The sequence below is a fragment of the Dromaius novaehollandiae genome, chromosome 2 (assembly GCF_036370855.1).
Source record: "Dromaius novaehollandiae isolate bDroNov1 chromosome 2, bDroNov1.hap1, whole genome shotgun sequence".
Classification (NCBI taxonomy): Eukaryota; Metazoa; Chordata; class Aves; order Casuariiformes; family Dromaiidae; genus Dromaius; species Dromaius novaehollandiae.
Genome location: NC_088099.1, coordinates 80,926,934 through 81,048,829, shown reverse-complemented (window position 1 = coordinate 81,048,829; position 121,896 = coordinate 80,926,934). Strand labels below are relative to the sequence as shown.

Below are 121,896 nucleotides of genomic sequence, written 5' to 3'. Positions count from 1 at the left end.
GAGCAGACAAAGGATCAAAGATTGCGGTAAAGCAACTGTGAAGGCACTAGGGCTCAAGTGGAAAAATCCATGCAAATTCAAAAATACACATAGTAAAATTTCACCATGTAAAAGGACATTGGATTTATTTCTGACTGTTTAACAGTGAATTTCCAGCTCTACCCAGTGAGACTGTTTTCCATCAGTATTCCTGCAGTGGTATTTCTTGTCACTGTGCTTAAGCCTGTTTTATAGACTCCATACAACTCTGACATGGGGCAAGACCAAAAGATCAATTTATCTTAAAAGATATTGATCTGATAAATTTATATCATCATACCTCTGCAAGAGAGCACATGGCGACGTAGAAAGAGGGTGCTCAAGAATCAGTAAGGCATTAATAGAGATGCTAGAGATGCCACCTGTGAATCAATTTAGAAGTGTCCAGTGCAGTGCAGTTTGTAGATATACCTTGGGCCATAACTGTAAACTGGACTAAGCTAGAAAACAATAAGCATTAAGATGCAGGAGCCCAGGGCCTGCAGCCAGTGGTACTGGGCTGAATGAACAAACCAGCTATATTCTCTAAGCAGAGGAACAGGGGAGGTCTTAGAGTGATCTTTGACTTCTGTGGTTACCATTGGCACCTGTACTGCTCCACAGCTAAGGCTTTAGGATGACCTAGAAGGGCAACAAAACTAGAATTCAGAAAGCAAATGATGAAAGTTACGCTCTGGTAAAGGCTCTGGCCAACGGAATTTTGAAAAATCTGCCCATGCCATGAAGAATATTTCTGTAATTTGATTGATGTGTGCTAGAGAAATTCATCTCATATCCCTGCAGATAACATAGCTGCTTCAGCTGAATCTGTGCTACAGATTTTGAGTGTGGAGTCTTAGCTGAAGTTTAAGATAGCAGGGAATAATAGCAGCAAAGACAAAACTGAAATTTAAGTGCCTGTATGCTTTATCTTTACAAAATCTCTATCTAGTTCAATAGCTTTCGCTGAGTGAAGCCTGTGCTATCAGCCTAGTTATCGCGTGTCCTCCCCTGGAGAAAATGAGTTTGACATGTGGATTCTAGGGGCAAGGGAGAAGAGCCAGTATCACTATACAGGCAAACTAGCAGAACTGCGCTGAGAAGAGTACACTCAATCTTATGACTAAGGTGCCATGACCTCCGGCCTCCCTAGTCAATTCTTCCCATTTTGGTAGTGTAGCATGTGAGTGCATTGGGTGTTAACCAACTCAGAGTGATTTAAGCCCATCTAGGGGCAAGGTGCTTTTTGCCCTGCGCGTGCCCCAGTGGAGCAATCCCCTACTTCAGGACAGAGATAGTTGTCTGCCAGGCAAACATTTCCTACTCCATGCCCTCTGCCAAGCTGGACTCTGAGAACTTAGTTGCAACTTTGCAGAATATTTTGGGGTGGGGTCCTGCAGAAATCTACCATACTTGCAGGTCAAAAGCTGTCTTTTTGAGTTGCCAAGTCTGCATGGTTTTTCAGGGGCCTTGAACCAGGTTGTTTCCATTTTGGCCTTTGGGCAGTCCCAAGAAGTTTATTTTTGTCTTTTGGCTGGTTTTCCCCTGCTGCCTTGCCCTTTCTCTGTCCAGAAATGGGCACGTCCAAAATGGTTAGGCATGAAAGAACTATTATAAAGCTATAACGTGAATATATCTTCCCTTTAGAGAAAAATTCAATTTATTCATGAAGTAAATATGCTTCTAAATGAAAATTTAAGTGGTTGCAGAAAGCCTGCAAGGTTTTATGATCAGCAAAAGAAAAAAATGCAAGCTGTGGGTGTGGGATGCTCCTCCCTGCCTACAGTGTGCACATGATCTATGCTGGGCAGGGTTCTGCTGCACAGAATGAGTCTCCCACTCTCAAGTAAGAATCCTGGTGCATAATCAGCAATATCTGGCTTGTAAAAGCAGTGTGATTTCAGCATGGATTCAGCCCGGCACTCCAGGTGGGCACTGCGCACCTTTGTTGGGTCAGGATCACTGACCTGCCTTAGGGTGCAGTTCCAAACTTCGTGGCATCACATGTGCAAACAGCTAGATTATCTAGCAGTGTAATTTTGATCTGGAAGAGGCCTAAACACAAGATTGTACATTTACTGAATTCCCCAGAAGCACTGTAGTTAAAGGTTGTTCAGCACTCCTTTTGGAAATACCCTGCAGTTTTGGATTGTCCTGTAGCATTGCTGGGAGATTTGTAGCGGATTCCCACCAAGACTTCCCCTCCTTTTCCAGAGATCAATATTGCCCATAAAAAGCTTCTAGGAAAGCACCACATTACCAGCATACTCAACACTGCAAAGAGGCTGGGCATATTCACTTCCCCACTTCCGGAAAGCTGCAAGCTAGCAGCAGGTCTACAAGGGGAAATACAGCTGCACAGTTTCTCTTTCCCTTCTCAGAAGGGACCTCAGAGAGTGAGATGTGTTAAAGTTGGCAGTACATTGTTAACCATGCTGTTTGATAATCAAGTCACAAAGTTGTAGGCTTGCAGCCAGCATGATGTTATGGCACAGAAGAAGTCTTGCTGGTGATCAGAGGGTATGCTGCAAAATTGGGAGAGTCAACCAGGAAAGATAATGCTATTGAAAATCTGTACTAAGCTCACCCTTTATTTGATGGGAAACCAACCTAAGCCTGCCTCTGCCTGTAAGGAAATGAATTTTTGCAAGCTAACAGCCTTTGTCTCCCACCAGTCAGTTTACTCCTGGAAAGTCTGCAGCTGTAACAGATGGTGGTAAAGTGGCTCACGGGAGGGTCTTACCGACTTGTGCCCAAAAGTTACAAAAGCAGCAACAGCCATAGCAAGCTTTCACAGCTGCCTTGAGGTCATCATTGAGATGCAGCATGGTTGTGGCTGCTTCTCAAGGCATCTATAAATCTAAGATCTTGTCATCTAGTCCTTGGGAGTCCTAGCCTGTCCTGCTGTGGTCTCTTCTCCCAGTGTGTTGTCATCATTTCAGTTGTGAAAGACGGGAAGTGCTCCTGAGGGGCAGCTTCTGGTGCTGCTGCTGCAGAAGATGCCTGTCACAGCTGCATTGTGACTTGGGATATGATGGAGCTGCTTCATAGTATCTTACTGAAAGGCCTTGGTTTATCTGTTGCTATCCTTGATTTTCTTGCAAACTGATTTCAGAAGCTTTATCTTGGCCCTGTGCTGTTCCAGGCCCTGCTGAGGTCTGTGCTAATTAATGGATTTTTGTGTCATTTCTCAAGGTCCTGAAGAGGGCCTCTACTCCCCGCTGGGGCCTGAGCACCTTCAGCACTTCTCTCAGACAAAGAACTAGAAACTGCGGAGCGTTAGATCTCCACATGACAGCCTTATTTTGATCAGTCAAGGCACAACTCTGCTGCTAAAGCTGAAACCTTGACTGGATGCTGGGATGACCAGCTGCCTTAGCGCTAGCTGCCTTAAGGCTGCATTTACTGTATGAAAGGACTGCGACTTGACTCTACTTTTCCTCCCTTACAAAAGCAAAGCAAAGAGGCAACATTCTTGTATTGTTACACAAACGAAGGAACGTGTGTTTTGGGGGAAAATAAATCAGCCCAGCCAGCGCACCACAGCACAGGGAACGCCGCAAGGGCACCTGGGAATTCTCCGACTCCATCCGCACTATCACATGTGACGTCACTCGGGCGGGAGGAGGGGGGAGAAATCCAGCCGTTACGGCCTCCCGCCGATAGACCATGCCCGCTCCCCACGCACGGCTCTATGGCTCTGCGCCGCTGCCGGCGCTCTTGCCATGTTTCCGCTCTATGGCTCACGGGGCCTCTTTGCGCCCCTAGCGGCTGCCTGTCTCAAAGTGACCGCTAGCGCGCAGGTGCTGTGCTCGGGGTGCCGTCATGCAGCCTCGGCAGTTCCTTACGCTTCTCTGGTCCCCCAGGGGGGCTCCTCGCCGCTAACAGAGGGAGCAGCGCTGTGCTCTGGAGCTCTTAGGCAGCGCGCCCTTCCTTACAGAAAATGGCCGCCGCACTGCGCCGCGTAGGGCGGTACGGAGGCCGGACCGCCCCTGGGGCAAGATGGCCGCCGTGGGCCGCTACTGAGGCAGCCAGAGCGCCCTGAGTAGGCATGGTGCTGGCGCCTTCTTCCGCTTCCGGGGGCCTCCGCGGCCGCCTCGCTCTCAGCGGCCATGGCGGCTCCCTGCGCGGTGTGGTTCGGCGACCAGGTAACGCCCGGCCGGGGCGGTTGGGAGGGCGGCGGGGGGTGCCGGCAGCACTGACATGTGCCCTGCGGCAGGCGGAGCGGGTGACCTGCCCCTACGACGCCCATCACCGCATGCCGCCGTCGTCGCTGCAGAGGCACGCGGCGTCGTGCCGGCTCCGCCGGATGGGCTACTCCAAGGAGGAGGAGGTGGGTGCCGAGGCGGCGGGGCGGCAGCCGCCCGCCTGGGGGAGCTGCTCGAAGGGAGGGGGGAAGGGGGTGTGAAGGGGGGAGGGTCCTAACTGATATTTTCTCCTGGGGAGTTTTCTTGTTTTCTGCTGAAATGAGTCAGTTGCGGGGTAACGGCCCACGCCGAGCTCTTCCGAGGAGGGTCCGGTCGCGTAAGTGGCTGCCGGTGCTTGTGGGGGAGCCCTGCGAGGAGGAGAGGCCGCTCCCCGGTAACCCGCCCCGCCTGGGAGCCGAGGGCTTCAGAGGCAGGGCCGGGGGTTGCTGTCGCTTGCGTGGTGGTGTCCTGCCTGAATGGCTTTGTCTTGCAGGAGGATATGTACGACTCTAGCTTTTTCTATGAAAAGCTGAAGATACCCACTGTTAAAATGGGTAAGTGTGCAGGTGGCTGAGGGAGTCCTGGACCTTTGCGCAAAGATCCTGTCTTTGCAGCTGCAGGATAGGAGCGTGTGACCGTCAGGGACACCCCACGTTTGGCAGCATCCAGCTCCTCACAATAATGCACCGTAATGCCATTCGTAGCTTCCTAAGATCTATTAGAAAAAACTGAATGTTTACATAACTTAAATTTCTTTTGTCTTGTTGTGATACTTTGCCTTAATTTACAGTCATCACACTTCTCTCTCTCTGTGATTCTGCTCTGTAGGTCACTTGGCCATTTTCATCTTCAAATCCAAGGAAGACTTTTTTTTTTCTTATGTTATTGTATAGGTTGTTCTTATGTCCTCCTTACATCAAGTGCAGAAAGTGTTTGTATTAAAATACATGCATAGAAAGCTGAAAAATTGGCTCTCAAGTTTGGATATATAGTAATGGAACAGAGTAGTGGATAAAGTTGCTATATATATATATATATATATACACACACACACACACACATGTATATGCTTTTTTTCCCCATATCTCTGTAACCCAGAAATCCTTCTTTTTTGTCACCTCATTTAAAATGTGGAATAGATTGAAATAACATTTTAGTTCATACTCTAGTTATACACAAATAAAACTACTGATGTTAAGTAAAATACCATAAGTCTCATAATAGACGTTGGGGAATAAAGTCTCATCCCTGCCAGGTGCTTGATATAAACATTCTGTGGTATTTTATTTTCTCTTTCTGCAGATAAAGATCTACAGTTTCACATTGTTCAGCAAGCTAAAGCTGAAAGTGCAAAAGAAGGTGTAGGCTACAACCAAGGTAACTAGAATATAAATACTGAGACAACTTCTTTGACTCATCTGTGGAGAGCTGCTCTTAACTCTCCCCACCCAGCTTCCTTGATTCCACTTGTGAATTGCTGCCAGGACACTTTTTTTGTATTCCTTCTCTTGTATATTTTGGAGCATAACTACCTTCTCTACTCAGGGCAACCAAATGAGGGAATTTTGAGTCTGTACTCAAACCTATAAACCTCATCAGGACTGGAAAATCATCACTGAAAATTCAGGAAAATTTCTAAAGCACTCATCCCTCGCTTCCCATCGCACTACCTATGACTGTCTTTTTGCCTGTGTTTCCTGATATTATCCTCTGCCCTTTGGGGCCCAGATGCTTCTCAGGCTGCCTCCAAACTTGTTCTTTATGGAATGGCTGGGGAGAAAAGGAACAGGAAGGACTGTATTTGGTTTTATTTAAGGATTCACTGTTAGACATGAGCTATATGTGCTCGTCCACCTCTCCTCCGATCAGAAACAAAACAACGTGTGCTATTATTATGTGGAATTATTTCAAGACCCTGCTAAGAAGTGGTATAATAAATATGCTGCTACCTCTGCAAATTTGATGCTGTCCTTTGCAACTCTTGTCAGCTAATTCGTTCCTCTATGTCTCATTTTTCAGTGGGTTTTGTGACCAGTCTGGGGTATAGGTGAAGACTAATTTAGGCTTTTCTTTGAGAGTTGGGACCAAGACAGAGTGGAAGAGTATGGTTACTTATAAAAACCACTGTAGAGCTGCAACATACGCTTTGGAAATGAGTGCAACACCTGAAAGATACAGTATCTCCCTCCTGCACAAACTGAAAGTCAGCAGACAGTAAAGTGCATTTATTTGGCTTTTCTGACTTGACAGTCATATACAGTAGCAGTGGCTCAGGCATAGATTTTCATGTTGTCTTTGTTTTTCTGGCTTAGCCAAAGGAGCTTTAACAGTCAGTTGCTTGGGAAGAACTTTTGTGTGATTGGCACCATGTTTGGGGCATGTCAGGTGCATTCTCTCTAGAGAGTGGTGGTATTTTAGCAATTTGACGCAAGTACAATAAGGTAGAGAGGAAACAGATAAACCTTATACCAAGTGGTGCATTGCAAAGATACATCTCTGAGCCACTAGATGCCAGTGTTTGCTATCCAGTTTTCACTGCAATCTTGCATTTATTTGAAGAGAGCACTGATGCAGTATTGAATGGTTTCTTGGCCTGCTTTAAGATTTTCTGACTTGGAATTATTTGCTTAATTTAAGGTCTTCAGCAATAAAAAGAGACAAATGGAAAGCATTATTCCTTGAAAATTTCCTTTTGACTAACTGTATCAAAGGAAGGTTTTTTTCCTTCTTTTAAAAATTTCTAATCATATTTAGAATAACTATATAATGGGAAAGGCAGGCTGGTCTTGATCATAAGTTTTTGGATACCTGTAAAATCACAAGCATATAGCTCTTAGGGCACTTTTATGGACTTCTATGACCCTGAAAAAAGAGTGGATTCTAAAAATAAAATACCAGTATTCATATTTAGTTATTAAATACATAAGTGAAAAGTTCTGGTTTGAATTCCAAATGCAGTAATGAGGAGAAATGGTATTTTAGGTTTGATTTTTGTAAATTAGATTTACCGTGGCTCATACTGCTCCCCCCCCCCCCCCCCCCCCCCCTTTGCTGACTTTAGTTTGTTTCAAGCAGGATATGAAAGACTGGCCAACTTCCGTTAAGTCCTGCTTTGCATAATCTAAAGAAGCAGCCGCTTTGCTGTTGTGAAGATAAATGTTGGCTCTTCTTTCTGCTTGAAAATGTATGGGTCTGTGGTATTGCCTTAAGATTTGCTGTGCCTTAAAGGGACAAAGTTTGATTGTGGGGAGCAGGATTATGGGGGTCAGGTCAATGGCTACTAGGAATTTGAATGTTCTCAAGTAAAACACCTTTCTGCAGGCAATATCCTAGAATACTGTACCCTGTATTTTCAGGGAAGTCACTTTGCTGCTGATGCAATGGATTGAGAGTGGATTTATTGCCTGTTTTTGAGGACATATGTTTTAACCAGGGAATAGGAAGTCAAAGTACCAGGCTAATCATTCAGGGAAAGAAGAGTTAGCAGGCAGTGAGGTTGTTTTGATAACTTTAAGTTTAGATAACTGAACTAATCTGGAGCATCTTGGAAATACCTTTGTAGCCTTTTTAGCTATAGCTGTCTGTGATAGTCTATTTTAAAAACTCCGAAGAGAAAATGACAGTGTGAGTGTGACTGATTTGCACGGACAACATTCAGTTCTGTAGTCTCTTAGACACTTTGGTTCTTGTTGACAAAACAACAAATAATTTGCGGCGGGTATTTCACAGAAAATTTTAGGAGTAAGATTCACTAACGAGTTAGAGCTGCTTAGACAGCAGCTTCATCTTTCTTGTTCTAACTTGTGAGTCAAAAGCTGAGATTGATGGGACAATACACAGAGCTTAACTGGGCATGTTGTTTGTTTTAGGGGTACTTACATTTTGATCTGATCTAATATGTTCTCTTCAAAACATATGAAAACCCATAACTACAGTGTAAACAATGGAGAGAAGTTACAGAATCTGTGTGAGGTTTGGGAGGACTGAGGTTTCTGTTTTCTTTAAACAATTTTTATCCTTTCAGATTAAGAAAGATGGAACTCCATACAGTTTTATAGGGAAAGGATGAAAACAACATGGGTGTTTCCTGCATTGTTTGCTTGCTGAGTTTCTCAGTGCTTTCATCTACTGTCTTACTATGCTACTAAAAACAGCTCTCTGATCAACTTTCAGGATCTTATTCATCACTGCCTCCGGAAGTTCCTCAAAATCACAAGCGTTTCACCTGTGACCTGACTCAAGCTGATCGCCTTGCTCTTTATGATTATGTTGTTGATGAAACAAAGAAACAGAGGTCTAGGTCCCAAATCACAGAAAATGACAGTGATCTCTTTGTGGATTTAGCAGCAAAGATCACCCAAGGTTTGAAAAACAGACTGTTGTTGAGTTTGTTGCTCAGAACTTTCACTGTATGAGCTTGGTTGAAGGCCAAATTGAATTTCTTATGCTATTTTTATTGTGAAAAACATACTGTTCTTAAAAGGCACAGTGAAGACCTGGCATAAAAAAAAATCAGTTTGGTATTGCTTTCCTTCTCAGAAAGCCTCAGTGCTCTTTTTTTGGCACATGTATTGTATGTATCTCAGCGGAAGGGAGGCACTTTTATCTTTGCTGTAACTGACTTCAGGTTACTTAACTTATTGTGAAGCTTGGAAGAGTATTTGCTATAAGAGATGGTGCGATTAAAGATCATTTAAGAGTAGAAGCCTAACGAGAGGTTGGCAGTCATCTGATAGAGCTCTTGAGCAACTGGGTATATCAGGCCAAGCTTCTGATCACTATTGAGTGATGCCAGTTTGTATTTATACCAACTGAAACATGTATGTGTGTTATCCTGTGGGCTGTGCTATGCCTAGGAGGTAGGCACCTACGCATGGAAATGTTTTACAAAACTGGTTTTTTGCAGTCTTTGTGTCCTGTAATAATACTGTCTTTGAAAAGGTGGTCGGTATTTTGGAAAAAATTGACGAAATTGCAAGCCAATATATTGATTTGGATCACTGTTAGGAGACTGAGATCACATAAATATTTGTGTTGTAGATTTTTAGTCTTGTGTAAACATCTAGCAAGACAGCTGGAGAGGAAGCTTGTGCTAAACCTTGTTGCATGATAGTATCTGGAGAAACTTCTGTTCGAAAGTGGCACAAAACTTTGTATTTCAGGCTATTATTTCTAAAGCAGCAGAATTATATACCCGCAGGTGCTAATGTTCTGCTAATAACCATTTGCTGTACTTCCAATTTTTTGTTAGATGATAGTCAGAAAGGTCCCAAGTCCCATCTCGAGATTCTGGCTGAAATGCGAGACTACAAAAGGCGACGACAGTCATACAGGGCTAAGAATGTTCATATAACAAAGAAGTCTTACACTGAGGTGAGTATCTAAAGAGGAAGTTATGAGGCTTTTTGCACGTGAGTACTTATTTTATCTTGGCATAAACAATGGTATGCTTATTCAGACAGGGAAAACGTCTCTCTTTCTCGTGCTTGCATCCTTCCTTCCTCATTAGAGTTGCAGACTACAGAGAAATCTTTTTTAGTCAAATCCAAAAAGTTTGTTGCAGCAAGTTACGAATAGCAGCACTTCTGTCAATATTGAATTCTGTGAAATGAATGTGAAATGCCAACAAGATGCATTTAACTGCCTGTTATAAAATGCTGCTATTAAAGTTATGCTGGATTTCTCTGTCTGCAAATATGACTTTCCATTTAAACATCTGATGTACAGCTTTTTCAAGCAATATAACCTTTTCCTATGTAGTTGCTAGTTCAGGCTGCTACCATGACATGCGTTTTTTTTTTTTCCCCCCCTCATAATCTTCAGGTGATTCGGGATGTGATTGGTGTGCATATGGAAGAACTCAGCAATCACTGGCAGGAGGAGAATAGGCTGGATAATGCAGAAGTATGTGAAGGTGGGAAGTCAAAATCTTCAGGAAGGTATGCCACAGTTGGCAAATTCCTAATGAATGCTAAAAATGCTTTCTGTGGGGCCATCAGCACCCTGACAGCATGTAATGCCATCCTATTACATCTTTATAATAGCACATACAAACCTCATCTGACACACACACACAGTTTATTTTATATTAGTTCTATTAAGCTCCTGCTTGAGAGGCTCTGTCTGCTTGAAGGATGGGGAAAAATGAATTGTCAACTTTTTTTTGTGGGTAAGGAGCAGAATTGCAGGTGATCCACATGAATAGATAGTTTTGGTAGAACTGGGGAATTAATATTGTGCCCCTGTGTCCAAATGCCCATCTGTATGATAGCTGGGGATGGAATAACACTTGAGAATACAAGTACAAAATTTCCTCCCCTCCCTGCCAAACTGCAGTAAATGCTTTGCTAATGGGAAGTGTTTTACATATGCATATTTTGTCTGTTAAGCAACACTATACACACTATGATGTGCTTGTCATGGTTCCATTTTTTTATTACCTGGTAAAAGTCTATTTTCTTGTATCTCTTCAAGAATGCTTTGAGATGAAAATGTTGTTAAACAAAAGGTAGTTTCTGTAGGTGTTTGTTTTCAGCATCAAAATAAAGGTAAATGAAAATAGAAGATGAGGCTTGCCAGGTTCTCCAGCTGTAGGTAGTAGCTTAAGGCAGGCAGTTATGGATTTAGAGCTAGACTTAATGAACCTCTTCTGCAATCTCCTGTTTTGTGAGAAGAGGAGATTAGACTGTCTCCCACAGCTGTTCTAATACCTCTATGGTGGTAGGGAGTGACAATGGGATGAAAAAACATGCATGTAGGAGCATAGACTTGGCCTCTTTTTTGGGAGGCATTTATTATATTTTGAGGGGAGAGATGCAGGCTTTATGAGAGATACTCCCTCTCTCTTATACCATTATTAGGTCACTATATTATGAAAATGTTACTGAAAACAATAGTGACTGTAAAACTTTTATTTAATAAAACCAGTAACATTTTTTTCAGAAGGGAAGACAGGCGGTCAGGTTCAGTGGACTCACAGCAGTCTGGTGGAAGCTGTAAGGATACTGATCGCCCAAGACATAGGAGGGAGACCAGCAGGAGTCCAAGCAAACAAAAAAGGAGTCGTGAAAGAGGCAAAGAGAGAGATTCTCGGAGAAAAAGAGAAAGGTGAGCCTAAATAGTGTCAAATGACTTCTGCTTCTGCTCAGTTCAGACACAGACACCATGCACATAAGAATTTAGTGCAAAGAATTAAAGTACTCAGTCCAAGTAAAAAGCTAGGATGATCTCATATACAGTATACCAAGCCAGGGGCATGAGACTAGTAACACTATTAAAACAGAATTTGCTGTGATGTCATAAACAGTAATCCAAATTTCAGCATTTACTTTCACATCTGAAGGACGATACTTCTAACAGCATGCTGCAGGATTAGTTCTGTGCTGTCTCAGGGTATTTTTTTTTTTCTTGATCAGCACTACCAGGGGGGACAGATGGTCCAATTAAGTGATGTGTGCTTGTCATGTCTAATGCAGACTTCTGTCAGGATTTGCACTGGGACTTCACAGATTGGATTATTTGTTTCACTAATATGTACATGCACTGTCTTGATTAGCTTTTTCCAAATTGTTTGGAAGCATCCAGTGCTGTTGCTCTTCAGTTGCTTCTATCTAAAAGTATGTCCAGAACTAACATGTATAGGCCAGATCTTTGTAATGCTGTCAACAAGGGCACTTTTGCAGCTACAAGGCTATAGGTCTGCAGGACATGTGCTTGAGCCAAGACTTAAGACCATGGTGCTAGAAGGAACTGCATTGTCCCTAACATCTGTGGAAGAAATGTTACAAATAACTGCACGGATAGGAATGACTGTCTCTAAACTAGTTTCATTACATAGTTTAAAATGTACTGCATCACTAACTGCCACTGTGAAATTATATGACACAACTTTGATTAAAACAGCATAGGAAATAAGCAGTCTTAAAGCAGTTTACTTTTTTCCCAGCTTAGAAGAGGATATGATTACATTTTACAAGAGCTTTCAGTTTTCTGAAACTGAATGTTTTCCCATTGTTCAGATTCTGCCAGTGTGAGCCTAACAGGACACTTAATGGTTGTTTGTTGTTTCAGGGAAGATGACAAGTATCACAGCCATAAAAGAAGAAAGTAGAAGCAAGAACATGATGGTGGTGTTTGTCAGCTGTTTAAAAAAATTACTCCCAGAGGAAGTGCTGTTACTACTGCTAGTGTGCCAAGGACACACAATACTGGCATTGCCTCACAGCTGTGCTTGGATACAAAATGAAAGTCTCAAGGCTTGTCAGGATGAAAGGTGTATATATCAAAGTGCAACACTAATGCATCTAATTAATAAGTTATAGTGATCTTTCTCATCCCTTTGAGTGTAGGCTGACAGCAGAAACTACAGCATGAGGAATGAAATCTGAGAGAGGCTGTATCAGTTTGCTTCCCTAGCTCACAGCTAACATATCCAAAGGCTGGATTTGGGACAGGGCAGTACCTGTGTTCAGTATGCCAGCCTCTAGAGAGACTAGGCTCAAGTACAATTAAAAAGCATGAAAACAGCTCCCTTCCCACCTGACCTTCTGTTACGTCTGGGAACAGTGTTCCAGAAAGACTGAAAACAAAGTTGCTCATGGCATGTGCCAGAGGGCAGAATGCAGATTGAGTTCTCTAGCAGCTTAAATATTTTCAACTGCAGTTTTGTCTCTTTATCACTTTTCAACTATTAAAAACAAATTATGGAAAAGTTATTGCTTCCAAGCTCATGTTTAGAGAAACTTAAGACCAGTGTAATGTGGCAAAGATGTTGAGAATAAGCTAACTGATCATCATAAAGCTCTCCAAAGAAACTAGCAGGAAGGTATCAGGGACATTCATAATACTGCTGTTTGGCTTTTCAAACACTGGGCACGAAACAGTTTCCTTCCATAAATAACTAGGAATAGCTTCCTGCAGACTAACATCTAAGTACTAGAAATGTAGAGCTTTAGAACAGTAAGATCTAGAGGACAAATACAATACCTTTCCTTGTCAGAAAACAAGACATAGTATTTTAAAACTAGTCATTAGTCCATCTAAGAACAGAAAAAGATATTTAAGTTCTCAAAAGGTCCTAATGATAAGTAAAAATAGATGGAAAAAAAAACTATAGGAAGGACTGCATCTGTACCATCACCTCAGCCACAGGGTTCATGTTGAATAGTGCTTGATAGAACTGCTTGTTTAATAGAGCTTATTCACGTAGACAAGGTGATCCAAAAGACATGCTATGTTTGTGTAAGAGTCAAAAGACAGCTACACAGAAGCATAATGAGATGCACTAAATTTAACAGTCCACACTCTTCTAAATATAATTTTGTATTTTATTTATTTTCTTACAATTAATTACAAAGTATAGTTAGAAAGATCCCTAATAAAATACATCTTACTCAGGATAAGCAAATGAGTAAAAACTCCCAAAGTGTGGACAGGTGAAAGAATTGTATAACCATGTATTCAACTAATGTCAAGTAAAGACAATTTCAGGAGTAGGATAAAGGAAGAAAAAGTGCTAGAGAAGAGGATCTTTTCCTGTTTTAAGTTGTAAGTATTGTTGCTCTGAATACCTTTTAAGTCCTTTGAACGCACCTTTGAATATTTATTCCATTCTTTTTCCTCATTGCTTGGTGCTGAGTGGTAGTCTTGATAAAGATAATGTTGAAGGGTGGGTCAGAAAGTTTCTGAGCTGCACCATGCCAGCTTGCTGGTCACTGGAAAGGAATAAATCAAATGTTTTAGAACACCACTTTAGTATCGTAAACTCTTGTGTGCTAGTAAGGCACAAACCTTTTTAACAACTGGGCAGCATCAAGTCCTTCCCAAATGAGCATAGGTAGTCCTTGCAGAAGAGACAGATGATAGAGCAAGTTTTCCATTCTCTACTACCCTTAAAACTATCCCCAAGTACCACTTCCACCTGAAGGCCAGAACTCATTAAAAAAGCATTTTTTGCAAGCTCAGGTGACCTTCTGGAACACAATGTAGTCCAAAGCAGAAATATAAATAAAAATAGACTAAAGGCATAGATTCAGTATTGCCCCTACTCTAACATAAAATTTATCCTGAATACTTTGAAGCAAGTCCTCCACTTGCTTCAAACCACTCCTCCTTTCACTTAGGAATATGTGTCTGAGTAAAGTAGGCACAGGCCTAAATGCAGACCAAATGCAACTGCATTACAGGAAAGATCTTACTGGATGCTACATGGGTGGGGAAGAAAAAAAAGGTTTTTCTTAAGACAGTAAAGTGATAACTTTTATGGAATCTTTGAAATGATTTCCTGAGCAGCTTCAGTCCCATCTTGCTGAACAGTCTACCTCAGTAATAGAATATCCTGCAGTGACAGTTTTGCCAAAATTAGTTACACAGTGCATTAAGTTCTATTAAATTTGAAAGCAAGAGCTTATGTCTTTAACTACCACTAAGAAACTCTGGTTATACAAACAGTCTTTTTTGTTCTGCCTGCTCAGTTCAGCTGCCATTTGGTTATGTGTAAAGACCTAAATGGTACAGGATCTGAGATCCAAGAGACAGGAAAGAGAAGCCTTTTGGAAAAGGAAGAGTTATTTTAAAGGTGTCTGTTTTAACTGAAATAACTGAATTTAACTGAAAACTGAGTTTCTTCTCCAGGCTAGTAGCATTTAATACCTGGTAAAGCTCTTACCGTTTTTTGCCTTAAACCTTTGTTGCTGGAGTGAAGAGTTTAACCACACTTCTGTTATGCTCCCTAAACTACAGGTGAAGAACTGGGATTTTGTTTTACAATGCAGTTGGGCTGGATATATTTTAAAAGGCTGTATACATCTCCCCTTAATAAATTTTCTTTTTGAAGATGTTTCTGTAAACTTATTTTTATCTTTATACCATAGTTAGATATTAATTTGCTATAAGGAGGCAGAACAGTCAATACCACTAAGTCCTGTAACATTTTAAAGCCATTTTTCTACTAGCTAGATTTTTTCTTTTAAACTATAAAATTTAGATCTTGTCCTTTAAACTTAAGGGCACCATATTTCCCAAAAAAGATTCATCCAACAGGATGTTTTTTTAAAGTTTAGCATGTGACATACATAGTCTTGAAAGCCTAAGAAAGATGAGATACAGTGTCCTAAGGACAGTAAAGGCAGAGTCATGTCTGAAACTCTCACAAGGTTTCAGGAACTGAAATTTACTTTGTAATATGCAAGTGTGGAGATTTCAGAATTGGTAATAGACTGGAGGACTTGAGACCACGGTGAGGTCTCCCTTCACCTGCTACAGACAACAAAATAACCCAGAGGTCACAGAAACATAGAGCTCCTGTTCCAAATTTATCTGTCACTGGCAAGAGTAGAATTGATCATCCTTGATGGATATCTAACTTGCTTTAAAAATGTTGCAGCAGGAGGTCTGTAACTTCTTCATGCTTTCAATGAGAAGTGGAAGTATTTCCTGAAAAAATAACTCATCTTTTATAACTATAATATTAGAGAGGAAGGGAGAGACAAATGAGATTAACAAAAAGATGAAATACTTTTTTTCTGAAATTAGGGTTATATTAATAGCAAATGAGAGCTATTATTAAAAAAGAATGACAATCTGGTATCTGTAATGACAAAAAGATGATTCTGCATTTCTGAATTTCCATGTGCATGGAGCTGGTAGCAATCTAAGACAAAGAGACTAATTCCAGATAGGTGGTAGGAAACAGCAATAGGAAGCTTTGGAGAAAATGAGCGGGAGTTTCACTGAAAGCTGGGTTGGAGACATGATCAGTATCATTCTTACACAGCTGGGTCTAGCAGGAACATATGCAATTTCATGAATGGATCCTTGCTTCCATCTGCTCAAAAGTTAGAGACTTTGCCACTGACTCCTGTGGCCACAAGAATTCAAATAACTAATCCAAGTGCATTGGAGACGAGCTTTTCACCTACAGCATTTAGCATGAATTACGCCTAGCTAGCATACCTGTTAACATAAACCAAAGCATTTTAACTTACTTTTTGCTATAAAGTAGTAGACAAAATATGATTAACCACCTCTTTGAAATAGACTAGTTTTGGTGTGCTCAGGAAAAAAAGTAGTTAAACTATGCAAATAACCTGTTGATCATCATGAAGTGCAAATACGTCCAGAAGAGTTCAGAACCAGCAAATTGTGAGTACCAATAACAGTGAAAGAAAATCACAAAATGGCATTGCAATTTGAATAGACTGATCATGAACAAGGTATTTTCTACCCAAACCTGTAACAAGGACACTTAGAATACTGGGGGTAGCCAGAGCACCAAAAATACTGAGACCAGGGGAACCTCATCACTGTGCACTAGGATTCAGGGCCATTTTAGTGTCCAGTCCCACCTGCCCCATAAACTATTGTATGCTATTTAGCAATTAGACCTTTGATTCCACACTAATAAATAATTACCTTGTCTTGATATGAGACATCTGTGGTGTTCAGAGTTTCATCATCTAAGAGGCAAGAACAAGGTTGCCTCTATTACAAAGCAAGCTAAAGGTTACACAACAGCACCTGAGATCTGAACAACAGAGCTGGCCTTGATAGCAAAACCTTGATAGCAGAACTGCAGAGCAGTGAGTTTTTGCTTAACCTTCAATTTACATGTCTGCTGTGAAGAACTGCCTCAGTTCATGGCTTATTGAGAAGACTGATACCACTCTAGAAAGCCAACTCTAGAGAAGCAGAAAGAGAAACTGAACAAACGAAATATACTCAGCCTCCCCAAATCAGTATGAAATACACCAAGAAAGGAAGAACTGTTCAGGTCAGATGATGTGCAGCCTTTGTCCTTTATACCCACTAAAGGCAAACAAACACCAAGACCATTCCAGGAAGGACAATATACCATAGGTAATATTACAAATCTTGAAGAGCCTTAGAATTTAATGATCTATATACTAAAATTTCATGTCTAAATTTTTACTTACGCTTGTTTTTTAATGCTGATGAGGAAAGCTTCAATTTTCTCCTCTGGTATCTCTCCATCTATACTGGCCAAATACGAGTAAAGGAATGAGAAGGTTTGAAATGCAATATGAGCTGGTCCACCATCTGGGTCAGTTGTTAAAATTTCACAGGCATATTTCATTGAACTCAGTAAGGACTGTAAGGATTCCGGTCAAGAAATGAGAGGAACAGTATCAGAACCATGAACATGCTTTATATACCATGACAAAATACAGACTGTAAGCTACTCAAAATGAGTGTAAATGAAATTAAGGTTTTATCATTATGTAGCTTTCTACCTCAAGTTTACCCCCAAGCGTGGGTCCAGGGATGGAAACAATAATGAAGTTCTAGTAGAGATGGGAGTAAAAATCAGCAGACTCCTATGATATTTAAAGACTGAAGACAGGGCTTAAACTATGCCTTGCAATACAATCAAACTGCACTGCCATATTGCTATACCATAACAGCTCAAGCCTCAGTATATCTATTGTTGGTATAATTGGTATGATAGTTTGATTTTTAGAAATGCTGATATTTACCATCTTCCCTACTTGCAATTAAGTTCCATTTTAACAGTTAGTAGAAAAAGCACTATGGCAGTAGTTTGGGGGGGGGGGGGGGGAGTGGTTGGAATCAAGAAACGGATAGTTTAATGGAAAAAACCACAATGATTGCATTGCCAGGTTGGCCTCTATTTAGGGCTTCCAGATACAAAAAACATTCTCAAAACAATATTTTAACATATGTTTTTGTCGCACTACCCCCTTTTTCCCCCCTACTGTAGAAGTCATGAAAAATGTTATCTCATAAGAACATCAGCTTAGTGTAAGACTATTTTAGAATCTCTCATTCTGTTGTAAAAATGCTCTCTTGCAACTTTATTACTGTCATTAAAAGAAAATGTAGATTTAGTAATATTAACTGCTTCTATGAAAATTTAATCAGCTACACAATAAATTAATAATTGATGTTTTCATTTCTCCCTCTAGCTCTTCTCCGTAGACATTTACATTGATGCCATAAGCATCACTCCTCTATCATCCTCATCATGAAAGCACAGCTAACAGATGCAGCCAACAGATGCAGACTTCTGACCTGACCTGTCATCTAGAGAGGCTTGCTGCTTGCCAGGGGCTTCGATCTGGGATGTTGTGGACAGGCTGCTGAGGCTTGTCTGTCCCTCTGACCATGTGGGCAACAGTGAATACTGTCAAGGGCAACTTGGGAAGTATCAAACATGACTACAGAGCTCTGGGGGCGGTGGTCACGGGTATGGGGGCCCCAAGTAGTTTTCTCATTGATCCTGCCAGTGAGGGGGAAGGATGTGAGGAGGAGAGGATGGATACTGTGAGTCAGCAATTGGCTGTGCAGCTGGTGTGGGCAACAGGGTTTTGGCTTCTATGATCATGCAACCCTGTATGAAGACTGACTTGGGAGACACAGGATCCACCTCACTAAGCGGAACAAAAGCATCTTTGCCAACAGGCTGGCCAAACGAGCTTTAAACTGGGAATGATGGGGGAGGGAGAGAGAGCGAACACACAATCAACAAAACAGGGCTTACGTAGCGGCATCTCAAGAATTTGCATGTAGGCAAGCAAGTGCCTACAAGACAACACCATGTGGAAACCTCTCACACCCTTTCTGGGAAACTGGCATGCTTGGATGCCTCTCTGAAGTGCCTGTACACAAATGCAAGCAGCATGGGGAATAAACAGGAGGAATTAGAGATCTGTGTGCAGCTGCAGGGCTATGAACTCATGGTGATAACAGAGACATGGTGGGATAGCTCGCATGGCTGGATTGCTGCCATGGATGGCTACAGGCTCTTCAGAAAGGTCAGGCGAGGAGGGGGAATAAAACCTTGCCTCAGTTTTTCTGGTAAGACCAGCCTTCAGAAATCCCAGGCTACAGAGACCAAGGAGAAAGTCTGGAGAAAGACAGACTTTCCCTTTTTGGAGGAGGATCAGGTTAGCAAACTAGACATCCGCAAGTCCATGGGCCCTGATGGGATGCACCCACAAGTGCTGAGGAAGCTGGCAGATGTCATTTCAAGGCCACTCTCAATCATCTTTGAAAGTGATCACGATGATCAGGAGAGATGCCCGAGGACTGGAAGAAAGTGTCACTACAGTCTTCAAAAAGGGCAAGGAGGAGGACCCAGGGAACTACAGGCCAGTCAGACTTACCTCAATCCCTGGAAAGACGATGAAGCAATGGTATCTAATCCTAGATACCATTTCCAGGCACACAAAGGACAAGGCGGCGATCAGGAGCAGTCAGCATGGATTCACAGATGGGAAACCATGCTTAACCAACCTGAGAGCCTTCTCTGACGAAACGACTGGCTGGGGAGATGAGGGGAGAGCAGTGGATGTTGTCTACCTTGACTTCAGGAAGGCTTTTGACACTGTCTCCCATAACATCTTCACAGGCAGGCTGATGAAGTACCAGCTGGAAAGCAGCTCTGTGGAGAAGGACCTAGGAGTCCTGGTGGACAACAAATTGACCATGAGCCAGCAATGTGCCCCTGTGGCCAAGAAGGGCGACAGCATCCTGGGCTGCATTAGGCAGAGCATTGCCAGCAGGTGGAGGGAGGTGATCCTCCCACTCTACTCAGCCCCGGTGAGGCCACATCTGGAGTGCTGTGTCCAGTTCTGGGCTTCCCAATATAAGAGACATGGAGCTCCCGGAACGAGTCCAGCAAAGGGCTACAAAGATGATTAAGGAATTGGGACACCTCTCATATGAGGAAGGCTGAGAGAGCTGGGACTGTTGAGCCTAGAGAAGAGAAGGCTCAGTGGAAGTGGGATCTTATCAATGCATATAAATATCTGAAGGGAGGGTCTCAAGAGGATGGGGCCAGACTCTTTTCAGTGGTGCCCAATGACAGGATGAAAGACAAACTGAAACACAGGAAGTGCCTTATATGAATAAAAAATAAATAAAAAATAAATAAAATAAAAGCAAAAAAAAAAAAAAAAAAAAAAGCAAACACACACACAAAAAAACCCAACAACTTTTCCTGTGAGGGTGACTGAGCACTGGGAGACCCAGAGAGCACTCTCACCCAGAGAGGTTTTTGAGTCTCCATCCTTGGAAATACTCCAAAGCCATCTGGACAGAGTCCTGGGCAGCCTGCTCTAGATGACCCTGCTTAAGCAGGGGTTGGTGGGGGTGGATTAAATGATGTCTAAAGGTCCCTTTCAACCTCAATCATTCTGTTATTCTGTGATCCTACTTCCCACAATCCTAGCTCCTTGTGGACATGCTTGCCATTCTAGTGCCATAGCAGTAAACCCTTTCCGGTTGTGCTTCCCTGACTAAAAGCCGACTACAAGCACAAGTAAATATGCAGGCTACTTTGCCAGCTGTTGCCTGTAGACACAAAATATAGACATAAAATGCAGACACAAAAGCACCACTATACTATCTAATCCCAAAGTCCATTTGCATTAATTATTCTGTGGTCTACTAAATATATGATCATTTATTTTTGTTTATGAAGGCTGCTGTTGTGAACATACCCCACCGAGCACACTACATCCAAGCGCCAGAATTTTCATCCATTCCACCTCTTCACTGAAGCTGTCCAATTGTAGAATAGCTTTCAGTTGTTCTTCTGGCAAGCACAAGTATTTCCATTTTTCCTTGAGTTCTGCAACATTCACCAAGGTTTTTGGAGCAAGCTTTAAACAAAATCAGAGTACCACATTCAGAACTCTGAGAACCCGAGGGAAGCTAACAACACAGTCCCTCTCCAAAATACATCAAGTATTCGACAGACAACCTCTAGGACCAAACTATGTTTTTTGTCTAAGAAAAAACCATTAGCATTCCTTAATGGCATTATGCATTTGATAAAGGCTGTTTTGTACCTGTTTGTGCAAGATTTTAAGGAGTCCTAGGGTCAAACCGGTGTCCGTTTTCTGTGTTGCTATAGGCATTTCAATCCTCTCCTTTACAGGAAGGGGCTCGCCTTTTGACAATGCTGAGAAATAACTAAGTAAAATGGAAACAGCAACACATTTCAGTGCCCATGATGATTACAAGCTGCATGGAAGTATAAGCTCTTACAACTCTATGATGAATCTACATGCTCCCAAACAGAAGCAGCAGCATTCGCTAAGATTTCTGTATGCTAGAATTCCTACCCCATCTCGTGCCCAGATTGCATGCTTCTTTTTAGTGGAAACCACAATCTTTAGATTTTACCTACTCCTTTTTATGATACTCCAGCAATTCTTAAGGTATTTAATTTATATTGTGCATGACACAGCCAGTCTTTCTTGGCAAAGGCAGAGGGTGATTTATTAATATCAGAGCATGCTTGGAAAGGTAAAGTGTAAGCTTTTCCCAGGAGAGTGACTAGCACCACCTTAAGACTGACTGTTTTAACATTCCACCCACACACTGCCTGAAAAGCGCAACTGGCTATTCACACTTCAACAGTCCCGTAAGTATTTTTGATATTTCTGTCTACTGTAAAATAAAACTTCATAAACATGGCAGAACTGGAATTGGATGCACATCCTTTTAATTATAAGGCTGCCACAGCCTTAAGAGATCCATCTCTGTACCTCTACCATCTCTGTCATAGCTAGCCAATAATCTAAAATGTGCAAGAAAAACTTAGTTTTCATTCAGTCAGTGGTAGGCCTGACTTAAGCATTTCTCCTCTTTTCCTCCCTCATCTGCCTTGGTCACTCAATCCCGCTCCCAGGCTATCCCATACTGTGCAAATACTTGCACAGATGCACAGCAAACAGTACTGCAGAACTGAACCAGCTTAAGTGTATGAAAATAAATACATTATATGTATGCACCTGTAACACCTGGGCTATTTTTCAGCCTGACCAGTTTCCTGGTCTGATTACTCACATGGCCAAACACCACAGCATGAGACAAAACCAAGCTCCTTAAGCAACACTAGCATGGCACATGAAACCACAGCTGTCTTCTGCTTTATTTGGTTCCCAGATCCAGGCTTTATTCTTCCTCAGATGCTCTTACACAAGAACATATTTCAGAAAGAGAAGTGTACAACGAGCAATAGTCACCAACCGATCTGCTGAGACAGCACGAGAAAGCTGCATTTCAGAAAGCCTAAGTAACCTGGAAGCAGCTGATCCTGACTACTTGGTTTAGTGAGTTCCTTACACTATGCTCAAGCCAAGAAGCTCATCCATCACATACTACATGTATCGTATTCCTAAAAACACCACACGGTTTTAAAAAGTTCCCATTGTTCCCCTCCAACTCCACAGCTGTAGCAATTCAGCTGTGTTTGTTTTTTTCTTAGCTGGACTAGCCGGACTCAAAGCTAGATTAGTTATCATCCTGCCAATCTCCCCTCTCCCCACCTACACACATTCATTCCCTCACCTCCCAAATGAGGGCATCTCAACTACTGCTCAGAGCTTGGCCACACAAACTGCAGAACTAGAAAAACTGAGTGCAAGCAGTTGAGGTAAAAATAAATACATAAATAAAATGAGAGAAGCAGAGTGTCTTAAACAAAGCAACTGCATCATTTGCTGAGAGATCTTTTATGTGGACTGTCATCTAAAAGTCACAACTTTTCAGGCTCTTTTCCTATTTCATTCATGTTTAAAGAGATTGTTCCAGGAAACAAACAAAAACCCTAAGCAAGCTTAAGGCTTTGCAAACTGTCTTATCTCCACATTTCCTTTCAATTCTGAGAAGCCTCACATGGGAAAAAATTTTGTTCTTCAAGACAGAGCAGTTAACCAAAAAAAAATATTTTTTTTCTGCATGGCATTTAAACTGTTCCACAGATACGCCAGATCTAAACCCCACTGATAAATAAAGTATACTATTTTTAATTTGCTAATAGGCTACATTCATGCACAGAAGCATGTGTGTGATATACAAATTGGTTAAACATCTATGTCAACTCAGTTGGACAATAGTCAGAGGCAGCAAGGTTTTTTTGTGTCCATATACATAGTGCTACATCATTACGAGAATGCTATACTTACCCAGCTGCCCACTGCAAAACATCACGAGGCTGAGTCCTAATAGCAGCTTTGGTAAACTGCTTCAAAATATCTGGTAGCTCTGGGGGAACTTTGATCTGCTGAGCACAAAACATGGTCTCTGGAAGAGGCATGATCCTTTCAAGTTTGGTGACAAGAACCTGAAAGAACTAATAATAAAACAGCAGTTGATAGATGGAGAATGCAAATGAAACTCGGGGTGTTTGGGGGTGGGAATAGTGTTTGTACCAAAATTCTCTAGGATCCTTCTATATTCAACTACTGGAGCTAGTAGATACTTTACTAACCTCAGAAGGACAGACAGACAAGCACTGGAAGTCTCTAAAAACCTTAAACTTGATGGGAACACCAGGCAAAATACTTACCTGGAGCTTAGACTCCAACTCTAGCTCCTTACAGGACAAACTACCCTGATCAGAGATTTTCTGCGTAGGAAGAAGACAGGTTAAAGACAATCCCTTTTAAATGTACCCTAACATACCCTAATATACCCATAGTAATGTGACACTTCAACAACTATCTTTAGATAATTTTAATGGATTTTTTCCTCAAACCTGTTGCAATATACCTGTTTGTAGAAAAAGCACCTCAGACAAATCACACCAGCAAACATGGAAGCTAGCTATGCTGACAACTAACTACTGCAAGCCAAGGAAAGTCTTGTCATTTTTGTATTGAAACTCAAGTATGCAGCTTACCAAATTTCTGCTGTGTCTACATGTTTAGAAATACTGTAGCAGAAAGTCACTAATTTGTGCTCTGGGCATACTTTTCATCAGAAAACGACAGTGATGACCAAAAGATATTCACACGTGCTGTAATTATGCATTGTACTTTGCTCACGAAGCTCTACAGGCAAGTTTGCCTCATTCAGAGCATAACGTATTTGTTGCAAGCAATCCTATTCCCCAAGGTCCAAAAGAAAGGACATTATATAGGTTATTGTTTGGCCCTTACCCCATTACCACACGTGAGTGCGCTTAGCGGGAAATCTAAGCAACTCCTCATTGTTTTGAGTACAAACTACAACTTACGTTTCTTGAGTGACAACAGTGGAAAACACGTCAGCCATTTGCAGAAGGGAAGGGCAGTGAAAGCAAGAGTATCAAGAAAAGAATTAATATTAGCAGCATCCTTTATCCCTTTAGGTGAGAAAAGAGTTTTTTTGTTGTATTTTACAGAAAGAAAAAATAGTATCTGGCAGGTGGCTTTTTCCCCGCCCTATCATGTGATTTTTCCTTTACTGGACAAAAGTTTGAAAGTCAGTGATGGAGGAATGGCACTGCCGTCATTAAAGTCTGCTTCTAGGACCAAACCCCACTTAAAACCTCATTGCTCAAGTAATGTAGCCAGGGTAGTGTTTTCTCCATCCCTCTCAGAGCAAATCAGTATCACAGACAGACAGCAGTGTGTGCATTTAATTACTACATTTGTCACACACTCTCAGTAATGACTCAAGAATGCAGCTTTAGCCAGAGGACTGAAGATGAAGGCGAGAAGTTAAGGATTTTAGCATAAGAGAGAGCAAGAAAAGCTTAAGGAAGGAATATGTATGCATGTGTGTGCATGCACATGCAAAAGCATTCAAAGAAAAGAATCAAAAAAAGAGAAAAAGCAAAAAAAGGTGAGAACTGCTTATGTATAGTAAGCATTAATAAACAAAGAAAAATGGAAATCAGACAGGACAGCCTTTGAAATTTTCACTATCAGTAAATGGAGATACCACTAGTACTCTAAAACAGGCTAGTCTGTTACTAAGCGCAAAGGTAACCTCATCCCTCTCGCCTCCTGTTTGCCTCCATTTTATTTCTCCCTCCAGGCACCTGCAGCGAGCCTCGGCTGCCCTGGCAGCAGGACTAAGCCCAGGAGGTGCATACGGGTACATTTTCCTCGTCTAGCTGATGACAACAACAATCCACCAGATCCCAAATCAAGGAGTAATGCTATTGGATGCGAACGAGCCGGCACCCTGCTCCTTCAGGCTGACTTGAACCCAGTCCCGCTGCGCTGCGCACGGCCTTCTGCAGCCTGTAGCAAGGATGGACACTCCACCACTACCCAGGAGCGCTGCTGATCACCCAGACGCCAGGCAGCACCGTTGCTGAGCACGCCTCTCCCCCAGGGCCCGCAGAGGGGGACCACCACCGCACCTCAGCCCGGCAACTAGCGGGGACGTCCCGAAACGCAGATGAATCGCGGCAAGGCACGGAAACCTGAGGACACGAGCAATGCACCCATCGGGGTGCCACCACCACCATGACGCCTGGCCGCTGTGCGCTGGCAGGGGCAGCTCTGGTCCCCAGCCCGGGTGCCAGGAGGCAGCCGCCCCGCCACCCCTAGGCCCCCTCGGGCTTCCCAGGGGCCCCTGGTCGCCCCTCACCTCAGCCTGCACTGCCACCGGGCAGCCTCCGGCGCCGTCTCCAGGCAACCCTGTGACGACAGGCTGGATGTGGGCAGTGGCAACCTCACAGGCGGGGGAAGGGATTTCTCGCCAATGCTACCTTGAAAGACTTGAGACATCCTACTGACTTCCCGGGCAGAGCAAGCAGAGAGCAGGTCGTTCACCAAGATCCTACAGAACCTGTTGACCCCGCGGGCATCCCACTGACGGCACCAGCTTGGGCTCTTTGGGGTAGCAGCGCTGCGCCAGGGCACCCACCATGGCCTTGGTTCTGTCATACCTCCTTTCCAGGCTTGGGTGAGACTTTAACAAACATTGTCTGCACTGCAAAACATGCTTGGGACAAGACATTCCCTACAATTGTTACTTTCCATAGCTGCTGCTTCAAATGACTGCCCAGCTCCTCAGTACGCATCGAGGGATCGCCTCAGCAGGAGTCCGGCTCCACAATTCTGAAAGTTTGGGACAGAAATGCCACTTACCCATCGTAACTACCATGTCACAGTACGCCTATAGCGCTAGCTAGCTGCTGCAGAGCACCTGCTGTTTGCGATCTGGCAAAACGCGTGCTGATGCTATGTGCCTACAGACTACAAAGGAGCCAAAGGCCCCCATTTCAGAGAGCCGTCGCCAGAGGGCTTGGAGACCTTTGTTCTTTCCCCTGTGGCTAAAAACAGCAACAGAGATGATCTGAGTGGAGTCCGCTGTGAAGCGGCCAGTGGATCTGCTATATTGATTATAAAGCAAGGTCCCTCCTGGCCCCTGTAACACAGGCTGTAAGCAGCCTGGGCACTCATATGAACTTGGTAATAGGATTATTCACTCCAGATTGCCTCCATGAGCCCTTGCTCCAAAGAAATACAGGCTCAGTGTGCCTGAAGCAGGCCACACGGTTTCTGAAAAAGAATACAATCCTATTTGGAAAAAAACAAAACCAAAAACCCCAAAAGCCTTCTTGATCCATACCATGCCTCCACTGATGAGGACTTTATTGCTGATCTTTGCACCGTTTGGCCTTAAAGTGGTTGTCTCAAAACAAACCCACACATTTTAATAAGCTGCATCATCTTTTCCACAAAACACAGCTCAAACATAATGCTCTGCATAGACTACAGCCAAGTTTTGGGCCTCAAAATACTTTGGAGATTCCTACAACTACATGAAAACAAACTTCTGGTCATGACAGATCTGTTCTATAAACGGGTAGCTGCTTCCAAAACTGTATCAACTGATACTGGTACCAAACATTATCCTGCAGGCATTTACCAGTAAGAATAGAATTTAATTATTTCACAATGGAGTTTTGCAAAGGTGTCTACGTATAATGGGTAAACAGCAGAAGTTTCATATCCTCTATCATCCCCAGTCCCAAAAGATCTCCAAGATTACCAGAGAAGTTAGTTGAAGCTAATTTCCACAAAAGGAACATTCCAGCAACACAAATGTAGTGTCCTCAGTTCTTCCAACTACTGGGTCCAGTGCAAAGTCATGCATAAAGCTGCCAGATCATGTTATGGGGGAGAGATTTTCTATGAATATTTCATTGCCAGCTGTGTATTCGTAAACAGATTCTTTCAGATATATTGGAAATTGGGAGAGGGGGGAGCAAAAAGCTAAAACTGTCCTACAAGAATGAAAAATAATTAGAAAACAAGACCAAATCATCACATGCTGCTCCAGAACACTGCTGTATGTGTAAAGGGGTCACTAAAGTAATCTTTGTATAATTACATGTATTAAAAAATAAAACAAAAAAACCCGCAACTCTTTGTGGATAGAAGGGGAGTGCAGCCACTGCTCACTCTACTACATGACCCAGGCTGGTCACGGATCATATTCAACTCAGGGGAGGAGGGGGACAGAAAAGAAACGGATGTACTACATGAGTTACAATCATCCTTATTATGCTATTTCCTGGTTTATAATCAGAACCAGGTGTACTCGACATTTTCTACTGGTTTCTCCTGTTTGTTGCCTATACTTGTGTATAATTACATTGTTTTAGGTTTGGCACATTGGGATATTGCTGAGTCCTTTTTAAAAACAGCCATTTCTTTTTACACTTCAGGGAACTAGTATTTTTAGCTAAAGAATAAGATGCTTTTTCATGTAATTATATTAGAACATCTACCTAAAGAGGACTGTAATTCATAGACATATAAAAGGAAAGGGAGGACAAAGACAGCATAACAAAAAGTGAAAAGTGGAATGACTTTAGAGTCAGCCAGTGAGTAAAATTAATACCAGCAGGTAAGTGGCAGAGGGAGACTGCTCAGTTTCAAGGGCTGGTGGTATGACAACAGTTCCTAATTATACACAGGTTACTGGTAGGTTATTTAAAGAAATTCAGGATTATTCTTCGCTATCTAGGTTCCAACACATAGATTGTATTCACTATAAAGAAATACAGAGCTTTGCAGTGTTGTTTCTGGAATCAACAAGGAAGTCTGTTCCCTTTAGGTAAAACTACAGTCATTTTCCAGGAACAGAATCACTTCTTGAAAGCCAAGTAAACTAGCACAAATCACGTTAACAAGGCTTAGTCCCCTCCACCTCCCATCTGATGTCAAACAACTCCAAGTAGGTGAAATTTCTCTTGCAGAAAAAAAATCAGCTTGTGCAGCTTTAACATCGGCCATTACTCAACCAGTAAGTGATAACAGCAAGTAAGCATTTAAGCAGAGAAACTGATACATACAGTTGTGCAATAGTCTTGTCACTGTTCCACCCCTTGGTATTATTTTGAATTTAAAACATTCAATTTAATCTGGACTAATATTTGACAGCTGGAAATAACAATTGAAACTTCTAGAAGACGGTAAGTAAACTTAGATTACAGAATTTTTTTCTCAATTTATGGCAACTTCTAAACATAGAATTTAAAACAGAAACATTGCTTATATTCAACTTTTTAGTTCCAGTGAATACAATCAAGAATTGTAATATCAGAATAAAAGAGAACTCTAACTTACCTCATCTGTTTCAGAAGAGAGCTTCTTTTCTTGCTTCCTAAACTACATTACACTATCAAGATTCAGTTGCCTGTTTAATGTTTTTATTACTTGTATCATCATTTCTCCTATGAACCCGTGTCATTGCTTAGACCATACAGTGCCTATTCACAGAGCAAGCAGAACAAAAACATTGGCTCTGCCACAAAGAACTTACAGTCTCGACAAACTGATGCATACATGGTGAGGTACAAGGAAGCAGGACAATACTGATCAGCACACTAGGCAGCAGAATCAACAAGCCACTGTCATTTTTTTGTAGGCAAAGAAATTTCAAATTGCCTGAAGGATATTGCGGTTACTGTGCAGATTTTTATGAGGACCTTTGCTCAAGCCTGGGGGGGGGAAGCAAGGAAAGAAATAATGTGCTCAACTGAAAAATGATGCCAATGCTGCAATCGGTGTTGGAGCTGGCATCTTACTATGGAAGGAAGTGACAGAAATTAGTTATAGGTTCTTAGAGGGCCCTCAGAAATGAGAACAAATAACTTTGGATTTTACCCAATGGAGAAGGGGGAGTCAAAAAGAAGATATAGAGTTTTAACTCTTTTTAATCAATATAAAATATTTGTGTAAGAACAAATCAAAGCCATGCTGCAAGTAACTTTTTTTTAAGTATGCAAAAGCTAGCTACAAAGCCATCTGGGGGTTCTTGAATAACGGCTTGTAGAACTAGTAACAGCATTAGATACTCAGCACCACAAAGGGGATCTCCATCCAAGATCTAAGGTTAACACACACTGTGGTAAAAGCCACACAGTGCATTTTTCCCACTTGAAGAGTAGTATCAGATCACTGCATGCTGTATTACTCTAGCACAGATGGATGCCACTGGTACAGAGCTTGTCAGCTGTCTTAATAGCAAAGAGTTAACATGCTTACTGTCAAGTTTCTGTCCCAGAGGAGAACACATAGCACAATAATGTAGACTATTAAAGTTTAAAATAATAATAAAAAAAAAAGTAGCATTATTTCATTCTTGTTCTATACAACCTTCATCTGCTTTCCCAAGACAAGCTTAAAAATAAGGAGATCAGGAGATGAGATTTTTTGAAAGTTTACAGTGGACAGTTTCAGCAAACTTCACTTCATCCAGGATCTGTAAAGCAGCACAAAAGCATGTACAGCACAAAAGCACGTACAACAGTTTGATTTGACATCAGTTCTCATTAATAAAGAACAAGCATAAATAATGTGAACTGTAGTTCTTTTAATGTAGCTTACGTGACTGACCCAAATCAGTTTTGTTCTATGTTATGATTTGTAAAATAACAGTAATAAGAAACAGCACAAAGGCTTTTCTTAATAAATTTTAATATTAAGACCAGTTTGTCTGGATAAAAACACAAAGTTACAAGAAACTGCACTACTGCAAATTCTACATGATGCACAGTAGTGCTGGCAATATCTGAGGGGTAAGACTGTTCTGGAGGGTTTTTTTTTTTTTTTTTTTAACCAAAGATACGTAGAGGACAGAATCTTGGCATAAATAAGAATGCTTTATCAGTGAACTTAATCTTGTGAAAAAATATTTGTCCCACAATATACCACTATAAATATTCAAATGCAAAATATATGCACATTAAAAATATCAGGTGTGAATTCTCAATTTAGCCTTTACTCAGCAACAGTGAGTTAGAGAGAAACATGTTGGCTATTTTTCTATAACTTCATTTTACTGGAAATTTCCTAGTAATTACTCCAAAGTGTAATATTTATAGTTCAAAACTATCAGGAAAATAGTAATTCTGTAAAACAGTAGTTTCTGGCCTTCTGGTAGTGATAGCGCAATCCTCCTGCCACTGATTGCTATGCACTTAGCATGTGCTCATTGCCTAAAAACTTAAAGGGTCTAGACAGCAAAATGCACTACCACCATCACAGCCATCACATACCAGATTCTTGCATTAAACTACACACACATACAGTAAGTGTAGAATACTGAAGGAGAACGTATTGAGTAGCAAGTTAATTCTTCTATCAGCTTTCTGATTACTGTAATGGATACTCGTATTTCCCCCATATAATTGTAGAAAAGGTACTGCATTCTAAGCGTGTGGTTTGACTCTACTTCAAGCTCTGTGTTACTGCTATGTATTTTTAATACATCTACATAAAAAAAATACTGAAAAAGAACTCTATCTAACTCTATCTATATATAGAAATACCACAATTTGTTTAGCTTGATTTGGTGGCTCTTCTTTGACTGCATCATTGAAAAGAGATCAGCTAATTTTTCCTTTCCTGTTTAATGGCATATATAGATTTTCTTTCCCCTCCCCACAGGCAATACATGGTATGTGATGAACAACTTTTTCAGTGTTACTTCCATAGAAAACTTCAGTGATCCATTCTGAAAGATATTAGATTTTTTGTTGTTGTTTAACATAATTGTGTAATATAAAATTCACACTATAATTCGCAGCTTTGGTAGCTTACAGAAGAAAAAACTTCCAGCTCTTTAATTAAGGACCAGGTCACACAACATTACTTACAATCTGCTCTCTTTGTTCCAGTGCAGACACATCAGACAAGCTTCATCCTGTCCCTTGAGGTCCTGAAAAATTCTACTTTTGATAGGAAATGGGCTGTAATTTAAGTTGTGAATCTAACTTTCCTTGTCTTTAAACACTTCTATCACCTAGCTTTAGTCAGTTTTTACTTACTGTTTTAGTGCAGGAACTCTGATTCCCAGAGCCACAAAACCCCCAAAACAAGCAGAAAAACTCAACTGAGCCTCAACAAGTACAGCCTGAATTCTCAGAAGAAGAAATATTTCTTGATTTAACAGTAACTGTACAGTATTACAAACTCAGACACATGAAAAACAATCAGGCAATAGAAAATGTACAACAGCTTTGGTGTTATACAAAATAATAAAAAAGACTTGACAGCAAGATAAATAGTTCATTATGTTCTCACCACAGCCACTTCTTCACTTAAGACAGTTATTTCCTTCTTGTATTCTGTGTGGCTTTTCTACTCAAGAAAAATCATACTATATTACTGTAATAAGAACTTTTATGAACACCATAAACTAATCTGCAAATTTTATAAAAACATCTTGCCTCTTTGCACTATTGCTTTGTGGCACATTGTCAACAGAACAGCAGTCCAAAATAAAGTGACAACTAGATTTAATAAATTAATATACTTTTTTAAAGATGTACAATGCACATTCTTTTTAATCCAAGGTTTTAGGGTGTCAGGATACTTCTATTTACACATGTACAGACCTCAGACAGCACTGATAACATCAGAAAACGCAGATAAAGGAACAGAGCCTTAACTGCTATCTGGATGCTACAAACAGAAGCCAAAAACACTGCTGAGAGTATTATTGGGAGAGATATCCAAAGTTTGAAGACAAGTCTATGAAAAAGGACACGTAAAGGCAAAGGGAAGGTCAAGATGTTTAACACGACCATTCTATTCTTGTGAAGACTGAGGTGGAGTTGTTGACGTGCCTTGTTTAGCAGACTTTCGTTCATAATTCACAAGTCGTTGCCCAACAAGATACCTGTGATAATAATAAAAACAGTGAGCAATTAACAAAGTTACTACAATACTGTAACATAAATTCACTATTTCCTTTATTGCAGGAGTAGCTTTTTCATTTCAACAAAACTTGTTAATCTACATATGAACCACTAAAATGATTGTCTTCAACTATCTTCATTTTATACTTTTTTTTCCTCAGCTTTCAGGCAGCTCAGAATCAAATATAGACATGAGTTTGTGTCTACAGCCTTACTCCAGGGTCATGCATTCAGGTATGTGTAACCTGAATAAAAAAATAAAATATGAAAAGTGTTTGTTTGCATATTTGTATTTCCAGCCCTTTAGCTGGTGAAGTGTCTTACCATGTCTTCAAGACTACAACATTAGCAATGACAGTATACATATGTATACAAAAGCACCACCTTAAGCTAAACGGATTTTTAATGATGACGACAGCATATGTATGCATAGACTAAAGCAACAAAAGACCCATTTAATTACTTTTCCAAGTAAACCAAAGAACTTCTGTAGAAAAGCCATATACTGCTATGAATTCTTCATCTGAAACCTACCATTTCCTTTAGATATTTTTTCACCACCACTCCTTTTCTCACTTTATACTGTGACCAAAACAACTGTTATATAATTTAGTACATTTTGACTATCACAAAACTCTCAAAATTTTGAGATTTGTGACATGAAAGATTTAATTAAGCATACTTTTTAGACTATAAATCTCCACTGAGTAGCATGACTATGTTTACTTGCTCACTGCAATCTGACCATTAAGTTAAGTTGTAACGTACAAACTTCTTTTCTACAAGGATAACCATTCTTGTAGAGTTACAATACTTCAACAACAATTTCATTTAATATCAAAGTCATTTCCACTTACAGATATTTTTACAGCTTTGTGTTTACAGTTTACCTGCCATATTTTACACAAGAAAACAATTTGAAAAATTAATGAAAGTTGCAATTCAAGCTACATTCTGCCTGAAAGATACTGACATTTAGCTCAGAACCCACTTGCAAAGATAAACACCAGCTACATTAACTACAGCAGGCCAAATACAGAACATGTTATAAAGGCAGGTGGGGAACAGCATTTAAATGAACTGATAGAGTAAAAGGTGCTAGAATATCAAATGGAGTTGCTTAGCTTTTAATTTTAGTTACAACACAACTCTAGTACTTCTAGATTCTGTAAGTTTCCACATTTACACCAAACAATTTACCAATACTTTCTAACATTGAAGGCAGGAACAGGGAAGATTCAGAGAAGCCAATTTTAGGCTTGAGGTTAGACTCCTTTTAGGTAGTGGAAAGGAAAACTTTTCTAAGGTAATTCAGGGTATGAATTAACACAGAAAAACTTGTTCCTTTCCAGTATAAAAGAAGATTAGGAATACTAGCAGCTGGGGTCTAAAACTAACTCTTCCAAATAATCCTCACAGTAGTGGACCTGCACACCACACTACATAGGAAAAGGCATAAAAGGCAGTAATAAAAAGACCTCATGAATATATTAAAGTATGAGAAACATGACAAACCACAGTTCCTGTACTTAACAGATTAAGTGAGCAAACAACATGTTTGCTGAAAAATCTGAAACATCTAATACCTTGTTGTTTTCAGCTTCTGAAAAACATTAAGATAATCAGATGCATTAAAAAAAAAAAAAAGAGTATATACAGACAGACAGAAGGGAGTAGGTTAAGAATATAAAAAAGGGATTTTCCCAGAATAAGGCAGTAAAAAGTATATTGAGTATTTTAATCAGTCAGTCTTTTAGATTTGAATGCAGCTAAGTCATACGTACTCCAGCATGCTTTGAGACAGTTCCTTGCTAATATCTGAAGCAGGATCAACTTCAAGAAGAAAAGGCTTTGTTTTACAGGATTGGGGAATAGCGAGCATTCTGAACACAGGTAGTGAGAACACCACACACACACACGCACACACGAATTAACCACCATAACCAGAAAAATGCTAGGAAAATTAACACTTATCAGGCAGTTGATTTGAAAAATATAGACTAATAATTACGGAAAACAAGGAAAATAGTCAAAAACTTGATAAGGACAACCTGTATCAATTCAACTGACACCCTCCCCCCCCCCCTTTTTTTTTTTTTAAAGAGGTCTAAAAAAGTAGAAAGTATCAATTATGCAGAAAAGGCTGAAGATATGATAAGCAGCAGATCAATATGAGATTTTTACCTTCAAATATGTAATATATTATATTCACTTGTCCTTCAAGACTACAGAGGGGGAGACAAAGGTGTAACCAGCTTCATTTGTGGCAGAGAAGATTTAAGTCAGACATAAAGAAAATTCTTCCATTTATAAAGATAGTCTGTCCCTGTGCTTATCTACCTGAACAGGCAAAACAAACATTCAAACAGGCAAAACAAACAAACAAGCCAAAACCAGTTTAGATCTGCCTCTGATGGTCATTTGTCTATGAAGCTTCTTATGTTCCCTTTTAGTGCTAAGTTTCTATAATATCTGAATTCACTCAACCTGAGGCTGTTACCACAATTCACAATGGAAAAATAATAAAACAACCATACTACATACTCACTTGTCATTTTTAATATGTTCATAAAGGCGCTTGAACTGGCGGACTTGGAAGGAAAGGATTCCCATCAAAACCACCACCATGAGCAGAAAAGGGTAAATCCGACGCTGAACTAGGTTTTGCATCTCAGCAGTAACTCCTGCAGAACAGGATAGGACCCTCATATAAGCTAACAGTACTGAAGATAACACATGCAGTTCTGCTTCTGCCCCTTCTTCTGCTTTCTATTATACTGTAACTTCAGTAGCAAGGCAGTAAGATAATATATTTATATCTCTCAAATCCAACATGACAACTGTTTTTTTTTTCTTCAAAGACTTCCATTAACAGAGTGAAAATCCACAGTGCACATCAACTCTGCTTGCTTATGGACTTCAATATACCTCATGTCAGAAAAAGCGGACACTATAGAAGTGTGCATTCAAGTGAGAGGCTGGAGAATAAAATGGAACTTATTGAACATCCTGTTAGTACCAAAACTATCAAGCAAAGATAACTGTTGATAACACAGCACACGTATACTGCTTTTGATAAAACTCCCAGAATTAATACCAATTTTGTTTCATTCAATTATGAGGTAATAGGAAAGTCTAAAAACAAAAACAAAACAAAAACCTCCATGTTTACAATTCACCTTTTATTTTAAATATAATGGAAATATTTTAATACTGAATGAAAACCACAAACCAAAACTAGTATTTTCACCTGTTCTAAGCTTCCTTTAAAGTTTGCCAAGTCAAAAAAAAAAAAAAAAATCCTCAGCTTAATATACCTCTTAAAGAAAGAATAAAGTTAAAGGTTGACTGTCTGAAGAAACAAACCAAATACACCTTTCCCAAGCTCATTAGATATCTAACAGCAGAAATGTAGGTATTATTCCATCCCACATTTTTCTTTTTATTCTGCACTTTAATTTATCAGACATCCAATCAGAATAACATATTCCATTTTCCTTAAACTTTGGGGGTGAAAAAACAGCAATAATTAAGCTTTTAAATTTACCGGCAGAATGGTGTTTCTTTTCCTAACAACCTAGAACTTTAAGTTTTATTTACATAAATACATATACATTACTCTAAACCATTAGATGATAAACAAGTATTCAAAATGTTTACATACCTAATAAAGGTACAACACCAGAAGCTATGATGTAGGGTACACACAGGGAAAGCAACAGAACAGAGATTACGGGTGCCGCCAGTTTACGAATTATGAAGTGTAAATCAATGTTACGAATCCCATTTGCATACACCTAAGAAGAACAAGTTAAAAGTAGAAAGGATCAATTAAAGAAGGCATACTTTGTGCTTAGAGGAATCATTACAAGGTTTTACACACCTCTCCTCACCAGAGGCAAAGGGAATTCCTATCTTGATGAAAACCACAATGGCCACAGTCTGAGAAGGAAAATCTTTCTGCGCTGTTCTATGTCATGACTGTTCCAGAAAGTCATGCTAGTAGTGCTCAGGAGACAAACTTAATCTGGAATAGTTTTGGGATTTGGTAGCAGGAGTACAAGAGGGTAACTGAAAGATCATTAGAGCTGTGGATGGTAGTTTTGTTGATGACAGGGGATTGCTTTATTCTGTTAACTTGCTGAAGAGTGGTTGAAAGAGGATCCTGTGGATGCTGGTAGAGCAAGTCTATCTAATTTGGTAACACAGAAAATAGGAGAATCTAAAGCATTCTCAGATGCCCTTGGCTGGACAGACCAGAGCTCCTCTATGTGGGTCTGTGGCTGAAGACAGGGACTTCACAATTCTTGAGTTTCTGCAATTGCTACCGGCAGCTGAGAGGTCTCAACATGGCTAGACTAATCATGGAAAAAGACTGATTTCTAATAGCTGGCACATATAGCTGCAGAATGGTCCCAGACCCACAGCTTGGCTGTAACCAGTGGTTTCTAATGGCTGGCATATATAGCTGCAGAATGGTCCCAGACCCACAGCTTGGCTGTAACCAGCTATAAGGATGGCTCAGGATTTGAATTTTATTTTTGTTTTATTGTTAAGTGTAGCTTAATGGATTAGGTTATATAATTTAAAAGGATTCTACAAGACTAGCTGTGCTAATACTACAACAGGAAGTCCATTTTCTAACTTGTTCAAAAGACATTCATATAAATGCATTATAGAGATAATTCACACGGACAATTTTTTCTTACTTGTTCAATAACAGTTTTCAACCACCACTGGGGACCCATCAGAGTTATGGCAGCAATGATTTTGGCATGCAGAACTCCAAGAGCCCAGTCCTAGTTTTGTAAAAAGAGACAATTATCATTACCAACTTTTAAAATATTTTGAAAACAAAACTTTCTAGATCAATTTGTTAATATTATTTAGAAATAAATTAAAAAAAGAATCTTTTCTAAATTAAAACAAGGGAAACTGTTTAAAAGAGGAGGCATCTTAAGCAAATTCTTAAAAAAAAAAAAAAAAAAAAAAAGAAGAAGAAAAAAAAAAGATGCTCTCAAGCTTAACTGATATTTGTAAAATATCCAGGTGCCTGGAGCCATGAACACCAGCTAATAATATTAAACCAAGGGCAAAAACCAAATAAAAGCATTACACTTACTTACAGCAACAGAACAGTATTCTGGTACAAACTAATTAATATTGGTAGCATGTTAGCAGAAATAAGTTATTTTAATTCCTTTAAAAAAAAAGGAAGAGAAACAAGATATAAAAATCCTCACACAAACCAGAAAACAAGATTTTTTTTCTTGCCTTTCTTTTTCCTTTTAAATTTTAATTGTTCACAAAAACCTACCTAATGTGAGCACTGCTAAACAAAGCACGGCAATGCTATTTACAGGAGAATGCCATACAATCCAGTGAAGAGTTTACTCTAACATATAGTGCAATAATTACAGCATGGAATTTTAAAAAATGACAGAAGAACAGCTATGGGTCTGTAGTAAAGACCGCACAAAATGAGTCAATTCTTTCCAGATTAGTTGCACACATTTATAGGAGAATCTTGATTAAAAAAAACAAACAAACCCACCCAAAATTAGAATACACAGTACAAAGGCAGAATGAACAGCTACAGAAATGGTAGGTCTTATGACACCACAGTTTAATCAACTTCATTAAACTGCTGGGAAAACATATTTTCTTTTAATTCAATTATTTAAAAGACAGTCTTTGTTAGTATCTATGTTCGAAAATTTAAAAACTTATTGTTACAAAAAAGGTGTTAACATTGTTTCAAAGTACCTTTTATGTTTGCTAAAGCACATAATCTTTCTAGAACTCAAGATTCTCTTTTGTGACAAATAGAAATTATTCTCCATTTCAATACTCCCTTGCTAATTTAGGACAAGCCTGAATTCTCTCAAATCTGATATTTTGAGGAAGCTCTACCACATGAAAATAAACCCCTCCACTGTATTTACTTCCAAACTTTTATAGAACATGGATAAATTAAGGTTTTGTAGGTAATCTCTAGCATTACGAATTCTTTCCAAAAAGAAAGGAAATCACAATCTTCTACCACTGCAGTGATACAATGTCCTGATTATTAGTAATTTACTTAAGAACTGACACCTCTAAAGGATACATACATTAAGAAATAATGAAAGATTTTAATCAGTGGGCCAATTCTTCTTTGTATAAGGCTTCACACATCTGAATACTTAAAGCAAATAAAAGCTTGTTTGTGTACAGCTTATCAGTTGAGTGTCTTTGAACACTTTCTTGTTATGTAGTAATATACTTTCTAGGTCTTTTGAGTTCCCTCAGTTAAAGCTTCCTAGGGTTAAAAGCTTTCAAGATTAAGTATAGGATGATACAAACATCTTTCACTCAATCTGTAGTACCTTCACTTCCTCCACCAAAACTGGTGGGAAAACATTTGCACTATGAGACTTTATTAAAAAGTAAAGCAAAGTATTACTATCTCAAAATCTTATATTAATGATTTGACATCTCAGCTTAAACCAGAATGATCCTAAAGCATATCAAACTTCATTCATAGTGTGTATCATCAGAGAATTATAACTTTGTATGGGAAAAATGGCAACCAAACTTCCCACTGCACAACTGTAGGTAGAAAGCTTTCCGGAAAAGTTATGCATGTGCATGCAAGCATATAGCTACACTAACTTCTGTACTGTACATAATTTGAATATCAAGCTACTAAAACCCCTGTGTATCTGATCAGTGAAATGCAAAGATCCTCTGAGGTTATCACAAAGAGTTCAGCTCTTTGCACATAAATTAATAAGGATACTCTTGGGGTTTAATAATACTTGCATCCAGACTGTCTTTTCTTTACTGCGTGGAAACATTTGTAGGAAATGCTCTGAAGCCCTGAATCAATGAGAAACCAGAACTTCTGCAACCTTCTTATTCCTCCATAAAGAAATACATCAACAGCACAAGAACACTGAAAAGCCTGACATACCAACCACTGAGCAACTGACCTGCCAAGGATAGAAGAGAGGCGTCTGATCCAGAGGAACTCTCAAAGGTGCAACGATTACCAGCTCAAACAGAAGACCAAGCAAAAGTGGAACCACACCAGCTAGCAGCACAGCTACTATCAGTGTCTTCATTATCTAAAAAATGCCAAGACATGTAATTACATTTTTAAGTTTAAACAAAAAATCATCTGACAAATATGTTAAAGCACGCAAATAGATAAAGCTGGAAAAAAAAATCTACCCAGATTTTTCAATTCATATATCTACCCCTGAAAATAACTTTCATTACATGCTATTTTTACAATCCAAGTTTTCAAGATTGGGTCCTATTCCACCCCGCTCTCCCCCCAAAAGCATGATTTGTCTAATGGAACCTTACACCAAATATGTTTTTGTATGTTGGAAAATTATAAAAAAATTCTTCCCAAAACTCCATTTTTTTTCCAGTTACATCCAAGCCTTTTAAATCCACTCATCATGGAGTATTTCTGCCTTGAACAAAAGACTCAGTCAAAGTATTATGCCTGAATCCTTCTTTGTTCTAGAATTCTTTTAGTTTAAATTCATTAACCAAAAAATCAGATACAAAAGTAGTATAATCTAATAACATGAGAGGGACAAAGGACAAGTATTACAGTTTATCTCTGAATTTCCTCTAGGCAAGTTTAAGATTTCATAAGTGAAAATGGAGAATGACATATTCAGGGAAGGATAAAACATGGAATATAAACATATACTGCTCTTCTGTCTGTAATAGTCTCATAAAAAGCTATCGTAAGCATGTCCTTCACAAGGTGCCATTTATGCTATGGATATTTAAAATTACTTTATTTAGGCAGAAAACCACTACAGAAATCCTCAGAACCAAAATCTAGACAAAAATTTCACCACGACAGCAGATTTATGATAATAGTGGATTTTTTTTTCTTTAACACATTCATTTGAACACCACAGATCTGACAAATCGCAAAGATTTTTGAAAAAGTGCAAACTACTTTTTAGAGGCATTAAATCTGTCATCATCTACCAGCTTTATTAGTTTATTTGGTAATGCCAAGTTACTAAACAAGTAACAGTTTAGTTTCCAGGTGTATATGAAGATGTAAATGTATTTATTGAGACCACAAAGTATGGGATAATATAATGCAACATATTCACTTTTAAAGGGAGAGAGAAAAAAAAATACATGTATATATAAACATATACACAGAAGCTTATTTACACTGATTGCTTAACATTCTGCTAAATGGTCTCCAAAAGAACAATTAGCCTATGGAATAGGAACATATAGTCTACAAACTTCAAGATGAGCTGAAAAGGAAAATGCAATATGCGTTACAGGGTAAAATCTGAAAGTAAAAAGAAACAACCAGTCTTTTCAAGCTATTTTTTGATACTTTAATAAAAATATCTCTCAAGACTCACCATGAGAGACCATTCTTTGACCTTCTGAAAAATCACTCTACGACCCTGTGGCATCCAGGCAACCAGCACTGTTACTGCTCGAATAGTTAGCCAACAGACATAAAGACCACAAGCAGCTGTGTATAGTTCATGGATTTTGGCAGTCCCCGTCCAAAATGACATTAACCATCGACCAGCAAATACTGAAAACACAAACACTGTTAAATAGAGTAATGCTTTTTGATGTATTAAGGAAGGATGCCCATGAAAACATTTATAAAATTTGTTAATTATTAACACACAAATAGTACCAAAATATTGTTTTATGTTGAATGCTATGCCCATAAGGCATGAATGTGTGAGGCTCTAAATAAATAGTTATGCAGACAATGCCAATGTACAGCATTTGTTCTAAAATTTCCTTACACTACAATGATGTGATCTGAACTACAACAAAGCAAAACACTGACTGCTACACTACTTAGAGCGTAAATAGTAATCTTCAGAACCTCAAAGGCAATCACAGATTAATGCATAGGACTGAATTTAAATCTTAAGGGTTATGTTTTAGTAATTTCATTGTCTCACATAATGCTTTAAGACTTACTGATAGGGTTTCTGAAGCTCTCCCATTCATTTGCTGTATTTATTTTTTAATAGTGTTTCTAATCAATAAAATTATAGCTCAATTATTTGTATGTACTAAGTTAAAGCTATCACAAGATTCAGAACTCAGACCTCAGTACACTATTGACTTAAAGAGCATTAAAAAAAGGGGGCAAAAATGACCTGGTCCTACAGTTGCCAGATTTTAGAATTCTAGCTGACAGTGTTCAAACAGATTTGCATGCATTAATTTGTTGCAATTAATTGAAAAACAATTACAAAGTGCTGTTGATTTGGTTGAAGTACTTGTTCATGCATATTTGGAGGCTGGCATGTGTATCAATATTGTATCGCATCTAAAGGCTATGCTAGAAAGGCTCTAGTGAGGTGTCATGATGAACAATGTCAGAAGTATTCAATTAAAGAAGATACAGTGTAGAAGATCTGGTAACAACCTAGGCATTTTTGTTCTCTAAACAGCAAAGCGGGTGCAAGAGTACTAATTCTCCCTCTCTCAATACTACTACAGAGATTGCCTCAAAACTTGGGGCCCTCCCCTTAAGAAAAAAAAATCTACAACAAAACAAAGGAAATGTCACTCTTCTCTAGTGAGCTATAAATTTAGATACAGGTATTATCTCTATTATCTAAAGTTTTGGCTACTACATTATGAAGATGTTTCATTAAACATGAAACACTACTCTTCCATATTTTCTTCTTTAAACTCTAAGATAAGATTTCAAAACATCTATTATTGTAGAGCATGTCTTTTTTTTTTTTTTTTTTTTGAACTACAGTTCTACAGTAACAGACTTACCTGGTAACGTAAGGCAGATGAGACTAGCAATCAGTAATGTTATGCACATGAAAACAATCAGAAGAAATATCTGAAAGAAGGGGGGGAGAGAAACAGTTTACAGGAAAAAGTTACTTAACTAAAACCAGAAAAACATATAAAAAGATTTATCATCCTAGAAAGCAGAATATAAGGCAGCTAAAACCAGAACATTTATATGGCTTCCTGTTCAAATGCCAACTGGTATTTCATTGTATAAATAAATTGCCACATAAAATATCCACAGTACATGTGACACATCTAAAAAGTGTTGTGCATTTCTTTTAACAGTTTTCCTCAATTGTCATAATTATAAAAACAAAGCTCTTCATTAAAAAATAATCTCTTGATTGCTGCACTGACGAACACAACGGCTTTCAATTAATCCTGAATTGTTTCTAACTCTGTAAGCCAGGTAAGATGGACAATGACTCTATAATAAGGAAAACCTTGCTGAGAAAGTTCTTACATCTGTTCTCAGGGCTATGTGACCAGCAGCTGAGTCTAAACTTGATGGTGCCTTGGTCAGGTTTCCAGCTGTTCACGGTACAGTATTCTTGTGTACTTGACAGCTTTAAGTATCCCAAGCACCACGTGATACGAAGTTTAGCTTCACTATTTACCCAAACTGCCTTACTAGGAGAAAACTAACACTATATTATAACAGACTCCTGAGAGAAACCTAAATCTATAACATAGTTTCCTTGATAAGACTTCTTGGGACAGTGTGGATCAGTCTCACCTCCAAGCTAGGATCTCCAGCACTGCCTAAAGGAAGCTATTTTGGTGGTTTGTTAGTTTTGTGGTTGGTTAGACATCAGCCTGGGTGAAGATGGACGATTCCCCAAAAGCCAGGTACTTACCAGGTGATAGCCACATACCCTTTTGCACCCAGAATACACTTCTTAGGGAAAGGGATCTAAAATGGATAGAAAAGTCAGAATAGCAGACAGCTAGACTGCAGGTAGAATTTTTTCTTAATTGTGAGAAACACATGGTGTGACCTGCCTGGGGCCAAAACTGTTTCAGTAGTCACTTAGGGAATGATGGGAGTAAGTCAGTGGTGATGATCCATATGGGAACAAACAACACAAGGAGGAGGAAGAGATAAAATTAAAGATGATTAAATACTAACTCTGAAATGCTCCCAGTGACAAATGTGGGATCAGAAAGACAGTTCGCAATCCACAGTTGTTAAAGTAGGGTAAAGAAGGGTTTAGATTCCTTAGAAACTGGGAAGATTTTTGGTATATATAGAGCCTGTATAGGAAACACAGACTCCATGGAAGCCAAAACAGAAACAGGTGGATACCACCTGAAGATAATGCCATATCTTCAGGGAGGAGGACAGAGGGAAGTCATTAAAAGCTTGCGTCTTTAGAAGAGAGAACAAAAATTAACAAAATTCAAGAAGGAAGTGGCAAAGAGCAGTCCGAATAATTAAAGGCTATCTGAAGAGAACACACAAGAATAAGCAACTGTATCTACACCACACACTTATTTAGAAGTGGTAAAAACCTCATTATGATACATGAGGGAAATGCAAGGGTGAGAAAGAGCACTGACATACCAGGCATGTCAGAAACTTGATAGAACGAAGATAGCCACAGGAGCACTAATACCAGAGAAGCGAATTTGTAGGAATGAGAGAATGGGCTGCACTAGTGGAAAGAGATACTATACATTAGGAAATGCTCAGAATCAAATAAGGAGAATAGGCAGGTCATATCAGTAAGAAACTCCACCCTAAGGATTGAAATTCCATGCCAAGTAGGAACAGTAGCAATAGTAGGGCGACTTACTCTACTGCGTACTAATTTAGGATGACAACAGTGACCTGTAACATGCTGAGGGAGATCAGAAAGCTAGCAAGGGCAGAAAACTGACACTAACCAGAGAATTCAAATCACATAATGCAGTTAAGTACCACGCCAGGGACTAAAGCTGATGTAAAGTTTTTAAACACTGCTGCTGTTTTTTGGACTAGTGAATGAGAGAGTGTATAAGAAGAAGAACAAGTCTTGACTTGGTCCTAAACAATGCACAAGCCGCCAATCACTACCATCAAAGAACCACTCTCATGGTGGGTGCAACTCAAAGCTCTCACAGGGACAGCCCTCCCCCTCCAAAATCCATCATGGTAATATTATTTCAAAAGTGAGAACTATCTAAAAATGAGGAAATTGAAAGCAAACGGAAAGTAGTCAGAAGAAAAAAGTGCTCACAGGCCATGTGTTTAAATATACACAAGTGAAGGTTTGGCACAAACACACACCATTTATCATAAGATTTAAAAAAAGGTCCCCCAAAATCTGTCACAATGAACAGCAGAATAAAAATGGTACCAGAAGAAAATATTTTCCAAAAGTTGAAAATAAATCCACAAGGGGGAAAAAAAAAAACCCCCACAGAAAATGGATAAATTCTGGTAAGTGAAATCCAAAACTAAGACAAGCCCCCACAAGAACTTTAGCCCACAAGAACTTTAGAAGTAACTTACAAAGGCCATGAAAAAATAGTAAATTTATTCCTATACAGAAATATTTCTTAAAAATTTACTCTATTTCAGTAAATAGAGTAATAATAACTAAAAATCCTCAGAAAAAAGCTTGCCAGAGAGTTTGCTGGCTTTGCTGAAAATTAAGCATTATAAAAGGCAGGCTCAAGGAAGACAAGGCAATAGCAGGAAAATTAAACTGATTTTATACATCAGCATTTGTTCTAGAAACACTTTGGGAGGTTCCCGCATCACAATCTTTGTTTATAAAAGGAGTAAGTTGGAATAATTGTCTAGATTGCCCAGCAAAACCAAGAAATAACAAAATGCCAGGATCAAATGACATTCACCCAAGAGTTCGAGAATGAAACTGCCTTGCCACCAGAGGAATGGGAGGTTGGAAAAAAAAAAAAACAAACAAAAATCCAGTTATTTTAAACAGATACCACAGAGGTCCACAGATCCTACATGGCAACTACGTAGAAACTAATATAGCATACAATTTATAAACAGCTATGATGTAACAGAGAAGAGAGAAACCATGCTACAGAAAGCTGCGGAGATTCCACGAAAAAGCTGACAATTATGAAAACAAGCAGGACAATACCCATAGTATATTTCACTTAAGCAGGCAAGATTCTCCAACTTGGAAAAGAGTGACAGAAAGTATGCAACACAAAACTGAAATAAAGAAAAAAAACCATGAGTGGCACACTGAAAAGAAATACGAAGTGATTGCTCACTATTTACCATAATACAAAATCTACAGGAAAACTGAAATAATTAAGTAGCAGGCAATAAAAGGTTGTACTTTTCACACAAAATAGTTAATTAAACAGAAGAATGCCTTGACATGGGATGTTAAAGATACCAGATTACATGCACTCAAGAAGCAAACAAAAATAAACGAAGGGGGGGGGGAAGTCTATCAAGTGCTATTAAACATACAGCAACTGAGGCAGAGAGAACCATAACCTGTATAGGCTTTTATGGGGAATAAAAAAACCCACCAATCATCTTTTTATTTGCTCTCAGATTAACAGCGTACACTTAATTCAATTAGGGAAAAAAAAAAAATCAATCCATAGTTTTAAACACCTATTTATAACTCTGAAATAACATGAAAAATCAGTTCTTGTTCCTTGCTCAGCTCATATGGACATAGTGAGTTCCAGTGGTAAATATCTGTAGATAATAAAAAAAGTGAATATAAAATTCTTTTCTCTAGATTGTTTTAACTTGGTTAAATACAAAAATATTAAAGAAAGATGAGAAGAGGTCACAGATCTCTGCAATGTCTTTTCCCTCCCCCCACCAAATGCTTAAAATCCCGAGTAAGAAAATAATTAAAATATTGGGGAGTTCCATACAGCTCAGTCTCTTTTGTTTTCTATTACATTTAATTCCTTTAAATGTATTATTTCTTGGTGGAAGTCAGGGCTGGAAACACATTTTTCATGAAGTGAACCTATCCAGGGAGAACCAAGGTCAATATACCATGCAGAATCACATCTGAAGCAACTTCAATGATGAATGATTCCTTATGTAATATTTGAAACAGGTGGAATTAGGGACATAGCATCATATCAGTTGAGCCACTGCATTTCTGAGATGGTGAAGTGGTCATCATATCTCTTGATGACAACAACGGAAAGAAATTCAGTTACATCTGATTCTTTTCTTTTTTTATTTCTACTTTTTGTAGAAGTCTCCGAAGAATAACTTTAAAATGTCTAGGCAAAGGAGAGTAGACCAGAAAAACAAAGTCTTTGATAGCTGAATACGAAACTGGTTAGGTCTTATCATTAGTTCAAGGCCAGCTGCCAAAACTACTGAAAGCTTTTACTACGCAATAGCTTAATTGAGAAGGGGAGATGATTTCAGTCCATGTCCTTATCGAGAGCCATTCACCAAAACAAAATAACCCATGTAACAGCAGATCTAGAAAGGAGGATTTAATAAGTCTCTAGCTTAACAAACTTCTTCCTTGAAAGCAGCACCTCCATATTACAGTTGTTATATACTGCCAGCTCACAGTAAGACTGCCTTTTAATTGCCTCCTTAGCAGCCAAACAGGGAATTAACCTCAGTTAACCTGTTATCCCAACAGCTTCATAAGAACATTACTCAGTCTAGCTGAAGGTTATCATAAATATGACATGTTCTTTAACAATAAAGCCAAATCCTATCCAGGCTTTCAAATATTTCTACCCAACGCCTTGTGCGTATTAGATCAGTTTTCAGCTGGATCACTTTCCTGACCCAGCTCATCACGTGAATGTTCCAGCACTGGTTTTCATGCTAAAAAGGAGAGAAAGGAGCAGCTGCTCTAGAAGGATGAATGTGACCACCCCTTTCAGTAGGCCTGCATATTTATGTTAAGCCACAGAGCAATACCATGTTTTGACTTCTTATTACGACTAAACTGATGTAGCAGTAGCTCCTATGAGAAGGGAAAATTTGTTCTGTTTCCCTCGCCTTTTCATTCCTGAGCTACTTCCTCCCAGCGTTTCCTCTGTGGCAGTACCGTGTTCATACATTCCTGTGGTGAGCCATTTTAGGGAGCTAAAATGGCAGTGGCCATTACTTTAGTTCTTGTGCTATACCTGAAACAGCGTAAGTGAGTTCTGCTAAAGTTTACATTTGGTTAACTCAGAGTTCTACTAAGAACAAAATAATTTATCTAATATTATTTAGGTTGACCCATATTATTCTAGAAACTTAAGTATTTGCCAACAAGCTTTTCCTTCCTTATTGTAAGGACTTAGAACTTTAAAGTATTAAAACATCTGCACCCTTCCATGTTCAATATAGACACAACATAAGTTCCCCATTTAATCTTATAATAAGGGAAAAAAGCTTAAGATAGCCTCCAGCTACATGACCGAAGTACACCCAATAGAAAGGTATGCCTTGTTGGAGATCCTCCTGAACTATGTTTCCTGGGAGGTTATTATACTTCTCTCCATTACTAGTCATTAAAAAAAGAGGACATGAACTTCTTACAGATAATATACTACAGCATGTAAGAGGTCCCACGTATGGGATCTATTAAAAATAGTAATAATAATAATTGAAAGTCTAAAAGTTACCAGCTGAAAAAAAGCTATACATGACAATAAATTAGAAACATACTTTCTAACAGGTAAATTGTACAACACAAAACGATGTGAAACACTGCTTGACTTCTCATGTAGACCATCAAATCTTTCTCGCATAAAAACCGCACCCATTTTTCAAATGTTTTTCATTTTTCTCTTTATAGATTAAATACACCTACCCTGAGTGGGAATTTTAAAGGCCTACGATAAGGCTGGAAACCCACAGGTCCTCCTTGTTGAAGTATGGCTTGATGGGCTGCATGAAGACCTTCTCCCACAACTGGAATGGCATTGTTATTGCGAGCATGTTGGTTGTTAGGCTGCTGGTTTGCATTGTTTTCATTCTCTTCCTGGTCACCAAGTAGGTAAGAATGGAGGTCCCTGTAACAATCAACAAAATTCAGTTCTGTTGTTTAATACAAACGAGAACCTTACAGTAAGAGATACGTTAAAGATGTATTCAGAATGAATACAAGTTGTACAAAGTGAATACAGGAGAACTTTCAGAATCTCGATGAAGTAAAATAAACCATTTTCTGATAATGTACTCGGTGTCTTTTTAAGCTCAGAACTCAGAAGAAAAATGCTAGTGTGGATGCAGATTAGAACAGTGGAAATGCTGCCTTACAGCAACACCTAGTATTAATGTTGTTGTGCATATAAAAGGAAAGTTGCACCAATATTTTAGCTTGTGTAAGCAGGCAGCTCAACTGACAGATTTTACTGATATTAAACTCTACTGGAAATAACAGTCTTCAAACCTGAACTATGCAAGGACAGTATTGTATTGCTAGAGACACAGTATCACAAATACAGAGTTTAGTAAGACATAGTCTTTCAAGAAGATTCTAAATCACTCAAAACCTATTCACAACTTTCTGCTAACACGAGTCCCACGACCAATCAATCTACTCAAGAAGCATTCTATTCCCATTCCATGCATATATCATTAGCAAACAGATCTTTATTTGGGTCTGATAAAGGAAAAAAGTAGCTCAATATGAATATGTAGAAGTTAATTTTTCTCAGCTTTAGCAGAAATTTTTCTTAGCAGTAAGATGGATGCAGAAATTTTAACTCCCAGACAATAAAAGGTTTTTCACAGCACTGCTTGCTTCAGAAAAGCAGAGGAAGAGATTTTCAACTTTGCTCAACTAAAAATGCTGCAGAAATATTTTATAACTGATCTTAGCATTTGCAACAGTGGAAAAAACAAAGCCATTCTTATCGCCATCTCTGAACTACTCTTCTTCTCTCATGTTTAAACACCATCAAAACAGGGACAAACTGATTACAAAGATAAAATTAAGCTTCCATTCTAAAAAGTTAAGGGTAAGATGAAAAAAAATTTTGAGTTGCAATGGAAGAAAAAGCCTCTCTATTTTCTTGGAGTCTTAGATAAGTAATTTAGCCAAGAATAAATCTTCATCCTTATAAAATCCTATCTGACCGATCCACAATGATCAGGACATGGTGGGAGAGTGCCCATATACTTCGAATTTAAATTAAAAAAATTTACAGAAGAAAACCTTTGTTCTATTCTTGACTAACTTGGAAACAACATATGAGCTCAAAAATTGTTTCAAGTGCATTAACACTACCTTGCAATCAAAATTAAAGAACTCCAGTTTATATCCTTATTTACTTTAGGGTACAAATACACTGTTTCATTCTCCTTTAAAGACTGACCTTTAAAATTCCCCATTTTAAGTTATTAATTTTTTCAGCTTAATGTTATAATTTGTTTTTCCAGTAATTTATTCTTTTTGCATATTATAAGCAGGAAATGTAACATGTGCATGTGAATTTTACTCAGGTGACACACACAAATGCTCTCTTGACACTTATTCTTTCATTTCCACATATAATAGGAACTTAAACTGTTAGCCTTTTATAGGATTTTTACCAGGCAAATGCTGGCAGAGTGTAGCAAAAGGATTTCTTGTCAAAGACTAGTCCAGAGCTACAGTTACTACTTAAGAGAAGATTCTTCCATATGAAATCACTATAGAAGTTTTTCTTAAATCACATCTATCTATAAAGTAGCTGTTAAAGCTACTTTTCAGCTAACTCTCTTGAAAACATCTTGCTTTCTTGTTGCTTTCTTGTCAAAAGGCTAAGCTGAACATAAGGCTTGCAGTTGGTTTCGGCTTTCTGTACTTACAGTAAGTATCCAGCAGTAACAGTCCATGCTCGTACAAGACCTTTCAGCCACTGTCTTGTATGTCCTTGTTCTAGCAAAGCTGGAAGCACGACCTGAAGTAAAAGGAGCTCTAGGGAAAGTTCACTTACTGGAGCATCACTAGAAACAATGGGATGAGCAGGCAGTCAAGCACATGAAACATTCTGATAGTGATCTGCTACGCTAAATTGTATTAACAGCAACACAACAAAAGCTATACTGGATGTCAACAGAAAAAATTTTTAGATTTTTGCAGACATTTTTCCTTATATGCTATTCTGAGCACTGGTTCAGCGCTCATGAGCATTTCAGCATTTAGGTGCATGTGAAATTTAACAACAACATGCTGAGAAATATTATATCTCACTATGAGAGAGTATGACTTGCTCTTCCTTTTGCTGTTATCATTGCTGCTTCAATTGTTATTTAGAAGCAGAAAAATAATATTATCACTAAAAAAGAATGCAGTTACAGACTATTTTATTCTTGAAATGGTGATCACCAGGACACAGTATGTAAAACAAACATTAGAATGACTTCCTTCACAAAAAGTTGATGGGAAAGCTGTTTTGAAGGCATATAGAAGTCAAACAAGTTATCACGACTGCAACGATACAAAATGACTTTTATTTTTCTTATCAACTTCTTATTTGGTGAATTGCATTGTGCATCCACATGCTCTGTTACTTTACTTTTCTAGAACAAGCACTGAAGTTTAGATTGAGAAGGAATTAAATAATATACCAAATATAATGCCAAATTAATGCTGGAAGGACTAAATATACTTCTTCAATCTCCCTGTAAATAGAAAAACTATCTTGTAGAAAAAGAATTGCCTACCTGTAGAGCATAACATTATATGGAAGAAAGCTAGGCAGGAGATACTTAATAATGCGTATAGGAAGCCAAAGCATGAGCAATACGATTGATCCAAAGACAATCTGCAACAAGGAAGTTAAATTAGTCTGAATAGCAGAACCAACAAAACCTCATTTTCCCCACACAACTCTGACATGTTTTCTATAACACTCTATAACAATCCAGATAGGATTGTGACTGGATAAACACTGACTGGCTAGCTGGCAGTTGCGATACTGTCAAACAGATCTACTTTCCTGCCGATGAGCTTTCATTGCTTAAAGCATTAAGGAATATTAATACAGTACATCAAACAACAATGTTTCTGGTATAACCAGTCTGGACAGTTTACACAATACTAATGCCAAAAGTAGCTCCTTTGAGACACTGCCCTTACTGCCTTCTAGGCAAACTTCAGACAACCAAGCTGAAGGAAATCCCCAGAACTTTTTTGTTTCCAATGTTCTACAAAAACATTTAGAAGCAGATGCCACTGGCTAAATTGGCATAATGCAACCCAAAACATACCAGAAAGCTATTCTACTGCTTCTGCACTACTCTAGTAGAATTGGATCCAGAATGTTTACTACAATAAGAGTGTCATCACAAAGCTCAGCTACTTACAACATCCATAATAATGAACACTTCTTGCCCGACTACACAAAAAGTTGATGTCATTTTGTATAAGGAGTGGATATTATGGAATAATTTAGGTTGGAAAGGACCTCTAGAGGTAATCTAGTCCAATAATCTCCTGCTCAGAGCAGGTCCAGCTACAGCAGGCTGCTCACGGCCTTAGCCAGAGGAATTTTGAAAGGATGGAGATTCTATAACTTCTCTTGGCAGTCTGTAACCTTCATGGTGATTTTTTTTCCCTTAAATATGCAGTAGTGTATATAGGAGCTTACACAGTAAGATTTTTTTTGTTCGCATAAAGAAATACAATGAGAAGTCCTTACCACTGATAATATAAACCTCCTGAGATGTCTATAAATGGGAAGGTGAATCATTTCCTGCACTGGATTAAAGTCTGGATCATTCAAATTCCTGAGAAACCATAAGACACCAGGTCTCAACACCTGAAGCAGAAAACAATTTATGAAGGAAAATTATTTTTGCATTCCTTGTTCTGCATTTTGCAGGACACTGCTGCAGCTAAAAATGTTTTAAACATAACAAGGGTATAAAATACAACAAAGTTCAACAAAAGGGTACAGAAACAGAATAAGGAAAGCATTACCAAAGAGGACTAGAGAAGCAATAACCAATTAAAAGCTTAACTTTCAAATATTAATCGGTGTTCAACAACTGAAATGTAAAGAGATTCGCTGGAAGGCAGCACCTATGTTAAAAGACTTAGTAAACTAAGGACATTCAAGTAAAACATTACTCTAAATCATCATTTTCAACTGCAATAAGTACCAGCATGGCCATCTATACGTAACACTGACATCAAAATGCATACAAAACACAGTAGCTGCAATACTCAGACATGAAAGATCAGTTCAACAGGCAAGCTTCTCTAACTATGTTACATAACAATCGTGTTCTTATAGACTTACCTCTCTCAGTAAGAGAATGAAGGATGCAAAATAAAAGACGTAAACCATTCCAACTAACCAGTGCAGAAACATTGTGGTACCTGGGGCAGACTGAAAGCTCAATTCTCTGTCTTTCAAAGTGGCATCAAACATTTCCTAGAATATAAATCATAAACAAATATGAACAAATTTTGGCAAACTTCCACAGTTGCTCATTTTATTTGCTCTAGTTCACATATCCTACCTGGCATTTAATTTAGATGTCTGCCTCATGCTAACCCATAAATATTTAAGAATAGCATTTAATTAGGAAAAAACTGAATACTTATTAGTATTTACACTAAGAACAACAAATAAAGATCAATTTTTGATCCAGGTAACTTATAGAATGAAAACCAAAATCAACTCAAACATTAACATACACTATACAAGTTATAAGTCAGTTTGAACTAAGTGGTTCTGTAGTGCAAACAAATACTTATTCCCATAAGTAAAATGGTATTTCTACTAAGGCTAGAAGAAATCAGTTTTCTTCATTTAAAATTGATCACTTAAATTTTTTCAGAAAAACTTTTTAAAGCATATAAAACTGTCCTCCTCAATTACAAGCAAGCACAACATTAATCTTTTTCAAAATAAGAGGTCATGCAACCATTAAAATATCAAGCGTTTACCATTTTTGCATAAAACAGCCACATACAGAAGTTTATTCAGTATACTGGTTCCAGTCTTGTAAATGCAGTAAAAAGGATTAGGAAATTATTTTTAAAATATCATATTTATTTTTATTAGGTTGTATAAAGGAAGACAAAATTAGCACTGAAGAGTACCTAAAAAAACCAAACAAATAAACAAAAAAACCCTTTTCCCTTCAGAAGCACTACGACGGTAAAAACAAGCAGCATGCTGTTCAACTCATATCAATAATTCTTATCATCAGAACTTTCTTCCTTCAAATATAAGCACTGTTAAAAAAAAAAAAATTATTTCTATTCTTACCAAAGAGCATATGTCCAACCACCAGCCACAGATGAGAGGAAACACACCAATTTCTACCACCACTAACAAGGAAACCTTTTGAAGGAAAATAAAAAAGAAAATAACATCAAATAACTCAATAGACATCACTAACAAAATAATTGAGAAGTTTTTTTTTTTTCTTTTTAATCACAAAAATCAGGATTACCTTGACAACAATATAGCAAACACCTAATAAACGACGTGATCGCTGGAACTTAACAAGCGCTGCCAAACCCTAGATGGCTTTGCTAAGGAAATAATACTGAAAAATATGTTGTAACAAGCCCAGCAGATCAGAGCTATTAGTTAATATGAAACACTATGTTATTTGGCTTTTAGCAACAGCAAATTTTATAAAAGGCAAAAGTGAAAGAGGGCTCTGTATTTTCAAAATTGACTCTGATTCTGGGTGACAAACTCATGTGCTGAGTTAACCCACTAAGAGGGGAAATATATTTCTAAAAATAGGTATTTAGCATTTTGTGCTAAACATGCATCTACCAAAATAAAACCTTCTTGAACTAAGCATCCAAAAAAACTCTCAGGAAATAAGCAGTTACCTTTGAAAACGCATGCCAGGAATATCACTGCTAAATTAAGTTTTAAAACTGAAGGTCTACTTTAAATTGCAGCTTTCATTCTCAATCACTCAAATACCTTTTCCAAGAAAAGCTGAATGTGTTTCAGGGTTTGCTTTTTTCTTTTAGGAGACAGGCACGTGCCATCAACTGTCTTACCACATTTGTATTGTACTTCACGGAGTGTGGTTCAAAGTTGATGTTAGCTTTGTGTACTCCTGAACAGAAACTGCTAATAAATGTTTATTCCTTCAAATTGAAGCCAGTGTTAAAAACATGGAGCTGGAGCACAGAATTCTTGCTTGTGACCAGATCTTTTCAGGAGTCTGCTGTTACTACAAACATTAGTTTTGTGGTAATAGCGAGGGTTACCCTTCTCAAAACAAGGCTTGCTGCAAACTCTCAGTAGTTCAGAGACTATAGAATAGAAACTATAATAATCTGCACACTGAAGATTTAACAGAATCAAAAAGATGCAAGTGAACTTCCCATCATACCCTAAGCCTTTTTATAGTCCTATTTCTCTTTTTGCTGCAACTACATAACCCACAACAAGAGTATAAGGACAGTGAGGAAAAAAACAATGGGTCTACATGCTGCTGCTCTTGGCTAGGTGTTCAAAATTTAGCTAGAGGCTTTCAAGCATGCTTTTAAACTTTCCTAACACCCTATGATTGTGCTGTTAAACATGTCTGAGCATTCTGAAGAATGTAGTCCCATTGACAACTTAAAAAGACTGAAGCAAACAGAAAAAAACCTTTTCTTCTAATTTCACCAAAAGAACCAAAACAGTAACTTAGTTGTGTCTGCATCATTTCTGTGCCTCCCCAAAATGTAGCCAGAAAGGCAATTTACATGTAAAATCCAGGTAACTACTGACAAAAGGATACATGACAAACAATTAGAGTCACTGCTAGCAGCACATATCCAACTATAGTTGTAATCAGACCTTCGAAGTGAGATGCTTGAACCTGAAGGAAAAAAAAAATTGATCAGTCTAAGTGACTGCAGTTCCTTTTCATGTAGAATTAAGGCAGAGTCCAAATTTCAGCTCTTCAAGAAGGATGACAGGTTTCTTTAGTTTTTACATATTTTAACAAATTAATTCTTTGGTATCACCAGCAAGGGCAGAAAGCCTTTACACTTACAGAAGACAACAAATAATGGCATTCTTTAAACATGAAATGACCTCTATATATGAAACAAAAGGCATCCTCTTACACTATCTCCTAGTCTTCACTACCAGCTATCATCAACTATGAAAGCTACCCACTACACAGATTAAAAACACACAAGGAACAAGAGGCTGTTAAAACCATACATGCATTTCTTTTTATTTTTATTTTTTTGGAAAAGGAAGAGAGGTTACTGGAAATTTAAATAATGGAGGAGGTGGGAGAGAAAAAGTTTTTAAACAGATTTAAAAAAGGAGTTTAAGAAAAAAGATAGACCTTCCAGGTTACTTTTGTGATCAAGAATAAAAGTGAGAGGATCTTACAAAAATATTTTTGATTACACAAATAGTAGCAATTTTTATATTTTGAAATTATAAAACAGTACTTACATATTCCTCAAAACCCAGGCCAACAATGGAGAAGTGACCAATGTGGTAAGGACAGAAAGCTGCATAATATAAGTAGAAAGAAGGTGAGGAAAAAAAAAAGCTGTGAAAACTGCTCATTGGAATCTTATTTGCAGGATGCATATTATAACATGGTAATTATTTTACTCCTCAGCAATTTCTATGCAAATAGTTGCAAATGTTACATTTCTATTATCTTACAAACACTGAAAGCCAAACCAGAACTCACACTGAAACATTACAAATTAAAACTAATTATAGTAAGAGAGCCTTTTCCTTCTTAGCTCATCTTGCTGTGGGTAAATCAATTCCACTTCCCCGTCTCACATTATGAGGTTGGTTTCAGTCACACAGTGCCTGTTCGTATACTCCTTCCTTCCCATGCAGCAAAAGAAGTAGCCATTTTACATCTTGGTTGCACAGAAATCGCTTCAGTAACGCATCAGCTTTAGTACTCTAATTCTTAGGACTACAAAGGCTAGAAACTGTGAAAAATGCAAGCCCTGAAGAAGTCTACAAAGGGAAGAGAAGATGAGGGGGGAGAAAGATGACACTCCAGTGAAGGGATCAGGATGAGGAACAATTGGGAAGTCCCAATTACCTGAATTACTGCGTCAGAAATGTCACCATTCCCGAGAACTAACTCTCCCCAATTCTGAGGTTTCAAGAGGACTAAAATCAAAAGTACAGCACTTTCTCCACTCTTGTAGAAAACTGCATGGGAGCACTCCTCATATAGCTGCAAAGGATTACAGAGCTCAACCTCACCTTCCTACAGTAGAGGAAGTCAAAGGGAAGTAAAGCAGCAGCAGCAACTGCAAACTCTCATTTTCACCTCCATTCTCTTCACTATCATGATTAGCAACTCTGGGACTACTGTAGACTAACCATACCCCCAAATGAAAAGCCTGATGATTTTCCATCACCTCCTCACCTCCATATGACCAGGCTGTACCTTGAACCACCCTAAACAACAGCAAGAAAGTCTTAATCTAAGCCCCTTTCAAAGAATCAGCAGTTACTGGGGAGGGCAAAAAAACGTTAAAGAAGAAACCATGAGCTCTTCATGCCCAGTGAGAACAAGGGAAAGTTTGGGAGGAAAAGAGTTCATGTCTAAGAAAATCTCCAGGGGATAGGGAGAACAAAGGAAGAAACAACCTTCATTCTTAAGAAGAAAACCACACATGCACAACTCCTACAAACAGCAAACTCATCTGAAAAGTTGCATCTTTCTTATTTTAACTGTTTTATGAGATTAAAGTGAAGTTTTTAATAAATTTCTTCAAAAGAGAATTTCTAATAGATTACTTCCAAGAAAAAGCACAAAGGAATACACACTCCTCTCAGTACTACGATAAGCCACAAAAATATGATTTAATCAGAACTTAATAAATCAGAACATAACTAACTTGTCCCAGAAAACACCAAGGAACATTTCTGGACAAGTAATTAAAATCCCAATTTTTTCCCTCTGTTTTATCTTTTAGCAAGTACTTCCTGTGATGCTTCTATACCACAGTTTGAACTCATCTGGACTGTAATTACTAATAAGTAATTGGAGGTTTGGCAATTAGAATATAGGCAGCATTACTTAGTGGAAAAGATACCAGGAATATGCTTGGGAGATAAGAATTATATTCCCAGGTCTTCCACTTGCTTGCTTGGGAAAGTCACTCACCCTTTCTTCTATACATCTTAATTTCCCATCTGCAAAACACACTTAGAACTACTGAAAAAACATCTACATGACAACCTTACAAACTATTCTGGCTCACACAGAGTCAGATTTATGTTACAATCACCGAGCAGTTTGTTTCACTTAAGATTACTGTTCCAAACGATTTCACCATTTAACTTGAATTCAAATCAAGGATTTAGAAATTCTGAAGTTATCCATTTATTTAAAAAAAAAGCCTAATCTTTATAGCAGCTTAACATATTTTAATTATGCTCTGACAATTAATTGTAAACCAGAAGGAAATTACCAGAAGGAAATAATTCAAGTATTTTCCACTTCTTGTATTAGAAAAAAAATGTAATTTTTATTGAATTAAATATCCATTATGATTCTTCTTACTTTCTTTCGATCTACTGATTTGTTTCAGCAACTAAATGCTCAAATCACTGGTTTGGTATTGCGAGTATTATTTTGCCAGGCAGAGCTCCCTCTCTGAAGTATGGCTTCAATTTTTAAAAGTTCTAAAACTTTTGCCAAGAAAGGTCACTCAAAAACCAAAAGATACATAAGCAATCTCTCCCTAAACTGATAATTTAGAGCAAGTGAAATTTTGTCTCCAGTATCTCTTCAAGAGAGATTCATCTTCTCTGAAGTATCTTGCAACGCTGCTTCATGCAGTTGTGTCAAATGAAGAGCAATGATAAGCTTGAGGACTGCAGTCCAAAAGCTTCTGTCAGTAGGGAAACCAGCAAAATCAAAGGGATATGGATAGATGGTATTGACCAACGCCACTCAACAGGTCTGTGGTGCAAACAGAATTGAAGCTGAATCACAGTCTAATGCTCTAACTACTGCCTCTCAGGAAGATCTTGGGGAAAAAAAAAATACATATAATCTGTTACCCCCCCTTTCTGCAGTCAAAACAGAGTGGAAATGGAAGTTTATCTAACATACTGAAAGCAGAAAAAATTTCAGGAGGTCCAAAAACTGATTCTTGATAGCAGAAGAGAGTTAACTATTTTTTTAGAGAAAACTGTAAGGACAGAAACTAGCCCACTCATACCGAAAGGTACTGCAATTGTTCATGAATGAAATTCCAAGAGTTTTATCCTTAAGCATTATTCCAAAAGTGTTATTTCTTGTGATCTGGCTGACATAATTTTGCTATACTTCCCTTTTTAAACCATAATCACCATTATCATGAGTATTTTTCTTTAAACGATGTATTTTGGATGCAGTACCATTCACTTAAAGGAATTAAAATGACAAATTCGGAAGTAATATAGATTTATTATTCATATTCACAGTTTGTTTGTGGTTCTGTTTTTAAAAGTCAGAACTCCATTTATTCTGAGAGAAGTAAGAACAGCCTTAAAATTAACCTGTATTTTCCCTTCTCAAAGAAAGGCATTTTTAAAACTAAGAGCAAATCGTACTTACCAAACACAAGTATGAACAATGTATTTAAAGATACCACCCAAAAGACATGTTCCTGCAAGGAGTATGGGGGAGGGAGAAAAGGAGAAGAAAAGGAAGCAGTACATAAACATCAATCACTTCAGTAAAATGACTTTAGTATTGTATCTAATTTCAATTGTGTATTAGATATGCAAGTTCTGGGAATAATGTCAGAACTATGACACTTGTATATTTCCGACCAAAACATGCAGGCGATATTATGAGAGCATCTGTTTGCATTCATGGGTACCCTGATGGGTAAGAGCATGTAAATTTGCTTTATCATTCTTATTTTGTAGAAACAAGCTTTTATTTTTAAGAAAGAAAACAGTTCTACCTTTAAAAAAAATTACATGAAATGTATGTGTATATTTGTTCTATAAATGAGAAATATTCTTCTGAACTTTTAAAAAATAGACTTTGTAACAAGAAATCTGTCAACAAAACTGACAGCACTCACTTTTTTTATATTTCTTTTAGCTAAGCTGATGAATCCATCCACAAGTACTTTGGAATTTTAATTCCTTTCACACTAATAGTAATGTCAGTTACTAATGACAGACTATGCTGTTTTATTTTAAATATGAGACATAAATTAAAACACGAAACATTATTTCAAACATAAGACATTTAACCACTCCAGTAGCTAATAAACACATTAATATTTTAAAAAAAGACCAGTTCCTTCACAAATGAAACAAAGCCAAAATTATATAGCTGCAAGAGAGCACAAATATTTTTCCCTTTAAAAGAGAAGCAACTTCTATTTTTAAAATAAGAAACCTGACAGATGATATCTGATGAATGTAGCCGTGACGGGTTAAAGTTTCACTATCATCAGCTTTTTGTGCTTGCTCTCCCCTTCCCCTGAAGTCAGGGCTAGAGATCTCTAACAACCAGGTACAACGGGCAGCAGAGAGAAACTTTCACACACCTGCACCTAAGCCCACTATATGATATGCATGATACACAGGAGTTTGTCAAGGAGATAATCAACACATATTCAGTTAAAAAGTCAATGGACTTTTTAGGAGAGCTTTGCTAAAGTATCTTAACCAAAAAGATTCTGAAACCAATATAAAAGATATGTGCTCTACTACACAGACCCACTACTATGAAGACTTTCAAGAAGATGAGTACTGGTACTAATTAAAAGAACATGCGAGAGGGGAAAAAATTCTAGGGAGTACTATACTGCACTTGAAACTCCTAAAATTAAGACAACTTGCTTGAACATGATGTTACATTAGACATCATATACATCATTTTAAAATAAGAACTTCAAATAGCAGTATCTCATTCAAAAAATTTCTTAAAAATAAGCCCGCTATAGAAATTCTTAAAATGAAGGATTTCACTTACTAAAAAAACCAGAGAGCCATCAAGCCCAAGCATCTAGGGGGAAAAGAAATTAAGTTTATTCACTCATCAGAAAAACCTAGGTAACATATATAAAATAAGCCTCACAGAAGTTTTTCTACTTCAATTTTTAATGTCCAATATAGTCACACTTTTCTATTGCTTGACCAACAGACTTCGGACACAATTTTTTAAAGATAAAGGTAGAAACTAAGTTCTCATTCTACACAGCCAACTCAGTTAATCAAAGGCAATGAAACAGAATATCTTAATACACATGTATTCAAATACAGCAAACAAAATGTGTAATCAATTAATTTATATGCTATTTCTCTCAAGGACTTTGAAGAATCTAATCGACAGATTTTTACATTCTCAGGAGATTTTAGTGACTAAACTGCTATTTCCAAACACTAATAAAACAATTCTGTATTACAAAGTCAGAGCAAATATTTTGCTAATTGCAAAATATCACTTTATGTTTTGCTGAGAAAAGTGGAAGGTTAAAATCTTAACTTCAATGAATAAAGGCAACTAATAACTTGCTTATGTTGCTATACTGTATGGTTTAAAGTTTAGAACAGAAATTGGTTTACAGCTAGGGAAGACAGGAAACAAAACCTTCATCACTAACAGCTCTCTCAGAAAGCATATACAGAACAGTCAAAAACAGAATATCTACTCCAAAAACTGTTTCTCCTCCCTTCAAGGATTTTCCATTATGCCAATCCAGTTTTTTATAAGCCATGACTAATGCTATAAAATAGCAGGTTCAAGGCTATTTTGTACCAGGGTTTTGTGCTAAAGTTCCAAGATATTAAAATAAATAAAATAAGAAGCAAGTGTCTCTGAAAATTCAGAAAGCTTGTACATTATTTTCATAAGATGGCATAACTGAAAAGCCTCCTCCACTTTTAATACTAAACCCCAACTAAATGTCTGCTGTCTATGCCAGCATATAGGATGAGAAATGGTTATGCGAGTTTATTGGAGTTGACTTCTATATTCACGGAGAGGCATCAGAACATTTTAAATTAAGAATACTTCAACATTTCCCAGCACATAAATTGGTTCAGGAATATAACACTTTTCTCTTGAGATACACAATTTGGGTTCAGAAACTTGAAATTATATATGTCCTTTTTCACTAAATACCTTTCAAAACAAACTAAACAGACAGTATTAGATATGAAAGAAAGATCATGACTGTGTCCTCATGAAAACTGTATCTCTACATTGCAGTCAAGGCTATGACTGCATCATAGCGTAGGAACAAGACTAGATTTGTAACTATCTGACTTGGGCACTAGTGACAATGAAAAATCGTATGAAGCTGCTGCATCTACTTCCAGGTAGGTTTTGCAGCATGCTCTAAGTTTTGAACTAATCATATATTCACTGTTTCTTGTACTCCATTTTGCTAGTTAAAAAGTAGCTCTCCAGTCTCTACGCAACCTGCTACGACTACAGTGTACATACATCTCAAGTTATAATCATGGAATTTGTGATCCATAAAAATAGAAGCAATGTAACACTGGAATCTTCCATCTTTTTTCTTGAAAAAGTATGTTTGCCTTGTCCTTTATAAATAGGCAAATAAAGTACTCAGCAAGAATTTCTGGTTCTCTTTCCTTTAGTTTGATGGACACTTCCACGGATACAAAAAATAAATATTAAACTATGTATCAGTCAACACCTGTGTGCTCTTGATCTGTCCTTGCATCCTCAGTGCAAGCGGCAATTCACTTAACTTGCCCAAGTTGAAGACATCAGAAAGATCTCTACCAAAAGATGTTTTAAGTCGTTACTTGTGAACTATAAAAAAAGGCACTTCTCATTTGAAATGCAGTAACACAATAATATTTTAATTACTTTAAGCCAGTAAAGCTTCTCACTGCCAGTTTTCACACTAGACAATGGTATCAGAATCTATCCCAGATGGATTTCAATACATTAATACTACAAATGAGTACAAGCCTCAGGGAAAACTCAAATAATTCAAGAAAATGATTCTTACTCACTCGCTCCCAAGTAAGCTCTTCTGCTGCACGATCCCATTCCAAAGCATTCCAATTCATGTCATCTGAGGAGACAATGACCATTTTCAGAGCTGTCACTCACCTGAGACAAGATATAAACTCTCCATGCCACGTTTTAAACAAAAAGACTAAGTATACAACATTCAACTCATGACTGCTGCTAGCTTTTAGCAAGCACATGCTTCTGTACTTGAAACAAATATATAAACCTTGCAAAACCAAAGCTGGTAAGTAAGCTGAAGTGGAAGCCTACTCAAACAGTTTCCTTGAATTATGACAGCTATTTTCCACAATGGTTTCATGTATATTCAAAAAAAAAAAAAAAAAATAGAAAAACATTACTGTTTTGAGTCACCTGTTACCTTGTGCTCCATTGTTTGCATCTGCTGCATCTTCTACTACAGCATCTTCATCTTCGTTATCTTCTTCTTCTTCATCTACCTGTTCTTCTTGAATGTCAGGGTTCTCGCCTACAACTACATTCTCAGCAGCTGGGTTAGCAGGTTGATCAAGCACAGCATTTTCTGCACCTCCATTTACAACAGCCTGAGCCTGCAGAAACAATATTTAGTATTTGGTTAAATTGATTATACTCTTGCTGTACTTTGACTTGTGTCCAGAAAGAGCATATGTTAATAATGTAATTTTTTAGATAAGCATTATATTTGGCAAGAATAAATCTCTTTAAAGGGCAAGAGAAATATTCAGACTTCTTCAGAGAATCACAGAATAGTTGTGGTTGGAAAGGACCTCCAGAGATTGTGTAGTCTAACCCTGCACCCTCCCAGAGCAGGGTCAACTGGAGCATGTCGTTCAGGGCCACATCCTGTCAGGTTTTGAATATATCCAATGATGAAGACTCCAAGACCTCTCTGGGAAACCTCTTCCAGCATTCAATCAGCCTTACAGTAAAAAAGCTTTTTGTCATGTTTAAGTGAAACTTCTATATGTTAATATGTGCCCATTGCCTCTTGTTCTGTCACTACCACCGAGAAGAGTTTGGCTTCTTCTTTACACCGTTCCTTCAGGTAGTTATGTACGTTAATAAAATCACCCTGAGCCTTCTCTTCTCCAGGTTAAACAATCCCAGCTCTCTCAGCCTCTCCTAATATGTCAGAAATGACGATTCTTTAATCATCTTTGTGGCCCTTCATTGGACTTGTTCCCCTTTCTGGGCTTCACAGTATGAGAGACACACAGATGTACTGGAGCAGCACTCCAGATGCAGTCCCACCAGTGCTCAGTAGAGGTGAATACCCTCAATCCTGATGAAAACTGGCATTGTATTAGAAAGATAATAACACACGGGCAACCCAAGTAACTCCTTAAGCTGAAGATTTGTATTTCTGCCTTTAAAAAGCTGACATTCATCACAAAAGAAAACAAAACTTTAGTTAAGTGTTTTACCTCTACGGATACACTGTTTTTATCATCTCTTCTGCTGCCTGAGAGCCTCTTGTAAGCACTAACAGAGTGTAGGGGAGGGTGGTGAGTATTACAGCATTTAAAATTTACAGTACTTCAAAACATACCGTAACAGAGATGATTCAAACTGTCTTAAATCATGGATGGAATGTATTAAAAATTTTGCAGCTACTACAAACATTGGTGTAGTTTTTTTTTTTTTTTTTAAACACAGAAAGGTGTGTATTTTTATACTTTTATAATGTAAGGCAGTCAATGAGCACTATTTCATATGTAGATTTTCCACAGAACCTCCAACTGTTTATACAGCACTGAACTGTTACTTCACAAACTGCTGAAATACTTCTGAAAACGACCAAATAAAACCGCCACGTCTTCATTTACCACAAGTGACAATTCAGTTTTTGCACAAAATTCTCCTCAAAAAGTGTGAATATATAAGCCTGTAATAGTCATAAGAATCTATATAATTTGAAAGTTGACACAAATTATTCTAAACAAATCATTAACATTCCTTTTTACAGAACTTCAAGAATATTTTAGTACAAAACAGTGACATTATTGATTTTATACAGAAATATCTGTTCAGCTCCTGTTAACTTACAAATAAAGATACCCTGCAATAAATTATATTAATATTGGGTCTGATAACATATTTATTCACATGCACAGCTTCTCTAAAATTTATTTTCAAGAGCTGAGCAGTTAAGTTTTACCTCATTTTGTTGACCAACCCCATTGAGTGGCTGTTGCTGATTTTGTTCTAACCACTGTGGTGCTCCACCATGGACAATCTGTTCACGTAACCAAACAAGGCTGATAAAAGCACACAGAGTGCATGTCACAACAAAACAACCCTGCAAACAGTCAGCCAGTAAGTTCTCCCTGTTGAAAGAGAGAAAAAAAATCAGTAACAAATATATTTTGCTTATTCAAACTAAACTCAGTCACCGCTAATTACAATGAACAGCCCCGCCTTGTCCATAATCAACAAATAAAATGGCATTTGTATGAAAAGCTAAATTTATCTATCTGCCTAGGTGAAGAAAGTACTAGTATGTAATTTGTATTTAGTTTTTAAAAATCTGTTCAAAGTAGATTTCTTGCAGGAAAGCTGTAAATGCATGCAAAGGAATGGTGTTAAGTGCCAAGATAAACACCCCTTTGGAAAAGGCTTTATTCCCCTCTGGTGTGGTTTGTGAAATTATTACTGTTTAAACAGAAATATTCCTGCAAAAACAGGATCTGACTCACTATGAAGAAAAGCTTGAAGAGTAGTTCAGGAAAAACAAACTTCAAGAATAGGAAAGAAAACTTGATAGTCACTACATAAATGAAATTACTGTGCTGAACAAACTTGGTTCTTCTGGGAATCGAATTCAGACTTGCTTCAGTATAAGGCCTATTTTAAAGCATTAACTTTTCTTTCAAGTACCATCCACTTACAGTAACTCAACCATCTATTGCCACACAAATTGACATTACTCTGAAAAATAAAAAATGAAGGCGAAACATTAAGTGACAGTGTAAAAAACAACTCTTTAAAACTTAATGAAGAGGCTGTTGGAAAATAACCTACAAAACAAAGAGGAAAATGTAAAATAAGCCAAATGGTGAAAACTGAATTGGTGACATGCTGACAGATTTTTTTATGTTATGGCATCTGAGAAGGGTATGAAATAGAAAATGGCAAAATGCATAATACCTTGCTCACTGAAATATTTTGTCTGCTCAGCTACCTAACCAAATGAAACTGCAAGGTTTGCCTTTGATTGCTCTACAATCTGGCCTTTTAATCCAGATATTACCTGTTCCACTCTATACTTTAAAAAACCCTAATCTAACAAGTCATAAGTAATTTTAAAGCAGTAACAAAACAAAGTTCAGCAACCCTTGTCCTTATTCCAGCTTCCCTTCCCACTTGTTCCCACCTCTTGTACTAATCCATGACCTGTGCTGCGTGACTGCACAGTGAACTTTTTTGGAGAACTGACTAGAAATACCCTGCCATGCCCCGTGTACTTCCAGTCTGGCTCCCCATGCAGCCACACGAACACTTGTGCCTGCACAGCCCAGCGAATACTACAGGGACAAGAACAAAGCCCAAGGGAAAGACAGACACAGAGGCTATCGAAGCAGACTATCAAAGAAAGGTACGTTGAGGTAAAGCTTCCCATGTCATTAAAATGACACACATATCAAAGTCCTTTATTTATTTCCCAAGTACAGATTTCAATTTACTCATCAGTAGAAGACGTGAGATGAGGTGCTTCAAGTTCAGTTGTAAAATTTTGGATTCATGTCAGAAAACTCAAGAATTCAAGTTTATATTTACTGGGAGATGACAAGAAAAATATGGTTATTAGCCTCCAGTGAGCATCTCTCTCCATTAGTAAATATTAATGAAATGTAACATGACCTATCTTAAAGAAAATACATATATATATACACACGTATATATATATATATATATACACACACACATATACACACACACGCAGCCCAAAACAGGGTACTTCAAAGAAAAATGGACATGACTTAGCTGAAAAATACAGGACATTTGTTCAACATGCTTGACTTACAACTGATTCTAATTAAATTTATTTTCAGTCCCCCAGGTCCAAGAGGATGAAAAAGTAAAAGCCAGCCTGAAACACTACTGTGTTTGTATTTACTAATTCTATAGAAGATATTGATTAAAAGACTAAGATGGGCAATGTTTAACTGTATATGGCAGCTGTAACATTAAAATATAAATGTGAGACAGAAGGCAATCAAATAAAAATCCTCATCAGCTAAGAGACTCAGCGTGGATAAAATTAAATTCAAAATAAAAAAAAGTAACAAAGTGTCACATTAGCATACTAATATATATGAATATTCAACTACATGACATCAGCTATAAAGAGTTTTACAAGATTTTAGACCAGTTTAATGTAAATTTTACCACATAAAATCTCTTGACATCAAATACAAATCTTTCATAGGAACCTATTAACCAGGGCCCACTTCATAAATTCAGTCATCTCCAAGGATCCTGAGTAACAGGACTTCGAAGTGACATGATCTGTACTGTAAAACAGATAGCCATGCTTCCTGCTGTGCAGAGGAAAATGGGCAGCAGCTAGCGTAAGATCATGGAAGACAGAAAGCATAACTGGAAGAAAGGGACACTAATTTTGAAAGGAATCATTTTCATAGTTACCTGACTAGAAAAGTAATTTGTATCAAGCTAGTGAAGTACTTACGTTGACAACATATCTAACGGCAGTGTCAGTAGTGAGCTCACAGAGCCAGTAAACAAGCACTTGTAGATACGGCCTGCATAAAGAAACAGAAACATGGTAAAAATCCTATTTTGATTATTGCCTCATTTGGAAAGGATCATAGGTACTCCCTTTTTGCCTGGTTTCTTAAGTAAACTTATCACAAGGAAAAAAAAACTTTCAGTGAACCAAGAGACGTGCAAAAGAAGTGTTCACAAAATCTCATGTCATGGAAACAGACAACTAAAGGCACCGCAGTTTTAAGTTACTCATAAAGACATCTCAATACTGTGTTTGCTGTAGAAGGCCAATACTTTAAACAAAGCATGAGCCTACTGCACCAGAACTTAGAACGTATACAGCATGTTGAGCAAAACTAGATTTATTTTAGCTGAGTGTACTTGATAAAGTATACATTGAAAGTGTAAAGACTGCCACATCAGGTCAGACCCAAGATCCATTTAACCCTATATCTCAGCTCCAGCTTCAGCTCCAGTCAGCAATGGATGCCTAAGGAAGGGTACAGGAACAGGTTAAAAATACTTGCAGCCATACTTCTACAGTACATGCTCATGTGCTCCAGCAAGAACAGCTCAGAGTTCCTATGCCACAATATCTTTGTGCTAATTAATCCTTGATGGATTTTGCTCCCATTAATTTGTTCAATGGTATTTTGAACACATATAAACTTCTAGTATCATGATATCCTGTAGCAAGGGCATCACCATTTCCTGTTGTGTACCATCATTTTATGGATTAATATCTGATGCTCATTAATGCTAGCTTTACTACCATCCTCCAGTCATGATCTTTTTTTAAAGGTAGGCTATCAGAGCATATAGCCTACTTTAGAAAATTACAGTTAGATCCACAGGACAATGACACAGATGCCCAACACAGGATGTGAAAAGAATTAAGGCACCTAAAATGCAATTCTTAAGATCGTCACCTCATCCTTTAGGCAGTCATAGGTACCCAAGTATGTACCTGCATGCTATCATTTGTGCAACCTAGATAAAATAGCTCAGTTCTTATCTCATGGTTAAACTTATTTAGACCTCACAGAAAGTTTGTTTCTACATCTCTCAAGAACCAATCCACTAAAAATGCCCAACCACAGAAATGTATTTTCTATGGAATCTATCTTATGACAACAATGGCCTCTTTTATTAAAAAAAAAAAAAAAAAGAAATCTAGCTAGTGTTTTTGCTCACCTTTATATAAAAGGTAATACAGCACTGAGAGGAAGTTCAACACTCACCTCCCCAGTACAATCCAGAACAGAAAACAACACAAAATTCAAAAGTCTAACGTAAGTTAGAGCACACGAGAGATGATGGCTGTAGCCAATCAAATAAGGATGTACAGCTTCATTGTAGTCAGTACTGCTTACACATTTTGCATTTAACAGCCACTGAACAAAATTTAGCCAGATGATACTGATCCTCTGCTGCTCAGTGAGTTTCAATAGCTTCCTCTGTCCACCATCCAGCTACATGGTGGGAGAACTTCAAAGGCAGAAGACGTAGCTGTGAACTCTGTTAGCCTGAAGAGGTCAAAGAACACAAGCCTGAAAAACTCCTGATCACACTACATTGTAGGAAACCAGCATAACAGAATTCATTTTGAGATTTTATGGAAGAGGAAGGAGTTTTTATTATATACAACCTCCAAGCAAAATGATCTCTAAATAAGCTAATTTTCCTCACAGATTTCACTCATTCAAGCTCACATTTCACTCATTCATACACTCACAAGCACCAAGACATGTGTGCCCAAGTGGTCTGGACAGAATCACTTGTGTGCAACACTTAAGGCAAAGGAAATCAGCTGTCATCCTCATCACATCTCTTGGGTTCTTGTTGACAGGTGATGATGAACTGATTTTAGACTTTCTTTTATAAACTTCATGAGTGGATGCTGTTTGGGATCTTTTGCCTTATTATATTTCATCCCTCTTAAGTAAAATTTGTGAATTTCATAGTTGTCTTCCATAGCTGCATATTTTATGGCTCCAGTCTCGTTCTTCGTCTTATGACACCTTATCTTTAGGTCAGTTTGTTTCCCCCTCTTCATCTGAATGAAACTACATATAGATGCTCTGTGGCTATCAGCACATACCATTCCTTTTAACCTTATTTCTGCTGTTTCTTCTGGTGCTCACATACACATTTCCATTCATACTCTATTCATACCAATTTTAGTATTTCTATTGCAAGTCTCCACAGTTCTAATCACTATACAGCTATGAAACACATATACAACCATCCCTTTTAGATACAGTGTTTTTCAAAAACTGGCAACTGAACCACTCCAGAAAAAATACATTCATATGCCATATTGTATGTGACTACTAGTCTCACATTGATACTGACTTCTTAAATTTGAGACAAAAGAGGTACTTCAGACAACCCACCTCGGCATTTCCTATTGCCTTAGTGGAAACATTCACTTTCTGGGTGCATATACCTCATTTGTACCTCACGTACTGTTTAAGTACCCTGGGCATTTCACTCTAGGAATGAGGCAACTAAATACATTCACCACACAGAATATAAGCATTTTGGATTAACAGACCATAGAATATAATTTGACTAGCTGTTTTTCATCCACCAATCTAAATATTCTTCATGCTAACAGAGTAACAGCAGCATATCAGAGTCTGCTAGGGTTAGACTGAAAATATGCATACAGAGAAATTTCTTTTAATCTATTACATAAGATGGTATGCAATAAAGAAGTATAACTACCAAAAAGAATGTAGAATTTATTTCACATCATATATTTGCTCAAGGACGGGATAACTGCATGACTAGCATGCTGATCTGGAAGACAAGCTCTACTATGCACCTCCTTTGGTATGCTGGGCAAGTCATTTATTCTGCATCTTTCTTCCAGATAGAAAATAAAGAGAAAGATACTTTTGTGTGAAGCCACTCACACACAATTACTATGAGCTAGATGATAGAAATACGTGAAAGTAGAAAAAGATTACAGTACCTAAGGTAAGATGACAGACTTGCATAAGACTACATTCCTGGCACAGATCCTGATGATGGATAAAGGATTTGAAAAGGCAGTAAACAGATTTTCAAGGTTTGTTGGACTGAACAGTTCTGTCATGCTGGATAACCTCCTGTGCAAATGAAATGGTACCCTCCACTGTACACATTAATTCTTAAAGTAATCCATAAAGAGGGTTACATGTACAATGCAACATAAACAGAAATTAAGATTAAATAAGCAAAAAATCTCGGTCACTCATAAAATCAGTCATAATTCAGCTATATCAGCTTAATGAATGAATATTAAAACTAAAAATGACATTTTAAAAAGTCTTATGTAACTAAGTTGTGTGATGACTTCTAACAACATTTCAGTATTATTGAAGAGCCAGTCTTTTTAAGAAAAGTGCAAGATAGTCACACTCTGAAAGACAAAGGTAGAAGACCAAGACTCATCTAAAAACCCAAGGAAGAGAACTCCATTCTCAGAAATAAAGTCCTCCAAAACAAAAATTCGTAAGAGGGAAGAGATGAGCAGAATAGGATAGAAAGAGGAAGAAAACAAACATGCAAGAGAAAGTGGGAAAGAGTTAGTGGCAATGAGAGAAAAATAGGTCAGATTATAAGAATGGAAAAATGACACAGTATTCTGAAAACTTTTGGCTTGCTGTAATCCATTTCAATAAATATAACATTTAGATAGAATTTTTTTTTAAACACTGCTGTAACATTCAGAACTACTACCCAAAGGCAGAAGAAAAGTCCCTACTTCAAAAGTTTGTATCAGATATAACAAAGATAGGAGTAACAACCAGGTTAAAAATCAGTCAATTAAAGAACTTAAAATAGTTTTAATCCAGAGCAGTTTGTAAATCTTGTTTACTTCAAGTCCAGAAAAGCTCTTTTTTTTTGGCATAGGAAGGCTGCAGAAACAGGACCACTCTTTTATAGCTGGTGTCACTATTGGGCTAGACTCAAACTAACCCAGCACCAGCTACAACTGAAAGCACAGAACATGCTGAGAACCTGTGTAGGGAGATGCATTTACTGGTTTCCTGCTCTCCTGTTCAAGGGGTGTTTTTCTACTTTTAAAGATGCACTTCCAGTCATTGTCTTGACTGAACACTGTATCTGTTTTTGCTTCTCTTCTCATCTTCTCTGTATTTTTAGCCTGTGGAATGAGTAGTTTTTTTTCCCTTCATATTTGAAAACTGAATTTCAATCTGCATACTACAGTAGTTTATATGCATGCTCTTTTTACATATTCTGTTTACAGAATGGACAAAAACTCCAGGTCTAATAGTTAAAGGTGGCTTATGCCTTTATTTTCTTTATTCCTTTATTACCTATTCATTCCCTTTCTGCTTATTTCAGGTGCAATGCCAACTTAACTGAAATAGACTGTGAAACTACAGCATAAGTTATATTAGACCACATCATCACAGAAGCCCTTATCTTGTTGTGGTTGGTTTCATTTTCAAGCTTCTTCCCCTAGCCCAGAATTTGTGTTTGTATTTGCAACATAGCAAAGGCAAAGTTTTGTTTTGAATACAATTTACACTAAATCTTAAATAGTTTAACATGAGGCAAACAATTTCAGTATACTTCTTTCAAAAGCAAATGTTTTTCTGCCTACTGTCCTTTCAAAGCATGCAGACGTGGTGGAGTTAATCCTGAAAAGGAGGTTGCAATGAGGCAAAAAAAAAAAAAAAAAAAAAAAAAAAGCTGATTAACTAAGAGATTTACAACACTCCTAAGTCACATAAAGCTCCAAAGACATTTAACATATTTACCCTGAACAGCTAAGAAAAAGCTGAACACTTGAACCATATTAAAGTTCATTACATAAGGATCTTCCCTATTCTAAGTCCCACTAAATAATTTTAAACAGCCAACACTCAAAAAAAGTAGCATTTTAATACACTGTTGAACAACTGTAAGACAGCAGCAGAAGTACAAGTTTTGACTATGTAAGAACATTGGCAATCCTTGAAGCAAACTCCGCTACAACTACATTCCTTTGCATCTTAAATATTGTCTGAGGAATATTACAGATAATTGATGCAGAATACTGTCAAGCTGTGTTTCTTATGTATGTAAAAACTGTCAAATAATATGATAAAGCTTTGGTTTCCTAAATATTCTTACATTTGAACCCAAAATGTCAAAGATAAACCCTAAAATTTCCTTTACTATTAACATGCCTTTGTTTAGCTTTAAGTGCAGTTTTACTGTTCAATTTATGGATGACTATAAAGGATATCAGCTTTTTGTACTAAAAAAAGTAAATTTGCACGTTCATTTCCTAGATAGTTAGGAAAAACAGGACTATAATTCTTCTAGCCTAAAATTAGTAAATGAGATTAAATTAAAAAATCGTAAAGATTTTGAAGAACATAGTTGAACGTAGTCATTTCATAACAACAAGAAGTTTAAAAGCCCTTTTATGCACTTTGTTCTATCTCTTAACATCTTCCTCCATTGTAGTACTAGCTTATAAGTCAAATGGCTTATTTAAGAAAGTAACAATAGCTGGAATTGTCTGAAAAAATGTATCAAAAGCAGAATGTGATTTTTTTTAAATAAACCAACAATGCCTGTGCAAAATACTGTCATATGAAGCAAAATGTTTTCCTGTGTATAAAAGTATTACAACACAGAAAGTTAATACTTACATGCTGTAAGAGGTACTACTCCCAACCATGCAAAGGCCACAAGTGTATAGTGAAACCAGTATCGTATTGCTGTGCCAATACTCGTAACCAGTCCAGCAAATATGTCTTGGATTGGAAGCCGTGAAGGCATATCTGGAGAATAAACTGTGTAGAAAAGACACTTATGAAATAGTTCTTATGCATGCTCCTTCAAAAAGCATTCATGTAAAGTCCTGCCAACTGCAAAATATTTATATTTGACAAAAGCTTCCTATAAGAATAAACATATTCTATAGATTCCCAACAGATCACCCCAAACAAGTAAAAAAACATATTCACAGCACACATTTCCTTATATTGTGTATTGAGTGTTACAGGAAAAATAACTCCACACTAGTTTAGACTTCAAGGTTTCTTTTAGTAGCTTTATTATACCAACTGTAAAGTCTTGTTATCTCAAAATAAGCTGAAGTCTGCAAGAGAATGCAGATCCTAAATCCAGGACCCTCTTATTCAGAACTAGCTAAAAGATAGCCTTGCTATACAAACCTAGTTTGAGGGAAGAGCACAAGCAGCAAAAGAGATCAACTTTGTATACCGTTGATATATTTGTACTAGATAACATAAGATGTCACTTGCTATCCAGCAGCACATAATTCAGCGAACTAAAATCAAACAGACAGGAGGACTGAAAAGTACTAATTAAGTATCTACAGAGGTTAAAATTTACACACACAGACTTGTACTTTAAAATGACATTTCATATCAAACAAGATTTCTAAGTTCATGCCTATTACAAAATATAAAGCAAATCTCTCAATGCATACACACATTTTCAGAGTAGTAGGTTCGCTCAACTTTTTCATACAACACATACATATTACAGAAAATCCTCCCTACTTGGGAGCCAAAGGAAAACAATGACAAAGTTCATTCTTCTGCATTCACTTTTGTTACCAGGAGCAGGGAAAAAAGCTACATAATAGTTGATTAAGCTTTGAGTTTGGTTTCCCTTTTTGCCACATTACCAAGCCCCACTGAAACCTCTACATGCAACCTATCCTTCCCCAAATACTACTAAAATATAGAACCATATTATTCTGATTATAGACATTAATTGTTTAATGGAAACGTTTTGTACTCAAAAGACATCTATTTCTAACAATTTCATTACATTTAATTAGTTACTACACATTAATATGGATGCCAAGAAGTGGTTATGTACAGCATCAATACCCGATTTGAATAAAGAAGATTAAACAATGGCTAGGAGCTGCATAAGAACATTGCTTCCTGGATACTTAATGGTTATGTTGAGAAAAGCTGAGCTTGAAGATACTAGACAGACCATCTTCAACACACTTAATTAACTGATTATTTTTTAAAACACCACAAACAAAATTTGAGATCTCTTTTGTAGTTAAAAATAAGAACTACTGGAGAAAATTTTTCCTCCTCTGTTATGGGCAGTCTTTTGACTTAAAGTTGGAGAAACATTGCCTCATGCAAACCACTTGCATGCCCCTTTTCCCTCAAGAATATCCCTGCCACCTTTACCTACATTCCTAATCATCCTTTTACTATCCCAGAGAAAAAGCCTCCACAGGAGCAGATCTCTTCTTTTCTCTCCAGGGATATTTGCCATTCTCCAGTCTTCCTTTAAGTTTCCAAATTCTAAAGAGAACTCAAGTTAGGAAGATAGAAGAGCAGCATCAATATGCAGAAATAGCCAAAGAACGTGGAGCATTATTATATTTCAATAATATGTGGATTGTATTTGACACGATTAAGTAATAACAAAACGCTAACTGAAACAAAGAGTAACTGGCTTTAAATTGCAAAGGTTCTTATGTGTTAGATGTCTGGTAAGGAATTGGAACTAGTAAGAAAAAAAAAAAAAAGCCCAAAACACACACCAAAAAAACCTAACTCTAGGAAATTTTACCTGTGAGAACATAGGGTACCAGTTCAGGAGCAGAGCACAAAAATGCTTAGACACTCTTTAACAATTAACAATTTTCTTATTACAGAATCAGTTTTAGTACACAATTTGGTAATACCATAGAAAATATTAATTCAAGACTTAATGATCTCAGTTAATATTAAATTAACATTTTAGAGAATTCTCAGAGGAGACAAGCAGAAGTTTGCCAACTGCCTTAAAAGAACACCTGCCTACAATATATTTGTAACAGATTTATGATATCACTCAGACAAATCTGAACTCAGGAGATACCTTAAGACTTACTTTTTTTTAATTTTTGAAAAAGCATACTTTGCTTAACATTTTGGAACTCCAAAAGAGACTATGAGGAAAAGATTAACTGTGCATTAATGACTTATTTCTTATGGGAAAGTTGGGAGAATTTGAAGTTAAAAAAAAAAGAAGAAAGAAAAAAGTGTCTTTCAGGAATTACTGAATGCTCACAGAGCTGTGATACTCACATGGGATTGTAAGATGGAGACCCACCCTAACTCAGTAACACTGACGTGCCCAAGTAATTCTTAAATGTTAATACCTCTTCAATGCTGAATTTTCCAAAAGCCTTAGGATTACAACTGTGCATTCAAATAAATGCACAATGAAGCTACTACTCTGAGAAGTTAAGCTACATCTTATCCCCCCCAAATCTTAACAGTTTTGTGATTCTTCATGATTCCAAGAGCATCCAATGTGTGCATGGGAGTGTGTGTGTGTTGGGGGCAGGGGGGAGGAGGAACTGCTGCATTTCTCTACTGTGACACACCTCTGAACATACAAAGCCTCTACCACTGTTTCTACCTCATTCTCACTTCTCTGCCACTTGAGACACACAGACAGAAAACTGCAGCAAACAGTCCAGCATCGTATGCCATCTGATCTCTCCCCAATCATGCCCATCTAATGAAACTAGAGAAGAGGCCTGCTTTTATTACATCCTTCTACTACCAGCTCCTCCATCCCATTCAAATTTGTATCAATTTGGTAAATCACGGTTATGGCAGAGCTACATTTTAGTTGGATTTGGGGTCTATTCTATATCCTAATCCATAGAGCATGCAGGAGGGGGGGAAAAAAAAGAAAACACAGCCGCTGTTCAGTGGAGGAAGGCTACCATACCAGATCCCAATAATTCAAAAGGAATCAAGAACCATGATAATAAGATAAAGCTCTTCTATGTCCTACAACATTAGGCTGGGTAAAAATGCCAAAATACCTGGCATGACAAGAACCCCTGGTTTGCAGATACACTGAAGTAATGAAGGTTGCTGACAGTGTTTTCATAAGTAATCCTCCCACTTGTGTCTGCCATCTACCATCATTTTGTCTCTCCACACTCCTTTTTACCTCCTTCCCCACTACCAGTGTGAGCCTTGAGACTCTGACCCTTCCCCAGTACACATTTTCTTTACTCCATTTCTTGCACTTCTCATCCCTTAGACTTCTCACTGTTTTAGTAAAGATTATTGGAATGGAAATTATTTCCTGCATTATTGACTACATTTCCTCCAAACAGAAATCTCAGGCCAACTGAACCACAGGCCAACTGAAGCAATAGTTTTTCTGCTACAACATCAAATTCAAACAGACATCAGCTGAGCACAGATGAGTTTCGATAGCTTTAGTTCAGCCTTTTGGGCTGTCCAGGCCACTTGAAAACTGCCAGAAAGCTTTTCAGGTACTTAGTTCACACCTGTGCCCTTTATCAACTAATTCACTTATGAATGCTAGATTTGTCTTCCTCCTCCTGTAAGCCCAAACTTTTCAGGGACACTAGTGTTAATTTTGCTTTTCCAAAATGGACAGCTCATGCCAAATCTTGTAATGGATAGTTGCTGTTACTCTGATACAACAAGAAGGTAGGAAAAACGCTAGGCGCTTTTTAGAAATCTTCCATTCTCCTACAAAAATCAAGGAAGAAAGCAGACAAAAGGGATTAGTAGTCTTTAGGGAAACAGTTTGTCAATAAATTTCAGCTGACAAAACTCCTCAGTGCACCAAAACAGGAAAGTGTGTTTAAAAAAAAAAATTGTTCCCACTGCTGTAGCTTAACATAGTGATACCTCTGAGTTTACTGCAGGAAGGATTTGTCATTCCCACTACCTCCTCAGGGGCTTTTTAATGCAAACATCACACAGCCATGTTTAGACGAACAGAGACAATCAGCTGAACCTGAATAGAGTAACTTCTGCAAAACTTATCAAGAAGTAAAACAAACACGTGCTTTCATTAGCCTGTCCTTCATAATCTTTTCCAAATACTAAAATTTAATCCAAATGAAAACTATCCACACACAAATTTCTCTTGCAAGGAAGTATGAGAGATATTAGTCATGACATGGGCAATAAAGAAAGGCATTCTCCTCACAGCAATATCTGTGCAATAAAAGGACATACAGGTGCTCCATAAAAACCTGTTACGAGAAATCACCATGAACAACTATAGTTGTATAACATATAGCTATACAATCATTACAAATATTAGCAAAACCAAATAATTTCTAACTTCACTTCTGTTGCTTAGCTTTCTACTAGGATAAGAGTATCTAGTGTATATTAAGCTGTGCTTCCTCAAATACAAGTAGCTTTGTTTTGAAAGGAGAAAAAAAGTGAAGAACCACCACCAGGAGCTGTTACACCCTCTCTAGCTGTAAAAGCTAGCTGCACAACAGGAAAAAAAAAAAAAAAAAAAAAAAAAAAAAAAAAAAAAACCTACAGAGGCAAAAAGCAGGCTTCTTAAACATAAAGTTCTCTTGCTAGTGTTTACTGTCCTATATCTGCAGTACAACCCCTGTACAAAACCACCTTCACACAGAATCATCAACAATTTGTAACGGGTCTCAAAGCAATTGTCTAAGAAACTGTTTGTCTCCTAAGGGCTTACTCCCACCAAATGAGAACAGATTGTGCAGGTTCAGGTATGTTACAAACTTGGTCAGCTCTCCTGTTTAAGGCTAGTTCTGCCACAAGGTTGTAAGTGGATGCTTTCTGAAGCATGCAAAGATTTGCAGAAAAGTTAGATATATCATCATCATGAACCGATATAAAATACAAAGAAAATGTATATATAAATACATATATAAATATGTAGGTATAGATATATAAATAAATGTGGTTTTCATACTGCTGGCCAGTAGCATCTTCCTCCAGAAGAAAGCACAGCAACAGTTGAATGTTTTTTGCCAACTAATACTGTAACTACAGATTTGAGGTGTCCCACAGGTTCCTGCCTATAATGCATCATCTTACTTTGCACTGAGGGAAGCAGAGCTGCAGAAAGACACTAGAAAAGCAATACCCTTTTGACATATGCTGTATCAAAAACAAATTCTATGCATTATGATGGCTCAAATTTGTAAGTGTTTTTATTTTTCCTCAGCGGTGTCATGATACAACTACTCTATTTCAATTCTCACTCTTTCCTCATCCAAGTTACCCTATTTATCTGTTCATAACCTAAGCAAACATGCATGTGCCCGAAGTGGAAGAAAGCAAATCATCTTGCTTCGCTTAAAAGAAAAGAAAAAAAACAAAAAAACTGTCATTTAGCCTGCTCCACAGCCTCTCCAGTTACAGTCTTTTTATGCATACATTTCCCATCTACTATCACACTCACAAGCCATTTATTAACGCCACCTCAATCATTCTTGTGTGCTGACCATGAAACAGGCTACATAATTCGTATGTAAAAAAAAGGTATGTTTTACCCTCGAGACAAATATGAACTTTGTTCCAGACTATTAGGAAGCAAAATATGAAAAATGTCACCCCTTCTCACACAAGCCTAAAAAGCTCTAATAAAATGTATGAAACTACCCCCACATGCATCTCAAATGGATATTTACTCTGCATCCTGGAGCTGGCAGCAGACATACAGAATTACTGTGCCAGCATGTAGTATTTTGTGTTTCAGAAGTTCACATTCTTCCAAACTAAATATCCTAGAAAGGTTCAAGATATGAGCTACAGTGTTAAAGTCTGTCAGAATAAACAGGTAAAAGAATTAGCCCATCACACCCTTCAGAGAAATCTTAATTGCTTTGACTCATGAGCTTAAGAAAATGGACTGCTCATTTTAATATAATTATGTGGCTTTTTACAGAGCATTTTGAACAAAATTAAAGTTCCAAAATTCTGGAACTTTTACTGAGTACTACTATGAACAACATGCAGTTACTATGTGCTGTTTTTGCAAAAGCAACTTTAGAATATGAACAGATACTTAGGTATTTTAAAATTGCACCAGAGCAATGTTCGTTTTTCTTTGCCTCAACGTCTATAAGCAGTGTTTCAGAAGGTTCAGGTGCATGCAAACCTTGAATTTGTAATAATGCATACATAAAGCAATAGCTTATTTCAGAAAATAATGACTTACAAACTGAAGAGCATCTTCCCCACATGGCTTCCTCACATTTTACAAGCTTAGCCTTGTAAGGTCACATTCACCATTCATCAGCACTGCAGCTACTTAGGAAGTACAGGGAGCAACTCAACTCAGAGTCCAGTCAAAGATTAGATGAGTCCATTTCCATATTTGTATTTTAAAAATGTTCATGTCAATGTTAGCTCTACAGAAAAGAGAAGTTCTGAAAACTGCCTACTCATGGAAAAAAAAAGCCTCACTTTCACGGGTCAGTGTTTAGAGTAACACTGAAGTGCATCATAGCACATCAAACGGAAGTGTGTGTGTGTATGGGGGGAGAATATAGAACAGTTGCCATTTAAAGACTCGGACAGAAAAAAAAAAGGTACAAGTTAAAAATGAACAAACACCTTTACATAATTCAAAGAACAGGCCAAAGCTAGTGAGTTTGTCTTTATTAATAGCTGTATTATTTCATGACTTTAAGAACTGCAAAAGAGGAATAGATTTTAAAATATATAAAATTTAGCTTCAGAGTGTGTATTTGAAAATCAAGCCATCTGCCTCAATGACTAAACATTTTAGAGAATCATGCTAATATTCAGAAGAAAAATCAGTTCCTTTGTATTCCTGCCAAGATGCAAGCTGAATTTCCTATTTCTTCCTTCCTTCCAAACAGTAACTAACCTAGTAACTCAGGTACTAAAGAGATCACAAGATATTACAGAGTTAAAGATACTAAAGGATTAAAGAATAATGTGCACTAGGAATATTTTATGAAAATTCCATACACTCAGTACACAAAACGTTATACTAACAAAGGAGTGCTTTTTGACAGAATGATAGTGACAGCCTTACAGGCAAAACAACCTGAACTAAAAGAAGAGTTGCTAGTATTACTTTGGCCTGTCATTTGAACCACAGATACTGATTACATGCATGCATTTATTCCACCACATCACATGATAAACTAACTTAACAGAAAGTGCTTTCAGCCTGGCATGGTTATAGCCCAGATCTAACTTCATTCTGGATGACTGGCAGACACATTAAGCCCATCTCCAATTCCATCTCTGCTTTACCATCCTCTCTCCAACACCTGCGATTCCTTCCCAGCTTTCCTTCTGCTCCCACAAGGAGCTCCAGTCTCCAGACTGGAATTCCAAATTATCTTTATCTTCCAAAAAGGGATAAGAAAAACTGAGGAAACTGTATCTGCGTAAGTATTAGGTGGGAGGGAAACAATGAGAGAAGATAGGCTGGATAGAGACTACTGGAGGAATCTGTGCTAGGTATCTGACACAAGCTACCACTGCATGCAGCCTGGTAAGAAAGAAACACTGCGCAATGTGGAAAGCCAAGGAAACACCATCAAATGAGGGTGCTAGGTGTGGGGAGTGGCCAGAGTGTGACAGAGGACAATACACAAACCTTTGCTACAAGACTGCATGTGGAGAAAGTACTCCACAGCAGGGGAAAGAAAGAGGTTCACTTCTTATCAATTTCAAGTCTCAGATGACAAATGGTAACTTGTTAATCCTTCAGTAATTCAATTATGTTTTCTCACATGCCCGTAACCTGCACCTATGTTACAAGGTGTACTGGTGACAGCTATGTCAGCCAAGGATTAAACTTCTGCAGGAACACCTCTGCTGATAAGGACAATGAAGAATTTTCTAGTATCAATATTGACTAATATAAAGGGCAATTTATTTAAAACTTCATTATTTTTGTTCTAAATCTTTAAAAAAAAAGAAAAAAGCTTTTGTCCTTTTTCATACACAACTATGAAGTGTTCTCTCTTCTTAGCAACCAGTAAATCTGACTTACTGGTTATAATTAATTAACTGTAGTTTTCTTGTCTTGCATACTAAATTCTGCAGAGGACCTAGTAGCAGAATACAATTCTGAATGTAGTTACTTAGGTTTTAGAGAGCAGCAGAACCAGGACCACTCCTAGTATGCAAAGCTTCTAAATCAAAGTAATGTAACACCTTTCTGAAAACGCTTAACAAATAAAACCTGCAAGCTGATTATACCTCTCAGCTGCATTTCCTATACAGGACTCTGTAGTATTAAAAAAAAACAAAACAAAACAAACAAAAACCTTGAAAGCATTGTTGGGAGCAACATTAAAGACGCTATTCTTCTCACAGTGGTAAGACAGATTTAATACTGCACATTTCACTGCTGATCATTTTAACAGTGGTCTAACATGCTTAATTGTTGTGCAGAAATGAAAAACTCTGGAGTTCAGGACATGAAAGGTGTATTGTGGAATTTCTGAGATGAAAAATAGGTGAACTAAAGCATCTGGCTCTTCAGGCTCAGTTGCCTCTACCAATACACACCTAGGAAGAAAAGAAAAGTAGAGTGGGGGTGTGGAATAGGATGGGAGATCTATCCTTTTAACTGGGACCAGATACTCTAAAAGGGAGCTTTGATTTTTATTGTACCAAACACCTAATACTCAACTTCATCATCTTTCTCAACTCAAGACAGCTTTTACAGTTAACAACAAGTTCAGCAGTTTTAAAGAATAAACTGATATAAATAAGTTTAATACAATATGTAGCACAAGAACCACTTTACTTGTTCAATGGTCAACAAGGTGGTAAACAATTAGCCTATTCTGCCACCAGGCCAAAGGACCTCACTTATTTCTACTAATACTGGTGAAAACATCATTAAAAAACCTGTTGGGAACTATACAAAGATACAGTCATTCTTGATCATAAATTGCCTAACTTAATTACTTCAATCCAAGGTTAACAGGTAATGCAATTATGAGTAGCTACCATATCTTGACTGAAATGTAAGTGGAACAATCTGTTGTTATTGTTTACACTATCTGTCAAAACTGTTTGAATAGAAACTGACAGAAGTCATCTGGTGTTGCTGCAGACAGTTCAATGGTAATTGAAAACTGGTTTTCAAACGTGAATTTCACTGTGATTCATCTTAACATTCAAACTCTTCAACACTCAAGTTTATCACCGAAGCTGAAAATACACCATATGCTGTAATGCTGACAACAAAAGAATGGGACTGAGCCAATGAGAATACGTACAGAATAATATTCATGGCTTGGAAACAATTATGGAAGCACAGTATTATCTATTACTCAATTCACACAGTCTGCAACAATTAACAGCTGTAATTCAAGCAAGAATACAGAAATTAAAACATGAGTTTGAATCTAGCATGCTGAACGAAAAAGTAATCACTTCACAAATATTAAGAAAATGAAAGAAAAGAAGTGCTGAAAAAAATAAGAGCAGTAAAACATACTTACTTGGTGTGAAAGCAAATCTGTGCTTACATAATTCACAGTATTCTTTTCTGCTGTGTTTAAGCCACTGAACTAAGCTGTAATAAAAAGTAATCATATCAATACATGCTATCACATCTCTCCCTCATCCCCCTGCAATAGGGAAAACATAGCATCTCACTGCTTTCCAACATAAAGCAGTATACTGGTACTAGTAAGCAGGATTTAAATTAGTATATTTATTAAACTCATTTAGTCCATACATTAAGTTTTAAAAAGTGAAAAAGGTAAGCTGACTCTTCAAATACATCACTTACATAATTGATGAGGTACATTATTTGCATATGTTATTGAAAAGGCTAATTCCTCAAAGCACATATCCTCATATGGACACTGACCTGTGAAACCAATCCTTAAAAATATTCTAAGTTGTGATACACACACAAACGCCCTGAAGATACAGAACTGTTGTATTTGTGAAAGAATGACTACAAAAATACCATTAAAAGGAACGTGTGTTACAGACCAGAATTACAGTTTTCACCACAGCATTTCCTTGATCAAGCATACACCTAAAGAATATCTTAATTTTTTTTGATATGAGGTTAGATATTCACTGTCATTCACATCTGTAAGTGGGCAGAGGGAAGGAAAAAAAAAACCACAGTAGACTGATTTCTTTCTGCTTATTGTTTCCACAAAGCTGACACATAAGAACTGTAGTTCTAAGTAGATACAATTATTAATTCTTTGCTCTTCATATACAATTACTAAATTCTTTGTGAAATGTAATGACCTGTCATGCAAGAAACATCAAAATCTCTAATATGCTGCTTCTGAAAACTGGCTTTACCTACTACTTCACCTGAAAACTTAGGAAATACCATTCTTAGAAACAATTTAATGTGTTTTATTAGATTTAGAACTTACCATTCTTGATGAATAAATTTAATACTGCCAGTACACACACACGGATGATAGAGAGGTTTCTCAGGAGTTCCTTCAGACCGACAGACCCGGCATATATCTGCTGAGCAGAACATAAAGCTTATTACGCTTTTGCTTAAAGAATCTGCATTTACAAGACAAATCAGACAACAACTCTCTAGAAACTTTGCCATGTAACAAAATGGAGTCACAATAATTTAATCTGAAAGAGGCTGAAAGACCAATTCTGTCTGATAGAAGACGTGAAGACTAAGAGACCACCAGAAAAAGCAACACAAATGTTATCCTTCTGTTCACGTTATAAAACACAAAGCATCACTTTAACATATTTTAAGATGTTTAGGATATATACGCACTAAAACTACATGCAGAAGTACTCTTCAGATAAAAAAAAATTCTCTCTAAAAAAAACAGATTATCCCTAATCTCCCTGAAGGTGGCTGTAAACTTTCAAATGGAAGAATTGTATTCCATCCGAGTGCTGCACAAGCTAAACAGAAGCTTAGCACAGAAGATTTAGCAATGGCTAACAATGACTTAAACATGACATTTGCTGCTCTTGAACCTAACAAGCATTCTCCTCAGTGCTCCTGAGAAAAGGGGAAAAAATAATCATAATCATGAGGAATATATATTTTGGGGGGTTGCTACTTCAGCTGAATAAGGCCACCCATTTAGCATTCTACAACCAAACCACAAAAGGAAAGGCATTTTCTTCTTCTTGTTTCCTAGGAATCCAGCACCTTCTTTACTTCTTCATTTTTGCATTTTAGCACAACTTAAGATTGCAAGATATTTTGTGGGCAAAGTAAATGTAAACTTCTTCCTGTAAAGAACATAAGCCTATTCTAATGCCACCTGATTACCCAGAGCATTTAAACCTAATCAAATGTAGACAAAAATATTTTATTTGCTTATTTATAGATGTATGCTGTCTATCCTTTTCTCCTTCTTTCATACTCTTCCACTTTTACTTATGTTAAAAATGTAGTTACAGAAGAATACTGAAGATATGCAATTTCAAGTTAGAATCATGCCTCTGTGTTCGGTTGAAACCTCCAGAAGTTAACATTTTTCTACAAAGAAGTTCCAAAATGCATCAAATGTTGCAATATTAATGTTTTTCTACAAAGAAGTTACAGTACAACCACATGCATGGTTCACAAGATAGTAGACAGTTTCTACACCTAAAGCATGAGAATCCAAGTGATACCAAACACAAAGATAATTTGCTACCTATAAAATTGAGATTTAAACTAATTCATGTGGGCAGAAAGTCTAAAATTAATTCAAGAAACATACAGTCAACACTACATCAGTGATGCTACACAAACATAAAACCCACTTCCATCATAATCACATCAAGCAATGAGGTATCACCGCAAACACCAAGAACTCATGGCTTCTCTGTGGACAAGAAAGATGACAGGCATCACTTTAGGTAGCAAAGGATTCTTTTATCATAGAGAGTATTTCCAGAAGACTGCACAGAACAGGTCTCTTCAACTTACACCCTGGACCTAACAGCTAGCTGCCGCATGCCCACCTTTGTCGGGCAGTCTTTTGATTATTATCTAAGCTATTTCACTACAGTAAGTTGACAACTTTGCATGCTGGAACAGCCTCACAAAGAGTTAGATAAGTACTACAGTCAGCACAAGAGACAGGATGGGGCAGATGGAAAAGATGCAGGACGGAGTAGTCATACCAGCTTAAGCTGATGTGAAATTGTTGCTGTAAGAATACTCTTTGACACCAAAGAAAGCAAGTTAAATGCATAATGTTCTCTGTAAGATCCTCACAGCTCTCTGAACCTACTCATTAATGGTCCACTGGCTTTCAGAGCTGACTGTTCACTCAGTCTCAAAACTGTTGGAAAAAACAGAAATTGCTCTATTTTTTATTGGCAAAAGCATTTCCTTCTTCTGGCTGCTAAGATAAATTAAACCTAAGGTTTAAATTAGGTATCAGGATTTCCAGATATTCCCTCTTGTTTTACGCTACTTCTCATATGTTTATTTGGATTCTATCTGAACTGCTAAGCAACAGATAGCTTCAAATCAACAACCTACCTTGAGGGTCAACACTTAAAATTATGCACCTTATAACCTGCATGCTGTCATGTTCAAATGGAATTTTACTGTGTAATAGATACTATGTTCAACCTGTGCACACACTTTCCATGCTGTTCTTCACGCATGCATCTTGGAAATAATGATCTTGCATAATGCATTTCTTTTTTGGTCCTCCAGAGACAATGCCTTTGCCTATTACCTCTAATCGAGTCTCCTCATCACTGTAATATCTAAAGGGAAGATTACATTATTTAGCAACAAATTGATTTAGCTAGAGAGCAAGAGAGGTACCTCTCATTAGCAGAAGTTGCTATCTGAAAGGCTGCACTACTTCTACGTATTAGTTTTCATAAATACTACATCCACGTATGGCTGTGGTCTTCTAGCAATAGAGAAGTACTCTAAAACTTTATCTCAAGCAGTTCTTCTTGAACAGTTACCCATTCTATCTCAGGGAGCAAAAATAAATAAATAAATAAATAAATAGTCCATAGGTATGTCCTAAGAATACACTCCATTCATACCTGTAAGACGTAAGCAATACTGTACTAAATAGGCAGGCAATGCCTGTAAGGCTCTGATAAGCTCTGCCTCTGCCCTTCGTAGAAACAAGCTACTTCCTCAGGTGCTGCAGAGAAGCAAGTCTCACATTCAGTCCAAGGCCGTTTATTGGCCTTACGTACTTCTGCCTGTTACTATCCTAACCTGACTTCTTTATTTGAATCCTCACCATCCAGCTAGTTTCCTAACTCCACAATACAACTCAGACAACTGTCAAATCCATCAGAAACACAATGGCCATAATGTCATTAATAGGTTATCAATAGTTAGGAAAAGTCCATTTGACATTTCTGTAATAATTCAATAATTCAGTATCCTAATATTGTGATGGAATTTTGAGACCGTAGGAAAAATTATAATGCTTTAGTGGTATTTACAGAAGGTGGCTCTATAGACTAGTTACTTTCAATAACACTACTCAGAGCTTTTGATGGTAACACTGATAAGGCTACAATATAGAGAGACTATATATATACATAAATACATAGGAAAGTCTAAATTCCAAGAGTAGAGTATGACACCAAAGTTTAATTAAGGGAGACTGTCCTGAGATGTCACTAACAACCTCCTCCTTTCTCTTCATGGTCTCTCCTCAGGAGACTAAGTCCTATAAAAGCATGCATAATCAACAACTACCACTTCTAACATCCTGCAACAAATATCCAATTTTGCTTTTCAGATTAAATCCACTGAGATGGAGTTACTACCTACTCGAGTGGCGAGATCTCAACTGGTGACTTCTGAGACTCCACTTCACAGTTTGCTATAATCCAACTTTTCTGGGTGACTAGGTGCCAAACCAAAGTCTCAATGGTCACTTTGCTAATGTGATCAGTATGTGTAACCGTTGGTCTACAGACGCATGACAGTTAGAGCTGCAGCACGCAATTCTAAAACTCATTAGAGTTTAAAATCACTAACATATTGCTAAACCATGTTTCCGTACGCACTAAGCTGTCCACAGTACAACCCAATGGAAATTTCTACAAAGATGTCTTGTTTCATCCAATTCCTTTGTATTTTTCCTGTTTTTCTTACACTAAAACAGTAAACATTTTATTTTTGCGCTATAATATCAACTGAAATCCATGATTATGAAAGTTCTGCTTTAACAGCTTGCACTATAGAGCTCAACATTATCCGAATTGAACTGGACAGAAGTAAACGCTGAAGAGACACATCCACATTTGATTTCAACTCAAGAAATACCCTTAAAAATGGAAGCTACGCATTAGAAATATATCACTAGGATCTCTATGACAAGTTCTTTTTTTTAACGTGAGGTAAGTTACCATACATTAATCAGTTGCAGGAGAAAGAGCCAGAGAAGTTGGTCAGCTACCGCATCATTTTACTCTATCAGCTTTTCAAACAGATTTTCCAGTGTATGTAACAAAGCTAACTTCGCAGAAAAGCAGCAGAGTCTAGAGACATTATTATTATTACGCAAAGCAGAAATCTGAGAACTCCCGAAGTTACAGGAGAGGGTATGACAGTGTCTGTTGGCCAAGAGAGACACGGACTAGGCGAGAACCGCGCACAACTCTGGGGAGCCCTCTCCTCATGGCCTCTCACGCCACCCCGGTAGGCCTGCTGAAGTACCCCCTGGCTCTCGCCCTCCAGCCTCTGGCGGGTCCCCACTACCCTGCGGGGCTCCAGCGGGCGCCGGAGCGGCGAGGGGCAGAGCGAGAGCACCGCTAACGACCAAAACCGCGCTGGCCGCCCCCACCGGGGTGTTCCCGCAGCGCAGCGCAGCATCGCCCGGCCTGCCCCCCCCCCCCCCCAGCGCGCGGCGCCAACGGCCGCGGTTATATAAGCGGCGCCCGCGCGCGCAGCAGTCCGCGCGCCCGCCCCGCTCCCCGCGGCCGCGCACGCGCCGCGCCGGGCCTCCCCCGCAGACACGCACGCACACTGCGGTGCGGAACGCGACCGGGCACCTGCAGCCCCAGGCTGCGAAACCGCCCCCCGCCCGGCGGCGGCGGCAGTGCTGGGCGCAGCAGCCCCTCCCGCCCTAGGGGCGCGGCGCGGGGAGCAGGGGCAGTGAGCGAGCGCCGTACCTTCCTCGGCGGTCTCCATCTTGTCTGGCTGACGCAGCGCCGGGCGAGCGGGTGGTGTGACTGCGCGGGGGCGGGGCCGCGGCAGCCGGCGGCGCGAGCACCATAGAGACCGCAACACCGAGCGCGGCCGGCGAGAGCGCCGCTCTCGCGGCGGGCGTACCCTGGCGACGCGGCGCGGCGAGCGGTGCGCGCGGCGGGTGGGCCGCGGTGTCATAGGGGCGTCACAGGGCGCGGGGCGGCGCCGTCGGCGGGCAGCGCGGGGAACGCCGTATGACACGGCCTGCTGTCGCTCCCCCGCCGGGCCTGGCCTCGGCTCACTGAGGGGAGTTGTCCTCCGGGACGAGAGAGTGAGTCACCAGGCCAAAAATGTAGCAGAAAGTGTGGTCACAGTGAAGACTGACTTTCTTACTTTCTGAATATAGAGTTAAAAACTACTCTAAATTCCACCCCAAACCAAAGGCATCATATTGATACTTAAAGCTGACCAAACTTTCTGGACAGTCAGCGTTTCTGCCATTGTTTCAAGGCTCAGAAATGGGTAGACCACGTTTTTCCTAGAGTTCTTCGAAAAACCACGTGCGCTCTGGAAGTGCTGCTGTTTCTCAGGACAAAGTCATTGTCTGTCCTGTTTCTCAAATCCTGCCTCTCCTTCCTGACCCAGAATTTATGACAGAACAAATAAGCTCTGTGTCAAACACAGGAATCTGTTTAGCTTAATCATTTATGTTTTCAGTTCTGCCTGGTATCAACAGCTGAAACACCGTAAGTTGTAAGTTCGTACAGTGCTGGGTGCACAGAAAGTTATCAGATAGTCTTTGATGTGTTGGTAAGAATCTCATTAAGAAATAAAACATAAATTCATTCTACTAAAAGCAAATTGAAATTCTATTTTGATGAAATGCATGTGTGTATCATTTTACAGTTTTCTACTGTGGTAATCCCTTCAGTTGATCTATGAGTATTAGCAACTTTAAGCTCCCTTTACCATATCATCCTTTGTATCCAACCAATCATCAAATCCTTTCCATTAAGCATGACATTGTTGTCCAGCCATAATGTCAGCAGTAAAGTGGGTAGTAGTTCAAACTTGGACTCCAAGCGCATAGCTATCTGCCCAGAATACTTTTTATAAATCCTCAACTTTTTTCCTCAACTTTGACCTTGTTACAGCCTTCAAGATTTCACTTTCCAAGCACCAGAGCTGCTGATGGGATATAAGACACTGACCTGTGTAAGCAAAAAATTCTAAGAAAAATGGGAAGGCTTGGCGTGGCTCTCCAGTAGCTGTATAATTACAGTAAAGTCAAGTGCTGCAGTAAAAACCACGTGGGCTGTATTATCATATTCATCTCTTCTGTGTCGTCCCTTGCAAAAAGGCAAGGTTTAAAAAACTCCCACTTATAACTGTTTAAAAAATCGGAGTTTATTTTAAAAGTAAGCTCATTTTCATCTTGACACATTATCCTGGCACATTAAAAAAGGAAGTGGCAGTGTAGTACTGCAGATCTGAGCAATGCCAGTATACTAAGTTTGTCTGAACAGGGAACAATCAATGAAAACAACAGATGAAAAAGCAAGAAATGGAGCAGTTCAGTTTCTACGTGCACTTGTAATTCCCACTCTCCGCCTCCCAAACATGTAACCATTGCAATGATAGTGTTGCAATTAATAGAAATTAAATGTCTAATAAAAAGTCTCTAAATTATCATTGAAATTCAAAAGATCGTGGCACTGTTAATACATATAATTCTCCAGCTTCAATCTTTCATTGTAGGCATTTTTAAATCAGATGAAAACTTTTGAAATGAATAGCTGTTTACTGCCAGTGAATAATTTCATTCCTAAATCTATCTATTGACCTACTTATATTACCTAAAAAGCGTGGCCTTTATATCATCCACTCAGCATTTAGAGAGAATTAATCCTAAAATTTTGTTCTTACACAGCATTTCAGTATGAGCTACACAATGGCTTACTGGTAAACATGCTTTGAACAGGCAATTATCATTTAAACAGAAAAGAAAAAGAAATGAGTATTTAATTGTGAGTATATCTCTCCATTTCAGCCTTGTGTTTTTGATAAAAACAAATCCTTGTTTATATGGTAATATGTTAGTTGTTCTTCACCTGAAAAATACCCATGGATTGAGTAATTTTTCATTTCTGTTACAGAGGAGGATGTTAGGAGAGTGTTGTTTGCTTTCTGCTCCAAACAAGTTATAATCTGAATAACAGAGGAAATGGGGAAATTTTAGAGGTGGAAACCTGAGACAATGACAGATGAAGAACAACCATGTAACCCCAAATCACTCAAGATTATGGCAAAACGAGAGACAAATTTCAAATGAGTGGGAGGACTGGGAAAAAGGGTTCTTTTGAACATGGTTATATTTTGGTAAAACATTTAGGTTTTGTAACATTTAAATGCTTGGAAAATATAGTATCTTTCTGCAAATGCTTTCTTAAGAAAATACAAAATAAATATTGAAAAATTGAAACAATCCAGAATTTGTAATATGACATTTCCTTTTTTTTTTTTTAGTTTTAAAATGACATAGACATGATTTCCTTTCTTCCATTTTTTATTTTAAAAACTTGGACATTTAAACAATTTTTAAATTTGACATTTAAAAACTCATACAGCAAAACTATATTTTTAACTATTCTTTAGCTGAATGTTTTTGTTTATTCTCTTAACCAATCTTTTTAAAAATTTTTTGAAATCACCTCCACCAATTCTGGTTTAAATCACAGTTACACTCACTGAAGTCTCTCATTTGGAGCTGGCAACATCTTACCTTGCAATGCTGTCCTAGTTCTTTTCCTCAGCTGTCCAGCTGACTGTTATCACAGAAATGGCCCAGTTGGTTATGAATAGCAAGTTACAGCAATATGGAAAACATAATGGATTATAGTAAGGAAAATCAAAATGAGCACCAGTTTACTTAATAAATCAGGCAGTATTTGGGGTGAGTGTATATCTGGTTCCTAAGCAACTGATTCACCACTGCTAGAGAAATTTAGAAGGAATCACCATGGCAGGAGAGGAACTGTTAAGTCAAAGTAGAACAAGCATTTTGGTGTATAATACAAAGTATGGCATACAAAACATCAGCGTGCAGTGATCAGAAAATACGAAGTTCTGTGAACTACAAAAACACATGGAGAACGCCATTGCTGCCATGGATCTTCCAGGTTGCACAGGGTCTTTTAAATGAGGCAGTATCTGATGACAGGGTGTTTTGCTACATTGTGTCATAAAGATCCACCTAGCCAACAGCAGGCATTGTGCCGGACGTTTCTTCACATGGATACAGAGAGAAGTAATCTCAAATATACTGCATATGCAATCATGTTTACTGCTAGCAACCGCAAGATGGTGGAGTTCAGGATCCTGCCAGGAGGCAGCAGGGCAAAAAGCAGAATCACAACCCTGAACTTCAGGAGAGCAGACTTTGGTCTGTTCAGGAAACTGCTTGGAAGAATCCCTTGGGATATGGCCCTGGAGGGAAGAGGTGTCCTAGAGAGCTGGCTGATATTCAAGGATCACCTCCTCCAAACTCAGGAATGGTCCATCTCAACAAGCAGGAAAACCTGCAAAGGCAGCAGGAGGCCTGCATATACGAACAAGGAGCTTATGGCTAAACTCAAAAAAAAGGAATTGTATAAGAGGTGGAAGCAGGGACAGGTGACCTAGGAGGAATATAGAGACACTGTCCAAGCATGTAGGGATGGGGTTGGGAGAGCTAAAGCCCACCTGGAACTGGCAAGGGATGTAAAGGGCAGCAAGAAAGGCTTCTTTAAGCACATAGGCAGCAAAAGGAAGGAAGGCTAAGGAAAACATATGCTTGCTGCTAAATGGGACAGTGGCCCTGGAGACAAAAGACACAGAAAAGACAGAGATACTGAATGCCTTTTTCACCTCAGTCTTTACTGGTAAAGAAAAGGTTTCAGAACCAGGTTTTCTGGTTTCAGAATTCTTAAGCCCCTGGGAGCAGCGGGGAAGCCTGGAGCAGTGAAGACTTACCTTTAGTGGAGGAGGATCAGGTCTGGGAACATTTAAACAAACTGGACAAGCACAAGTCCATGGGACCTGACAGAATGCACACATGAGTGCTGAGGGAGCTGGCCGATATCGTTGAGAGGCCACTCTCAATTACCTTTGAAAGCTCATGGTGACTGGAAGAGGTTCCAGAGGACTAGAAGAAAGCAAATGTCACCCTTGTCTTTAAGAAGGGCAAGAAGGAGGACCCAGGGAACTACAGGCCGGTCAGCCTCATCTCAGTCCCAGGGAAGATCATGGAGCAACTAATCCTGGATACTATTTCCAAACATGTGAAGGACAGGAAGGTGGTTTGGAGTAGTGAGCATGGATTTAAGAAGGGAAAATGGTGCTTAACCAACCTGATAGATTTCTATGATGAGATGAGTGGCTTGGTGGATGAGGAGAGAGCAGTGGATCTTGTTTACCTTGACTTTAATAAGGCTTTTGATGTAGTCTTCCATAACATCCTCATAGACAAGCTAGGTAAGTGGTCAGTGAGGTGGACTGAAAACTGGCTGAACTGCCTGATCGGTAGCATAAAGTCCATCTGGAGGCCAGTTGCTGGTGGTGTTCCCCAGTGGTCAATGCTGGGGCATCTTCAGTAATGACCTGGATGACAGGACCAAAGGCACCCTCAGCAAGTTCACAGTTGATGCAAAACTGTGAGGAGTGGCTGATACACCAGGTGGTTGCGCTGCCATTGAGAGGGACCTTGACCGGCCAAAGCAATGGGCAGAGAGGGACCTCATGAAGTTCAACAAAGGGAAGTGCAAAGTCCTGCACCTGGGGAGGAATAAGCCCCTGCACCACTATAGGCTGGGGGGACAGACCAGCTGGAAAGCAGCTTTGCAGAGAAGGACCTAGGGGTTCTGGTAGATAACAAGTTGACCATAAGCCAGCAATGTGCCCTTGTGGCAAAACAGGCCAACAATATCCTAGGCTGCATTAGACAGGGCATTACCAGCAGGTGAAGGGAGGTGATCCTTCCCCTCTACTCAGCCCTGGTGAGGGCACACCTGGGGTGCTGTGTCCAGGCCTGCGCTCTGCAGTGTGGGAGAGATATGGAGCTACTGGAGTGAGTCCAGGGAAGGTCTGCAAAGATGATTAAGGAACTGGAGCATCTCTCAGACAAAGAGAGACTGAGAGAGCTGGGACTGTTTAGCTTGGAGAAGAGAAGGCTGAGGGGGGATCTTGTCAGTAGTTATAAATATCTGATGGGAGTGTGTAAAGAAGATAGAGTCAGACTGTTCTCAGTGGTGCCCAGTGACAAGATGAGAGGCAATGGGCATAAACTGAATTACAGGAAATTCTATCTGACCATAAGAAAACACTTCTTCACTCTGAGAGCAGTAGGACACTGGAACAGCTTGCACAGAGAGATTTTGGAGTCTCTGTCCTTGGAGATATTCAGAACCCAACTGTACAGGGTCCTGGGCAAGCAGCTTTACCTAACCCAGCTTGAGCAAGGGTTTGGAGCAGGTGGTCATCAGAGATCCCTTCCAACCTCAACTATTCTGTGATTCTGTGATATATCAGGTGGATGGCCTGGACTGTTGAAGTAATGCTGTGTACTGGCTCCGAAGCCTCTATATTGACTGATCTATTTCCTTTCAGCTGGTGTTTACTTCTTACTGAACCTAGGCTATGATTATTAGCTATGTAAGGAATTAAACTTCCTGAATGTGCAAATGTCTTTTTGTTCATGTTGCATACCTGCTGAATTTTATAAAATGCATAGCAGTACTGCAGTGAGATATAGGGATGGACCTATTGGCACAGCACCTTCACTGACATCTACAATGGAGGCTCTGAATCTGCTTCTTATAGGAAATATTTCTGAGGAGATACTTGGCAATGTATGGGGTAGGTTCAGTGCATTAAAATTACAATCAAGATGGCTCAGAGGAAACTATGCCTCCTACAATTTTCAGATCAGGTTTTGCAAAGGTGTAAAAAAAACCCTAGCCTAAAATGATACTACAGAAGAAATAAGATCTTTTGAATAGGTCTGACTGAGAAGAAGACACAGGCTATTCATTTGTGTATAGATTTCAAGGATAGCATTAGTCACAGTGGATTTTCCATGTAAGACATATACCCTGTCAACTTGACTGGGATCCCATTGTCACGCTTAGAGTGGAGCCTGTGATGCTTATTAATCTATCTGACATTCAGAATTCTGTGGCTCTGTTATGGTACTGGGAAAGAGTCCTGGATTCCAAAAAAAGAGCTACATTCATCTTCAGGAAAAACCCATTCCTAATAACTCTACTATTATTTAAGGCAAATGGTTCTACACCCAAAACACTTCCATCAGCTTCAAGCGACCATTTTACATTCTTAGATATTTGTGTCATTAGATTATATATGTATTTTTTGCATATATATTCTTGTTTTCCTTAGTAGTGGGGGCACAGGGTCAAATGAGAGTTACAAGAGTCACGTGACTACTCGTAAGTCGTTCTGAGGACATGCTGGTTGTTTTTTTTTTTAAATATCTCATGATATCATTACAGATGGCAGCAGTTAGGAATTATCCTCAGTATTTAACAGAAGCAAGCTTATTTGGCTACAAAGCTTTTTATTGAGCTTCTTGAGCAGGTTTTATTGGAGGTTATACCTATCAACCGAATTAAATTGAACTGCTCAGGGCAGAGTTCAGTTCTACCTCATTTCAAACTGTGAGTGTTGCCAAAAAGAAAATGTGCCTATTATGGAGAATGATGTTCATTTTATCCACATAGTCACTATAGATACTTTTTGTGAAGGCACCTATAATGCTGCCCCTGCTTCTCCTGCACTAACTCAGAGGGAAATATGGAAAGACTTCGATTTTTAATGATTTGTCATTACTTTTTCTCAAAGGTTTGCAGCAACAGGAAACAGAACTAGAGTTGTCTTGGCCAGGGAAAAGCTAGCAATAGTCTAAAGGTCAGAGTTATTACAGGTTGGTCAGTGTCAATGACCTCTGTTTTATAAGCTTGTCTGGTTTCAGTAGTAACTCTCACTCCACTGTAGCTTGTACACTGAGAATGTGGTTGTAAATCCTAGCTTTTGTTTGTTTCCAAATGGCAAGAGAATCACACTGAAATTTGGGTCTGAATATTTGTGGTGATGTTTTACGGTGTAATGTAAAACAATTTTTTTTAAATCTTACTTACTGAGATCAGAATATCTTTCCTCTTTTGAAAACTGACAGCTGCAATAATGTTAGCAACCACCTTCATGACAGCTCCAGAAAATATGGCTTGTTAATTTGGGGTTTGTAGAGAGATGAGAGGATGAAGCTTCTTTGTGTTCTGGAAGCTGCTCGTGATTTGCTACCTGGGACCCTGAAAGATGAGAAATTCAGAGGAGGCACAATGCACTGTGCAATTGAAATGTGCTTTAAGGGGTGGATGAGTATAGTGGTTTCCTTTTCTTAATTTGTTTAATAGTTCTGGAGAGAAGAAGATAGACAGTATGAAGGTAGGTGGAAAGAATTCCAGTTAGCAAGTAGTAGTTGCAACTTGCGAGTAGCAAATTTATTCTGCTCACAGTGTTATATTGCTGCATTCCTGGCAGGATAGTTGGTGGTCTATATATCAGTAGGTATCTTCTTGTTCAGTTCTGATTTGATGTGTCCTTAGTATTGAATAGATTAATTATACATGTCCAAACAGTCGAAGGAAAACCTTGATAAATCTTCATCCAGCTCAAGTCAAATGTATCTACAAAGGTGGTAATACCAATGGGCTCCTCCTCTTTTCTTCATTTGGTAACCATTTTCCGTATCTTATGTACAGTTTTCTTAAACTTTTCCCATCCACTCTGGAGCACAGCTAATCCCAGCACTGTCAGATGAGAATTTTACTCTCTCTTGTTATTGGGAAGACTTAGGGCCATGATTAGACTCTCTTTTCACCTCTGATACCTTTATCACATTGTCACCACCTAGCTTGAAATTTTCCTTACTGAATACCTAACTCAGACTGAAAATCCTTGGATAACAATTGCCAAATGTTTAAACTGTTTTTGAAATGAGACTGAGGAAAAAAGGCATTTTGCCATTGTAAAATAACACTGCCCTTTCCTGTGGAATGCTGCTGTGCTCCCAAGCCTTGCACTGCAACTTTTGTAGTGGGTAGAGAGAAGGTGTTTGTGCCTCTTCACAAGGCTTTGATCAGCCATGGGAAAAGAAGCAGCCTGACTGGTCACGCTGGACGCCTTTGTAAAACAACAGTTGGCACCTGTATGCTAGAACAGCAGTATCCTGTCAGGTCCCGGCATGCTTCAAGCCTCAGACCCTAGCCTAGGACCCACTCCTCACTGCAGCTGCAGACAACCAAAGTTGTTAATTTCAGAGAAAGATATGAATAAAACTTCTTCATTTTCTGGAGGCATGGAGGCATTAGCTATTGTGGATCATGCAAAGTCCGGGCATCCAAAATGGAAGTAGAGAGATTGTCTCTGTGTTCTGATACTGAAACACTGTCCCTTCTCAGACAAAGCTTCCAGATGGAAATGGCAAAGGGATAAAGGGTTCCACAGGAAAATTTCTATATCTGTTCGATCTGTTTTTTACTATCTGTCTATAATATGAAATCTGTAGTTGAGCCTATGTGATTTTCTAAACTTAGGTACTTATGAACTCTTTGCTGTTCTGTGTAGCCCTCCTCTTTCAGTTTCCATCCCATGTCTTGTTTACAGTAAGTGTTGCCTTTACTGGAGGTTTGGAGAACACAGTGAAGAAGTCACTTAATGTTTTGGACTTCTAAAGAAGGGAACAAAATTCTGGTCTGGGTGAATGGATTTCCAGCTGGGTGACTGGCTGATGGAAAATCAAGCACGTTTGCTACCCAAAACCCACATTTTCCTGGCTCTTCTGGATCCACATTTCTTTCTGCATCAATTAAACATTTTGTTCTACATATTTTTGAATGTTGTGGTGATGTCAGCTGGGCCTTTGCCAGGACCTTAGCCTATTGGTCAAAATGCTAAAGAAGGAGTCACCTCACCAAGACCCTGATACACAGATAAATGGCAACGCATGGTATCTCTTTCTCATGGACTTGTCCTCAGAGGATCTGAAGAGGATCTGAACAGCCCAGCTCAATGTCCCTGTTCAGCTCCCGAGACCAAGTCTATTTGGAATCTATCGTTTTCAAAGGAGAGCATCTGGAAACATCCCTCGTTTAGAAGAGTCCCTAGTTTAGAAGTAAGGGTCTTCTCAGAGCCTGTATTTTCTGATTTATCATCAGCTAAGCTCTGAGCACACAAATTGTCGTCTGAAACATGTACCAGATTTTAAAGTCAGGACTCTTAGATTCATGGTGGCAAATCAGATTTTCCTTCTCTTCCATTTTTCCCTAGATTCTCATATTTGGTTCCCTTCCTCCTTTCTCCTCATCTGTCACTGATCATCCTCCAGAAAGGAAAGCAAGGGTCTCCACATTATCCATAACCTCTTGAAAGAATACAGTGTCTCTGTGTTTGTCTTACATAATTCTGGCTCCCCGACCCACTTCCTGACCGTGGTTGTATGGCAGAGTAGGGGAGAATTTATACAATTAAGGGTGGGGAGTCCTCTAGGTGGCCTGAATCTCACAGTCACTTCAAGGAAAATGGAGGCTCATGGACAGCTGTCTCCTCCTCGCTCAAACTCATTCTTGCTGAGAGTACGCTGAAGCTGGGCACATAGAATTTGTCTTTATATACCCAGGTCCTACTGTGCAAGAACATGGAAAGGACAGCCAGGAGCTGTACAGATTCAAAGCATGGTGAAAGGATTATGGTGAACAGCATGGCCAAGAAAAATACGGAGAGTGGGGAGGTATGTGTACAGGCAACTGGGGGAAGACAGGCTAGGAGATAGACTAGAAGTAGTCAAGAACTGGTAACAGGGGAAAGTCCTTGATGACTGGAAAAAGGCAAATGTCACACCCATCTTCACTGTCAAGAAGGAGAATCCAGGGAACTACTGGCCAATCAATCTAATCTCAGTCCCCAGAAAGATTATGGAACAAATTTGCCTGGAAGCCAATTCCAAGTACGTGAAGGACAGAAAGGTATTTGGGCCACCATGGATTTACTAAGAGCAAACCAAGTTTGACCAACCTGATTGCCTTCTATGATAAGATAAGTGGATAATTGGATTTGAGGATGAGAAGCGAGCAGTGGACGTGTTTACCTCGACATCAGGAAGGGCTTCAACATGGTCTCGCATAATATCTGTGTAGCCATCTGTGTAGGACACATGTACTGGAAGGGTGGACTACAGGGTTGCTGGAAAGAAGGCTGGACTGCTGAGCTGTAGGAGCTGTGATAGTGGTACAAAATTCAGCTGGCAGCCAGTTACTAGTGGTATCCCTCAGAGACTGATTCAGAGGCCAATACTGTTCAATGTCTTAATCAATAACTTTGACAATAAGAGGGAATACACCCTCAGAAAGTTTGTGAGTAATACTGAATTTGATAGAAAGGTGATATGCTGGAGGGTTCAGCTGCTATGCAGAGGAATGAAGGCATGCTGGAGAAATGGGCTGACAGGAATCTCATGAAGTTCAACAAAGGCAAGTGCAAAGGCCTGCACCTGGGATGGACTAACCTACATCATTTCACACATGCTGACTGAGGAACTGCCCACAGGCTTAGCACTCTGCTCAATTCCCTTATCCCTTTTTATTGTGGTGGCACTGACTCTCCTCTAAATGGCTGCAGCCCAATGCAAAGCCGGTGCAACAAAACTGGCTCTGAAGCCAGAGGATGTTTTGGGTGACCCTTCTGTCCTTCTTGGCCTAGACTATGTGCAGTTAAAATGCTCCCAGCAACTGAAATTTGGAGAGGAGGGAGGCAAAGGTGCTTCATGTGTGCCACAAGAGGGCACTTCTGTTCCAGCCCCAGGAGGTGGTTAGAGACTGAGGAGAAAAGGGAGCATTTCTGGGACCAGGCAGGCAGCATGGTGCTCCCTCCCCTCTACTCAGCCCTGGTGAGGCCACACCAGGAGGGCTGGGTCCGGTTCTGGGCTCCTCAGTACAAGAGAGACATGGAGCTACTGGAGCGAGTCTAGCTAGTCTAGTTAGTCCAGCGAATAGCCACCAAAGTGACTAAGGGACTGCAGCATCTCTCATATGAGGAAGGCTGAGAGAGCTGGGACTGTTTAGGCTGGAGAAGGGAAGGCTCAGGGGGGATCTTATCAATGTGTATAAATATCTGAAGGGAGAATGTAAAGAAGACAGAGCCAGACTTTTTTCAGTGGTGTCCAGGGACCAGACAAGTGGCAATGGGCATGAACTACAAAATACTACCTGGTAAAATATTCTCATGGTTGTATCAAGCACTCCAAAGTCAGGAAGAAGGAGAAAGACTTCAGTTCCCTATGGAGATCTAGGTAGGGGGCACTCACACATACGGGTGTGTGAGGGCTCTAGCACTGACACACTTAATGTTCTCATTCAAGGAGCCTGCTGTGAATATAGCCCTAAAGGATCAGATCTAATCTGGCAGCACATCGGCACAGTCCTACTTAGCAGCATACATGTCTGAATTGATGTGTTCTCACTAACAGCATTTATCTTGCAATTACAGGAGGAAATACAAGTAGGTCAAGAGAGAGAGGATCCAGAGCTACCTAGTTTGTCTGTTTGGAAAACCCATATTTATAAAATGCAGAGCAACACACAATTTATTAAAACATTACTCTTTAGCAATTTTTTCATCTGTATTTGCATCATTGACACTTTCTTTAGCTACCATATTCTAGATGCTATATTAATCTGTCTGTCTACTCCTCAAAGGTGTGTACTAATGTTCTGCACTTTGGCGACACATATAATCACAGATATGCATTAAGATTCTTTGCCTATTCTTTTTCACTAATTTAGTATGATTATATTTTAATCAAAGTTGGAAGTTGAAAGATGCAAATCTTCACCCACCTGTATGTCTATCCTAAACCCAATGTATAGACACAATTTTCATGTTGCAATTAGTTTTCATTTGTCCATGGACAAATCAAAATCCCTCATGGAGCTCAGTGAGTAAAATGAGTTGGGCCTTGATTAAAGTGGACTGCACTGTAGGCTGGGACCTGTGCTGGCTTGGCTTTTCCGAGCTTGGCATGACCTTGGCTTCTTCAGCAGCTCAGTCATGTCCTTTTTTAAATCTGGAGACAATAAGCTGAAGAAAAAATATATATATATTTTCCTCTTTGTAAAAGGAGAATGGAGAGGCACTTAGTACAAGAGATAGGAAGGTTATGATTGTGACAGTGAGACTATAATTGTTGGCTTTCAGCTGTTGTTGGGAGATATGCGGAAAGAAGAGTTCTTCAAAGATGTCTTATCTAAAGACTATAAAGAATTCCTAACAGTCTTTGAAGACTGCAGACTCTCTGGGAGGTGCCCAGGAGTAAGCAATGTGGTGGTCAGTACTTTGACTGCCTAAAAGATAAACATAACATACTAAATATCATTGTGAACTCTACCCATTGTGAACTGTACTGTGCAGAATCTAGTTTGCATTTAGGGAAAATGTTTGTTTTCCAGGCTTCACAAAACCTTTTTATCCCATCAAAGTAAAAAAGTTACAAAAAGCCTTGTTACAAAAGTATCATTTGTGGTAACAAATAGCCTTAATTGCAAATGCAAACGCGGCAAGTTGTTTAATTTCTGACTTTCCATTTGCATCATTCACAAGTTGACTAAGGAATGTGCAGTTTCATTGCTGTTTTTCTGACTCATGCCATGCTTACTGTTTGCTCTCAGCTCACATGAATATGTAGTTGTCCTGAGGAATCCATTTAGCTCTCAGAGTTTTAAGTTTGAAAAAATTGGCATTTATGTCTTTTCTTAGAGGAAAGAACTTACCGTGATTGTTGTATGATATGTAGAAATGGCTGTGCTTGGCTAAACCATAGGTTTTAATTCTGAGGAACAGGAATGATTCCTATGATATTTTTTTAATAATAAATATTTATCACCAGAAAAATCAACCTAATCAAAAGTCAGTTTTGATGGTACTTTTGAAGAAATTTCAGGCGAAGAGATCAGCAGCAGGCATTGATCTCTGCTTAAAACCAGAGAGGGAGTATTGGGATAGCTGATAGTATAGTGGTATGTGATTGGAATGATAGGAACCAGACTTCTGATTCCCATTTGAACAAAAATGTAAGTGGCTATACAGATGCAAGCTCTCCCAGAGCAGCGAGAGTAACAAGTAGCCAAGAGAATAACATCTTCCCCCTGGCCCCAGGTGGGGCAGTCCCTGCATGAATGTGAGTAGTGGAACAGGAGCTTAAACATGGATCTCTGATGTGGTGTGTTTATGTTCAATTTGCAAGACCATACTAGGGCCTTGGGTAGAAAGGCTTGGATTCTTTGTCAGGACCAGCCTATCCAAGACTTTTTCCCACATGGTTATTCCTATCTCCATTATATCCAAGATTTATTTTTAGTGTGGACATTCAGGAAAATTGTATCCCATGAATGTCAGTCTATCACACTCTCATGAGAATACATATTAGAGACAAATTGTGCATTCCTTTTGGGAAGATGGCTAATTTCCCTTTTTTCCCTCCTCCTCTTTATCCAGTTAACTAGGTTGAAGATCATCCACACCCTGGAGAACTTGCTCACTGTTTGTGCCTGAGCTTATGGGAATGTTGCACAAGCAGGAAAGGAAACCTGCTGGGGGCTGGCTTGGGAGAAGCAAGCAGTGATTTCACTTGAAAAAAATGGATCTCAGCTCCCCATACAAACCTAGACACAAGCAGAGTGCTCTGGGGAAGCTAGCATGTTGTGATGTATACTGTTGGTCTCTTTGAAGAAAGTCAGGTGGCTGGGGATTTAATTCTAGCTTGGTGGTGAAGGGTTTCGGGTTTTGTTTTGTTTTTCCTTCAGGAGCCAGGAGAACAGACTATAGTGAACAAACAAGCTTGGCTTGAGGACTGAGCTGCAATAACAGCAAGGCTCTGGAAGTGGCCTGCCTTATTGTAGCCGCTCTGTCAAGCATGGACAAGCCACCATCTGTATACCTTCTTATGGGAAAAAAGGAAAATTGAAGGACCTGAGAGAGGAACCTTGCAAATGATTCAATAAGGTGGCCCTAAGCTTTTTGCCTCACAGCCCATAACTTAGTTTTCTGAGGCCTCTCCATGGGTCTGTCAAGCACCTGAGGTCCATTTATTTCAGAATGGAAAGAAGCAGCATGCAGGAAATTCTCAAGATTGGAGGTTATATCAGCCCTCCAAGATCAAATCTGATAAAGCCTGGATGTTTCCTGCTTAAGCTCATGCTTTTCTTCATGCTGAAACCTCTGGTTTGAAACTTGTTAGTTCACAAATAGGCTGTGGAACAGGGAGCATGGGAGTTTACTCTTCTTTGGTGCAGCTTCTTTCCAATACAAATAAACTTTAGGAGAAGGTTTAACTGTCCAGGTAGGCCATGGGGAATAGCTTCTTCCACACAGTGATGTTTCGTGGCACATGCAGTAGATACCCTCTGTGAACTAGAGAGGATGGACAGTGACTGCAGTCTCCCTGGACTCTGTGGTTCAAGTGTTCCCTTCCATATGTGATGTACCTTGCCTATATGTGTGTGGGGGGGGTGAGGGCAGGAAAAACACAGTGAGCTGGCCCCTGCATGGCCTGGGTCCTTTCTCCTGAGATCTTCTGTTACGTGTTTACTTTAGCTTATGCTAAGGGGCTCTGAGAAATTGGTTTTGTTAAACTGGTGCAGACTGTAGAGTAAGTACCCTCACTCTCACCACAGGCTCAACAATTTGTAGCAGTACACTGTGATGTAATTTTTTCAGGCTAGGCCAAAGTTCATAATTTCACTTTAGAGAAAGGGTAAGAACATGTGCTCTCTGCAAGTATGTCTAATAAAGTATCTTGATTGCCCTGAACTGATTTTATGTATGGTAATGTAATTAGAAACTCTCATATTCACTTTCTTTAAACTTGCTGATTTCATGTTGGACTTGGACATCTATATTGCTTTGTGGGATACAGTACAAAGCTGCCTGGATTCAGTCTAAGAGTATTAATGTGTAGACGTGTTTGCAAAACAGGACTTTTCAAGATGAGCAAACATAGGAAGAAGGAATTTTTTCCTGTAAATCTTTTTTAAAACTTTGGACTTTGAAACCCTGATGTAATATAGGCATCTTTGTCAGAATTGTTCAATAGTCAATGATCGTAGCCAAAAGCTCCCCTTTTTCCACTTATGAAGAAAAGGTCTGAATGTTCATCCAGAAGATGTATAGCCTTTTGGGGATCATATATAAGTGGAAATTTTGGAAGCCTCTTGGCTTTAATAAGGATCTCTTGGAAAATCTATCTCAGCCAAATCAAACTGTTCAAGTGCATACTGGGTGTTTACAGAGGAGAAGCCAGATTTCTACTCATGAATGTTGCCTCTTCTGAAAAGTGGGGTAAAGTCTACCACCACAAAGTACAGCTTTTTGTCCAAGGCAATTTATTTATACTGAAGACTAAAATCATGTTTATATCTCAGAGTAAATAGGCCCTCAACTACAAGAAGAGTGACCTTCCTTCTAGCTGATTAATCCCAGAAGGATCCTGAAATATAAAATTGTAATTGTGCCCTGGAACAAAACAGACCAAGCATATGTAGTTTTAAATCAAAGCTTTATAGGGCAGAGATTCTTTCAATGACTAAATATGTGGAATAAATTCATCCTTAAAGGTAATAATTTGAAAGCCAGATAACTGAAAGGAACTTTTTTCTAATTTCTTGTAGTTTTGGAGAAAAAGACAAAATGTTTGTTAAGAAATAAATTAGATGTTTCTTATGTCATGCAAAAAAATAGATGTTTAGGTTTATAGATAAGGAACTAAGCCCTTAATCTATGTAATTATCCATATCTATGTAATCTCAATTCTACTGACTTGCTCCTGACTCTATTTGTGTTCAGTGCAACAATGATGCTGCCTCTGATCTTGGGTGCCTATTAACGTCTCTTGGGTGCCTATTAACGTCATAGAGCTATTTCTCCAAAACTGTACCATTTTCCCCAGATTTTGCTGTTAATATTCATTAATGTTTGGAACCATGTGCCTTGTACTGAAATTCCAGTAGAAGGCTTTTTAAATAAAGTGATGAGCTACTGAATAACTTAGAAAAACACCTGGACGATGTAGGTAATTTTAATACGCCTCTTTGCATGTCACCTACACAATTTAAAAAGTTTTCCTTTTATTGCTGTAGTGTAATTAAAGTTACACTCCACCCTTTTTCTATAAAGTTCACAAAACACACCCTCTTAGATTCCCACAAGGTCTTTCAGCAAAAATAGGAAATTTGAGACTAAACATTCATTATTTATTTCAGGTAAAAATTAATCCAAACCAAGCATGAGAAACCCAGAAGCTGTTGGGTCACCTTATTTTACATGCCAAGCAGCAAATCAAGAACATACATACTTAAAACATTCTTTGCACATCATCCTTGTGTCCCTGTGGTCAGAGCCATACTTTTGATTTTAGGGAGAAAAGAAGTTGTGTGATCTGAGGGCTGACTTGTCTACCCAAAAGGAAAGTGGAACACTCAAACAGACACTCAAATGGACAACACTGAAACAAACTGAAAGTGGAGGCTTCAAATAACATACAAAAATGGAATTAAAATGACAGAAAGATGGGAGAGCAGAGATGGTGTGGGAAGCCAGGAAAGAGGGTGAATGCAAGAGGGAGATGGCTAAAGGTGAGAGGTGATGACAGATTCAGTCTTAGAACCAAATAAAAATATAGGGAAGTGGGAGTCTGAAGAAAGATGTAAAGATTAATAATAAAGAACAAGAAGTTTCCCAGGCTTAGGTCCTGGTGCTATATTAGGAATTGTAGGTGCTCTGTTTGGTGCAGAGAATGAGCAGTGCCCATCAGCTCCTCACCAGATGAAGCAGATACGATCACTCTCACCGATGAGAGATTTCTGAACCTTTCTTCTCGGACACAGGAAAAGCAGGAGGAGTGAGGATATGTTTCACTACTAACAAAATCAGAGAATTCCTGGAGATTTTTATAATGCTCCAGGCAAGGGCAGCCATGAACTCCAGAATACCATGCTAGATAAATGGTAAAGAACAAAATCCTAAGTGTGAGACTAGTTTTCTATTGATGGCAGTGAAAGTATCTGTACATTCAACCCTCCTACCAGGAACTGCAGTGACAAGAGTTCCAATTTCCAAGGATCTTTATTCAAACACTGACTACAGCCTCAAGCCAGAAACGTGGAAAATGAAATCAGACTGTTCAACTATATTTCTTCACTCACAAGTGATGACTCAAGAGATGACTTCAGTTACACAGCATTTTACTGGATGGAGGGAAAAGATTAACATAGAAACAAGAAACACAAACACATCTCCAAATTACAAGAGTACTAATTAGGCCACCTCTTCCTCATGAAGTTGATTGAGAGGGACTAGTTATGCTCCCCTCCTGTAGTCACACTCCTTTAATGTTTGTTAGCCAAATATCAAGTCCCACAGGACACCTTTTAATCTCTTCTGAGGTTATAGGCACAGAGCCTGTACCAGGCACAGAGTACTTACCGGCACTATGGTTGACCCTGCAGAGCAGATGTGTTCTGTCTTCTATCCAACCATGCCTTTCTCCTAACCTTTCCTACTAGCATCTTCGCTAGCTTCCCGCTGGCTGCCACTACAAGGTACCCTCAACAGCAGTAACCCTTTTGCAAGGCTGCTATTGCCCACAAAACCATGGCAAACCCTTGTTAGAGGTAAGGGGGAACTTCGCTATCCCTTTTTGCTTGTCTGTAGCGTCCGTAGGCTGAAGCTGCAAGCACAGCATCACTCATCAGGTTGCTTTGAACAGGTTTTTCACAACATAAGTATAGCATTTGTTATGGTTTCAACTTTCTGACAAGTCTGTTGCTACCAGCAGCACTCCAAATACTGTACCAGGTGAAGGTAAATGGGACATGTTTAAGCTTGTCCCTTGGTCTCTACCATTGGACTCTTTCCCTTTTGCACTAGATGCCAGAAGTGCAGTCCTGTCTTTCTGGGTTTCTGTCTATGGTAGCTGTCTGGGAGAGAATACCCTTCTATTTTGCCTCAGGCCAGCAGGCTTGAATGTCCTATGATCTTGTTTCTTATGTTAACATACAGCTAAAAATGCAGCCAACACCCAGGAGAACTTACTATACCACACCCACTTTTGTAAAAACAGGAGGAACAATTGCATTGGTGCTAACCTTCAGGAAAAAAAAACAGACAAACATCTGTTTTCCAGGTAAAGGAGCAATGTGACCACTGTCTGTTTGAACAAGTGAGCCTGTTGTGCTCATTCCAAACCTCAGCTCTCCTTTCTTTTTTTCAAAACTGTTAGAGAAGTTCACCACAGGCTTAAAAAATAAATGTACGAGTTGCCTGAGACTGTAGGAAGTGTATGTGTGCAATGAACTCCACACTCTAGAGTCCTTTGCAGGGATGATTCTGTCTTATGGGGAAGACGATAGTCTCTCAAGTATGAGAGACCTAAATGATTTACGGTTTGCAAGTCAAACATAATCAGTGTACAGGTAAAAGCATGCATTACATCAGAGCTAGTCTTTTGCTCTCCTTTCACCCTAACCACCTCTGAAGAGACGCGAGGCACAAAAACAGGTTTACATTCACAATTACGTATGTCACACCAGACACCTGGCTCCACTGGCCCATTCCATTCTACGGTGAATTGCAGCTTGCATGGACTCAAATCCTGCGGGTCATAGTAGGAAAATAGTACTTCAGTCTTGTGAACCTAACTACAGGATGCCCACTCAGATGGGATTAGACTGAACTCAAGCCAGATGCCATTAAGATCAAAGTATAAAATGGATGTTTTCAATGATGTCTCCCCTCTCCCTCCCTTGCAACACAAGCAATATTTTTAAAGGTTTCTTAAATTCTTATATGCAAAGCTATTCACAGATATGACAGGACATAAAGAAACTCCTTCTTTGTCTAGTCGTGACAAACCTTAATTCTCAGCAGCGTGTACCTCCCACAGCAACACAGAGGTGAAACTCACCTTGCCTGGTTGATGATGTGCAGTTCAGCAATCGACATCTGCATTAGGTGGGTAGGCTGCCATTAAAATCAGTGATGATCTGATCAGTACAGCTGGTGGCCTCTAGGGGACTCTGCATTTCATCCTACAGAAGGTGAATCATACCCTAAATCCCAATGACAACTGTGGGAGTGTAGACATGTAGCTGACATATAGACATCCACATTGTGCATGTCGAAAGTTTGGGTGAACTGAATCCAACCATCACCCGTACTACATGGTTCTCAGTTGCAAAGTGGTCCCTACTACGAAAAGTACTGCTCAGGATCTACAGTCTCATTCTGGGACTTGTTTGTTGCATGCAGTTAGGATAAAAATTTATTTACTGATCATTTCTTTAAAATAACATTGTCATTTTCTTTGAGCTCTTTTGTGTCTTTCTTTTCTCCCCCTCAACATCTATGCACACACCTGCACACTCAGAAGCACATACACACACACACAGGAAAAGAAAATCAAACACATAGTAGACATCAATCCAAAGGCTAAGCTAGTGGTCCTTGCATACAAAACCATTACAGAAATGGGAATGGAAAATTTCAACAAGTCACCATCAATAATAACCAGCTCAGAGTCAGATGTTTCTAACTTGTTGAAAGCAAGTCTATTCAAAAGTTACCTGGAACACTTTTAGACTTGTTGGGAATACTTGTGGGTGTGGTTGAAATAGGTTTAAACTGTGTGCTGGGGAGACTTCTGTATATTTTTTAGGCTCTAAGTCTGCCAGGAAAGATTCATCTTAATTCAGCACAAATTCCATTAAAAACAATTATTTTGGCAATAAAAGTGCATGAACATACTGCAAGAAAATACATCTCTAAACTTAACAACGCATCAGGAAATACACGACTGATGCTAGATGTCTCAGCTATAAATGCTGAGGTCCAAAGGTTCTTCAGTATCTTAAATAGCTACATCACACATATCATTTGCTTCGTATTGTACAGGTCTGGAAGGGAAATTTTACCAGAAAACTGAGACGTGCTGATAAGAAGACTCAGCAGTCTTCCTTTCTATTTGTCCATATTGTTTTGTTAGGAATTACACATTTTTAAAGACATGAAAATGTAAATGCAGTTTAGCAAATATCAGTGTGCATCTTGCTTTCTAAACTCTTGAAATAATAAATAATAAAAGGTGGAGTAAAAGGTAATTGATTAGGAGTCTACTGAACCCTGCCTCTCTGCATGGTCTGTCTCCACCCCTTCCTGTCTTGATGACTGGAGTACTCCTCCTCAACTCCCAGTTCCAAATTTCACAGAAGGGTTTAACAGCATCTGGGAACTGAATGGGCAGCAGCAGCAGGAGAAGCAACACTGTCAGCAGAACTGGTTTTCTTCTTTTTGTGTTTAGAGAAATCTAATTGGTATCTCACTGAACAGAAGCAGCGAGCTGGGCTAAAACAGAATCCAGCACTCCAGGTATGTGATGGCAACCTGATCCACAAAGACAGAGTTGGCAGCAGCGAAAGACTAAGTACTTTTAACTGTGTTGAATGGGAGAAATCTGAAATTAGAATTAGCAATTAGAAATATCTCTTTGAAAATGCACTAAACATTGCACGAGAAAATCACTGTTAAAGACCTTTATTTTGGTTTCAGTAAACAGCTGCACAAAGACAAGTATTAAGGAGTGGATAAGGTGTAGATAAAGGGTGTCAACTTTGGGAAAGACTGAATTTCATTCTGAATGTCTGCTGCAAGCTGTGGCACAGTAGCAGTTCTGAGGACACCCCATGATTCCCAGTGTATTTCCCACTGTGTACACACAGGTGTATGACTTTGCTTAATACTGAAATAGTTATTTTTTTATCCTAGGTATTATCCTTTATCTAATAGGTGCCTTAATGATGGCATCTGTTGTCTTCATCCAGCATCACCTGAAGGAAATGATGCTCAGCCTTGGGAATACAACTATTTCTGCCTGCTGTTTCTCTCTCCTTACCCTCTCTGATTCTCTTTGTCACTGATTCTGTTCTACTTTATTTCTTTCTGACAGCAACTCCTATATTTCAAAGCATATTTTGCATTCTAAATGTGATCATACATTGGCACAAATAAGCAAGGAGGTAGTATGCTCACTTGAAGCTTTTAACTCAAGACTGTCAGACTTTGGGAGAGACATCCTACTTCAGTCACAGTTTGGGCACTGTCCGAATTACTGGGCAGCATTTTATGTCCAGCAGTAGCAAGACCAGATTAGAAGACCATAATTTTTTTTCCCTTATAGTAATGAATTCCCATTCTTTCTTTTGTTTGGTTCATTGAAGCACATAAACCCCAGCAGTAATTTATTTCAATGCTAAAATGTTATCACTACACTCAGGAAACAAGGCAGAAATGTCACATCTTGGCATCACTAGCCTGAGGTGCTAACAAAAAGCAAAGCAATTTGAGGTCTCCTGCTCATACTTACTTTCTGAGAAGTGGGAATTATAGTTATCATTATCTTTTTTCCCAGTTGTACATGGTTGTGTTTTAAAGGATGTTATCCTCATCTCTCAGGTAAGAATTTGTTTCTTTCTATTGAAAATTAACATTCAGCAAGATTTAACCATGTTATTTGCTACCTCCTAAAAATGAATAGTTTGGGTCTGTCCTACAGCGCAATGGAGCCCACCTTTGCTTTGTGATCATACTAAATAACTCTCTTTACCTTTTATGTTACTTGCAGAAGAGCTAAATGATATTGAGAAACCCAAAGAAGCAAGGAACAGCAGAAGCACTGGTGAGAAGTGGAAGCTATAAGAAAGCCTTCTCTTAACAAGCAGGGTGACAGCAGACTTGTGGATATCATTATTTTTTTCCCTGTTAGCAGCAGTTTCACCTGTTGCTAGCTTTCTGCCAGGTCCCATGTCTCCTCTGTGTTAGAGCTCAGCAACGAGAAGCAGAGTATAAAGGCGAAAAGGTTCTGCCGGCTTGGAATTATGCCACAGGGAAAGCAGGAAAAGGAAAAGTGTAATGGATAAGATTGGGGGGAAGAAGGAATGAGGTGAGACAGGAGAGGTAGGAAATATCCTGCATTGTTGCTTCACCATGTCATGTTCTGTGGAGCAAAGTGGGTGGGAACAGATAAAGTTTCTGACTAAACAGGATCCCTTCAAAGGCTTGCAAGCCGGTCAGGTGTGGCTGACTATTTACTAATGTTCTTCACAGCCTGGTGCCTGGAGAAGAGCCAGCTGGCTAAGAATCAACCTAGATAGGCTGAAGAAATGACTTCTGAGAAGCAACCAAAATATATACAGTAGGCTATTTCACAACTATTGCAAAGCTTAATGCCTCCTAAATACTACTTCCTTGAAGGGGACACCACAGGTTGTGCCCGTCTGAATGAAAGACCTTAGTGAGGTAACATTCTGGCTGCCATCTGAGAAGCCAGTGGAGCTGGATGTTTTGGGGAATGTCCATGAACCCTCTAAGCAGTCTCTTAACATTTCAACAAGCTGTTTAATCTTAGGTTAAGAGAAATGAGGTAGAAAGTACTTTTGCATAAACAGACGACTTAAGCATTTGCAGGCCTCTCATGAGAGACCTAAACTAGGGAACAAGTGTCCCAGGCATGTTACATCTTCCACTTTCATAAGATGACAAAACCACAGAGGTTTGAGTCCTGGAGATCAGGCTACTTCATGCTTCCGAGCACCAACCTGGACATTCAGATGTTTAGCAAGGTGGGAGAACAATTAACAAATGTAATCAGCTCTCAGTTATCTGCAGGATTACTCAGATCATGAGATCACTCATCTCATGGATATTTCCGAAGCAGCTTAATTCCAGAATCTGTAGAGCTGCATTCATCCGGTTCCTGTATCTCTACCCCACACTCCTATAGCCAGGAGTTATGAGAGCAGTCAGGCATATTTGCTCAAGCCCAGTGCTAGCCCTGCCAGATCTGATGACAGCAGCCCCAAGGTTGGTGGAGGATGAGGAAGAGCAGTGTCTCTGCACTATACTTTGAGAAGGCTGATTATCTTGGGTAGAAGGTAATACAAATGCATAGAAAAAAATTGATGCTGTCATTGAACCTCAGTTAATTATGCAAGCTGGGAAGCATTGTGTAGGCACAAGAAAGCTGTGCAAAGTCTCTGCAAGACTGACTCCCTGTTCTTAAATCTGTGTGCACCACAGTTCCCAGTGCACATATTATCTAGGCTTTCCCATCACTTGGTGAGACCTAGTTCTCTGCTGCTGTGGTTAACGGACAGCTGATGAAGGTGTACCGTGATGACAGAATTTTCCACCTTTCCAAGATGGCTAGACAGTTTTCTGAAACTCATGTTACTACTCAAGCAGAAGTAATAGGCTGATATAGAAACGAAGTTGAGAAAGTCATAATGTACATGTGGGTATGGGTACATGTCCCCAAGAACCATTACAAGGTCAGCGCATGGCTAGAAAATGATACAATTAACACTGTCCTTACAGACTTGATTGGATTCCTTGTATAGATGTATTATAACACCACTTTTAATTACAGAATCACATTCTATTTTTCCACAGAGTCCATTCCATATTCCAGGCACAGAAAGTGTGAACAACTTTTGACTTTAATCTCTTGGGCACAGCTACTGTCTTGTTGTTTGTAACTGCTATTTTTGGAGATGGGACAAAACCGAATACTCTCCCAAAAGCTCACATATTTTGAATGGGAGTTGTACATTTGTTTGTTTTCTTGCACTCCCTTTTGAGGGCATATGGAAGGCTTTGGAATCTAATTTACAAAGCAGTATTGCAGCTGTTCACTAACTGTATCTGATACATGGGGTCCCAGAACAGCTGTGATGATCTGTAGCTTATACTGAATGCACGTATAGCTAGCAGGGACCAGCACTGAAAGAAGCACTGAACACTATAGCAGTTGAATGCTGTGGTCCTCACCCATGACATAATTCAGTGCAACCAGCATGTGATTCTATATGAAGACGCACATGACTGCTATGACTGGTCATTCTCTCCATATGTCTGGGGAGAAAATAACATGTGAAGCAGCTGCTTCACACCAGTGTTGATAAAGTTACATGAGAGCAAAACAAATGCGATATGAGAGTCAGCACCTACACATGTATGTTGTTGGTGATTTTTTAACTTTGCTTTTTATAACTGTTTTCATTTTCAGCTCAATAACATCGATTAAGAACCATTCTGCTTTAGAACATTGCTTTTGAGTTTTTCTACTTTCTTCTTTCAGACATAGGTGTGAAAGTTATTTACAGAAGTTACAAAACTATGTTCTGCAGATCACATTTGCCCATTTACCTTAATCTTGTATTAACGGATTATCTTTTTTTTAGGTTTCAAAATGGCCGATCCCTTCCTATATGATAGTGGAGAAAGATCTCGATACAGGTGCCTTGGACAGGAAGTACAAATTGAGCACATCAAGGCATATATTTGTAAACCATCTTTCTTCACAGACAAAGCTGTGATTGTGATTCATGATATATTTGGATGGCTCTTCCCAGACATTAGATACATAGTTGACTTAGTTGCAGCTCATGGATACATGTAAGCAACTGTCTTTACTATTTTCCTCTTAAAAAATAGGTCACCAGCCCCAAAGTTAAGCATAGCACATGATGTTTCCCATTTGCCTGGGGCAACCATATCATTTCAGTCTGAGTGAATAAAAACACAGAGGGATGAGGTGTTCCCATGAGGCAACTGCACCAAAGCTACTAAAATTGACCAATCACAAATGGCTACCTGAGCAAACGGGGACAAGGACAGTCATGAAGTGCCAGTGTTTGTGCTTATCTGGCATTGTGGGTGATTAAAAGATAGACAATAAAAATGTCTGTATGTATGTCTAAGTTGTGTAAGCTTTTCAAAACCAAACCTTCTGGAGTACAACCAATACTAACAGTTGCTTTAGCTTTTACTAGTCAAGAGATAAATGTGTGTTTATACAGAATCAGGAAGTTTTTTTTAATCCCATTGCTTTTGTATTAAGTATGCCTATGGAAATAATGAGAATTCATTTGTGGTTGTTTTTTTTTTTCCATAGAAAGACATACATTTTTAGGTCTGCTGTTTACCAGAATAGAATTATTAGAATATGATTCAGATAGCAACCACGTAGATGAGTACACTGGAACAGAAAAGAGATTAAAAGCCATTTAGACATGGAGAATTTCTCCCCATCTGGACCTGAAGGTTGACTTGATTCTGTCTCTCATACAGAGCCATCTGCCCAGACTTCTTCAAGGGGAAAGAGCCTTGGAAAACTACTGATCATTGGGCTGACTTTGCTGACTGGATGAAAGATCACGATCCTATGAAAGTAGACAGGTAAGATGTATATTTGTGCTTGAATTTTAAAGAGCATGCAGCAAACAAGGGGAATTTCTGTGCCTCTGAAATGTTTAAAGAAGCACCTTGCAGCAGGGCAAGCTGGCTGCAAACACACGATTGCTCTTTCTGGGTGGTTCTTCTGTGGCCCTAGGTACTATCTTGTGATTTGGAAAGAATCATTTACTCCATCTATCATTCTGCTTATTGTTCCTGTCTCAGTCTTGTTTTCCTGGGCCCTTTTCTAACTATGTTGTACTGACTGCACAGGCCCATAGCCAGTATTTCACAGGCTATGAACTGCCTAGCACTCTCATCCACAGGTGCTGATACTGCCTCCAGTTCCTCAGGATAAGGAGGAGAACTCTTCCATGAGCACCTGTGCAATCTGCCAATTGTCACTTGCCCATCCTGCTTTCTCCCTTGTAGATTATATTCTCCTGAGCAGCACCAGGTCAAAGATTCCACCACTCAAGATTGCCCAAAAACTGAGATACATCTGATAAATGATACTGATTTTATCAATATATGTAATAGAGGGACCACTAACTGCAGATCCTAGCAGTGTCGGTAACAGACCTTACCTGAATTACAGGAGGCATTATTGTTTCTGGCAAATTATTGTGACATCTATCACCACAGTCCAGAACTTCAAAAGATGGTAGTAGACAGAGTGACACCCCATTACTCAGCTATCATTTTGTAAGCCACAAAGTATTCTTGTGATCCTTTCAGGAGGTCCCAGTGCCCACAGCCTAATTCTGACACCTCTCAGCACAGCTTTTGACCATATAGCTGCAGTACCTGTGTGACTGAATTTTTTGAAAAGACAAATGGATCACACTTACCTGTAAAAATTCCTATCCAAAACGTGCAGATATGTAGGCACTGTCTTAACCAGTTAAGACTTCAAGGACGTGCCTGTGCTATCTTCTGAGGGCTGACATGTAGCTGCTCCCAAGATCAGATCTGTTGCTCTTTCACAGCACAAAGAATCCTGTTAATGCACACATGACTTAGGACCCTTCCAAACTAACCAATTCTGAAAGTCTGCCCATTCATTCACAGTGCAGTCCACAGCTGCAAGCCTAGAAGACAGGCAGATCATGGGTGATGCCATTGTTAAACTGCTGTTTTTGTCAATCTAATCAAACTTATGATAACCCTACTAATATACCTGGGTTTTGAAAATATAGCTATTAATATATACAATCTATGTTTAAATTTCAGTGACAGACAACTCTGTAGATAATGAATAAAACTACTGAGACTTATGAAGTTAGCAACAAAAAATTCATTAAAAGTTTGACCAGCTCTAGTGTACATTAAAAACACTTTTCATATTTTCTGCAATACCTGTTTTTTAAACATTATAGTTACTGTCAGTTTAATTTTGAGTAATTATTAATTTAATATGCTGTTGTTGTATGCGGGCTTGGTAGGATATTTTTAATATTAACTCATACAATAGGAATGACATACTCAGATGATTCCTTATCTAAATACGTAGACTCAGTAGAGGTAGCACAGTGAAGCTCATCTATTCCTACAATCCATACTGCAAGGTGTTGTTCTACTTGCAGATATGTCTTGTCTTTAGTTGTCCTGTCCTAGATAGTGATTCAATTAAAAATTTGCTTCTTTTGAAAACAGAGGAGCAGGTCACAATTCAGGTAAGTATTTAAGTACCTGCACCTGTGTATGGCTACTTCCCTAAATTATGACCAGTTATGTTAACTCCCATTTAAAAATAGGAACGAGTGATCTGGGATTTTTGTTTTAAATGATCTGGGGTGCAGATACAGAAAATTTCTTGTATTGCTTTTAATTTACTTTTTAGACTGTCAAATGTTGATTCTGCTATAGCTTCCTTAGTTCACTTTTGTTTATATGTCTTAGGGAAGCTGATGTTGTCTTGAAGTATCTAAAGGAACAATGCGGTGCAAAGAAGATTGGTATCGTTGGGTTTTCCTGGGGTGGAATGGCAGTACATCACTTGATGCTGAAAAATCCTCAATTAAACGCGGGGGTGTCCCTCTATGGTAGTGTAGAGCACATGAAAACTTACATGGACTTACATGACTATATGTAGTTTTCAAGTCTAGTTATTGCTTTGTAATGATTTCTGTAAATGCTCAACTCAAAGATGAGTTGCAGATTTTAATTATCATAATTTATTTCTATATTACATTATATTGCTGTCAAAATTTAAGACTGGTGTAAACCAGAAAAAAATACTTCCTTTTTCACTGAAACTTTCTAATCATTTTCTTAGTACTTGGAGAGTGGGAAAAATATTTTCCAAATGCTTTTTTTCCTCCTCCATCAGAATAGAAACTATCCTGATTTAAAAAAATGTACTTAAGAAGTAAACCCAAGTAGAAATTTTGTGTTTGATTTTTGCCATTCATCTTGCAAGAATGTTACCTCGCTAACAGACTGTTTCTCAAATACATTCTAGGAATAATTAGAGACTCTGAAGAAAGATACAATTTACTAAATCCCACGTTTTTCATTTTTGGTGAGAAAGACCACACCATTTCTTATGATCAGGTAAGTTGTTGTACTTGAAATGATTTTTCTTTTCCCATTGTTCTTCTGTCCTACATAGCAGAAATCCTAGCTTGCTAGAAAACATTTTCTGATATGAAAAATCAGACAGTTTGGATCATTTTTCTTATATATCAACTTCCCCATATCTTGCTGCAGCTATTTGAAGGCTTCTCTTTTGAGGTGAGAAATGTAGTGAAGACCAGTGATGGTCTCTGAGTGGCTGGGCAAGTAGAGTTTGAAATTGAGCAGCGAGATACAACTGGTGTGAGTCAAACAGATCAGAAACTTGGATACTGCTGTGGATGAGAGGTCAGGTACTTAAACCACTGAATATGAATCTGGACTTTGAAGAGAAAAAAATAATTTCAGCCTAGCAACTGAACATTCTGAATGATACAGACCCAACGATTAACTGCTTTTGGGTACAACAAGGCCAAATGAACTGTGTTAGAAAAGCGGTCACAAATTTCAACTAAGATGACTGCAACTTGTGGACTCTGTTTTGACTTCTGACTGCCATCTATATTTCTACGTAGTCCCTATCATAAGCTTATTAGAGAGGCTGAACAAATCTGTGCACAGGAAAGTGGAGTCCTCTTCAATGTTTAAATTCCTTCTCCCTAGTGACAATGATAACATACCACCTCTAGAATAGCTTATTGTGTACTAATGGGGTCTAACAGGGGAACTGGCAGTACACTCTGGGAATGAAGAAGGCAACCAATATTTACTTTTAACTGTGTTATTTAGTATGTGGACTTACACCTCAAATATGCTGCTCCTTTGTACAGGGAAATAAATCCTTCATTCACCGACCGCTTGTTCTGGTGAAAGTATCTTTTTTCCAGGCTCACACATTCCATACATCTTTTCCATCATGAAGTGACACATTGAAGCCATACCTTTTTCTCCTCAAGTTCTCTTTCTCAAACTTCAACATTATCTATGTAGTTTTTGTAAGGAAATTCTTAAACTTATTTAAAAAATCCTCAATACACTGTTTTCTGCACTAAGTAATAAAGGGTTCTGTGGAAAAAAATGTGAACATGAAATAAATCACAAATACTGTCTCTAATCTGCATAGTCAGTAGAATTAAGCTTGTACAGGCAAAATCAGTGATCATTCTCCTATTTTGTTACTTTTCAGTGCTTGATATTTGGACAGTAGCACTTGTAGTACAGGAGGGTTTTTATATGTTCCATGCAAATAGATACAGATCTGAGATATACAGAAGTTGCCAACACTCCCCTAAACTCTGGCACTGAATTTCACTCCTGCTTTTGCCTGTGCACAGATAGTTATAATGGAATGCTGAGACAGAATCCTTCCAATTGAAATGAGCACAAAAATGTGTCTATATACATATACAGGTACCTAATCATATGGTTAGTAGCATGTGTGCATGTGTATACTTAACATCAGAAGATTGTGCAGGAGTAGTGTCTTTTTGCTATTCAGTAAACTAAAAAAAGACCCGTGTTTTCTTAAACTTCATTACTAAGCCAATGAAAAATATTTTGGACTGAGAATCACTGAGATTTAGGCAATGTGTTCTCTTAAGATCAGAGATCTTGAGATCCTGACCTAATTAAAAATTAGGTTTCAAGCCATACTTAAGTCTCTGAATGGAAGTACACCTGTTCATTTAGGGCAATGAGACTCACCAAACTATCTTTGCAGTACCTATTGAGGGTGCTTAGACTCACCTGTACTTTTTAAAACTAATCCAGTGCTACATTCCAAAGTGGGGTTTTCTTATCTATTGAGCAACAGTGTGTGCTTCAACTGTGGCAGTGGGGAAAAGGCAAAGATGTAGCGATGTGACAAATGGCAAGTTTGGCAAACTAAAAAACAAAACATAATGGAAAAATGCTTTCTTTTACAGATCACCTTACTGGAGGAGAAGTTGAAACAGTACTGTAAAGTTGCATATAAAATTAAGGTTTATCCTGGACAAGTTCATGGGTTTGCACAGTTGAAGCCAGAAGATATGAAGCCTCAAGATAAACCTTATATTGAAGAAGCTAGACAGGATATGATTGATTGGATCAAAATGTACATTTGACAAAACTATAAAGTAACACTAGGTTTCAAGATCGGTGTTGAATTAAAATTTAATTAAATTTGTGAGAAGAAAACAGCCAAGGGGATACTATCCTGTTTTGAAAATGTTCACAAACAAGAATAGGAATATTATAATTCTTAATTATTATTACAAGATTTTCACAGGACTGTGAAAACAAAATTGGACTGGAGGAGCATTAGCCATTAAAGTTATTCAAATTCATCTTACCTTGTATTTGCTTCATTATTCTGCTTTGACATTAACAGTAATGGCATTGTTTATCCATTCTTCTATCCTAGTGAGTACAACTTTTCATCCTGATTTTACCTGAGTAGTTTCAGGTTTTATTTTAGAATGATGACTGGTGGTCCCAGGTGATAACATAGGAATAACCTGGTTTTGCACGAAACCCTATTTTTATTTACTATAAAAAATTTGTTTCAGACATGTTGATGTACCAAGCAGAATTTCCCATGCATGAAACAAACAACTGGCTGTGTTAAATAGCAAGGGATGGTGTTGTTAGGAGGTAGCCTGCAAGTGTTCCCTTGTCAACGTTAAGAGCACTTCCTTCATCAACACCAAGGAAAAACATAGCCAGTCCCTCCTGACTGTGAAAGTAACCCAGACATGAGTATGGTGGAAACAGTGGGTTTATGGTCCTGCTCTAAACTTTGGTGGTCAGGCATGTGGCTGACGAACAGGTACCCCTAATCAGCCCTGATTTTATCATGTGCCATATGTTATAATCCTTTTTCTGCTCTCAAGTTCTTCCCCTTTATCACCCCCATTTCCTCCCAAATAAACAAACCATTCCTGTTTCACCAAACTGGCTCCAGTTTTGCTGATCTGATAACTGGCAGTTCCTCACACTGTTACCTTGTTAGTGTAGGCCTAAATCAAGGTTAGCCACCTGCATGGATTTTACTTTCCCTTTGGTATCAGGAATGGCTGGCAGTTTCTCACAACGCTATCTTATTAGGGTAACTATATTGTCAGAGTAGGCCAGTTGTCTGCACACCGCAACAGGTTGAACACGTTAAACATTAGCGGGAGCAGAAAAGCCGTGAAGCTTAGAGACACTGTATAAAGTGTACGTGCTTGATCAATGTGCCCTTGGGTCAGCCAGCTGGTACATGCATGCCTCTGCAGCGTGTGGCCAGTTAGCACGTCTGTCTTTGCTGTTTGGGCAGTCATACTGAGGGAGGTCTTGCCCAGAGACAGTACTTACTTGATGGAGGATGTGCAATAGCTGGAGGAGGGAATGAAACATCACATGGAAGATATGAGAGTAATGCTACAGACAAGGAAGAGATATGTCCTGTTGTGACCACACTGAAAGCCTTCATGGCTTACCCTCTCACTTAACTGTACCGCTTGCAGTCTAGACTGCTCTTCTGCGAAGCTGGTAACAGCGCTTCCGTGCTCCATGATCGTACTGCTCACTGCACTGAGCTACTGAAATACAGTTCCTCTGACACTAGGAGAGAAGAAGAAAAACATTAAGAAGTTTTTTTGGTTTTAATATATCTCTGAGCATGGTTTGCAATTCTAAACGAGGGGACAATGGTTTCATGGAAACACAACTGAGCAACCATCTCTCTGTGGACACTCACCCTCCAGCACGGGTCTGCTGACACCGGGATCTGGCCAGGCACCCGCAAAGAAACAGCACCTGCTGGGAAGGCAAGCGTAGGCTTTGCAGAGCTATCAGCAATCTCCTCTGGTGACAGCTCAGCGGCTCAGCCGGGGGGGGGGGGGTGTCTGTTTAACTTGTTTTGCTATGTCTCTGGGCCTTAAAATTAAGTTTCTCCGCGGGAGGGTGCGGCTTTGCACACGGCAGGGGAGAGGCATGCGCTGACAGAATAGCACCTGCCGCTGAGAAACGCACGGCGCCTCATGCGGTTGATCCCTCAGCGAACGGCGCCACAGCGGCTGCCGAGGAAGCGGCGGCTGGGGGCCTCCGGCGCCCTCCCTCCCCTCCCGGGCTCGCTGGCCTCGGCCCTGCAGAAGCGCCCCAACCGCCCCGGCGGCGGCGCGCGCGGCGCCTCAGACGGCAACGATCGGCGAGGGCGCGAGCGGCCCCGCCGCCGGCTCGGCTGGGGGAGGGGCGGGGCGCTGTCTGCCCGCCGGCGCTGGGCTCCTCGGGGGGAGAGAGCGGCACGGGAAGAAGCGCCCTTTCTCGGGGGTTTGTGCGGGTCCGGCTGGTGTTTGGGGGCCCATTTTACATGAGAAGGACCGTGGCAGAGCCCCAGTGAGGCACCTGGGGTGTGGGATGAGGCTGAGGGGGGGCCTGGCTGCTGCCCTCCCTGCTTTCCTCAGCAGGGCACAGCAAAAGGGCTGGGGGCAGCTGACATTGCTTGTAACAACAGAAATTCTAACTAGATATGAGGGAAAAATAATTAACAGAGTGACTAAGCACCAGAGCAACTTGCCCAGAGAAGCGGTGGGATCTCAGTCCTTGGAGGTTTTCAAAGCTTGGCTGGCCAGTGCGATCTGACCTGAAGGTGTCTCTGCTCAGAGCAGGACGTAGGAATAGATGACTTCTGGAGACTCCTTCAAACCCAAACCTTCATGTGATCCTAAAAATCTCCATGCCAGCCGCTGTGCTTTCCACATGATAACTGAAATCAGTGTCATCCTGTGTCCCCAGACACCCAGACCAAGTTACTAGCTGTGCTTCAGATAGCCTTGCAGCCTCTTGCAGTCCTGATCCCACAGCATCCTCACCTACCTAGAGGAGAGCTCCAGGCTCTTGGCACCGTTGCTGTCTTCAAGTTCCTTGAGGGCCTCAGAGCAATCCCCCAACTGCAAGTTTGTGAAGACAGCGTAATGACATGGGTTTCATAGGAAATGAGGGGGTAGCATGATGAAATGTTTCATTATTAGGAAAACATAATGTTCAGGGTGTTGAGAAAGCAGTGTCTCTGCTGTTGCTTGTCCCAAACTGAGAAATGTCAGCTGTGTTACTGATGTTAAAAGCCTCTTTGAAATGGACTGGAAGCATGTGTTTTCTCCGAATTGTATTGTTGTAGCATTGTATTGGAAGCATTGTTTTCTCCAAATACTGCACAATTTCCTAAAAATAAGTGTTCTGCAGGGACCCTCTTTAGCTGAAACTAGTGAGCCAGGTTTTGTAACTATGGGATACCGCATGTGGGACAGATCTGCAGGTTCTGTAAGCAATTTGTACAGAAGAGATGTGAAAACCTGTCTGTATTCTTCCCCAAATGTACTAAACCTGAGTAGTCAGGATTAGCACAGGGTGTCTCCAGCCATGCTGGGGAGCCAAACTCTCCTGCCATTCAAAGCATGGAGCCGTACGTGTCATGGTTTCTGGGGCCCCTGATAAATTGTTCCCTGGCTTGACTGGTTGACTGGTGATGATGAATACCCTGGTTTCTTACGCATTCATGCCCATCTGCCTTCAGCCCCCCTAGTGTACAAGTAAGGAGTTTGCAGACAATGTGTAAACTTTTCTCCAGATCTTTAAAAAGCCTTATTTAGGCAAGATTCCTCACACTTGCAGAAAAGGGAGAAAGGTTTGCCCTGCAGAAAGAAGGAGGTATCTTCTCCACATAACTGCTAGCTGCTTAGCCCAGGCAAAGCGCCTCTAGTTTAGGCAAAATTTGATGCTATTATCATAGCTAGCTTTTTCAGCACTGTATTAAAAGCACTGTAGTTAACAGCTGTCACAGCCATATTCACTCCCGGAAATGTCCACAAGATGGGGCCACTCTCCTTATTCACTCCCGGAAATGTCCACAAGATGGGGCCACTCTCCTTAATTGTCACAAAGACGACTTCTAGGTGGTTCAGCTCTAACCATAATAATCAGTATTTTGAACGGTAACTGTTAAATACTGCAGTAATGGTATACACAATCAGAAGAAACCTGGCTTACTAGTAAGTGGGAAGCTGTAGCAACCAAAACTGCTGAATATTGTCTCTGTGTGCACTGAGGCAATATGCAGCAAGGCACTGTAGACTGCTGGTTTATGATAAAATGTAAAACATCAACTCCTCCTTAGGACTCTCTGAGTATTAGAGGGAATCCATGCCTTGACTGTGATACAACAATGTCACTTCCTTTATTTTATTTTGCACTGCTAAATGTTTCTTACCTGGAAGATTAATTTATCTATCTCCAGTGCATTGCAATTACCAGATTACCTTCGGATATCATTAAAACTTGATAAACCAATAGGTTGCAAGAAGCACCATTTGAATTGTACCTAAGGCTATTGTGTTTATGCTTGCTCATCAGGAGTAAGATCTTTTTTCCCATATAAACAAATATGAATAGAGGTATACTGAGCTTCTTAAGGGAATTTTACCTTGACAAACACCATTAATTCCAAAATGCTGAATTAATCTCCTGGTAATCCTCTGTTACTTAAATTCTAATGGCCAAATAATACAAAA

At 39.0% G+C, this 121,896-nt stretch overlaps 4 protein-coding genes across 16 annotated transcripts; 2 read left to right on the top strand and 2 right to left on the bottom strand.

Moving 5' to 3' along the window:
* The first annotated feature begins 4,019 nt into the window (after positions 1–4,019).
* Positions 4,020–15,038, top strand: SNRNP48 (small nuclear ribonucleoprotein U11/U12 subunit 48). 5 transcript variants are annotated; one of them, XM_064506849.1, is made up of 9 exons: positions 4,020–4,166; positions 4,238–4,351; positions 4,699–4,759; positions 5,508–5,582; positions 8,379–8,567; positions 9,457–9,578; positions 10,029–10,119; positions 11,151–11,312; positions 12,276–15,038. In XM_064506849.1, exons 1-9 carry the CDS (start codon positions 4,131–4,133, stop codon positions 12,524–12,526), a joined length of 1,101 nt encoding a protein of 366 aa, XP_064362919.1. In that variant the 5' UTR covers positions 4,020–4,130; the 3' UTR covers positions 12,527–15,038. The 5 variants fall into 5 exon arrangements, with proteins under 5 accessions (XP_064362919.1, XP_064362918.1, XP_025955083.1 ...); XM_064506848.1 differs by having other exon boundaries at positions 11,148–11,312; XM_026099298.2 differs by having other exon boundaries at positions 10,029–10,144; positions 12,276–12,535.
* On the bottom strand, positions 13,338–29,748 carry ROPN1L (rhophilin associated tail protein 1 like). Of its 4 annotated transcripts, none has more exons than XM_026099299.2 (6): positions 28,553–29,748; positions 23,162–23,328; positions 21,038–21,161; positions 20,687–20,848; positions 17,138–17,313; positions 13,338–13,918 (listed from the first exon to the last, which is right to left on the bottom strand). In XM_026099299.2, exons 2-6 carry the CDS (start codon positions 23,290–23,292, stop codon positions 13,825–13,827), a joined length of 687 nt encoding a protein of 228 aa, XP_025955084.1. In that variant the 5' UTR covers positions 23,293–23,328; positions 28,553–29,748; the 3' UTR covers positions 13,338–13,824. The 4 variants fall into 4 exon arrangements, with proteins under 4 accessions (XP_025955084.1, XP_064362922.1, XP_064362923.1 ...); XM_064506852.1 differs by lacking the exon at positions 28,553–29,748 and adding an exon at positions 25,560–25,632; XM_064506853.1 differs by lacking the exon at positions 28,553–29,748 and adding an exon at positions 23,545–24,934.
* A 1,963-nt stretch (positions 29,749–31,711) lies between these two features.
* MARCHF6 (membrane associated ring-CH-type finger 6) lies at positions 31,712–87,591 on the bottom strand. 4 transcript variants are annotated; one of them, XM_026099291.2, is made up of 26 exons: positions 87,448–87,591; positions 82,737–82,833; positions 81,831–81,904; positions 72,214–72,357; positions 66,516–66,588; positions 63,984–64,152; positions 62,205–62,394; positions 61,825–61,886; positions 59,807–59,839; positions 58,427–58,478; positions 55,291–55,349; positions 54,617–54,697; positions 53,315–53,383; positions 53,128–53,202; positions 52,150–52,284; positions 51,547–51,666; positions 50,570–50,670; positions 49,712–49,849; positions 47,727–47,928; positions 41,932–42,001; positions 40,530–40,726; positions 39,105–39,239; positions 36,840–36,929; positions 35,795–35,927; positions 34,679–34,814; positions 31,712–32,111 (listed from the first exon to the last, which is right to left on the bottom strand). In XM_026099291.2, the coding sequence occupies exons 1-26, from the start codon at positions 87,464–87,466 to the stop codon at positions 32,021–32,023; spliced, it is 2,745 nt and encodes a 914-aa protein (XP_025955076.1). In that variant the 5' UTR covers positions 87,467–87,591; the 3' UTR covers positions 31,712–32,020. The 4 variants fall into 4 exon arrangements, with proteins under 4 accessions (XP_025955076.1, XP_025955077.1, XP_064362916.1 ...); XM_026099292.2 differs by having other exon boundaries at positions 40,530–40,711; positions 87,448–87,590; XM_064506846.1 differs by having other exon boundaries at positions 82,737–82,836; positions 87,448–87,528.
* Positions 87,592–107,812: 20,221 nt separating this feature from the next.
* LOC112982709 (carboxymethylenebutenolidase homolog) lies at positions 107,813–117,693 on the top strand. 3 transcript variants are annotated; one of them, XM_026099279.2, is made up of 7 exons: positions 107,813–107,986; positions 109,239–109,292; positions 111,856–112,069; positions 112,745–112,852; positions 114,752–114,894; positions 115,314–115,405; positions 117,292–117,693. In XM_026099279.2, exons 3-7 carry the CDS (start codon positions 111,864–111,866, stop codon positions 117,469–117,471), a joined length of 729 nt encoding a protein of 242 aa, XP_025955064.1. In that variant the 5' UTR covers positions 107,813–107,986; positions 109,239–109,292; positions 111,856–111,863; the 3' UTR covers positions 117,472–117,693. The 3 variants fall into 3 exon arrangements, with proteins under 3 accessions (XP_025955064.1, XP_025955065.1, XP_025955063.1); XM_026099280.2 differs by lacking the exon at positions 109,239–109,292 and having other exon boundaries at positions 114,752–114,807; XM_026099278.2 differs by lacking the exon at positions 109,239–109,292 and having other exon boundaries at positions 107,815–107,986.
* The last annotated feature ends 4,203 nt before the right edge of the window (positions 117,694–121,896 follow it).

Bases quoted from the DNA above. Each gene is read 5' to 3' on its own strand.
- ROPN1L (XM_026099299.2), bottom strand. From the start codon at position 23,292: ATGCCTCTTCCAGAGACCATGTTTTGTGCTCAGCAGATCAAAGTTCCC. The intron at 21,162-23,161 runs GTAAGTATAGCA...CATTTTACTTAG, and splicing joins GTTTTGCAGTGGGCAGCTGG to TTATTTCTCAGCATTGTCAA. The intron at 17,314-20,686 runs GTATGTTCACAA...GAATCCTTACAG, and splicing joins GATGTAGTGTGCTCGGTGGG to TCCTTACTGAGTTCAATGAA.
- LOC112982709 (XM_026099279.2), top strand. From the start codon at position 111,864: ATGGCCGATCCCTTCCTATATGATAGTGGAGAAAGATCTCGATACAGG. The intron at 112,070-112,744 runs GTAAGCAACTGT...TCTCTCATACAG, and splicing joins GTTGCAGCTCATGGATACAT to AGCCATCTGCCCAGACTTCT. The intron at 114,895-115,313 runs GTAGTGTAGAGC...AATACATTCTAG, and splicing joins CGCGGGGGTGTCCCTCTATG to GAATAATTAGAGACTCTGAA.
- MARCHF6 (XM_064506846.1), bottom strand. The intron at 62,395-63,983 runs GTAAAACTTAAC...TTGTTTCTGCAG, and splicing joins GGGTTGGTCAACAAAATGAG to GCTCAGGCTGTTGTAAATGG. The intron at 52,285-53,127 runs GTAAGAATAGAA...TTTATATTCTAG, and splicing joins GGTTGGACATATGCTCTTTG to GAAATGTTTGATGCCACTTT.
- SNRNP48 (XM_064506848.1), top strand. From the start codon at position 4,131: ATGGCGGCTCCCTGCGCGGTGTGGTTCGGCGACCAG. The intron at 4,167-4,237 runs GTAACGCCCGGC...GCCCTGCGGCAG, and splicing joins CGGTGTGGTTCGGCGACCAG to GCGGAGCGGGTGACCTGCCC. The intron at 4,760-5,507 runs GTAAGTGTGCAG...CTCTTTCTGCAG, and splicing joins GATACCCACTGTTAAAATGG to ATAAAGATCTACAGTTTCAC.